The sequence below is a fragment of the Leiobunum rupestre genome, chromosome 9 (genome assembly GCF_980474605.1).
Source record: "Leiobunum rupestre chromosome 9, qqLeiRupe1.1.hap1, whole genome shotgun sequence".
In the NCBI taxonomy this organism is placed as follows: domain Eukaryota; kingdom Metazoa; phylum Arthropoda; class Arachnida; order Opiliones; family Sclerosomatidae; genus Leiobunum; species Leiobunum rupestre.
This window is the reverse complement of record NC_143392.1, coordinates 9,354,141-9,498,319: the sequence shown is the minus strand read 5'-3', so window position 1 is coordinate 9,498,319 and position 144,179 is coordinate 9,354,141. Positions and strand designations below refer to the sequence as shown.

Below are 144,179 nucleotides of genomic sequence, written 5' to 3'. Positions count from 1 at the left end.
TTTTAACCGGTTATTAGGTCCCGCAATTTTTAGGTCGTTTTTTCAGACCTCGTAATAATAAAACCGGTTATTAGGTCCCGCAATTTTTAGGTCGTTTTTTCAGAGCTCGTGATATTTTAACCGGTTATTAGGTCCCGCAATTTTTAGCTCATTATTTCAGACCTCATAATATTAAAACCGGTTTTTAGGTCCCGCAATTTTTAGCTCGTTATTTCAGACCTCGTAATATTAAAACCGGTTTTTAGGTCCCGCAATTTTTAGGTCGTTATTTCAGAGCTCGTAATATTTTAACCGGTTATTAGGTCCCACAATTTTTAGGTCGTTTTTTTTTCAGACCTCGTAATAATAAACCGGTTATTAGGTTCCGCAATTTTTAGGTCGTTATTTCAGAGCTCGTAATATTTTAACCGGTTTTTAGGTCCCGCAATTTTTGGAGCAACTTTCAGACCCCCAATTTCAGAACAGAGTTTTCAAAATCCACTATTTTAGATCAGGTTTTTCAGACCACATAATTGTAGAACCGGTTCTCAGGCCCCATAATTGTACAACCGGCTTTTCAGATTGCACTTTTAGACCGGTTTTTTGAATTCCCAAACTTTTATTCAGACACCATAATTTTAAAGCCAGGTTTTCAGACCCCAATTTTATAAATTTCTGGTTTTCAACACTCCACAGTTTTACAACCTGCTTTTCGGGTCGCACGTTTTGACCTTTTTCCACACCCGATAATTTTAAAACCGTTTTTTCAATACCCTATTTTAGAGCAGGTTTTAACACCCCACAATTTTACAACCGGTTTTTTCAGACCGCACTTTTCCCCACCGGTTATTTCAGACCCCGCTGTTTTACAACCGGTTTTTTAAGACCACACTTTTTTCAACCGGTTTTTCAGACCCCACGTTTTTCAACCGTTTTTTTCAGACCCCGCTTTTTTAAGACCCCATTTTTTCAACCTGTTTTTCAGACCACATTTTTTCAAACTGGTTACTTCAGACCCCGCTGTTTTACAACCGGTTTTTTAAGACAACACTTTTTTAAACCATTTTCTTCAGACCCCACTATTTTTTAAAACCGTTTGTTTCAGACCCCGCTTTCTTACAACCGGTAATTTAAGACCACACTTTTTTAAACCGTTTTTTTTTCAGACCCCGCTGTTTTTAAAATTGTTTTTTAAGACCCCACTTTTTTTAATCGGGTTTTTCAGACCCCGCTTTTTTACAACTGGTTTTTTAAGACCCCACTTTTCCAACCTGTTTTTTAGACCACATTTTTTCCAACTGGTTTTTTCAGACACCCCTTTTTTACTATCGGTTTTTCAGACCACACAATTTTAAAAAATATTTGAAATATTTTAAATGAACATGGCTTAATTAACTCTTCGAATAAGAACTCGGTACATTGGCTCTAAATAAAGCGTAAATAGTCCAGCCAAGATTCGTTCATAATGTGGCCAACAACTAAACGAGTTTTCTTATTAATGGCCATTATTAATAAACATTTTTCGCCGCCAGAGTCCCTTTTTATCCCCGAGAAAGAAATGTGACCATTCCCCGGAGTCGTACATCAGGGGATGAAGAACTTGAGTCGGGGGGTGGGGGGCGGCTAGCAATAGACTCTCCGCCATCACTCCTTCGCTGGCCCACTCTCCCTCTGTCGCTCTAACCCCTTTCCTCGAAAGACGCTTCGAGATGCATTATGGGAAAGATACGAGGGGTATCACGTGGTCCTCGCGAGTCCTTTGCGGTGACGGCATTCCATCAAGACTTATGACTGTCATAGTCGAGGTTTTCACGGGGCTTTTCCTCGCTAAATCCAGCGCCGTCAAGCGGACGCGAGTCCGCGATAGACGAGCGCCATCCGACGGGAATTGTTCGCACTAGGCCTTTCTTTAATCGTTGCCTACGTTATTATAAAGGTCCCTTCAGGCGTCCCAAGCAAGGACGGGGAGTATATTTTAACGACGCGACGACTTGTTTCTTTGCTTCTGATTCTCGAAAGATGGCTCTCTCGTCTGGACATAATTAGGGGTTTTCAAAAAGTAAGGCCATGGACTAATAATCTAAAGGGACTCACTGTTATGACTTAAAAAAACACGCGTTAATACTGGGAATAGGAAAATCACGGTTAATTTTAGTTCAATGTGGACAAAATTGGCGTCGTTGAAGTCGATTTCCGGCGTAGTTTCGTAGAGAAGCTGACAAAATGGCGCCATTGTTGTCGATTAAATGATTAGGCTTAGTAAGTCTCAGACCTTTTATATTTAAAATTGGTTCTTTAAAAGTTTAGGTAATGGTAATTAACCATTGTGTTAAGTAAAAATAACCAGTAAGCCACATATGGCTGAGGTTTTAAAACCAAATTCCCTGGAACCCATTTCATTTCCAAACTTAAATTATTGAACTAAGCCTAACCTAACTTTATCGCGCGTATTGTCTCCTAAGCCCCGACTAAGATTCTCCTAGTGATAGTTGAACCGATTTCTTAAAGGGCCTCAAACGGCTGATGTACCTCAGTAAGTCAGTAAGCCTTACGATTTACGCCATGTCAAAATAGATTCTTAGTCCATGGTTACGCTTAGCCTTTTCCATTGAGGCCAAACAATTAATATTAAAAACATTTAAATTAAGGCTTCATCACCTTTCTTTTTCTTAAATTCTAATAATTAAATTTCTTAGAGGTCGGGGATGCTTAACTTTTATTCAATAGATAAAGCTCTCAAAATTATTCGTAAAACGTTTTGATCAAGTAATTTATATTTCTGTATTATCCGATTAATGTTTTGATAAATTTGTAAAATTAATCGGAAAAACGACGTTTTTTTTAGACAAAAAGCTCAAATTTTACGAATAATACATGTTTTTTAATCATTTTCCGAAATATTAACCGGTAAATTTCTTTGTTTACATTTTTTTCCCGAAAAAAATCAATTTAAACATGGATAATGATTAACCGTTACCGACCTCTAAAACTTCTTAAAAGAATTTGAAAACTATAAATTGCATCCCAAATTTGATATAACACCACAGTTTGCACTTTCTTGACTTTTGAAAAATCGTTCAATAATGACCAAAATATCCCGTGCACGGGCCTCTATAAAAACGTAACAATGCTTGCTTTTCCTTTGTCATTTCACCCTTTAGTATCGAACCCTTTGAGGAGCTCTATTTACGCCTATTTATGGCAATAACAAGGTAACATTTTCATCACTAGGTTCTATAAGTTACCTAAACCGAAAACTATCTCGGGGTGATGCGTAAATCACTGTTACAAGTATTCGGGAGTATCGAAAAACCCAAATACTCGAGGGGTTGTAAAAACCTTTCAATCCTTTTCCTTACATTTTGGTTTTTCTTTCGGTCCGTCACGTTAATCTCGGAGGGCAAAGACGAATATACGGGGGCTGCGCACGTATGTGTGTGAAGGCCAAGACGAATATACGGGGGTTGCGCGCGTGTGTTTTTTTTTTATTATTTTATAGCCGTGGTTTGGGTGCGGGGTTTACGCGGTTGTCTCGTAGACGCGGTTTTTGAAAGACCCCTTTTTTTGCGAGAGACGCGTAGCGGTGGAAAGAGGAACAAAACCCGGTATAAATATAAAATGGATATGCGGCGGAATTCGTTTGGATGAGCCGCGTTTGTCCGTCCAGTAAAGCTGACATAAATCAAGTTTATGAGGCTGCATCCACGTTGCGCGGAGAGAGGCCCCGCCGATGTATGATGGGATGGATGGGAAAACCAAACCTTTACCCCCATCAGCCTCCGCGAATCCCTCGTCTCACGTAGCGAGAAAAGAGCTCTGCCGTATCCTTATTTATAAAGGGAGACCCCCAGTCAAAGGTGATTTGTCTCGTTACGGGGTCGTCCGCTCAGAATCGTACCTTCCCTCGGTACGGGACCGACCTTACCCGCGACTAGGACGGAAGCCGACGGGTGGGGGTGCAGTTTGCGTTCGAAAGGCGGTACGGGTTGGCCGCGTAGGGGAGTCGATTAAGCTTTATTAGGCCTATCATTACGGGAGTGTACGGCGCTGTAGCGGTGTATCGTCGGATATCGCTCTCGGGGGATGCTCCCTCCCTCCCGCGGATTCTCTCTCTCTCCGTTTTGTCGCGAGACGATTACGTAATGCCGCGTAATTTATAGCTATCGAAATAAAGGGAAGTGTAAGACGAGGCCAGGCATTTCTCCGATGCCACGTGACGCTGCCCCCTCCCAGGGGTGATATTCGCCAGCAAGAAAGAGGTGATCGGGGACATCGCGCCGCTAACCAAAGGGGTGTTTGTGTTTAGCCCATTACAGCGTTTTAGTCTTTTAGCTACATCGCGTTTCATCCTCTCTCTTTCTCTTCCTTGATTAGATCTCGAGTTCGAAAATATACTGGCTTAATGTTCGCAGTTGGTACCTATATCGCTCTTTCGAAAAGCTGAAATTCGGGTACGGATAAAATTGTCTACTGTTTTAATGAAAACCTTACTCTAGGAGACGACCCGAGGTGTAACGCACCGATTTAGTTCAAACTCAGTGGTTTGGTAGACCATCGTCTTACTTGAAATAGCCTAAAGGGAAATGTCTCCATAGGCAACCGTTTTGCCATGGCAACCAAAAATGTTTTTGACAACACGAAATGGAAATTCTGACCAATTTTTAATTTTTTACAGGGGGCACTGTAAAAAATTAAAAAAATTTAAAGTGCTAAAAATTGAAATTATAAATAAAAAAATAATGAAAAAGTTTGAAATTGCTTAAATTTTTTACAGGGGGTGGTACCCTTAAAATTGGTCAGATTCCCATGTTATATTCATTGGAAAATTTCCATTTTGTGTTGTCAAAAACATTTTTGGTTGCCATGGCAAAACGGTTGCCTATGGAGACCTTTCCCTTTATGGTTTTTCAAGTAACCAAACCCCCGAGTTTCATCAAAATCGGTGCGTTACACCTTGGGTCGTCTCCTTGTTAGTTTTGTAAGTCGGAAATTTTTTCGGAAAATGACGGAGGCCTTTTTCCGGAAAATGTTCCATATTTTTCCGCAAAAAATAAAAAAAAGTTTTAATTCCATGACAAGTCTAATATATTGTTTGCAAATTGAAATAAAACGGCATTTTCGCCTCATTTTTTCGAATCTAAAAGTAAAAATAAACCTCTAGACTAGTTTAAACTGAATAACAATGGAACACTATTAATGTTTTGTAGTATGTTTACTGATATTAGACATTTTATATCGATAAAAAGTTAAAAACATTAAAAACCCTTAAAAAGTAATTCATGTTTAAATTTTCTATTTTTCTGATTTGTGGAAAATTTTACGCAACTGGGAAAATTTTCTGGAAATTTTATTTTTCCGAAAAACTAACAACACTAGAAAAACTAAACCCCAAGGTCAGGTACTTTTAAAGAGACAGTTAGCCTAGTTTACAGGGCAGGGATTTAACGTATCTACATGTGTATAAGTTAAATTTGTAATATCCCTGCAGCTCTGTACCCAGAGAAGTTGAAGAAAAGTTAAACCCGTATTTCACTTTATATTACTTAGTATCCTTTCATCTATACACACTTTAATGTAGTTTTAAGGAAATTATGCTAAAGAAACATCTCTTTACGTTTAAAATTTGTTAATATTTCTATTTCACGGTTTTATTTTTAATATTAACAAATTTGTAATAGGATTCAACACCGCTAAAATAAAATAAAACATTTATTTTGGAGGATGCCTGAGGGTCGCGTTTAATCAAAGTATAACTGGCGTTTTTTCTTTAATCATATCGCGAACACCGCCTCTTGATTAGTTCGAGTTTGAGAAAATGAAACTCGCCTTCCTATTCCATTATAGCGAAATACGGGAATGAGAGAGCTCTCCTAGATTAAGTTTTCCTCGCGTGGTTACGACTTATAACTTCTAATTGGAAATTCCGTATATAAACACTCTGCTTACAACCTTAAATGACGGTACAGTTAAAGACCAAGAAAGGAGTAAAGTTTATAGTCCCTAGCCTTTAACTAAAAACGCGGGTTTGGTCTGGTAAATTCGAGTAATCGCGTCCATCTGCATCGAGGAAGTAAACGCGTTTACATTAAAACCGAAGAGGGGAAACTGAAACATTAAAAAAATGGAGTGCGGAAAGTAAAAACACGGGGAGTACTGCCAAATTGAAAAGACTGTTGAAAATGGGTCCGCTGAGGTTCCTATATTTAAGCAATGAATGAGCCACCAAAATGAAACCCTGGGTAGTACTTACGGCCCCGTTCTCGCGTAGCTTTAGAATCCCGAGTTCTAACTAACCTCGGAGCTAACTCTCCAGCCTTTAGAGATAATAATTTAAAACTGGGAAAGCTATTATTGGGAGAAATCCGGGTCCAAAAAAAAGGCAAGATTTCGGCTTGTAAGGTGAAATATAATCATCGGAATCCAAGTCATTAAGCCTTGGCGATCTCATTAGTGGTTTGTGGTTTGCCCAAATCGGTCGACTTCGGATTAGAAATCAAATAGTCCCAATACACCAACCAAAAGAGAGACGATTCTGTTTCGCTTTCAATGACTTACGTTTTGGGGAATCATTCTTTAAATTATCTTTAAAAACTTCAAATTGTTTTTATGTGATATCTAATTTTCATAATTATCTCCGATTACATTAGATTTGGTCTAAAATTGATCTACTGGCGCCTGTAAAAGTGTTCCAACCGCATTCTTGTCCGTACTGCGGGTAAGCCGACTAGGTTCTTTCCCGGGGCGGATCGAGTCTTTTGACAGGCAATTTATACCGTTGATTTTTGCGAGACTTAAGATTTTTTATTACCATTAAAATGGATTTTGCCTGGATCTTTTCAATTGAAGTTTTTGGGAGCGTGCATTGTTAAACTTTTGAACTTTTTTTTATTAAAGGGGAACGGTATATTTTCCACCCCCCTTTTTGAGCGGAAGGATAAAAAAAAATAGCACGGAGTCAATCTATAACAGAGACGATTTGTATTAGGCAAAAGAGTTGGTCGACGATGCCGTTTTTTACCCGTAATATTTTGCAAAATCTGAGCCACATTTCTTTCGTCGTGCATTTCCTTGGGATGTTTTCTAATGTATGTTCTGTATTTGTCAGTTCGGTGACATATGCGAAAAAGACGCGTCCTTCTTCTCACATATTCTATCTTTCCGCTTCGAACGGGGGTCAGCCCACAATTTCACGTAGTTCCCGAAGACAGACAATGTCTCAAATGTCATAAGCTTTCCATTTCAAAACATTTTAGGAGTTATGGTTACTTAGACGACGTTAAGAAAGTACAATTGAGTGGTAATATTTTTGTATTCAAAGAAGTACACTTTAATTATTTTCATTCAAATTATTAAATTTGAATTTAATTAGTTTCATTCAAATTATTAAATTTGAATTTAATTATTTTCATTCAAATTATTAAATTTTAATTTAATTATTTGATTTCACATTTTTTAATTATTTGTATTTAAAGTGTACTTTCAATACCAATATATTACCACTTAATTGTACTTTCTTAACGTTGTCTAAGTAACCCTAGCTTCTAAAATGTTTTGAAATGGAAAGCTTATGACATTTGAGACATTGTCTAATAATTAAATTCAAATTTAATAATTTGAATGAAAATAATTAAATTCCAATTCATTAATTTGAATGAAAATAATTAAATCCCAATTTAATAATATGAATGAAAATAATTCAATTAATTTTTCTAGTACTACGTAGCTAAAATCAATTAAACAAGCAAACTAAAATTATCAAGCAACAGCGTATGTTTCCAATCTTCATATAATTGGAATTTTAGTGACGGCCCCTTTGTCTAGGGAACGGGGGGGGCACAACCTCTTCCCGACCCCCCTGTTGGAATCATCGCCTGTTTTCTCTCGTCTCCACCATGATACTAAAGCTGGATGGATCATGGAATAAAAACTTTCATCCCGAAACTTTTCGGTCCGTTATATCGCAACGTAAATACCGCTAGATGACGCCACCACCAGCAGCCATACATTTTAACTCTCTCATTTCTTAGCGCCTCTGACTTTTGGCGCAGTCAAAAAATCTCCCCGCAGACTCGGCCGTCTTTTGTCATTTCTAATTCATCATCCGGTTACGCTCGCGATGTACGCTTGATTTCTTAACACATCCTCCCGAGATCCCGGAGGCTCCGCAAGAATGAAGATTCCCCAAAAAGAGAGACACCAGAGGAAAAAAGAGTTCTTTTTTCACCCTTATATATTATTTTTCGGCTTTGGCCCCCTAGATACGCCCTCCGCGCGGTGTACACCCGCGGTTCAAAGTTTCGCTCCCGGTAGATGTCGCTTTCGTCTGCTTCTACTTATCCCCCTCCCCGTTTTTAAGAGTTCCGCTCGAGGTAGCGCGTCTCTCTCTCTCTTCTTTTGGCGTCATCGCGTTAAAGGCAGGGCCCCTACCGCCCTCTCTCGGCGAAAAGAAGAAATAATATATATCACACACTACTTCGTCTCCAACTTTTATTATAAAGCCAACATAGGTTTCTCTTCTCCATTTTTGCATAGAAGGGTTTTTTTTATATTCGTTCTATTATATTCGTTGGATGTGGCGTTCGGATGATGATACAGCCTTAAAACTCTCTTTTCTTCATTTCGTCATCTTCGCGCGCGCGGTTTTTGACACGTCTCCTCGCCGCCACCGCAGCCAAAAGCCAAAGAAAAGGGATAATGTTTGCTATAGGCCGAATATAGTTCATTGTGTTGCCTAGAGAGAGATATACGCGTTTTTTGAAGAGGAGAAATCATACTTTAAGCCTTTGTAACTTAATTCGGAATCTGACGGTCGTGTCGCCCTCTTTCGTCTTAGATAAGAACTATAAAGTTAGTTTATATTTTCTTATAGGTGTTGGCGTCTATTTAATAAATCTATATATGAAATGAAGTTTCTATTTTAGAATGAATTGTTAGTCAATGGAATTACCTTTTCCAATCGAAAACGCGTTTGTATACGGGAATAATAATAAATACTATAGAAAATCCCACACGTACAGGTACGCGTAGTCGAAATTTTACTAATCATATCCCTTTCTAAAGTTATGATTACCATCTTCAAATTTATCTAGTTTGCCGTGCTAGGGCTGGAAAAATTCCAGAATATGATTAGAGCAACAAACACACAAGGAGAAAGTAGCTAGCCTTCACACGCCCTTTCTTGCGTACAATTATCATTGGACGCGTCTTTTGGCAAAGCATTTTACGGGCGGAGGGATACATATTCTGCACTTTCCCCTTCCGACGGTGGCAGCTAGGAGCAACAAACACAAGGAGAACGCAGCTATAGCCTTTAAAAGCGCTAACGCAGTGTTGTGTACAAATTTCATTGGACAAACCTTCACGTTGAACGTTTTACGGGCGGGGGGGAAGACAATTTCTGAATTTTCCCCTTCCGACGGCAGCAGGAGCTAAAGCGTCTAACCAATGAAAAATGTACGCAAGAAAATGCGCGACTTTTGACGGGTTGCGTTCTCCTTGCGTTGGGTGCTGTGCTTGTTGCTCCTAGGTGACAGGCGCTAAAACGTTCACACGAAAATTCGTGTTTAAAAACGCATTGCGTTCTTCTTGTGTGGGGTATGTTGGTTTCTTCTAGATTTCAGTTAAGAATTTCGTACAAAACCTCATAATAAACGCTTCAACAAACCCATAAAACGATTTTCAAGGAACTATTAATACATAGAGTCTGGATATGCAAGCTTTATATGGTCTTTGTAAAGCCTTGTTCCTCAGCAAAATCCTATGCGAATTCTGCGAGCTAAAATGTAAAGAATCGTCTGCATTTTTCAAATGTTTTCTCCGCTACTGCTCGCGTATGAATCGAGGGGCTATCCACGGCCAACTTTGATCACGCGCTGTTCGCGCTACTACGGCCAACACATTCGTCGAAATTCCGCGAGCAAGGATTTTCCCCCTATAAACTGTACTATAATGTGTAGGAGTTCAGCGCCACGCTCGGTGGTTATATTGTCTTCAATGTAAAAACTATACTAAAAATAATAATCCGCTAGGGGCGCTGACGTCATACACATCTTTTGCTCATAGGTTAACACAGAAACGTCAACGAATGAGATGGCCGCTGTAGCGCGAGAGATGCGCGAGAAATCAAAGTTGGCCGTGGGCTATCCAATCATTCCAATGTTAGAAATTTTGTACATCTGATTTCAGATTTCAAGTGATTTCAATATTTAATTGATTAACGCTACTAAATTTACATGACTTCAAGTGATTTCATTTTTTTCAATTTTTCGTAAGCAATAACCGGCAATAACGCATATTTAAAGTACTGGCTAGACTCGGGATGAGTGACAATGTCACTTCCGCACGTGTATCAAACGAAGTTTTTTAATACATTTGCGAGAAAATGATAATATTAATGATCCTATTAATATATTTAATATATTAATATATTTTACTGTGCTGCGTTGCGGATATTTCAATTGATTTTTACGTCTTACTGTTTATTTCTTAATGTTGCGCTCCTTTCGCAAAAAAAGAATCGGGTCCTAAGGGAGGGAGGGGTTTGAAAAAATTTACGCTTAAGTCGAGTGATGCGTCATCTGTTGTCATTCAATAAAAGCTTTGAAGGTGCTCCATAAATTGGTATTTACTTAAAATAATAAATATTTTACGAATTAGTACTAATAAGAGCTTCAAAAAGTATTAATTAAATTAATATTTACTTATAATATTAAATATTTTACGAATAATCGTGAATATTGTTCAACATGTATCGCGTCATCGTGTACTCAGCTTCACTCAAAATTTAACTTTAAAAGTTCGGCCTAGAGCAGAAAGCAGAAACAGATAGAAAAAATATCCTTTAAGCTAAACAATCTATTCAAAATAAAATATATTACGAGTTTGTTTGGCTCTTGGGTCCTTAAATTCGAAAGTGGGACCCTAGTTATGGTACCACCGGCGTAGGAACCGGGGTGCAGGGGTCAATGCCCCTCCTAAACAAATTGCTGGGGGCCGGCAACTAATTTAATTGCCCTCCAATTTATGCTCATTTAAAATAAAGGTAGGACCAGCTTAATAGAGCCTATATTAAACTACGGTACTTAATTTTCTTAAGAAATATTGGTTTTGTATCAAAATAGATTTGAAACGAAATAAAATTCAATAACGGCTGATACTTCATGATATATTTCTTTTACGATTTAAAAATATAGCGAGCTATCAGGCCTGGTTTGTTGTAGCTCGTATACAGTTCTCTTATCGTTGAATATTATTTTTTACACGGACCTTTGAAATTTAAATTACACATATTTCACCACATTAAGTTCAGCTATGTTTTTTATAGCCACGGCTTCTTTAAAATATCGTTTAAAATAATGCAATTATCTAGTTACAATGTCCCCGACATCGAAATCTATACAATGGCCCTTTCTACTCCATACATAGTTGGCAAATACCGTTATGTTTTTCACCAATTTTTATACATTTTCTATTGGTATAGATTTATTGATAATATCCTCATTCTAAAAAAAATAAAAAATCTAAAGATAAAAATATTAACTCAAATTTCTAACTTAAACCGATAAAAATATACAACTTACTAATGAAACAGAAGAAATTCAGCAGTATACCAAAAACCGACTCCTTCGGATACTTATTAAAATTTCAAATCTAGTCATCCCAATAAAATTAGGGATACTTAAAATCTTAAAATAAAATAGAAAAAATATCAGATTCCCCAGATAAAGATAAATAGGCCTAAGTCATCAAGCGACTTTTGAAGCCATTAATTCAGGTGCCCGGGTTACAATGCCGGGTTAATTTTAAATTATTACCGTTAACCTCAACAAGTTTTTATGGAAGGGGAAACCGAAGAGCTCGGTGGAAAACCCCTTAAACCAGTGGGGAGAGAAATTGCAAACTCAACGCGGAACGAGTTGTTCCGAGTTTTCACAAGTTGGGATCGAACCCGGCTCCTCTTGCTGCGAGGCGAAAGTGCTAACCACTCCGCCACCCCAATAAAACAATTGGAAAATGTGATTGCCCGAAATAATTAATGACCGCGGGAGATAAAAGATATATTTAACTCACATACAGTTAACTACCCCAAAAGAAAAAATTGAATATTTAAAAGGTATACAGGGTGTTTCAAAAGGTTATGCAAAAATGTTGAGGAGTTGTAGGGGGTGAGTTGAGAAGTATGCCTGTTTTTGTCCCATTTTCCTACGATGAGTTAAAAGTGCGCCAGAGAGCTTCAAAGTGTGGCCTACTAGCCCCTGGAAGTAGGCTGCAACCAGCTCGAAACCAAGTAGCAGGGAAACGTGAACATTAAGGTTTGGGTTCGTGTGATAGGTAAAAAAAGACTTTATAAACAAATCGAGGTAACCAGCGTAAAAAAGTTAACTTAAGCAGTATTTAAAGTCCCTGCTGCTTGGTTTTGGCGCTTGTTTCATCCTACTTCCAGGGGCTCTCTGGCGCTCTCTTAACTCATCGTAGGAAAATGAAAAAAAAAAAAAACAGGCATACTTCTCAACTCCTAAATTTTTTTGCATAACCTTTTTAAACACCCTGTATATAACCGAAAAAACCAACAAATTGAATTTTATTTCGTTTCAAAGTAACATTAGGCGAAAACTATTCGCTAGTTTTGGAGTAATTTTTTAGGAAACAGCGAGCAACTTCAAAATACAGTTTGGGTGTTATAGTATGGAAGAAGTTGGTAGTTTGGGGTAAAAGGTGTACTCTTTTCGTCCCAAAGCGAGCGAATAGTTTTGGCCTTTTAACTACGGTAGAAAAAAGCTAAATTTATACGATTAAACTGACTGAAATATTTTCTAGTATCTTGTTTATAATAAATTTAAATCCTTCTGTAAAATTTCCAAATGCAAAAAAATACTAAATATCGTCCGTTTTTGGGCTTTAATTTTATTTTCTTATTTCTAGGGGACTGCCCCCCCCCCCCCCCCAACTTCTGTAACATTCCTACGCCACTGGATGATACCGATAATGCGAGAGTGTGACGAAATGTACCGCAGCGCGGTACTGCTTTCGTGGTTGAGCCTTACCTCGCAAATTGAATTTTAATGAAAGAAACAACGAGTTGTTTTCCAATTTTTTTTATCGGAGGAGGGTCAAAATTGACGTTAATTCGAAGGAACAAGGCCCCACTTCTGGTTCCATTCACATTGCACAGCCCCCTCTGCCCTCCCCACTTCGGATGAGGGAGATAAAAGTCGGAAAAAATAATTTCCTAGAGTGTCTATACAATTGCAACGTACGGAAGAACAACCCCCGTTTGAAAACTAGCGCTATATAGGAAGCATCAAAATATAACGATATCCATAAGGGTTAAATCTAACCTCGTAATCTAGAAACAAAGCTAATGTTATGGCAAAACATTGCGGCAATCCTATCGCGCCATAATCTTCGAACGTTTTCCCTTTTTAGGTTTAACTCTAATGAAATATCCCTCTAATTCGGACAGAGATTTTAGAGTATACCCTAGTCCGATTTCATTCGTTTCTCGGGATGGAGATCAGTGGCGTAGCGTTGAGGCACTTAAATTCCCTCCCCTCTATGAATATTTTAATTAGCCTTTTTAGTTTATCTAGAGCAGTGGCGTAGCTAGGAAAATTTGACCCACGGCAAACCATAGAAATTGCGCCCCTTCCCAGGTGGTCCGAATTATAGGAAATGGAATATAAGTGAAACTTAAGTTATTTTTTAATAACTATAATCTTTAATTGTACAAGAAATGTTGTGTAATTCGAAACCAACTTATAGTGTTACCTTCCTTGCTTTGATTGACGAAAATTTGTCAATAATATCGTCGAAGTCTGTGTTTTCCATTTGTTCTCTCTCGATACTAGCAAAGCAAGTTCACACAACCTTCTTTGGCCCCAGGCATTTTTCCAGAAAATTACCTGAATCTAATCTTATCTTAGAGATATATATAACGGAAATATAAACATTAAAAAAACCTAAAACACAACACCAAAGCAGACCGCCAAAATTAAAACATAATTTGGCGCCCCCCGTCGAGTTGCGCCCATGGCACGCGCCATGGCTGCCATACCCTAGATACGCCTCTGATCTAGAGCCACGTTGTGGCCAACGCGAGAAAATCTTGCAATAAACCAATTCGCATATTATATACAGAGAAACAAACATTTAGAAACCACCATCGAGTATAAAAATTTAATTTCGTATTTGTACAGTAGATGACGCCAGCGTTGATATTTTGGGGCTAAATTTGAAAAAAAATATTACATTTATTATATAATTATAATAATTTAAGTGCTATTTCAAGCTGAAAGTTTATATAAAATATTTTAGAAAATATAGTTATACAAATTTTTAGCTTTTAAATAACCACAATTTAAATTGGACTTTCGCGGGTTTTATCATTTCTGATATTTCTGATTGTGAACCGATGGCGCCATCTAGTAACAAGTAGATTATTTAAAATTTACACACAATGGCGGTACCCCTGTAAAAGGGTCTTCTCCCTTCTCATATGCGTATTGGAGCACCGCGTGGCCATATTTAAACGGAAAAGGCAAATTGTGTCCCTTCCGAACCAAAATCCAGGAGATATTCATTCGTACATTATTTTATTTACCTGGTCAATAGGCAATCCCACCTTCGTTTTAGAAAATATATCTAAGATATTCAACCTATTAGAAAATCACATAATATAAAATTTTGTAGTTACACTACCGCCATCTCTTGATTTCCAAAGTCGTTAAATAATAAAGTAACTAATGTATTGATGGCGCTTTGAAAAGCTAGTCGCCATGACAGGGTGAAATCGCTTTATACTGGGCCCTAAGCTTGGGCGTTATTAGGGCCAGTGGCAGTGGCCTACAATAAAGGGCTCCCAAAATAATCAGCTAGGCTAATACCCAAGGCACCACCTTAGGCCTAAGTCATCGAGCGACTTTTAAACCCATTAACTCAGGTGTCCGGGTTACAATGCGTAGGAGGGTGGTGGCCAGCCCTTCATGCCACGCGAGCCAACAGCTTCCTACACTCACTATTACCGTTAACCTCTACAAGGTTTTATGGAAAGGGAAATCCTGGCAAGGGGCCCAAAACTTTTAAATTGTGTAATTATAAATAAATAATAATTCATTACAAGGTGGATAGAATTGAAATTTTGGGGAGTGTATCACCATACTTTTCGAGCATTTGAAAATGAAAAAAAGTTACTTCAGAATATAATATAGGGTCCTTGTCCTACGTGACAGTAAAATCCTGACTTCAGACCTAATTAACCAAGCCCTTGCCCTCGTTTAGAGCTTATTGGAACAGATAAATTAAACGCCAAAATTTCGATTATTCATAAAAATTTTGGTTAACTGTTTATTTATGGATATTATTCGCGGTTATAAAACGATTTAATATGCAAAAAAATAAGTTTTTATTCGGATAATTTTTGGTTATGGATAAAAATAAATTAAACGAATATTTCCAAGTACCCCTAGACATAAGCCTACTCAAGCTCAGGGCCGGACTTAAAGATCCTGGGCCCATAGGCAGATAAGGAGTCTGGGCCCCCTTTTCACGCGCTGCATTTACCGTTATCCCTGGAACTAGGCTGTGCCTGAATTTCTCTGATTCAGCGTAGAAGTCTGAGCTCTACGGTTATATTACTAAATAAAAGCTCTTAACAATCGTCGACTAAATATGCGATAATTATGCAACATTGCGTTTTAAGGCTGCGTCCGTAAACTGCCAGGCAGAAATTTTGGTAACTTTAGAACCAAATAATAATAAATAATAATAATAATCAGCTAGGCTAATACCCAAGGCACCACCCTAGGCCTAAGTCATCGAGCGACTTTTAAAGCCTTTTAATTCAGGTGGCCGGGCTACAAATGCGTAGGAATTTCTCCAACATAAATTACGATTGATATTATAGATTTATGCCTTCGAATACAGTAATTACGGTCACTGGAGGGCCCCTTCCAAGGATGGGACCCTAGGCCACGGCCAAGGTTGGCCTAGGCGGAAATACGGCACTGCTCAAGCTAATGACTAATCCACCAAAGTTGGCACGAATTTGTGATTGTACCTAGACTACAGTACGTAAAAGTGAAGTTGCAATGTTATTTCGGCAAGCATTTTGTCGGTGGGAGTGGTTTTAATATATTTTTAGCACGATTCTTATTGTTCTTATCCCGAATAGGAAGAGGTGGCGGCGGCGTTATGAATGGGCCTGTCAGAAGCACTTAGCCGCCGATCGAGAGCTGGGTAAGAGCTGCTCGTGGCTCACCTCAATCTTCCGCCAGATCGCGGCGTTATCGACTTCACCCTCAATTCCGCAACGCTTCTAAGCTGTCGAGCGATTCCGGAATCGACTATAGGTCCGGGGTGTATGTCTAAATATCGGACTCGAACCATACCAGCAACCAACCAACACCGAGTATCGCGTGTACCTATCAGTTGAGTCGGCAATATATCAGTAGACCTAAAAGAATGAACTATATGTAGCCGCCAGGGCTAAGAACGGTAGTTAGCATAGGCTAGGGCCGAAAAAGCTTCGGTCCCGGTAAGTAACGGATCCCCCCGCCCTTCTTTTTACTCCCCGCAAGTGCAGTCTAAAAGTGGCCGTTTGGCAGGGGCCATTTAACACTGCCCGCTGATATCAGAGTGATACGAAACAGAGCATCTGCACCCCCACTAAGTTCCCTTTCCTTCGACTATATCTTTTTTTTTTCTCAGTTTCAGGTTTCGTTTTTTATTACTTCCCCGAATTCTCTGAAAATAGAGGTACTTTTACGCGTTTAATTTAACCTAGGAAATTAATAGATAAATATATACACGCTTCAATAAAACCCATTCAGCGATTCACTTGGGAGTATCCTGGACGTGCAAGCTACTCATTATATCGTTCTTATAAAAAGTCAAGAACGACGCGATATCGACGGCGTTGACACGAAATACTTGTGTTAGGTCTAACAGAGATTTTTTTGCGTCGACGAGATAAAAAAATTGGCTTAGGTCTATCTGAGATTTTTTTGCGTCGACGAGAAAAAAAATATGTTAGACCTAACCAAGATTTTGTACTTCGAAACGAAAAAACTACATTAGGTCCAACCGATATTTTATGCGTCGAGTCGGAAATGTTATATTAGATCTAACGAAGATTTTCTATGTCGACGAGAAAAAATTATGCTAGGACTAACCGAAATTTTTGTGTCGACGAGAAAAAGTTATGTTAGGCCTAACATAGGTTTTTTGCGTCAGCGCTTGTCCTTGCATTTCTTAAAAATTAAAATAGCAATAAGAAATAAATTACGTTTATAAAGTGAAGTTTGAACCTATAGTTCACTTGATTTGACTTGATTATGGATTGTAGTTGGCTTCTATGGCTAGCAAGTCTTCTGGTTTAACCGACCAGCCGGAAGTATTCATTCAGCGATCCCCTTTTCGCCATTTCGGAGGGAAAGTAAAAAGAGAGGGTGTTTATTTGAAACGCCTTTTTAAGGCGATCATTTCTCATCATGGTAAAATGACTATTGGAGAATAGATTTGTTATTAGTCCGTACATTTTTTGGTTTATAATTGACTTACTTTCCAATGGGCGCTTCCAGAACCACCTAAAAAACGATAAATATGTGTACCAAGAAAGCCGTTATTACCATTGAGTTGGGAATATTAATCTAGAGGTCCAATCAAAACGTCGGATTTCAGTATTTCGCGAAACAAGTTTTTTAAAAATAAGAATACTGCCGTCTGCTCCCAAATGACGAGAAAACTTTATCATTCTACCCGTGGCGCCGTCTATCTCTCAATGGTTCGTTCAAATAAGACGCGTTTTCCGGCAACAATAATTTTTTTTTCAAAAATAATGGATGGCGCCACGGGTCATATGGTAACGTTTTCTCGTCATTTTAGAGGAGACGGCACATTCGTAATTTTCAAAAACTTGTTTCGTGGGGAGCAGATTTGATTGAATCTCTAGATTAATATTACCAACTCAATGGTTATTACTAAAGAGGACAAAGTTGGGGAAGGTTCGAAACCAGGGCCTCCGGGTTTCACGGGCCCGGAAACTTTTATCAGCTTCCCCCTTCTCTCGTCGGGCTGGCCGCTTCAATAAAATCCACTTCAAAGTTAAATAAAGAGTTTGTGTTCTAACCGTTTTGTCTATGGTTTCTCAAAAGTGCCAAAGCTGGAAATAATTTTCTTCAAAGTTCTATCAGTATGCTCATGTGGCAGGGCAAAGCAGTTGAAGGTGATTTTATTTAAGCGCCTAATACTATCTGGGATATACCAAAAACATCGCTTAATTTGAACGAATTTAATTCTATCAAATATAATGCGTCTATTAAACCACATTAAACTGTTTGAAAATAGTTAAAAAAATTGTTATGTAAATATTATCTTTCGAAATTCCACATTTATTTAAAAAAAACGCAATGCAACTCAATCTGAAATCAGTGGCATACCCCCGAAATGAAGCAACATTTTATTTTGTAAATTGTGTATCCCATTTAAGAAAACCGGTGTATAAGTAGCTACAAGAATGTATTTATTTATACTCAGGGAGAATGAATATGTCGAGGCTATCGACGGACACGTTGAGCCCCTAACCCCGTCACGCTAAGGGGGGGGGGGGGAAAGGAGGGGTCTTATTTTTTGCGTCCTCGCTGCAGCGTTAATCGCGTCGAAAAACGTAATTTTTAAGAACCAATGAGATTACAGTATTATTTGATTTTATTAAAGAGGAGGAGCATACCGAGGTCCCCAACGGGTGGAATTGGAGGTACGCTAAAAATAATCTCGACATATTTATTCTCCCTGAGTATAAATAAATACATTCTTGGTAGCTAAAAATCCAAATAATATTTCTGTAAATCTAGAAATCCACAAGAAATATCGGTAAAATAGGAAATCTATTTGAAATATCGGAAATATAGGAAACCCACAAGAAATATCGGAAATATAGGAAACCCACAAGAAATATCGGAAATATAGGAAACCCACAAGAAATATCGGAAATATAGGAAACCCACAAGAAATATCGGAAATATAGGAAACCCACAAGAAATATAGGAAATATAGGAAATCCACTTGAAACATACGAAATCCACTTGAAACCTAGGAAATCCTGAGAATTATTAGAAATCTAAGGAAATGCCTAGTAATACTGGAAATCTCAGAAAATGCCTAGTAATATTGGAAATCTCAAGAAACGCCTCGTAATATTGGAAATCTCAAGAAATGCCTAATAGTATTGGAAATCTCAGGAAATGCCTAGTAATATTGGAAATCTCAAGAAACGCCTCGTAATATTGGAAATCTCAAGAAATGCCTAATAGTATTGGAAATCTCAGGAAATGCCTAGTAATATTGGAAATCTCAAGAAACGCCTCGTAATATTGGAAATCTCAAGAAATGCCTAATAGTATTGGAAATCTCAGGAAATGCCTAGTAATATTGGAAATCTCAAGAAACGCCTCGTAATATTGGAAATCTCAAGAAATGCCTCGTAATATTGGAAATCTCAAGAAATGCCTCGTAATATTGGAAATCTCAAGAAATGCCAAATAGTATTGGAAACCTCAGGAAATGCCTAGAAATAATAGAAACCTTAGGAATTGTTTTGTAATATTGGAAATCTCAGGAAATGCCTAGAAATAATAGAAACCTTAGGAATTGTTTTGCAATATTGGAAATCTCAGGAAATACGAAGAAATATTTTCAATAAATCGAGAAATACAGTGGAAATATTGGTCAATCAGAATTTCAGACACATGATATACATTTTATTTTCGAAGTAGCTGAAGGCGTTCGCTCCCCCCATAAACAAAAATTCCGACTACACCACTGTCTGATGGCGTTTTTTTTAAATCAAAATCGTCAGCAATAAAAGCGAAATTCCGATAAGACAAAATATTGAAGAAATAATTATTAATATTTGGCTACAATTATTCATTTTTACCCTAACATAGCTAAAATATTTCTTTTTTCGGTTATTCGGGGCACTGCTAGCAGAGAATGGGAACAAGTTTTTAATTTGTAACTGAAAATCAAGCGCAAAGATAACGGATAGAGCCATATAGCAAAACGGCGGCCATAACTAAGATTAATAGTTCTCGTTTTCAAATCGCGTTTTCCATGATGTAGGGGGCGCTCTTTTACTCTCATAATTTCATCCCCCAAACCATCCCCCTTCTTTTACTTCGCTCTATACGGATAAGAGGGGAAAAAAATAACGAGCATAATGTGGCAAATCTCTGTGCTTTTGGGTTTCTGCCGGGATGGGGTGCTTTTAGTGAAAAATGAAGCTGATTGCCTCCAATCATTCAAAATTGAATCACGCGATGGGACTTTTTTTTAATTAACTCTCTCAGAAATGACGCGTAAAAACGTTCGGTAAAAAAATTCCACGCGGTCCTTTATCATAGGTTTTCCCTTCGCTTTTCCCAGAACGAGAATTAAAGTATAAAATAAAATATTCTCGAAGAATTAGGAACCACATTTATTACATTTTTTTCTCTAGTCCTTTTTCCCCGCTCGGATATGAGGCCACCCCTAAAAATTAAAACAGTTTTACGAACTACATTTAATGTCATTAATTTTATCCGCAGTTAAATGTCTTTGTGAGATTTTCCACTGAAGAGGTGCCTTTTTTTGGCTGATGACCCCCTCTCCTTTTTGGCGGGTTATTTATTGGACGAGCGAAGTTTCGCGTGAATGTTTTAATTTAATCATTTCTCTTAGATGATCAGTTTTAGGTCTAAGATTTCAATCGCGGGATTACCGAAATAATTTTACACGTGAAAATATCGATTCAGTTAAAGGGGAACGGCCAAGATTTTCCAAATATGGCCTTATTTCCGTATCAAAAGATTAACAAGACGTTCAATATACTAACGCGTACCTTTTTTTTGTCTTGAAAAAATAGCTTTTGGCCCAAAAAGTTGAAACGAAAAATAACGCCAGGTGTTTGGGTTTGAATTTTCGCCGCCATCTTAGGGGCTGCCGCCAGCGCCCCTAGCCCCGTACGAGCGATTTTCGAACTATCCTAACTTTTGAAATCGCGCAATTTAGGCTTAAGTCTCTTATAACTGGAACGCGCCGCGCGTGCGAAACAATTTTTTTTGCGTCTTCAGCAGCGCGCGCTTTTACGTTGTTTTTCGGTCTCACCGACTTCTCAGCAGGTGTCGCGGCGGACGCCCGATTTTCGATTTCCCGAAATTTCTTTATTTTATTAAAAATTAACCACTCAATATTTTTTGATGCGGTTTTCGCCATAAATTTTAGTTTTTAATGGGCTATAGGGCTATCTAACTGGTTAAAGCTTGACCGTTCCCCTTTAAGTGTTAAACGCTAATTAATAAGACCAAACTTGGCCTAACTAATATATTCATTTGTAAACTCAGAAAGCAAAAGTTCCAATATTGGAATCGCTAAGTTAAATCTCAAGTCAGCTTGGCCACGCAAATTCAATTAAATCCATTAGAATCAATTAAAATATAATTAAATAAATTGATTAAAAGTTAAAATATGTGGGGTGGCGGAGTGGTTAGCATTTTCGCCTCGCCTCCTTCTACGTTGAGTTTGCAAGTTCTCTCCCCACTGGTTTAAGGGGTTTCCCCCCGACTTCTTCAGTTTCCTCTTCCATAAAAACTTGTGGAGGTTAACGGTAATAATTAGTGTAGGGAGCTGTTGGATCAATTTGGGTACATTTGTTCGAATTTCATTCGTCCGAACGGTGGTACAAATGTCCGAATGGTCATTTGTCCGAATGCCGGAAAACAGGATCGTATGCCCGAAAAATTTACTACAACTTTTGTTGGTGATTTAGTCGTTCAATTTATGTTAACTTTACTGGCGAATTTCATTTGTTCGAGTAATCGTTTGTCCGTTTTTTCGAACATTAGGAGTTGGTTGTTTTTTTTTAAAATATTGTTAATGTAAGAAAATAGTAATATTAACGTGAACCTAACCTAACCTAACCTAAAATATCCACAACATTCAACGCAATTCCCACTTACTATATCGACCAAAAAAAACAGCAATAAGAAATATTAATTTAGCAACCGAATTCGGACAAGTGATGCTACCGATTCGGACGAATGAAACAAACAAGTTGTCCAATTCGAACAATTGAAACATTTGTTATTTCGGCAGTTCGGACGAATGAAATTCGAACATTTGTTCCACCGTTCGGACGATTGAAATTCGAACAAATGTACCTACCCCGTTGGATCGTGTGGCATGAAGGGCTTTCCACCACTCTCCTACGCATTGTAACCCGGTCACCTGAATAAATGGCTTTAAAAGTCGCTTGGTGACTTAGGCCTAAGGTGGTGCCTCGGATATTAGATGATTATTATATTGATAAACTTATGTTAATATGTTTAGGTCATAAATTCCAAAATATAATAGTCAATTTTATGTTTAGATTTCGCAGTTCATCATAATTTTACCAAAGTAAACTTTAATTTTACTTTTGAAAACGGTTCAATTTTCAATAATCTTTGGCTGCTTGCATGGTAAGAAAGACCATCCCAAACGACCAGGTACACATTTGCGAACCCCCCCACCCACGGCTGCCCCCATCGCGCAGTTAATATATACCTTGTTTTCAATCAAAACCTAATCAATGGCTGCGTTCAGTAACCCTCAACGAAATATTTGAAAAATTATTTTCGTTGAGACCAAAAGTTTCTAAACGTGACGTAGGACCTTTTTGAACGCTTTTACGCTTGTTGTACATTATGTAAAATATCGTCTGTCGTGGCGTCTGCATCTCGCGTTCCTCCGAGTTGCGACGTCACGTGACCATTGAGCAACGGAAAACCTGCTCTTACAAGGGGGTTTTTTTTTGCTTGTCCGGGGACAAAAGGTGTGAACGTTTTACCCTAAAACGTTTTATTCGCCTGTTCTCGGGGTAAGATTAACCCTGTCCCGAATTTTGTTCGCTTGTTCCAGAGCTCTGAGGTTACACTTTTTACTCCTCCTCGAAAGGAGGTGTAGAGGGAGTAATGTACCTTTGTCGTCTGCTTAAATTTCGTTTCACGAAAACATAACGGGTTATAGTACCTCTTCACACGAGGCAAGCTTTTTATAAATAACCTTTAACCTTTAACTACTCCCTTCTTACTCCCACTCGTTTTTTTCCTCAAGACAGAATTGAAGTAGAATGACGTCATATGGCTACACTTTTTAACCTGCTCAAAAAACCCAGGACAGGTGAAATAAAACCACCTACAGCCGTTGACTTCGTTTCTCAACGGACGGGCAACGTGACGTCTAAACCGGAAACGTGAATCCGGACTCAAAGTCTACTCTACGGTGAGTCCGTTGAGCGTTACTGAACGCAGCCATCATCAGTAATAATAGCTTTAGTACAGTCAAAACACCGATTTCGGGGAGTGATCAGCACCTTGGAGTGAATAGTTTTCATCACAAGTATATAAATATCTCTTATGAAAGAAGTATCCCCCAAGTATTCACAGACTTGATTCCGTTATTCCACCCCCCCCCCTTTCCATTCTGCTGGAGCCTATGAAGACGCGTGTTTCCATCGAATACCATTTTCAGCATTTAAAGACGAATACTCTGAGATATACCGGGTGTTTCAAAAGGTTATGCAAAGCTTTAAAGGAGTTGTAGGGGGTTAGTTGGGAAGTATTCCTGTTTTCCCCCCTTTTCCTACGATGAGTTAAAAGAGCGCCAGAGAGCTTCAAAGTGCGGCCCCTGGAAGTAGGCTGCAACAAGTGCAAAACCAAGCAGCAGGGACTTTAAATACTGTTTAAGTTTATTTTTTTACGCTGGTTACCTCGATTGGTTTACAAAGTCCTTTTTTACCTATCACAAGAACCCTAACCTTAATGTCCGCGTTTCCTTGCTGCTTGGTTTTCGCTTGTTACAGCTTACATCCAGGGGCTAGTAGGCCACACATTGAAGCTCTCTGGCGCTCTTTTAACTCATCGTAGGAAAATGGGGGAAAAACAGGCATACTTCTCAACTCACCCCCTACAACTCCTTCAAATTTTTGCATAAACTTTTGAAACACCTTGTATATTATTCGCACCAGATTTTACGTATTGTCTGGTACGAGTCAGCTAAATTCTTTTCGAAACTTCAGCATTAGTTTAAAATTTATTTGAATGTCGATAATTTCGTATAGAAATGGAAAATTCCTCGATTGAAGTCGTTAACTCAAAGACAATTCGAGTCGCCTTTTCCTTATCTCTTTTCGGGTTTTGTTTTTTCCGCGCCAGAAACCGCGAGCCAAGGCCCGATTTGTAGCGCGTCCTACGAATACGAACGGAACTTATTCTTTTAAATAAAGCCATCCATTCCTTTTCCCGGCTAGTTGTCGCGCGCCAGAGGTAGGTATTCATCTTGGAGCTTCCTATTTAGGAGTTAATCCGGGTTTCGGGATTAACTTGTCACAGATTAGCGAGGGCTGACGGCTTTCCCCACCCCTCATCCTCCGCAAACCCCACCCCTCATCCTCCGCAAACCCCACCCTTTCACCTTTTCCGGTGGTAAAGTGGCGCTCTTAAAAAGAGTAAAAGATTTCCAGAAGCGGAGCCCCGAATCGCGTACTGTCAATCACCGGTGACGTCGAAGGGAGAGAACGACGCTCTCCTAGCGCCATCTCTCGGCGATAATGAGAAGGAGGGAGATTTCGGCGGGGATTTAAAAGAGACGGAATTTTAATGCGCGCTTCTTGATTCAAAAGTCGACTTTAAGAATGGAATTGTCAAGAGGTGTCTCCCGTTTTAGACAAAAGAGTTTATATCGGGGCTAGGCCTAGGCTTTTCCTTCTACCTTGAGGATTTAAGGAGAGATTTGCGTCAGAGTTGGCCCTCTTCCGTTGTTTTTACCATTTGTTTCGCCATCAACGCGTGAACGTCGAAGATCCAGGAGCTTTTGATTCAATTAATGCTGCTTTTAAATTAGCTCAACGCACGCTATTGTTTTCGAGGTCAATGTTAATTATATTGTAAGAAGGCCAAGGCTTTTTCAGAGGGCTGTACCAAAGGCCATTGTTTTTGGCTTAGGCCTAAATCTCCGTGCAGGGTTGCCAAAAACTAGGTTTTTTTAAACCAAAAGAATATATCTATTCCGCCTATGCTTTATCTTATGTACGGCAATGACTAAAGAAAACACTTGACGAAGACGGACTGTTTAGTATGGAGAATAGAATACACGCACTATTTTTTAGCGCTATACAGTCTGTTCAATTGAACACTCCCGCGAGTTGAAGTCACTCAAAACGATTTTAACAAAACTTGTAGATAGATGCTTCCAAACGGTTTTTACAAGCAAAATTTGTAGGTAGATGCTTCCAAACGGTTTTTACAAGCAAAACTTGTAGTTAGATGCTTCCAAACGGTTTTTACAAGCAAAATTTGTAGTTAGATGCTTCCAAACGGTTTTTACAAGCAAAATCTTTAGTTAGATGCTTCCAAACGGTTTTTACAAGCAAAATTTGTAGTTAGATGCTTCCAAACGGTTTTTACAAGCAATATTTGTAGTTAGATGCTTCCAAACGGTTTTTACAAGCAAAATTTGTAGTTAGATGATTCCAAACGGTTTTTGCAAGCAAAACTTCCGCCTCAAGTAAGATTTATTATTAAATTCTAATAATAGTAATTTTAAATTACTAACCAAATTCGAATCGACTCACTGTAATTCCTAATCTTACCCAAAATGTATTAACTAAATAAATATACAGATGGAGACAAAATAATTTCTAAATTTATCAAATATATGAGTGTAATATTTTTCAATTCGGGTCGGCCCCCATTGCAAATCAGGTCGGTAAAAAGTAACGGTAAACCCTCCTGTAATAACAGTGAACAGGATTTACTTTAACGAATAGTAACGGAGAAGGGGGTGTCTTGTCGGGCGGGGGGGGGGTGAAAGGGGTGACGTATGTCAGTCGGTGCATGGTTAATGGCGGGTGGATGACGTACGATTCGAGAGACTACGAAATAAGTCCCAGATCGACTCAAAAGCGCCGGGGATAGAAATAAAATGTTGCGGCTCGCTATCTCTTATATATTAGAAAGACGAGCGCAAAAAAAACAGGCGAGAAGATATGGTCGAAAGGGCCCCTGTCGGCGAGATTTCGAGGCGGGGGGGGGCGAGGTACGCAACGACTCGCGTTTGGAAATCTACGATAAGGAAAAGTATTAGATGGTCGTGTTGTACCCGATGAAAAACGGTGTTTCTTTTCTGGGAGAGATGCGCGACAACCCCTTGATGACCCGAGTACCCCCTCGCCTCTCTCGCTCTTGATTGATGTTTATTATTCGAATGCACACGGATATCCCACCCTCTATTTAATTTCATCCAGTCACTGACTCATCCTTTATATAACACGAAATAATTTGTTTGAGGATTATTACCTGATAGTGGTTTTGAGTTCTAGAAGACTGGTGAAGTTTGTAATGTAGTGTTAAGGGTGTGATTTACCCCTTAATAAAAAATGGGGTGGCTTTCTTGCGGTGCGTACGGGAATGCGGTTAGAACACTTCTACAGGCGTTTTGGTCTATATTTAGTCTATTTTATTTAACTGGGATGTTTTGTTAATATATAAAAAATAAGATAATTAAAAATTTAATTAAAACATAACGTCGAATTTATTGCAAATAATATGGAATACTAACAATTATATTAAATTTTTGATTAATTCTGACACGATTTGCGTTCATTACTAAGTATTTAAGGGGTTCTCCCTCGAGATCTTCGGTTTCCCCTTCCATTAAAATTCGCTTGATGACTTAGGCCTAAGGTGGTGCCTTGGGTCTTACCCTAGCTGATTATTATTATAATGAAGGATTGTTTATTTTAAAATTAATTAAAAAAATTATAGTACCCTTTCAAACAGTAAGATTTATTAATTTCATTATAATTTAAAATTTTGTTCATACAATTTCCAAACAGACTAAACGTTTAAAATATTATTCTACATGAAATTACCGACCAAATCCGTATTGAAATCTTGAATGCATTTCAGCCGCATAATACGCCTAGTCTGATTTGCCTCAACAGCCGGGCATTCAGTGTAAATGACAAGAAATTAAAAGTAAAAAAAAGCAGAGAGGGGGGCCATATTTATCGAATGAGGGGTCGGTAATAGCCCGGGGTCTGTTTCAACTAAGCGATTATCCGAACCCTCTCGTTTCCTCCACCGCTCTGTTTTTTGTTCTCATCCTTACCCTTTTGGTATATTCGAATTTTTGACACTAAATGAATGTACTCTATAACCTTAAAGTAACTACTAGGGACCTTGGTTTCCTTTTTTTTCCGCTGCGGGTCGCGATAAGACACGTCAAAGATGAAAAACTTCTCCCGAATGAAAGTACAAGAAAGGAGAGTCGAAAGTAAAAAACTGTCTCTTTCCGTTTCATTTGCGAAAACGTTTTTGTTCTGTCGTTTTTTCCTCCTCTCTCCTTTCATTTTGGTTGGTGTAAAAGGGCTAAAAGGCATCTCTGAAGTTTTTTTTATCAATCGGGAATTGTACGGAGGTTGGTGTTAATGTGTAGGGAGATGGTCGCTGGCTGACAGCTCTCCGCCGTTTAAAATCGCCTTTCCCGAGCCGAGCGCTGACGACAAAAAATGTTATCTTTCAGGGGCTCCTTTGAGACGCCGCTTTCCGACGAAGAAACAATGCTTCTTCGCAATCAGTTTAAAGACATTTGTGTATGGGGACCCACTCGCCACCTCTTGAATTAACGGGGGAGAAAAATAACGCGCAGATTTTATAAAAAATAAATTCAAACCTTAGTTTGTTTATAGTTTTGTTTTGAAGGATGAAAGGATTTTCTCAGTTGGTCTATTTCTAGACATTTTGTAGTAACGGAATTATAATAGATCTTTTTATAAAGTAACGTGACCTTCTTGTTTAAATGTGGCTCTTACGTCACAGTCTCTTACTTTTAGAGGTCGGTAACGGTTAATCATTATCCATGTTTAAATTGATTTTTTTTCGGGGGAAAAATGTAAACAAAGAAATTTACCGGTTAATATTTCGGAAAATGATTAAAAAACATTTATCAAAAAATTAATCGGATAATACAAAAATTAATATAAATTACTTGATCAAAACGTTTTACGAATAATTTTTAGAGCTTTAACTATTGAATAAACGTGAAGCATCCCCGACCTCTACTTACTTTTACAAGTCTACGAGCGCGCACTACAGTCGCCAGATGAATATTGCCGTGCAAAGCACAAAAGCATTAACGACCAAATTTTCGATTTACAGATTTTGGTTTTATTTCACCTTATTTTATACGTGAAATTCAATTTTGAACTAATTTTCGAATTTAAAATTTTTGTTCTTAGAGATATGACTTGTTGCAAAACGCATTAATGTGTTTATTTTCTTTAAAAGTCAAATCAAGACGCATTTTTTTCGCGTTTTAAGACATAAATAGTCCAACATTTGTGTTAAAAATCATTTTTAATGATATTTCTGAAATATCGTTTGGCCTGTAAATTGTTTAGTACCAGAATATAATTTGAGTTGAGAAATCCAAGTCTACTATATAAACTTGAAAGAAGTAAGTTGGGGTATCTTAAGGCAAAGAAAGTTGGAATTTCGCGGGTTTTCTCCATATTTTGGTTTTGGTCGTTAATGCTTTTGTGCTTTGCTAGCGCGCGTGCAAATCGCTCGTGCTAAGCTGGGTCTTGTGACGTAAGAGTAACATTTTAACAAGTTGGCAAGACCACTTTTTATTTTTTTAAATCAACTATTCCAATGATGATATAAACGCTGCTGTGTTATTTTAATTCAAAGTTTTTCGTAGTCAAATCTAAATATTTTTATATGAAAAATAGGATTATATTTCTAAAAATATATATTATTATTCTTTCAAAAAATATAGGATTTTATAGGACTATATATGCCATTGCATTTACTAACTTTATGCGTTTAAAAACCAAATCTATATTTAGTTAAATAAATCTTTGATTTTCACTTAAAAGTAGAAACTATTTAACCATTTTACCCCAAAAATATACTAGTAGCTAGCCACGTTAACATTAACAAAAGTATAGACTAGAATGACTTTGTATAGGAATTTATCCTATAGATAAATCTACCAATTTCACTGACAATTGTGAGTGGTGGGATTTGAAATGGGCATAATATCTAAATTATAGGATTTTACAGGACCTTTTGGGGATTTGGCTAAAAATAAAGGATGTTATAGGGCATTTTTTTAAGTATAGGATTTTATAGGAATTATAGGACCTCTGGGGGCCTTGCGAAAGGGGTGGAGGTAAACGTCACCGGCGTCTACTTCAATCGTGGTGAACGTAAGTTTTAGGGGACCAATTAACTATGAAGACTTAAATAATACTTTAACTTCTATTATTCTATTCCATAAGTGTGTCATATCCAAAACGACTAGCGCTTCTTACGATAAACATTTTTAAGTTAAAAATAAAGGAATAATAATTCCAATATCGATACAATTGGAGCAGTGTTATTTTATTCCAAAGTTTTCGAAGTCTAAAGCAATATGTCACATGTGTAGAGTGAGGTAAAATTTACCATTTTCGAAGTCTAAAGGGTTCGGTGGCCCTTTAAGGGGAATAGAACTGCAGGTATTTAGTGTGGAACACCAACTCTTCTTGACCTCTACATTATAAGGCTTTAGATATTTCTGGCAATAGCTAGTGAATTGTCACATTGTTAGGGGTCTTCCACAAAGAATGCGTTGAATGTAACATAATAAACATAAGTATGGCACAGAACGAAATCGGTTAATGATAGTCTGTCGTAATGGTTTACGTTACCATTGGCGAAACAGACTATCATTAAAATATTTGCATTGTATGAATAGGAAGTGTCATATTATGTTACTTATGGTTGAAGTTACATTACCTTTAAAGACAAATTACCACGCGACTGTCCTACGCCAAGATAATATAGAACTCCATACCCTAGATTCGAATTCTGAGAGTTTTCTGATTGATAGTTTTGTAACGAAGCGTTTACCCACTTTCGGCACATGACCTCCGAAAAATCGACGTCCATCGGTCGCTGTATTGTTCACCTTTGATCAACGCATCTTCAAAGTTGGCTGTGGTCTTATCTATAGTTGGTGACCATGGTAACTATGGAGCTAAGTGAGTAAGTGCTATTGACTACGCGCGAGCATGGACAAAGAATCTTACGCGACTCACTGTTCAGGTTTTAAAAAGCACACCTTTATACTGCTAATAGGAAAATCACGGATAATTTTAGTTCAATGCTGAAGGCCCTTAACGGGTAAGATTTTGCAATAACTGGTGGCTTTACCGGTGAGTCGGGGTCGGGCGCTTGTAACCCATAAGGGCGGTGGCGCACTGGGAGATGTTAGCTCTGGTCAAATGGTCCTATCTCCACCTCCGACTTCTGTCAGGTAGGGGCTGGAAACTGAGTTTCGGCTCAGGGTAATGGAGAGGGTCCGTGCAAACTGGCCACCTCGGGGGATTGGGTAGCCTGCTGTGGGGCGGCGGGCCTCCGTAAGAGGGCACGGCGGTCCTTTTTACCGGCCTTTTGGAGCCACACCGCGATCTCCGGTGCCAGCTGTGCTGGGTCACTTGGACGGCTGTGTGCTCGTCGTTCCTCTTTAGGAGCTCTGTCCAAAGGGTTTGACCCTTTACCTACGTAGGTAGGTGTCGTCTGGAGTTGCTACAGCATCCACTCTTATTCCCACTGCTGTGTGCGAAGTGAGGGGTTGGTCGTCCCATTGCTGCACCTTCTGCTGGGTTGAGTGGCTTGCGTCAAAGGTGCGACCATCAGTAGTAGGGTACTACTACCCATGCTGGATTTGTCACCTGTCCGGGCTAAAGGACACTGGCGCAGGGTGCTATGATGATAGACCTCCGGTGGTATTATCTCTGTTACTAGGTACACCAGGCTATAAATTTTGACACACTGGCGTCGCTGAAGTCGATTTCAGAGCGTTCACGTTCAATTTTGACAAAATGGCGCAGTTTTTGTCGCTTAAATGATTAGGCGTAGTAAGTTTTAGATCTTCTATTTTTGAAATTGGTTCTTTTAAAGTTTAAGTAATGGTAATTAACCATTGTGTTAATTCACTGGAATCCATTTCATTTCTAAACTTAAAAAATTGATTGAACTAAGCCTAACCTAACTTTATCGCACCCGACTAAGATTCTCGTAGTGATAGTTGAACGGAATTCTTGAGGCGCTTAAAGTAAGCCTTCCGATTTAGGCCAGGCCTAACTTGTCAAAATATCGGGAACAGTGAGTCCCCTTAGATTCTTGGTCCATGACGCGAGGCAGTTATTTTGAATCTAGGGAATGAGGTTTATATTATATTTGGTCAAAAGATCACCAAAATGTGTGGTCTTTATAGAAATAGACTCTCATTAAAAATTTAAAGAAATAAAACACTTCTAATGAAAAATAAAATATTTTAAATTTATATTAACACAGTTTACCGCGTAGTTGCGTTATATTATATAATGTGGCTCAGAAATCGCCAAACAGTCTTTCTTTGGGGAGGATAGGCCATGAAATTGACAGAAGGAATTAATGGTTCGCTGGAGAGTAAAGCGAGATAACTCTTCACTCTACAGTCTTTCCAACCATCATTTCTATTTTCTTTTGTGCTAAAGGCGGAGGACGGGGAAGGGGAGGACATTTCCAGCACTTTTTGTCCTGGATTTGATAGAAAAGATGAGCCTTGAAAAACTAACGACACTTCAGGTCGTCAAAACTTTTCGTCAGCAGCTTCTCTTTGTGTTTGATGCTTCTCTTCGCGGCTTTTCTACAGATGTTCGCCCACCCAAACATTTTTCTTTGAGTCATGGCCGACGATACTTAAGTGTTTAATTTTTAATTATTTATAAGAGTGTTAGAAGTCTTCAAATAAATTATTCCTTATCCATTAAAAGTGATGCGTAAAGAATGCTACAACGTTGAAGTGCGGGCTAGAGATTTTATTTTTTACCCGCTTGCCGGTTAAAATTGTAGAAGACGATTTTTTCTCGCTGCCCGATAAATATGACGTCAAAAACAGACGGGAGCACTTAACAGGGAGCCGACAATTCTCTTCTAAACACTCTTCAAACTTCGTCAACAATTTTTTCTCAGAGCTCTTTATTTCTCGATCTCGTCGTCCCTTTAACCGAGAAAATTGACCAGTTTTCTTTTTTTGATTGCGGTCATCCAAAGTTCAACTAAAGATGGCGCCATCATCGTCCATCTAAATAAAGAAGTTATTAATAGACAGCGTCAGCAAATCGTAAAAATGCATTAAACGCGAAAGTTTTTTTCTTCAAATGTTGAATTTTTACTTTTTAACGTCTGGCGAAGTGAATTACAGCGCCCTCTGTGTTTCAAATAGCATTAATTAAAATTCCAAATACCTTTAAATTTTCCATTTCGTCCAATTTTCTATTATGTATTATCATCACCATATACCTTTTTCATTTGACGTCTACTTTTCGAAATGATGGAATCACGAGCAGTGTTATAGTGTTTTCAATTTGACTGCTCTAGATCGCTCTGATCAACATTTTATGTTCCATTTGTGTGCTAGGATCTGCTCCGATCAAGTTTCACGTGTTCCATTTCCAGTTCTCGGGTGCTCCGAGATTGCCCAAAACCGATCTGCCTATTTCGACAGATCAACGAATCGAGATCGAGATCGGAGCAAATTTTCGCGTGTTCCTTTTAGATTTTTTGTCAAAATGGCAGACCAAGACGCGAAAATTCAAATTACTAGCTGACGAAAACCACAAATCGCGGGAATATGCAAATTACATGTTCCATATGCGGTTTTACTCTAGTCGATTGGGGCGAGATCTATGACGTCAGAGACAGATTCTGAGTGAATCTTGAGCAATCAAATGGAAAACGCTATTAGAAATAAGCTTTTTTAAAGCCTTATTTCTAACACTGATTAGAGACGTTTTTCAAATATAACCATAGAAATAGAAATGAGACTAGAACCACTGCGCTATTCGGTAATCTCAAGGAAAACGGGCAAGCTAGAAGGCTGCCATCAGGGCCATCTTTACCTAATTGGAGGCCCCTGGGCAAAGCTATGGGCGATCCCCTGTAACTCCACCCAAGTTTCTAACCTCCAGTGCGAAGTCCATCGACGCTCTAATCTACAACTATCGGTTCAAATAGTTTCACTTGTCCTACTAAAGGTTACTAAAGAACCAAAAGTCTTTATTCGTTTTAGATTTACCCTGTCTATAGACGCGACTAAATACGAAGTTTAGGACTTTCGAGCAATGTTAAAAACATTTTTTATTATTAAAATTTCTTTTACGTTTCACTATTTGAAAAATGGGGCCCTCCAGAATCTTGGGGATCTAGGGCAGTGCCCTTTTTGCCCAATGGGAAAGACGGCACTGGCTGCCATGAGAGTGGAATCGCTACTAATCGGCACAGGAGTGCGCCATCTATTAAAATAAATTTCAACTTTAATTTTTGAAAATAGATGGCGTGTTTCCACAAATAATACTGGCGATTCCACTCTCATGGCAGCAGTGTGAGAAACAAGGCACTATCACAGGCCAATCGCCAGTTTAAAAATTAGCTGGGCCAGTTTAAATATTAAATGCTTGGGGTGTTAGTGGGCCAGTGGCCCTGGAGAACACTTAATTAATTAAGTTTTTTCCCTTCAAGATTTATAGTTCTTTATTTAACACTCCAAAATTTTAAAATACCCATAATAACTAACCTACTAGAAGCCTATGCCCTATAGCACATATTGTCAAGAATAGATAATTTGACCATAAATTATGAAAGCCTGATTTTTAAGGTTAAAAATGGTAAGTGGCCAGTGGCCAGTTTTTTAATTAAACTACCTAAGCTCTACTGGCCACAGGTCCAGTTTAAAAAAAAATCCTTATTTCTCAGCCTGCATGTCAGCCTGCACTAACTCGTACATCTCACCACAATCTAATCGTGCTTCTAGTCTCATTTCTATTTCTATGGATATAACCTTGACGTTCGGGTTTACTCTTTGAGTTGCTGAAACGGTCTACTAATTTCAACCATCAGGAGGACCAGACCCTAAGAATTCGTACGAAAAAGAGGTATTTATTTTCCAAAATAACTCTTTCAAATACGTTTTAAATTTGTAATTTATTATACTTTATTATTCGAAGCACCCCCAAAAACCCCTTTTCGTCTGAAATAAATAAATTACGAGAAAATAGTTTCGCGTCGTAAATTTCCGTCTGCTAGTCGGCGCGACGAGCGTCCGACCACCTGTGCGCCATTTCTGGGGGGACGCGTTTTTCCGCGCATGCAACCAGACCCGATTACGAGCCTTAAACTACAGTCCCGCGTTCGCTGTAAATCTCTGGAAAAAGTTTGAGCTTTTTAACGAGTCATTGACTTCGCCAGTCGTTTGTTTAAAGCGCAAAAGACAGGCCAAACAATAGTCGTAAGTCAAAGAGGTCTACATAATGAAACGCGTCCGCCGTAAGCCGCCTAGCGGCAGTGTTTCAAATACGTCGATAAACCCGTATGTCTTGTCATTAGAGAGGAAAGCTATTAGTTTGGTTTTCGCGTCCTTTCTTCACCCCCCCCCCCTTTCTCTCTCGCCGTATCGCGCCGTACGACGTTGAAATGTAACATCGTGAAAGAATGGCCCTTTTTGGCGGGTGTATTCGGGGGAGGGGCGAACGGCGGCAGTTGGAATGATACGCGTCGAGAGTAACCGAGAGTAAAGAAGAACCGTAAATCCATCGGTCGCTTCTTGTCAGAGTCGCTTCGTTTCAAACCTTTCGTCCATTGCCAAGACCCGACTTCCGGAAAGAGCGCGAAAAAATCGACATTGAGCAGCCTTCAATCCCATCCCTGAGGGAAGGACATTCTTTGAATCGGTACGTCCTTGTAGTACGCGCCGTTATGGAAATTTACCGAGATATATTTAGGGCTGTGCGAGTAGTGGTTTTAGGCAATTGAGTCGGTTATCGAGTATCAAATATTTTTTCATCGAGTATTCGAGTCGAGTAATATTGAAGTCGAGTTGAGTAATCGAGTAATTGATTAAGGGGAAACTTTCTCTTATTCGAATCGAGTTTACTAAAAAAAACCTCGAGTAATATTTTTAACGAGTCGGGTTATCGAGTACTTGATTAGGCGCTGGTTTTATTCCAGTAATTATGAAATTAAATTTAAAAGGAGTATAAAGTAACTTTCAATGCTAAAAAGTATTCCTTTAATTTAAATGAACCACAGTTTGCACAACTTTGTAGGTACCCTTTATTGCCCCCCCCCCCCCCCAAACGTTGTAAAAACCCCTCTTTGAGCTTTGAAGTAACGAGGATAAAAAAAACCAAATACTCGACGAGTTTAGAGAACAGCTTATTCGAGTAATCGGGTACCCGAATTTGCAATTTTTTGGTACTCGGTAATTGACGAGTATTCTCCAATTACTTATTCGAGGTCCAGTTTGAGTAATCGACCTCAAAAATGGCAAGTAATCGATGATGTTCGAGTACTCGCATAGCCCTAGATATATTTTTAGCGTTGTAAGTCGTAAAATGACCGAGGCCTTTTTTCCGGACATTTTCCGGAAAATTTTCCTTATTTTTCCGAAAGAAATAAAAACGTTTTCATTCTATGATTAGTCTAATCAGGAAACTATAGAGGTATACACTTGGAATGTCTAATAGCGTTTTCCATTTGACTGCTCTCGAACACTCTAGATCGCTCTGATCAACATTTTATGTTCCATTAGCGTGCTCGGATCTGCTCCGATCAAGTTTCGCGTGTTCCATTTCCCACTCTCGGGTGCTCCGAGATCGCCCAAAACCGATCTGCCAATTTCGACAGATCAACGGATCGAGATCGAGATCGGAGCAAATTTTCGCGTGTTCCTTTTAGATTTTTTGGTAAAATGGCAGACCAAGACGCGAAAATTCAAATTACTAGCAGACGAAAAACTTCAAAGCGCGGGAATATGTTCATGGAATGTTCCATTTGCGGTTTTACTCTAGTTGATTGGGGCGAGATCTATGACGTCAGAGACAGATTCAGAGCGAATCTTGAACAATCAAATGGAAAACGCTATAAGGCTCCATTGGGACGGTGATACGAAAGCGCGTCGAGAAAAAGGCGGGGCTTAACTACGTCAAGTGTAAGACGTAACACGACATTTCAAATTCATTGGCTCGAGGTTTGACGCGAAAAGAATGCGTCGTCATGGTAACGAATAGGCGATCTTCCCGCGCAAAATAGGCTTATAAAACAATGGATTTAAAAACCTCAATTTGTTAACGTACTTAATATTTTAAAGTAATTATAATGTTCTTCGCGAAAGAAGTGTGGTAATACCTAATTTCAGGTATTTGTATGGTTATAAAAGAGATAATCAGGTAAGCTAATAATATAATAACCATGACTAGGCTTAATGATGAGTTTCGTCGAATGAGGGTAGCGAGGCGCTAGAGTTTTTCTCGTGAGTTTTCCCGCTTTAAGACACGCCCGTTTCTACGAGCTTCATCAATATAATTCGATTGTGTAATTGTTAAAACTAAAACGTTCAGCTTGAACGAAAAAGAGGTTTTTACTATAGTCTTCCCCCTTAAGTCTTGGCAAAAACACGACGTTTGCAGGTGATAAGTTTCCATTATTTCCACAAGCACTATATAAACAATAACTTGCGGGTCCTGGCTCTTGGAAATATTACTTCTTGGAGATTTCCTGGGATAATGATTTATTTAAGCGCCTATAGAGGGCCATACAAGAGGAATTCGTAGAAATCAAGTTGCTTTGGTGGTGAAATTAGACCACTGAACTCCAAAAAGTTCAAACGTTCTAAATATATCAAAACGTATTTTCATATCCTAAATTGTCCAAACGTACTAAATACGATTAAATAAAGCCAAAACGTATTTTCGTACTAAAAATTTGAAAACGAATTAAAAAAGTACAAATTTACCGGTCGGAACAAGACTGCTCGTAACATTGTAACACGTCCCTATTGAAATTCGTATGTGAAATTAGATTTAGTATGTGGCTAACTTGTTGGTATTCTTTTTCTCGGCAGTTTTCGTCTGGGTCGAAGGGCTCTCCTGTCCTTCTCCGTAATCTATATACAGTTAAAGAAATACACAGAAGAGAGAAAGGCAGAGAAGAGAGCTATCGGACGATTTATTGCGGATTCGACCAATCTGTTTCTCATGGTACGTCGACGATCCGGCCCGCCAGAGAGAACCCCACACACACTCCTCCAGAGTCGTCCTCAAAGGTGGCCGGGGACAAAGATTTATAGATCTCCCTCTTCCAAAAACAGAGAGAGGGACCAAAGTTCTCCGGAATAAGGGGACTAACAACCCTTTCCACTGCACTCGCCCGTTTCTAGCCGAAAGCAACCGACAGAATTTGATTTCTGGTTTTTGGACACGGAATGTTAAAAATCCCCCTCTCCAAGAGGCACACGCATCAGCCTAGCGCGATAATCCGAATTCACTGCTGCAGAAAGAGAAACATTTACCCCCGCTTCGTCTGAAGAACTATTTTAACATACACTCTCCGTACTCAAAAAGGAATAGCAAAAAATAAAGTTTAACCTTCGGCTATTTTCGACCTTAATTTCGAGTTCAGTTTCACGCGGCGTTTTTCTTTCATATTGGCCGTTATGGAGGTATTTGGAGGTATTTGTATTAATTACGGAAAACTCATGAGGCGATTTGGATTTAATTAAAATTTATTTAACAAAATGAAAATTAAAAACAAACATTTTAAAAACGTGATGTTTGAATCAACGTCCGACACTACGTTTCGGGTCCTACAAGATCCTTTGTCAAGTGTGTCATGGAGTTTCAAAGTATTTTTATCGAAGAAGTTGTAAAGGCGATAGCTTCTCAGAGTTAGCTACCGAAAAATTAAAAAAGTCATAAGAACGTTTTTTCTTCAATAAACTTATCAAAATATAAGCAAACGATTCAAAAATTATATTAAAATGCAAGTATCATTATTTTTAAAGTAAAATTTACGAATAACGATGACGAATACCTACCTCTTAATAACGGGTATGTGATAGTCATTATATAAATAAAAAATATAATAATATCATAAGTCTATAACGTTGTTCCATAAGTTTGTCTCTTTGGGTAATATTTTACTGAGAGCTAGTAACGGAGTGACGTCATCACAAGAGGGAAATCTCCCCCTAGCGAGGCGCTGTCAAAGGCTACGTGTGACGCGGGAGCAAGCGGACGCAAAACGGCGACGAAGCTCGTAATGCAGTTTATCTTGTGAGTAGCTCTCACAATTGTCAGTAAGACTTTTGCATGTGAAGAATAGGAAGTGTCACATTCATGTAGCAATATTAAACACTTATGGAAAAACTAATAGCGTCTGCTTTAGTCGCTACCTATCTCGTTTTCATTGGCGAAACAAAGGGGGCGTAGCGATAGTTTTCGGTCGCGAATACATATTTATATTAAAGATAATGCAGGTTGAAACTTTTTAATTTTTTTAATAAAAATCCAAAACAATCGATTTTTAATTTAAATTGATTTTATTTTATTTTATTTTACTTAACTTTATTTATTGATTTTTAAACATTCAATGGCTTTTTTTCAGTCTAATAGCTGAATACTATGCATTTATCAGTTATGCAATCGAAAAATGAAACCTAAATTAAATTTAATTACTATTTAATCTTTATTTTGCTCAAATGTTTTGGTATTGTTTTTCTTTTCGAACCTATTTTTTAAAAATCAAATCAATCGGTTTTTTATTTAAATCTAATTTTAAATTTTATGGTAATTATTTGCAGTTATTGCAGTCTATTGATATTTAAACATTAAACGGCTCTTTTGGAGTTTAATAGCTGGATACCTTTTTTATCGGCTATACAATCTAAAATTAAATGAAATCTAAATTAAATTCCATTATTATTTAATACGTTAGTTTGCTAAAATGTTCTTTGAATTAAAATTTGTCTTAGAACCAAATTTTTATCATATTTAATTCCTCCATTTGAAATACATAATGTCGTTGACTTGGTTTAATAAAGTCGTAACTTGAAAAATTTACTTTTGAGAAATTCAACCTTATACTAAACCAGGTATTTTAGAGAAGTATAAAATATAAACTATTTTAGAGTATAATATATATGAAAAACAAGTTTCAACGAGTTAGAAAACTAAAATCTAATGTTAAAATAGAAAATATCAAGTTACTACTTTTTTCAGTTGTTTAGTTCAATAATATCGTAACTTGAAGTTACTACTTTTTTAAACCCAGTTGCTTAGATCAATAATATCGTAACTTGAAGTTAGTAAATTAATTTTAAACATTTTTCTGGATTAATAATATCGTAACCAAGATACGACATTTTTTAAATTGTAATATCTCCGTAACTATAAATTATATTTAATTTTTAACTGAATTAGGGGAAAGATCGTCCGTTTTTACATAAGAAAATGTCCTCAGTAGAGTTACGACTAAGTTAGAGTTACGACTTTATTAAATCAAGCCAACGATGTGATTTAAATCAACAAATTTATTTTAAAAATTCACTTAATTTTAACAAAATTTATTTAAATTAGCCAACCCTAAAATCAATGAGATTGTAGAATAATTTCAAAAATGCAGTAACCTTTGAAAATTTATTGAAACTTTATAGCTTTATAAATTAACCGAAATTGAAAACTTTAATAACCCCCTATCGGCTAATATTGATACGAAACGTCATCACAGTCCGTAAATTCGGCACGAAACTAAGTTGGGAATTGGCGCGAGTTAGTAAGGACCTTGGTTGGTTACTCTAGCGAGCTTATAATCTGAACTTTAAAATCCCTTTTCGCGGTCCCACATCCATCAGCGTTCGTTATCAATTCATTTTCGTTCGGGACACCCGCGCGACGAGCTCCAAACTAAAAGACCGACGCCAAACGCCACTCCCCAACTCGTCTTCTTCCTGGCGAACGGCGTCGCGTACTTCAACGAACAAATTTACATAAACGTCGCCGTTACGAAGTTTCAACTAGTCGCCGCTATTGCTTTTATACAAGATTCTGAAAATTAATTTGTCGCGAATATCCGCAATTATTCCCAATCGGCCTCGCCGAGTCGTTTCCCCAATAAAAGAGGTCTAAACTCATCAACAACTCAAGCGTCATAATGACGTAGGGGCGCTCTGAAGCCCTCTCCCGCCACCCTGAAAAATACCCTAGCAATATTGCGGGCTAATATATATGCCGCGTCAACTCATTTGCCATCCTCCGATGTTAGTAATTTAGGCTTATAAAAGTACACCCTCGGTTGGTTTCGTCGGAGTACTCGGCGGCAATAGCCGGAATATTATTATTCGTTAGAGAGTCGACATTACGAAACTAGTTAATTTATAGGCGCTCATCAATCGACGTTGGAAGGCCCGCGCGGTATACCAGGCAGCCCTCGGACCAATGGGACCCGTCTCTCCTCGCGCGGCCCGCGCGGTATCACCGAGGCTTAATTGGAATACTTTCAACGCGGGAAACGTACCCGTTCCCGTAGCGTCGCGGTACTACCCGCTAAGCCTCGGTTAGCGCGAATTTCGTCTGCTTTAATAGAAGTGTAGGGGGGACGGGGGGGTATAATACCACGCGCTTCTATTTAACCACAATTTCCATGCGTTAACGGCACCTTTGGGAGTCGGGTACGCTATAAGGGGACATTGGGAGAGGTCCGAAAGGGAGAGGAGTACACGCTTTCCTTTCCCTAAAAGTTTGCATTAAGGAATGGCGTCGGTACGAGGAGAGCCGGGCTGGGCTGGGACGGTCGGGGGTGGCACGAAGTCGCAAATGGATCGTCGTAACTTAGGCCGAATCGCGTAAAACCCTTTTTATTTGACACAGCATTAAAGAAGACCCCCCGAAAAACCCAATTGTAATGGGTTTTAGATTTACAAGTTTCGCTCTCCACCATAAAATCGTTTTGACTGGAAGAGGATACCTCTCTCCTGTCCTCTTCAATCCGAGCCTTCGAGGAGGGACTCTCGCTACCTCCCGGCGGAAAAAAACCTCCCCTTCTTTATACGTTGCATCTCTTTATTTTATACTTAAGGCGCGCGCGGGGGAGCGGCTCCTTGCATAGTCATTGCGTCCTATCCAAGTCCTATCTCCTTTTATAATCGCCTATTGGGTCGTCCTTTGGAGAATTATGGTTGTGTAATGTAATGGCGAGGATACCTTTAGATAATGGTTTTACTTGAAGGGAGATTTCCATTTTATTTTTTATTTTATATATATTTTTTGCTCTAACTCCGTTTTTTTAAAAAGTATCGCGAGAATAACCGTAACAAATCGGAATTATGGCTGAGGTGGGATCTTTGGTCGAGTTCGGATCTCTATTGCTTCGGATGAATTTTTTCTCAATTTTATTCGTTCATTGATATTAGCATAAGTGTATAATATTGTTACATAAGTGTGGCACTTGCTATTCTTCACATGCAAAAGTTTTACTGAGAGCTATTCACAAGACAGACTGCATTACGGACTTCGTCGCCGTTGGCGTCCGCCTGCTAACGCATCACGCGTTGCCTTTGACAGCGCCTCGCTAGGGGGATATTTTCTTCTTGAGATGACGTCACTCCGTTACTAGCTCTCAGTTAAATAGTCCTCAAAGTGACAAACTTATGGAACAATATTATAGACTTATGATATTATTATATTTTTTATTTATATAAATGACTTTATTTGAACCATATACTATCACATACCCGTTATTAAGAGGTAGGTATTCAAAATCTGCACCTTCTAGTGGCCACGTCCTCAACTATGAAATTCTGAAATAAATTTCGCGAAATTCATTATGAATGCGCGAACGTTTTTATAATTAGAACCACGCGAGATAAATCTCCGCCGCGAACCCTTAGCACCGTAGCCAAGGCTTATTTGCAATTTTATCGCTTTAAAACTTAAATTTAACACTTATCTTAGCAAAATGATTCGTCAGAACCTAAATAAGAAATAAGAGTTGTGTTCCTGAAGGTATTTATTTTTCAAATTCGAGATTTAGACGCGTTTTGTGTGGCATCTATCAACTCATACGTGGCTGTTCTACCAAGTAAGGTAATATTTTAGATGTAATTTTTTTTTAAAAAGATGTCGCTACTGCCCTATCACCGTACGTTAATTTTCTTATCTCCAGGACAATGCCGTTAACAGGTGCCCCGATGGTATACCTTTACTTATGGGGACCTTATAGTAGATCCAATTATTTGTTTCTCAATGCGCGGAAAGTTAATAGGTCAAAAATAGTCCAAGCGCCTGTAAAAGTGTTCTACTCGGCGCACACTGATGTTCAGGGTAAAGTTTCCTCTCAGGGGTAACGCGTTCTTCGTAAAATTCGTGCCGATTACACTTCGCATGCTCTACATTTAACAGTGATGTCGCCAGCGGGTACCTTGAGTAAAATGGCCGACAGATACGACGAGGGGGGGGGGGGGTCAATAAAACCTTGAACACCTGGCCATCACCGCCAGAAACTTTTCGGAACTTCAAAGAATGATTCCGTACATGACTTGGACAATATAAATTGCATGTCGCACTTCGTATTATAAATTTAATTTTTTAGAGAACTTTCAGGCGGACCCACTTGAGCCGTTATCTTGTTCAATTTCCATCTGCTTAAAGGGAATATAACCTGCAAAGCAATATTTATGGAAGACCCCTTCAATTTTTCGAATTACCCTGTACAGTGGCGCCAAACAGATATAGCTGCAGACGTTGGTGTTCCACACCAAATACCTGAGATTATATTACCTTTAAATGCTAATTATTCTCGTTACGTGGATCTGTTGATGCCCTTAAAGTATATTGATACTTGTTTTCATTAGTGTGCACACACCACCGAGTGCGGTTAAAATTAATTTCGTCTTTAGGCTTAAGTATAATTTTATGTCAGAATTATTTCTTATTTTATATTCCTATTAAATGTTTCATTTCTTGGCAACCCTCTGAAATTGGTTTTCTTAATTATTATCTCTATATTAAAATCCTCTGGACAAGTTTTTATTTTAACTACCGCTAAGTCCGAAAAGTTAAGCGAGTTAACCCGGGCTATTTCTTTTAAATGTGGAGGTAAAATTTCGAAAATAAGCTTATGAGGCCTAGTGTCCTCTTAATTGACATGATACCTCAGTCTGATCTCGGTGACCTAACGCTATTTGGTGTCCTGTATGAAGTAGAATATGGGGCCCCTTAAAAAAATTTAGACCTTACTTTTTGATTTAATATGAAAAAATAATTAAAAAAAAAGCATTTATCCTTTAAAGCCGATAGATGGCGGTACGGTTATTGAAACTCTCTTATTGAAATTTTGAAGATGAAACCATATTTTGCTAACTTAAGGTAATGAAATAGGGCCTAAAAATTCTTCTAAGGGGACCCAACAAATCGCGAGGCCAGGTAATTAACAAAACTTGGTGGTAGTTGAACGGTAATTAAATCTTTCATTAATTATAGCAACCTTTAATATCGGCCTGTAATCGTACTTTTGCAACAAAGTGTAATCGGACTCGACTAGGAATCAAAACCAATCGTTAATGCTTTGATATTGTATCCATAGTCACCCGTTCGTCTATGTCGCGCGAACGCATTAAACGCAGGACGCGAAAATCGTTTTTTATTCGCCACCCTCTCCCCCGCCGTCACCCCCTCTTAAGAGTCCGTAGGAGAAAAACGTTTGGCGCTTCAGCCTATCTCTTATTCCAATTCGAGCAAAAACAGTGCGTTGGGGACTTAGCAATTTCATTGCATCCCCTCCCCCTCAATTGGCAGTAAAAATATAAAGCAGGCGAAGGAAAAGAGAGTTATCGGAAACCAGGCTGGGACGGAAGATACACCCAATGGATTGTAATTCGGAAATAATTCACCATAGCCCGTTAGGACCTCCCTTTTTATTGCTTTTAACTCTCCTCAAATGAGTTTGATTACCCATGAAGAATTTTAATGGCATTTGCTCGCCTCCCTGTCCCATCTTATTTTTGACGATGGGGACGATGGATCCACCAAACCCCCCCTCCTGATTTATGTATAAGTTCGTATTTTTAATATTTGGTAAGATGAAACGACAGTTTGCGGTTTTAACCCAAAGAAATTAAAGCCTTAAATCTGTCAAAAAATCCCATTGAATTTTTACACGCTCTTTATCTTAGAGCCAATGGGGACGTAGTTAAAAGGCTGGAGGGGGGACGGGAAACGCAGGGGGAATGCTAATAAATCCAATGACGTTTTTATTATTATTGCCAAAAAAAAGGAGATTGCAACCCAGAAAAATTTGACTTTTTGGATGGTTCTAATTTAAGATATTTTTATCTTATTTATTTAGCACCCACTTAATGGTTATTAAACAAGATAATATTTATTTTAAAACAATACTTACTTTAAATAAGATGGTAGATAACGCACGCAGTTGATTATATATACAAAGTTGTATATTTATTAATTTACATCCGCAAAAGTGACAAATTTTCATGGCTAATATGGACCTAAATTGGCCAATTATCGTACAAATTTTAATTTTTTCTTCATTAAGGTGACATGACAAAATATGATAAATTATACCCTATAATTAGCTGTACAGACAATTTTGAATATTACATATGTCACATTCAGGCTATTTTTAGCTATAAAAAATTCATTTATTTCATACAGTAGTAGTAAAGTAATTTTAATTATACATGAAAAAAAATCCAACACTCGGGCATTAAATAAATTAATTGGAAATGAAATCAAAAAAATATAATTTAAAGAAATTGCATAGTTAAATGCTCAAAATAAAACAAAAATTATTTGAGAATATATAAAGCAGACAGTTGCGCTAATAAGCCTTTAAAAATATTTTTTATACTTTTGTTTAGAGTACAATTTATACATGCGTAAGCATTTACTGTTTTGCTTCAATAAAACCTGTTTGTTTTTTTTTTCATCAAGTCTCAAACTTTTTCGCGCGGTTTAAACATTTTATGTATTTGTATCACAGCTCTCGGTTTTTATTTAAAAAGTGCTTAGTATTTTTTTAAAACTGCTTTGGAAAAGAAAATTGGAAGGAAAATTATTCATTCGGGCGCACTTCAGCGGAGGGGTTGAATTTTGCCATTCGCTTGTATATTTTTAATCATTCACTAGAGTCAATTTGCAGGCATTCATTTATAGTAGTTGAAAATAGATTTTTAATTTTATACTTTAAATACGATTCCTCAATTAAAAATTATAATTTTCTTCCAGTAATGAATTTGAAAAACCCTGTAAAATCTAGAATCTTGGCAAAATCTATCGAGATGATTCTTACATATATCGTTGCATTATATACACGCAAAAGCTTTCCCAAAAAGGTCAAACTGATTTTTTAAAATTTATCTTATTATTACCAAAAAAAAAGGTTACAAATAATTTCAAATTAAAGGCTGACGACACTCTCATTAGCCAATGATTAAATTGCAAAAATAATTTTCAGTCTTAATATTACATAATTAACACACTTATAGTTTCAAAATTATTATAATTGCACTTTACAAGGCCATTTGTCAATTAAATTAATTACAATCTGTTTTATCGTTTTCAAATCAGAGCCAGCCTTTATGTATTATTATTTTAATATTTTTAGAAAAAGTTGAAAAACTATTGCTTTAAATATTTCAAATACTGGTTCATCATTTTCTAAATAAACGGTTAGCCAAAGCTCCTTATTTACAATGTTTTTGGAAACTAAACGAGTATCAAAACAAAAATTTTAACATGGAAAAAAATTATAAAACAACAGTCGACTAATCGCGTATTTTACACAACTACTCTGTACATTTTAATACAATTTACATTAATGTGGCACAAAGGAGGGTTTTAGGAGGGGTGAGTATGTGAGAAAGGTTATTCCTTGGTGCAATTATATAGATATTAGTGCAGAAAGTCATTATAAATTAATAAAATTACAATAGTGGGGTGTAACTTTGATCAGTCGTGCATTATATATATAAACTATTTAGATAAGCTATTTACGAAGAAAAATTAAGAAATATTTATTAGGCTTGATGATAAAACTGTTTATAAGGAGATAATGTTATATTAGGGTAAAAAATTAATAGTTTTAGAAATAAAAAAAAGCCCGATATTTTACAAAAACACTGAAAAAGTTATTTTAAAATCAAAAAGAAGAAACGCAATCACCCACAGCAAAATCTATAATACAATGTTCAACTCACTAATAAAAATAATCCGTTTTTTAGACAAATACGTCAACAATCTTCCATTATTGACTTCTTATAAATCAACCATATATTCCAAATGGAATGATATTAATGTCCTAATTTTTAGTAGTACAATCTTAATTGTACGAGTTTATGTTAGTTTTCATTTCCTCTTACTCCTTTGAAAGCTGTTTAAGGAGCTGGTCCGATATGAATTTCAATGACTGTATATCAATTTTACAATGACAGTATTACATACAGCGAAGCACTATGGATACCGTATATGTATGTCTTAGTTCATATTCCAAATTTCCTAGTGATTTCAGCATGGACCGTGTTTATTATTTTGATAAAGCGTAACTGAAGCTATATGGTCATTTGGCATTACCTGCAATTTTGTTAAAAATACATTTTTAATGTCTTTATTGAAAAGACGAAAGGGTATATGCAAAATTTACTTCAAAAATCATATCTTGATATCCATAACAAAAGGTTGAGCCAAAAGGATTTGTGGTATTGGTAGATGAAGTACGATTTAAAACTACTGGACGCTCGGATACTCCATCTAATTTGTCTTTAATTGTATCCCACTAAGAATAAAATTCAATTAATGCTGCGTAATTAATAATAAATTAAACCAAACCATGGTCCTAGCTATGCCACTGTTTTTATGGTAATAAACACGGAACTAAAATGCATTTAGATCTCAAAACCCTTTGCTAGTTTATACTATTTAATTTTACGTTCTGATTAAATAATTCATCATTATTTTTTCCTTTCAAAGGGTTTTTGAAATAGCTAAGGGGATTTCTTAGGACTAGTAAGAACTCGCGGCATACTGTTAGTTCTAAGTAACGTTATGATTTATATAGTTTTTAGTTAAAGAAAATTAAGAAAAATTATTGTTGGGTTAATGGGACCCGCCACATTTATTTAAAAGGCTGTGTTCAGTAAATCTAAAAAAGTTCAGCGCTGAGCTCAACAGTCAGCTGTTTTTTACTGAATGAATTTTTGGACTTCCGGTTTTGCCGTCACGTTGCCCATCCGTTGACCAACGAAGTCATCAACAAAAGAGCAGGTTTTTCCATTGCTCAACAGTCATGTGACTTCGCAGTACGGAGTAAAGCTAGCTGCAGATGCCACAACAGACTATATTTTACAACAAGCGTAAAAAGCGTTCAACAAGATCCTACGTCACATTAGCAAGAGTCATCGAAAATAATTTTCAGATACTTCGTTGAGAGTTACTGAACGCAGCCGTAATGTTACTTCAGTTAAAATAATTTAAATAATCGTCTTTTATAATAAATTTGTATTATGACTATCATAACTATAAATGACTTCATCATAATGAAGTAACCCCAATACCTTAGTAGTAGCCGTGATAACTTCCTGGGGAGGACCAACATCAACGAGTGTAGGCGCTTGGTGCTTATTTCTGCGTCCATTATTTCGGTAATTTCCACCCTGGTTAGGTGGCTTTTCCAATATGGTTACAGGGAAGGAAAAGTTGCAACGGAAATACATGTTGAAATTATAGTGTCCCGGATAGTTAGTATGTAATATGAATTTTTTAACGCTGTGTTCACGAGCATCTATTAAAATATCCTGGAATAATAATTTATTTTATTAATACTTCATTATATTTTCCAAAGAAATGCAAAATTTTACCAAGCCCAAAGAAAAATAATTGAAAAAATAATCAGATGAACGCAGTGAAACCAGCTTGTGAGAATTTGGACTGTGAATTTTCATTTTATCTTCAGCTTTGTAAAATATTTTGTTTGGGTTTCCCAGAGAAGATAGTACATCCTAAAATTTACAAAATAATTTTAATTTTAATTATATTCGTATAATTGTTTTATATAATATCTTAAGTAACATAAACATAAGTATGACACAGGATTTGAGTTAATGGTAGTCAAATTCTCAAAATAGGTTTTTGTTTATACTAGTCAATTTAATATTCCAATATAATAATTTATTGTTATTTTGACAAAGTAAAAGTTATTTTTACAATTGGAAGTGTTTCAAATTTCATTAGGCCTTTTAGGATCCGCGGAATAGGCTATCGGAGACAATTTTTCAAGCTCTATTAACTGACATTTCTATAGACTAGCTCACGAAAAATTCCCTGAACCACGTTATTGTTTATATGTTAATTAAAAAATTAGCAACGGGAGAATAGTGTCATACCATAAGTAACATAATAACAATAAGTATGACACTTCCTATTGCTTTAATGCTAATTTTCTAACCGAACCTTTTTTCGGCACTGATACTCTTTTCAAGTTGTGACTTGGACTCGCAACTTACCGTTTTGGATGACTACTTTTTGATAAAAATTTAAGCCTAATATCGGAAGTTGCGAGGGGCTTTGGCTTTGTTTTGTAGCCCGCGTGCGAATCATGCGTGATAAAAAAACATGAGCTTGTGTCGCCGAGGAAAACTTTTTTAATTTTTATCATTTTAGCCTAATATTCCGCCTATCTATCGGAAACCAGATATTTCGGCTTAGCGGTAGTCTCGCATATTTTAGACACTAGACGGCTCTGTGCTGAGAAAACATCTTGATTACGCAATAACTATGAAAATCAGTTTGGTTTGTAAATCTCGTTAATTGTCATACTTATTTCTATTATGTTACTTATGGTCATACTCATTTGTATTTTGTTACTCATGATAATATTAAAAAGTATTGGTTTATTACTTGGGCTGAATCCCCAAATTTAATTTCATGTGTCATAGCTTGTTTTTTCAATTCTAGGAGTTTTCTTGGACCTAAAGCTACGATATTAATTAAAAATATTAATTAAATTTAATTAATGTTGGCAGTTAATTACGTACCTTCAGCCACTATATATAACTTGATGCCTTTTGAGGTATCTTTTTCGCGGATTACTTCTAGCTTTTCTAAATAGCAAGAGTTATAAAAGCATGGCAGCGGTAGAGGGGGTGCCCTGGAATTTATAAAAAAAATTAGGTTTTACTTTTAACTTACTTAATAATTTTATTTTTTCTACAGTGGTGTAACCAGGGGAATCCTGGTTAATTATTCACCACTCTTTTTATTGAAAAATCAAAATATTATTAACTTTGTGTCTTGTAAACTATTTCCACTATAAATGCACATTCGTGAGACAACGGGCGAAGACCCATTCGGGAACTGTAAGCTGCCCAATCCATGAGCAAAACGAGGCTGAGCAAAAAAATGCTAAGAAATTGTTAGTTTTTCGATTAAATTCATTAAAACATTATCATAAAATTTATGGTTACCTGACACCTTATATTATACTAAGCCCCTCCCATAAAATCACTGTCAGGTAACCATTGGACGGACGGACCACATGCGCGTATATGTAAGCTACTCTCAAAGCCACAATTCCAAGTATGACATCATACGTAGCTATTTCCTTTCAAGAGGGCAAGCGCTCCATTTTTAAAAATAAACAAGTAGTTCCTAAACGATAGGTAATGGTGCCGTCCGCCCTTTCATTAACTTTTCAATAACTTACCTGAAATTTTGATTCTATGGGAAATGAAAAGGATAAGCCTCTAAAATTTAAAACGAAAACTTGCTGCGCCGCGTCATAAACTATAATTAAAATTAATTATGGTTAATGTTGGATTATATAATAAAAAAATATATATAATTTTTTATACCTCCAGGATGAGTTGCACCAAATGAATGATCAATTTGCTCTATTGTTGGTGGAACTTCAGGTGAACTAAATGGTATACCACTAAAACAATAATGAATATTTTAGTTATAATTTAAATAATAAAATGAAATGTTTAGTTTTCAATTGTTTATACCAGTATTTTAGTTTAACTTTACTCATATTATAAACTTCTATGATCTGTTAAAGAAGTATTTTAGTTATAAAATATTTACGACATGAAGTTATTTGAATTGTCATTACCTTGAGCCTCTGACAAATTGAGTCAAAAATAAGTCTAATGCCATCTTGGGACAAGTTAATGATAAGATCAGTTCCCAAAGGATTCTATAAAATATATAATTATAGAAGACAAATAAGCTTATTGTTGGCTTATAGTGATGTGGAATATTTTTACTTTTTCACTATAAATAACTTCTACATCTCTTATGGTTCTGTAATGTTGTTGTAAAATTAAAACTGCTTGACTGAAGGTCATGCCTGAAAAATAAATAGGGGTTAAGATTATAATATATATTTTTATTAGGTAAAAGGTACTAACATTCTAGAAAATTAGTAATGCTTATTTATTTATAGGAAAATACCAACACCCTTATTATAATGAACTAGAAAAAATTGTATACACCCATAACTAAATTCAAACAGAACTTAACTAGACTAATAGGTCAAATAATATTGCGTAACTTGTCATGTCAAAAAAGTGGGTGTTAAAGGTCTATTATTTATGATGCATCCTTTTTAGAAATAGGCCAAGCGAATATTATAACTGGGAGAAGGGCCCCCTGGGGATCATCCCCATGCCAACAAGCAGCGATCCCCGCCAGCATCTCTCGTTACTCTTTCGCCCGCAGCTGAGTCGTAGCTGGGCTGGCTGAAGGCCAGTCAGCTGTTTCTACGCGAAAAGCCCCCGCTGTAAGCTGCGTCGCGCCTTTGATCTGGGAATAAAAACTCACCTAAGACTAGGCCTATTTCCCATTGCTCGTTCGAAAGCGAGCGTTCGGGAACCACTTCGAGCTCTAGCATTTTCGGAGTCCTCGAGGAACCCCCGCGAATTCTCAGATCATGAGCGAATTTTCATCTGTAGCTGATGAACGGTTAATTCCGAAACAGTCGCAAAAGTCACTTCGCTACTCTTTGTTTGGCATAGTTATCGCCATTATTACGAAAAACTTTTTTGACGGACTAGTCTTCTGCTCTCGCTGCTGCAGGAAACATAACACACGCATGCGTCGTCGCTCGTAAACATTGGAATCCCAGCCAGCCTTTCACAACGCTCCGCTTCCGGCGGGGGGGGAGGGTCGCTTCTGTGGTCTACCTATACCCCCTCGAAAAGTTTTTTTATTATTATTTCTTTGTTGTCATACGTCGTTTAACAGTACGAACGTTTTCTGGGGAAAATGACTCTACTCCTGGAAACTTCAATTAGTTTATAGGCTCGAATAGATGCGTATCTCGCCTGCAGAGGGTTTGCGCCGTATAAAGTTTGCTATCTCTGCGTTTTGTCATTTACCAATTCGTCTGTATCTCCCCCACAACACTCCCCGCGCCCTCCGTATCTCTCCTTTTTGGGGGCAACGTTCATCAGAAACCACTCTCGTACCATATAGGAGGATCACAACGCGATATACACCTACATCGTTTCCCGCAACAGATTATCGCGTTTAATGCCATTTCAGCTGTTCGTGGAATCGCGATACCAATAAACTTCGCGAAGCGCGCGTGTAGTTGGTCAATAATTAATTGTACATTTTAAATAGGATAATTAGCTCAAAAATAGGCCTTCTCCTGTAAAAGTGTTCGCGCCGCGAAGCAAGGTCGTAAAATAACCACGAAATTATAAAAAATATTTTTATTTGACACTTTTTTTAAAATCAGGGTACATTTAAAATAAAAACAATGATGACCAGAAACAACATTGAAAACATATACAACATATTACCGGTAATAAATGTATTTTAAAAACATTTAAAAAATATTTGTTTAAAATTTGCTATAGAGAGCTCTCTTCCGTATCGTTTTTTTCCGCCCTTTTCGAGTTTTGGAACGTCTTCAAAGTAAATGAAGATTCCAATCAGATGGATTGTATTATGTTCATGGACGGGAGGTAGGAGTTAGTTTTTTGCCGAATCGGAGACCTCTAAATTTATATATTACACAAGTTTTTAAGCGCGATTTTTGAGCAATTGGTCGCTATCACCACATGGGCATTGGCATGGGCCATTCCTGGTGCATGGGGGGCATCGATGGCCAGCCCATTTCTTCTTCTTTCATGCTAGAAACAAGATAAAATGGCGTTGTTAGAATATTATCCATAATTAATTCAGCTAGCTAATACGAGATTGCGGAGATTCTAAACCCCACCCTGGACAATTTTGTAGCGAAAGTTCGTCTGCTTTAGATTTTTCATGACGCTCTTTTACGGTAGGTGGTTTCATTTCGCTTGTCCCGGGATAGGCCTCCGCTGGTGTGGTTTTTTGATTTTACCGGTACAGCGGGCTATAAATTCTGACAACATGTCCCGGGATATCGGAGTAGGGTAAAAAGAGTAACGCTATGACGTCATTTCGAGTCGGAGTAAAAACGTTTTTCCAAAATGGCTGCCTGTGGCATTTTTAGCAGATAAATTTTGGCTAGCAGACGACAAAATCCGATTTATTCTCTTTACACCTACTTTTCAGAAAGAGTAATTATCATCCCCGGAACAGGCGAATGAAACGTTTTAGGGTAAAAAGAGTACACTTTTAGTCCGAGAACAGGCGAAAAGAAACCACCTATGATTACGTTTTTAATATTAACAAGTAGACGAACTTTCACTGGCATGTATGCAGAGCCTAATGGTATTCTTAGAGACATTAATGCATTCTTGGTACACTTGGATAACAATAAATACCGTTGGTATTCATATAAACTGAAAACTCACCTCATGGGTAGTGGGATGGGAATAAGAATCTTGGTCGGGTGTAGAACCTTCTTGAGAAGAAGTAACTTCAGGAGTTTCTTCTTGCCAATTAGCGCTTCCGTTTCTTCGAAAGACGTCATGATGATGACCGCGCAGAGTGCCAAAGCCAAAAGTGTTACCGTTCTCCTGCCGAACATGATTTTGTCTTTGTCGGGTGCTTTTTTTTGAAAAAAGAGAAAATAGTAACGTTGCGAATCGATTTGTATTCAATTTCGTATTATTCTTCAGTTATATCTGATTCATTTTAGGGATGAAACCCATATTGATTATCTAACTACAGCGATGTTATTTATCGTAAAAAAATGTTATTGGGAAAGAAACGTTCTTTTACTCTGGACATTAATTTCGAATTGAGGATGTACATTTTTTTCATAGTTGCGGAAAGGTTATCAATAGAGTACTTTTACTCTCTAAATAAAAATGGGTAGACAGATTGAAAGACATTTTCTTGGGAGTACTTTTACTAAGAAACATCAAAGTTTTCTTTCGACTAACATTTAACTTATCAAACTTTACTTACTAGGAAATTATCCGAGCTACAGTATCCACAAAACCGAAGTTTCTAAATAGTTTCGGATAGAAATCCGAAGAAGTATTTACCGTTACTTTTACTCTAAACTCTTATTGTAAACTGTTCCTAGGAAGCTGTTCTTCAGTGTGATCCTTTCTACCATTTTGATCCTGTATTTAAGCATCTCGTCGAATGCAGGTTCCTTCCTAGATGAGGACCCCCTTTGCCCCCTCCTGGTACACCCCACCCCCGCTCAGGTGTATTTCTTACAATCGCGAATACCATCTTATTATAAATCCCTACCCCCCCTTAAACTGTCATAATCCCCGTTTTCACCCATCGCCGGCTAAGAGGACTGAAATTTCGTTTTCTATACGCCGGAGCGTATCAAACGAGTATCGTCAATATTATGGAGAAATGGGGTGTTTCCTAATTCGGGAAGAAGAAGATTTTTTTAAATTTGTCCTACATTTGTTCTTAGTTTCGCGCCTTGCCACTGCACCCCGGGTGGCGATAGCGGAGTTCCTTGAACTTCAACCGCGGCGAAAACGGAAAAGTGTGCTTTTTATAAATAACGTTTAATTTCACTTCCCAAAATTGTTAGGGGGTCACCAGGTTCGTCGGTAGGCGGTAAAAGTATTTTCCTCGGCGTTGGAAAGAGGTAATTAAGATGCTATATGATGACGCGGGGTCCATCACCCTTTTATTCGTTATAATCATCAAATCACTCGGTGGTAAAAATATCAACAGTTTGTAGGATCGTTCGTACGCTATTTATAATATATTCATTCAGTTCTCTCCACTTTCAACTTGGATTTAGCGTATAATCGTGAACAGCGGGGGGTGTTCGTATCCTGGCGTCAAATTTCCACTTTCGAATTTTTTGGCATCATGTTTATTCATATATTCCGCTGCTTTGAAGCGACACATATTTTAGCACATCCAAAAACTCCTTTTCAATCGTTGTAAGCCTTTAAATTAGGGTCTACATCGCCAGTTATATGTTTGTAGAAAATCGGAATGTGGTGTCAAATGAGTAGTGCTATTTGGTTACGTTCGGTTTTCGGTTATGGGTCAACGTACATACTTTAATGATGGTGTTATTCTTAATTCGCCAGTTTCAATTATGTAAAGATATTTTAAAATACCACAAGTACAGCCAACTACAATAGTTTTGACACGCGCTTTTATTTTATCGCAATTGGCCAAGATGGTAATTTTGGGCGAGACTAATTTGAACAATGCGCCGCCTCTTTTAGTGCTAAATTTTTCAAACCAATAGATGGCGGTAATGTTATTGAAACTGGCAAATTAGACTAAAAGTATATAAAACTCCTCTTAGAGAGAAGTATCCAAGTGTACGTATATTTTTCAGTACTAAATTTTGTAGTAATTAGGGATGCACCGAAATGGGTACAGCCGATATATCGGCCGGCAGATATATCGGCGGTAATTAACAAAGTTATCTATCATAACAGTAGTGTATATGATAAAATCATTGTAAAAGACTTTTCAGTACACTGTCATACCATTTTATTCTAATTTTTCATGAAAAAAAGCTTGCAAGAGCATATCCAAATATTTTTCTTTTCATTTTACTTGATACATATTTTTCATCACAAATCCAATATCGTTGTTTTTACCTCTCCGAGGGGACAAAGTCCCCTAGGAGGGGTTATACAACGACCGTGTCTGTCTGTGGGTGGGTCTGTGGGTGGGTCTGTCTGTGGGTCTGTGGGTCTGTCAGGCCTGCGAACGCGTTCGCATTTTCGGTGCAAAGTGTAATCACTGCGTACGCAGTTTCTCGAAGGGTTGGCAAAACCACCGTGTGACGGTGAGCGTTAGCGGATTCATTTGCGTTTTGGTTTGGATGGTGTTTTTTCGCTCACCGTCGTGACGGTTTGGTGTCTTACGTTTTTGTAGTGTTTATACGTACGTTGTGAGTGTTGAATTTATTGTATTTGTGTTCTGATGGTTGTGCATGTTGAGTCTGTTGTGTTTATATGGGCGTTTTCTCTCCAACTTCTTCTTAATGACTTTGGGACGGACCGAGTGCTGAGTGTAATGCTACCTCTCAACGTCCAATGGCAGGGTTTCCACCAGTTGTACACGGTATTCGTCTTAGTATCAATTTGCGATCGCATCGGGCGGGATTTGAACCCGAGACCCCCTGATTGACAGGCGGACGTTCTACCACAGAACCACCGACACTTGTTACGCCTTATTGAAAATTAGACCTTCAGCTTTATCGGAAGCGTATTTAATAGAGTACGAAATTTTGGTTTAATTGAAATAGAATTGAAATTGAAATTATTGCATCGAAGAAATTCTAATTTAGCGTTTCTCTATTGATTAAAAACAAATGCGCCACCCAGGTTTCGAACCCAGACCATTTGGCTTGGCAGTCGAGCGCTCTACCACAGAACCACCGATAGCTCCTCAGGTTCACTGAAATTAAGACACGCATCGTAAGCATAATAGGTAATAAAGTTTTTTTTATTAATGAATTTATGAAGGCCTAATCTGGTTTTTTTAAAGGTTAAATCTTGTTTTAGCGCAGTCAGCCGAGATAAGAGGGTTAAAGGGTAGACCCTGTGGGTGGTCCACTTTGTTAGTTTTTTTGTTATTTATTTACGGGTATTTTTACGACCTATATATAGTTGTGTTAATTCAAAGGAGATAATTTAACGTTAATTGCTTTAAGAGCTGGCGGTTAGTCAAGTGGCTCTCTATGCTTTGTTGATGGTAAGGTTTTTGCTTCTTGTAAATATATTTGGTGTGGATATTTGGATATCTACGATTTCTAACGCAGTCAATGATTTCCTGGTGTGCGAGTCATTATATGATATTGGAAATTGGACGGCATTGGTCTTTTTCATGCGGTATGTGTCACAACGTCAACTGGAAGTCTACGAGCGTTGAAATAAAATGAGCGTTAAAGATGCGGCAAGTATTTCGTAAGCGAGAAAAATACAAATACCATCTGTAGATATTTCTTTCATTAAAATTTGCTTAGTATTATATTCAACTGATAAACATGTACTGTAAAAAGGGTTAAATTCAATTGTGCATTGTTTTAGTAAGTCTAACTCGCTGTTGTAACTACTTAATTTATAATATTCTGAATAAATTAAACTCGATTGTTTCGTCCCAATTATTTAAATTAAAATTAAAATTTTATACCGGGCAGGGTTTGAACCGAGAATACGTTTTTCGTAAATAACTCTGAATTGCGGAGATATCTTTGGGGATCGGGTCGAGAAATTAATACCACTAGGGACCATTCTTCCGAGGAGAGGTATATTTTGGCTTGCCAACTTGTTTTAGTTGTTTCAAATCGTAACCCCCTGTCTAAACAAGATATGATCTAGCTTCTGAAGTCAAATATTATCATTAGTTAGTATATCGATAATTTTCTTATTTTTAAATGTTTCTCTGAAAATATTTTTATAATATCAGTATCGGCCAATATCGGCTTCGCTTATGCCGATACCGATATTAGAAAAATAGGCCGATATATCGGTGCATCCCTAGTAGTAGTCCATTGGTTACAGCAAAGTTCTATATTATATTATAATGTAAATTACGTCACTTCCATCTCCGTGACGAATATTAATTTTAGGCTTTGACAATCTATTTGCGAACGAAACGAGTCTAACAAGGAGCCTACCCGAGGTGGTTATCACCGATTTTGTTGATCAATCTTACCCAAAATAGGTCAAATTCATCTTTTTGGGTATGTTTTGAAAATTTAATTTTTTAAAATTTTTTAATCCCATGCTTTTTTAAATGGAGATTTTGTGTTTTGAGAGATCAAAAACGTTTTCGGTTGCCATGGGAAAACTAAACCCCATTGCAACTTTTCCCTTTGGCAATTTTCATACTACCACAGGGTTGCCACACGTCAGGGAAAACAGGGAAATCAGGGAAAAGTCAGGGATTTTAAAAATGGGCCTAAAAAGTCAGGGAAATGTCAGGGAATTTTAAGAATTGGTAAAAATTCAGGGAAAAGTCAGGGAATTCAACTTTATCTTGGCACTTTTTGAAGGTAATTTAACTCTAGATCTATGACAAATTCCACGATTATCATTTATTTCCTTGAATGTTTGGCTAATTTTTTCAACATTGCAATAACCTTTTTACTGAAATATAAGTTCATCTAAATTTATTAACTTCTGATAAAAGTAAAATATAAAAGAAAAATTTTGGCCTTAATAAGTCAGGGAAAATCTGTTAAAATGGTCAGGGAAAACAGGGAATAGTCAGGGAATTTGAATCTGAAAATTTTGTGGCAACCCTGTACCATAAGGTCTACCGAACCCTCGAGTTTCAACAAAATCCGTGATAATCACCTCGGGTAGTCTCCTTGTTAGTTCACACCATGACTTGTAAGGGTGCTAGCGAGGTTTCACCTATGATCTAGCATCTGCTACAGACTAATGAAAAAGTCATAAGAACGTTTTTCTTAAACAAACATCAAAATATTAGCAAACTATACAAAAATAATATTAAAATGCAAGTATCATTATTTATATAGTCAAATTTACGAATAACGATGCTTTTGCCACTACCCAAGTAGGTGTCAATGGTGAACTAAAGATGGCGTAGCGATAGTTTTCGGTCGCGAATAGATTAGCTCGTGCCTCGCGATTAGAAAATTTTGTTTCCATGGAAACCTATTATGTAGTTATTTCCCTAAAACCTTTACATTAGTTTTTACATTTTATACCCTTATTCGGAGTAAGGGTTAAGTCGTGATGCTGTGTAGTCACTGATAATATAAAATCTTTGTACACCTGATTACTGATTTTTTAAAAACTTTTAGTGATTTATCACAATTTATCGATGATTTACAATGATTTTCTTAAGCGATTTCCAATGATTTGTACACCTGATTACTTGGCCCCTGCAAAGGTATATATTACAAAATAATAAAGCCACTAGTTCCACATGTTTATGTTTGTTTTTATATTTTTGTTTGAATTATGTGGTTTGCAAAATCTTTAGCATAGATAATTGGGAAATTTATGTTCAAGTATGAGACGACGGTATTTTTCGAGCTTTTACGTAAATATGGGAAACGTGAACATGAGGAGGTAAAATTCGGTGGAAGCGGTGACTTTTCTGTTATTCCGCTTAATCAAAGTCCGTATTTTGGGAAGTTATTTTCGCGTTTTTCTCCGCGCATCTTTTGTTGTCTGTAGGTCAAGACTATTTACAGAGACTAAAAGAAGTTCCCGGCACTTCAGCGTCCTCATTTACTGAACAAACTTGCGCTTACAATAGGCCCTTTTCGCGCCAAGTTGCGGAGAGTCGTATTTTTAATTGTTGGTTATTCTTAAACCCGCATTTTATTTCGGTTGTCGCGGGTTATCAATTATTCTTTAGCTAGAAATACACTTTTTTTCTCGTCATAGTTAAATCGCGCCTTTATTTTTCATTCAATTTTTTTACCGTGAGAAATATTTTTAGACTTTAATCAAAAGTATAATGAAGAACGAGGAAGCGACATTTGTTTCCGAATGTATTCCCGGGTTTTTGGTATTCTTTAACACTCGAATGACCTTACGGAATGGAAAAATAACACCCTCCCGGCTTCTTTCGTTAAAAAAAGGAAATTGAGAAAGTATCGGAATCTATAATGTACGGATGAATAACGAAATGTATCTAGGCGTAAAAGTTATACGGACCGCTCTAGAAAGTGAACCGTTTGTTTGTACAAAAAACGCGCGACTATTGAAGCGCTAACTCCTCATTGTTTTTCCGAAGATGAAGATTATAATAGTTTTCGCCATCTTCGCGCTCTTGTCGTTATCATTGTTTTGAGCTAGATAAACACTCTGGAAAAGTGGAGGTTCCTGAAGGGTCTTTATATCATCGTGTTATTTTAGTTTTTCGCACTGTTTTATTTTGTATGGCGTGGACATAGTTCGAAAAGCTGCTTTACGTGTTTCGAGGTCTATTACGAATAGGGAATCTATGTAGGGATAAGAGTACATAAGGGAGTTTCCTTCAGAAGTAGCCGACGTGCGCCGCATTTTTGCGACCAAATTGCATGGCTCCCTGAATGTCGGCTTGTCTTTTGATGCCGTTGTAACTTTCGTTTGACGCCGGGAAACAGTGAAAAAAGGGGGTTGGTGGTATTTAGCTCAAGGATTTTTTCGGATGGTTTTGATTTGCGGTTGCGGATAAAGTGCAAAGAGAAGAGAAAATCAGGGGCGTGTGTTGAGTTTCGAATTAAAGTAAATTCGAATGTTTTTAATTTTAATGGAAAATATACCACTGTGATCAAGATTATCTACCACTTCTGCCAAGGCTTATGTGCCAGCAAATTCATTCGGAATCTTTTTAATACTAAATTTTCTTCCTTCATAGAAATAGGGTAATTTATTTTTATCTCATTAAGGAGGGTAGGCCTGATTTTTTTCCCTTTTCTTAGCCAATAACTCGGTTTTATGCTAATTGCATTGTTTATTTATAGAATATAGCATCTAGGAATGTGCAAATTATATTCACTTGTCAAACTGACACATGTCTACTCTTTAATTTAATTTAAAGGGTTATTGATAATAATATATACTATCATCAATCGAAATTGTTAGCCCTTCAACGACAAAATGTCAAAGGAAAGTGTGGTGACGATTCTTCATTTTAACGATTGTTATAATGTGGAACCTCAAGCCCAAGAACCGATTGGTGGGGCTGCTCGATTTTGCACGGCTTTAAAAAGCTTTAGTTCTGTCAATCCATTGATATTCTTTAGCGGGGATATTCTAGCACCATCCATAAGTACGTTTCATATACTATAAACCTATAAGGTTTTTTAAATATATTTCATAACCATGCTATTTGACATTTTTAGTGAGTACTTTCACTAAAGGTGAACAAATGATATCTGTGTTAAATTCATGTGGAGTACATTGTTCCGTATTTGGAAATCATGATTTTGGTAATGTCCCCCCCCCCTTTTATTATTATTATTATTGTATAGATACCATTGTATCTATGTGTTGATAAGATATATTTTTTTTTATTAGATTTTGGAGTAGATAACTTGCTGGATTTTTCCAGACGCACAACGACTCCTTGGTTAATGAGTAATGTTGTTGATAATGAAACCAATAAATCCTTAGCCGATGGATTAGTTACTTTTTGTTTAGAATCAAGAGGAAAGAAAGTAAATAATCAAAATATAATGCAATGTAATTTTTAGCTATATTTAATATAAAAATTATCCGTGATTATGGTAGATTGGAATAGTTGGATTGGTAGAAGAAGAATGGCTGGCCACTTTAGCCACTATAGACCAAGAGGACGTAACTTATTTAGATTTTGTATCCGAGGGAAGAAAATTAGCTAGGCAACTTAAAGAAAAAGTATGTACTTTGTAAATTGTTATTACACCTCAAATTACTTCATATTCTAATACCAATATGTTTATAATCAGGAAAAAGTTGATTATGTAATTGCACTAACGCACATGAGGACACCGAATGATTGTAGGTTAGCTGAAAATGTGGATGAAATAGACTTAATATTAGGTGGACACGACCATGATTATGAAGTTAAAAGGGTAAAGTTTCAATTAAATTTTTTTCGTGGGTTTAAATTGTTAACAAAATGTTTATATAATAAGGTGAATGGAAAATATATTGTTAAAAGTGGCACAGATTTCAGAGAGTTTTCCAAAATTACACTGACTTTCAATCACTCCAATATTGACGTAGCAATAGAAAGAGTCGCTGTAACTTCCAAATTTGCCGAAGACCCGGACTTGGCCCAAGAATTATCTAAATATTCTGGTACAATTTCGTTATCGTAGTGCTAGTAGTTGTATTAGAAGTAATTTAATAATTATAAATACTTACTAATCTGTCCCTTCTTTAGAGGTTGTTGAAGGTAGAATGGATGACGTTTTAGGTCACTTCTCTGTTGATTTAGACGGTAGATTTTCTAGTATAAGAACGCAAGAAACGAATTTAGGTACATTTAATGCATTTTAAATTATAAACAGCAGAATTTGTTTATAACAGTGATATTTTTGTAGGTAATTTCATTTGTGATATAATGCTGGCAGCTACGCACTCTGATCTGGCTATTCTTAACTCTGGGACGTTGAGATCGGACAGATTGCATCCGAAAGGGCCCTTCAAACTGCGCGATTTAGTAACTATTCTTCCAATGCTTGACAACTTAATAGTTATAAATGCAACGGGTAAAGTTCTATATCATCTTATTTAATAAAACTGATGATGGTTATACGCTAATGTGTACTTTAATAAATAGGGGAGCATATATGGAAGGCTTTGGAAAATGGTGTCTCGCAATATCCCAAATTAGAAGGCAGATTTCCCCAAGTTGCTGGGGTTTGCTTTGCGTTTGATCCTTCTAAACCCTCTGGAAGTAGAATAGACCCGAAGTACATTAAAATTGGGGACGAATTTTTAGATTTGGAACAAGTAATGCCATTTTATTCCTTTCGATATAGTTTTCAAAGCTGATTTTTGCGAGTTTTTAGATGTACAGGTTAGTTACGAAGGGTTACCTCCATCAAGGACGAGACGGATATGATGTTTTAAAAGAATGCGAAGCCCTTGTAAGGTTACAAATACTAATTTCTAGGAAATATTTTGATATATAAGGTCAATAGATGACTGAAGAAGATAGTCCACAACTTTGTACGGCAGTCCAAAACCACTTCCAAGCAATTAAAATATTAACTGGGGATACCAATACGAAATCACGGCATAGACAGAGTCTAGTCTGTATGTCTCGTAGGTTCGTAGCCTTGCTGTCTTGGACCAAAAAACAATGTTCAAAACTTAACATCTATTTTAGGCATTCGATAGTTAAAATATACGAAGATAGCTCCCTCCAAAAAGTCCCACTACGTAGAGGAATCAGTTTGGACGCTGGTGGCAGGCGTAATATATTTAGAGCTTTCCACCAGCCTTCCTTAGACGAAGTCGAACACGAGCAATGCAAATTAGAACCAAAAGTTGATGGTAGAATAAACGTTCTTAATGAAAGCGTAAGTATTTTTTGTAATTGGTGGGTGGGATCTTACAGCGGCACAATCTAAGAGCTTCACATTCTAAAATAACCCACTCCTTTCAACTTTCAATCCTTCATTTTTATTTTGGCAATCTAGCCACTCTTCACTCATTTTTTTCTCTTTTTGTTTCAGCATGAACAATCTATGACTGCATGATTGTTTAAACAATGCACAATATATTTACTAAGGGTTCCTTCCGAGTTAAAATTTAATCGGTGCTACTTTAGGGCCTAAGACTGTCTTTCAACTTTCTTCGTCAATTTTTAAATGTCCTTAAATCCATAGATGTATTTTAAACCGGAACTACTTACGAAAAATTTATCTATCGGTACATTTGAGTATTTTCCACTTTTTAAGGGTTCTTTCTTAAACCAAATTTAATCGGTGCTACTTTATTGCCTAAGACTTTGTCTTTCAACTTTCTTCTTAAATTTTTAAATGTCCTTATGTCTATAGACATATTTTGAACCTCCCTAAGAAAGATTTCGCTATTGGTATAAGAATATTTACTCCCCTTATTACCTTCGAGTGGGAAAAACTTGTATAAAGCTTTTTCCTGTGCGTGTAAGGTTATACGCTTTTTAGCTCTTAGGAAAAAACTCAAATTTAAACCGTAATATATTCCTATTTTTGTTTTTATATTTTATTTTGAATTTTAAAAACTACCTCCCAATTTTAATTTTTTTAAAAGTACCGCATAATATATATGGTTTGTTTTGTTGTAATACAGCAGTTTCATTTTAATTGCATCCCTTAGTATTATGAGCTTTTATTATAATAGTAGTTGTATTATACATTGCTGCTTTTTATTTCAAGTTTAAAAAAAAAAGCCCGCTAGTTATCGCATTTTATTATTTTTGGAAATTTTAACAATTTTGGTGTAAAAAGTTCCTCTCATTTTACCTAAAAAATAATAGGTTAAGGCCCGATTAGAGCAAGACCGAGAGCAGAACTTTCATCCTCTTGTTGAAGAAGTCATAGAGGAGGATGAAGAAATATCCGAATGTTTTGACCAAAGTTAATTTTTCACCGGAACTTTCGTTCCCCTTAGATTCAAGTTCACGTAGAGCATTTCCGTAATGCTGTATTTTCATAATGTACAAAATGCCACTTATAACATTATTAATTTCTAAAGTTTGGTAATGAAGAGGTTTTTTTAGGGTTTTCGTGATAGTTTATGGCCTTTGACGGAACTATACTGTAACCTTCGTACGATTGTAGAATTATGGTTCTTCAAAATTTAATATATTAAATAGTGTGATATGCTAGGTATATTTTTATTCCCAAATTATATGATTTATTTGTAGTTTTTTTGTATGCATTTTGTTATAAGCTTAGTTGGCATAAATTTTAGGGAACTGTATTTAGTTATTTTATGCGGTTTAACACATTTTATCATGTTTATTATTAATTTTATTAGTCCCTATTGAAATAGGAAAGTCAGAGTTAATTTAAATAGTTATTAAAGTCATCAAATTACAGACGGTTCCTCGTTTGCGTAGCAAATATTTGGAATATTGGTGTTTGCGGATAAACAACTGAAATGAGGTGGTTTGGGCTCGAGGGGGAATACATTTTTTATACTTTTGGCTCTTGTTTAAGAAAGATAGAATACTCATCCCTAAAGTACCTTGTTTAAGCCAGTAGCCCTAACTGTGCCATAAGATGCTTGTATGTAAATGAAGTACAACTTATATTCCGTCTAATAATTGAAAAAAGTCCATTTATGGGAAAAGAAAATCTGATAAGTAAACTCAAGGATTGTTAGTTATCTTTCAAAGTACATGTACTATTGTAACTATTAATACAAAATGTAGTATTTTCATAAATATACTCTAGGTATATAAAAAATTGCCTAAAATATGAAATAGCTATTACTTTTTGTTAGGGTATTCTGTGATCTATTGTTTTATAATCTGCGGTTAAGGTCACATTGACACTCTAAGAGTGAAATATTTTTGGAAAGGGTCGATGTTGCGCTTTATAATAGGTAAAGGGACATTTGAGATGTTTTTAGTGCCAACCCCGGTAGCTTCCTCTGTACAAACGTTCTTGGAAATTCTTGGCAATTGGAAACTATTTTTGAATTTTTTTTACATTAAGAATAAAAAAATATTTGTACACGTCACAAGCCAAAAAGTACAGGTTCTTGAATGTCCACGTGAGTCGTATCAATATACAACAAGACTTTCATTTTACCCCTAATATAGATGAAAATATTTAAGGCAACATTCCACAATCAACTCTTATTGGTTACAACAGTAATTTAACAGGTCTCAGAACAGGGAAAAGTAGGAGATTCGGTATGCGTGATCTTAGAATATTTTAGATTAATGCTCAACTTTAGAAGTGTGTTGTAAAATTTTTTTTTCTTCGGGTATTTAAGAAATAAAATTGTTTTATTGCTTGTAAACTAAGGAGTTATAAAAAAATCATTGAAATAATGAACTATATTAATAAGTTACTCTGAATATTCAATAATAATCACAGGTCAGATTTAGGTCCTAAACTAAGAGGTATTGCCTTCAGTTCAGTTCGCATACACAGAAATTCTCCACACACGCAAGTAATAGCGACGCATGCTATGTTTAAAAGCCACCACGACAATGTGTTAGGAAATGAGCTGTTATAAGCCCAACATATAATTAAATGAAGTATGTGACACGTAGTACTGAAGTCTAGGCAAAGTCTTGTTCTTTGAACAATGTACCACAACCCAAGTGCGCTGGAATGTAAAAGTATGTTAATCTAGATGTAGATAAATTTATATTATATTATACTTTATACCAAATGAGCGCGTTAACTAGATAAGACCCAATAATGCATCGTCCATGTGAATCCTTAACATGTAAAACTTCGTACAAAAATATGTGATCCAAAGACTTATTTACTCCAGTAGCTAGATCAGAGATAAATATCCAAATTCCCAAAGAAGTGTAAAATATGCACTGAACTGTCACTATTTGAGATATTATTAGCAATGGGTCCCATACAGAGAATCGAAAATGTCCTGAGAAACGAGTCATTCTAGCTTTTAAGTTTTTACTTTAAAAGTTTATTATTTCATTAATTACGTAAAAATCTTTCTAGTCACTTTAAGACAAATTTCGCCATCTAATTTACTGTCATTTTTGTACTAAAGACGAACCAGTGAACCACGGACTTTTAATTCTAAAGGCTGAACGTCATGGTAACTTGCCATGTTTCAACCACAAACGTGGCGCCATCAGTAGATTCACTGGTAAACTATCAATTTCCAAGGCAAGATCATTGAGTTGGGAATAAATAGAGGTACAACTAAATCTGGCTGGCGCGGGACCAATTTCGTTGAATAAGGAGACTTTATCAACTTTATCGTTCTACCGTGGCGGCATCTGTCTCTAGTGTGGCAACTATATTGCAATTGAATTTTTTTCTGATGCGAAATTGAAATGTATGATTACTCGTAACAAACAAACCTTTGAAGTTGTTTAAAAATAATTTTATTATGTCAATACGATCCTTTTTAACTCAAGTTACGGTGAGTTAGCTAATAATTATTTATTTTTAGCCGTATAACTTTACAAAATATAGATGGCGCTACCGCCTAATTATAAAGATGAATTTCGTACAGTCTTATCAGAACAGTTCCCACGTAACCATGGCAACTGAAATCGTAATTGTAATTCTAGCAGTATTATTCCCAATTCAATGGGTAACTAGACATGTTTCAACCACAAACGTGGCGCCATCAGTAGATTCACTGGTAAACTATCAATTTCCAAGGCTAGATTCTAGAAACTGTCGTCTACTAAATAGTAGTTTAACATACGCTCGAGCAAAAAGAGATTTATTACGTTTTCCATTTGACTGCTCTCAGCGCTTTAGATCGCTCTGATCAACATTTTTTGTTCCATTTGCGTGCTCGGATCTGCTCCGATCAAGTTTCGCGTGTTCCATTTCCAGCTCTTGGGTGCTCCGAGATCGCCCAAGTCCGATCTGTTGATTTCGACCATAGTGTTTCGACAGATCAACGGATCGAGATCGAGATCGGAGCAAATTTTTGCGTGATAATTTAATAGCGTTTTCCATTTGATTGCTCGAGATTCGCTCCGAGTCTGTCTCTGATGTCATAGATCTCGCCCCAATTGACTAGAGTAAAACCGCAAATGGACCATTCGTCTGCTAGTAATTTGAATTTTCGAGTCTTGGTCTGCCTATTTGGCAAAAAAAATCTAAACGGAACACGCAAAAATTTGCTCCGATCTCGATCTCGATCCGTTGAACTGTCGAAATCAGCAGATCGGTTTTGGGCGATCTCGGAGCACCCGAGAGCAGGAAATGGAACACGAGAAACTTGATCGGAGCAGATTCGAGCACGCAAATGGAACATAAAATGTTGATCAGAGCATAGAAATCTTATAGGTAACTAGAATGCTGCCGCCTACGGCCGAGCTTGTCGCCAGTTCGTTTTTAACCTACAGCCAATGAGAGCCCGTAGAGGGGTTCCGCAAAGGAGGATAATAATCCTCTTTGGTTCCACTACTATCGCGGGATTCGCGGGAGCTAGGTGACGTCATTATCTGGTGACATTAAATTCCTGGCAGAACCACTCTTTGAGCTCTGATTGGCTGAGATCTGGCTATCGTCTGCCACGGAGTTTGGTCCATTTGCCAGTTACACGCCAGCATTCTAGGAGGATTCAAGTGTACCTGGAGAAGAATTCGGGGGGGGGGGGGGGCACGGGAGAGGCTGCTCAAAGCCTCAAACCCTTGGACATAAAACTACAGCGGAGCCATCTAGTGGGGAAAATGTGAACTATGACCACGTGTTTGGGTTAGGAACTGGATAAAAAATTATATTTTTATGCCACCTAGAATCGCTACGACAGTTGTCAAAACAACAATATTTCCCCATAATTAAATTTAAAATTTAACATTCATTGCAACTTTCTTTGAAATTATATAGTTTTCGGTCAAATTTCTTCGACGTGGCCTAAGCTAAAAACCGTTAAAGTTCGAAATACTGTCTAGCAGATAAATGTTTTGGTAGCTCCTAGGTTACTTTGAAACATTGTAGGTGGTGCTAAAAACTTTATGTCCAAGTATTTGACACACCAGGCGACAGCTGTAGCCGAGCCGCGAGGCATTGGTCGGGGGAATACAAAATTCTTCTCCAGGTACACTTGAATCCTCCTAGATTCTAGTTACCTATGAGATTTCTATGGATCAGAGCGATATGGAGCGCTTGAGAGCAGTCAAATAGAAAACGCTATTAGATTTTTTGGCAAAATGGCAGACCAAGACGCGAAAATTAAAATTACTAGCAGACGAAAAACAACAAAGCGCGGGAATATGTTCATGCATATGTAACCATTCATTTCAACCATGGAGCACTAAAAACCTTGTTTACTATTATTAATAAGCAAAAAAGCCAGAGTTATCTAAAAATACGAGGAAAAACATAAATTACAAAGAAAACTAAAACAGATGGCACTACCGGTGTCGTATATTTTTCGACCACGTTTTTTAAATTTTCCTTTAATTTACTAAAATTTTACATAGGAATAAAATATAATTTTATTGGAATTAACGTCAATGATACTACAATATGTGTTTAATTAAATGAATAGGAAAAGTGATGGAAATTCATATAATTTTAATATTATAAGGGTAATGATCAATTAATTGGGGTGGAAGGACCTCCTATACGAGATGAAATATTAAAGATTAAACATAACTAGATTATTCCGCGACAATGGCGTCTTAGACGTTTCGTGTGTGATATTTAAACCCGATTTAATTAAATAATCAAGTTTAATCTATATTAATATTAAGATAATTGACGTTGTATCTCATCTAGTAAATGATATTATCGCCTTGGTTGATAGCAAGTCGGTTTTAGATAGTGTTACCCCAGCTCAAAATACATCTGTTGAGGTCAACGAAACTCTAGGTAATATAGCTGTTCAGAAACGAGTAGTTAAGAACGAATTTGGTACCAGGAAAACTAGGCGCGTGGCGAGACGCAATATAGGCCCTAAGTTTCAATATCCTCCCTTGGTCAAATCAAAGCAGTTATATTGCATTTGCAAGAAACCAAATGATGGAACGCACTATTTCCAGTGTAGTAATTGTAAAGGTTGGTTTCATTTTAGATGTTTAGGTCTTAATGAAAGTCCAAATACCATCTCTCGAGTAAAAGGCGATAAAATTCTAAAATGCCCCTATTGTCTTAAACACATCATCAAAATTGTTGGTTTTCTTCCCTTTTACAATGCTTGTTAGAAACGGAAGCATTCTACAACCGCAAAAGTATCGATAATAAATGAGACAGATGCGTAAACTTACATCATTAAAAGTAATTCCGTCTCTAGTTCTGATGTTCGGGAATTCCAAGATCATATTCAAGGTCTGTCAGAAAATATACTCGAGACTGGAAAAACTCAACATCCTGTAGAGTTTTTCGATTTATAGCGTTTTCCATTTGATTGCTCAAGATTCGCTCTGAATCTGTCTCTGACGTCGTAGATCTCGCCCCAATCGACTAGAGTAAAAAAGCAAATGGAACATTCCATGAACATATTCCTGTGTTTTGTTGTTTTTCGTCTGCTTGTAATTTGAATTTTCGCGTCTTGGTCTGCCATTTGGCCAAAAATCTAAAAGGAACACGCGAAAATTGGCTCCGATCTCGATCTCGATCCGTTGATCTGTCGAAATAGGCAGATCGGTTTTGGGCGATCTCGGAGCACCCGAGAGCGTGAAATGGAATACGCGAAACTTGATCGGAGCAGATCCGAGCACGCTAATGGAACATAAACTGTTGATCAGAGCGATCTAGAGTGCTCGAGAGCAGTCAAATGGAAAACGCTATTAATTATCGCTAATTATTGGACCATGTTTGGTCGTGAAGATCTTATGGCTATTCACGCCTGTTCCGTTTGTAACAATAAACCATTTTTACTTTTTTAGGCAAATGACAAAATTAACCCGAAATGAAACAATATTGTCGGTTACTCTGATCGGTTGGAAATTACATGCAAGTCAGATCGCGCGTGTCCTAAGTAACGAAGCATTACGTTTCTACTCCTCCTATTAATCCAGTTTTAACATTTAGTTTCCAGAGACTTAACGATAGGGGGCGGGAAATAAATAATATTTGCCAATTACGGGACATTTTGCATTTTACGGCCTAAAACATAATTTAAAAAGTTGTTTAGTCCACCTAGGAGATATGTCTTTGGGTAGCCATTACATGGCTTACGTTAGAGCAACGGGGTCTCGATCGAGAAACGGTTTGAAAGAATTTTTGGATTGCCTCCAAAATTCGTCTGTTGCTGACGTCACCCAGATGAGATTCCATTGATTTTCAATAGGATCCCATCTCAGTGACGTCACGATGTTCGTTAGCAACGAAGTTACCAACCTTAGCCCTTAGCAACCACAGCGTATCGAGGCAACCTTTTATAGCCTAAAATTGACTCACCTTGACGTTAGAGTAGATTCTTCTAGTTGGGGACGTAACAACGACGCCGTGGTCGATACTGTAATCAACCCTCCTATCTCGGAAAACTGGGTGATGGCGTTTTCAGGTGACAAATCCAGCATGGGTAGTAGTACCCTACTACTGATGTTCGCACCTTAGACGCGAGCCACTCATCCCAGCAGAAGGTGCAGCCAGGGCCGGATTAACCAATAGGCCGAATAGGCCTGGGCCTAAGGCACCAAGCCTACAAGGGGCACCAAGAGGGTTCGAAAAAAATAAAAGTACAAAACTTTAATAATTTGCTTTTCACAAAATATTTTCCGGAGTATTTTTAGTAAATGCGTCCACCCCTATGAACCAAAAACGTTTGATTGTCACATTCTCTGACGGACTGCCGTCTAGCCCCTGACGACATACTAAATCTGGCAGCAAAATGAATTTTCCTTCCATTTCTCAATTATAAATTGAGGGAGCGCCTAGCTCTCTTCGCTCGCTATTGAAAGGGGGCACCAAAATTAACTTGGGCCTAGGGCCCCATAAGGTCTTAATCCGGCCCTGGGCGCAGCAATGGGCAGACCATTTCCCACTTCGCACACAGCAGTGGGATTAAGAGTGGATGCTATAGCAACACCAGCCGCCACCCTACCTACGTAGAAGAGTTAGCTAATATTCTAGAAATTCATAGTCCTAAATGCCTATGGTACGTTCGGTACAAATACTACCCCCATGCAGAATTCCGTTCGCGATATAGTTTTCACTCGCGAAATGTTTATTTTGAAAGATTTAAGCGGTCTAATTCCTAATTATGGAAAGGCCGGTCCTCAATCTCGCGGGCTCAGAAGGCAAAACCTTAAGGGCAAATATGTAAAATACTTAGGATTATCACCCAAATAAGATTTATTTGATTTAAATAGTAAGAGTTTGGTTCAAGATTTTGAAATAGAAAATTTAAGGAAAACTGTAGTCAATCCCAAAGTACTAAAGCAAGTTAGGTCATATTTAATTAAATCGAGTTTAAATATCGCCATTGACGCGGAATAATCTGGTTAGGTTTAATCTTTAATATTTCATCTTGTATAGGAGGTCCAAATGTAATTTTTATATCAATGCAATGACGTATATAAGGGGGGGGGGGTTAGGGGGTTCAACCCCCCCTTAGGACTCGATTCCTTTCTTGCGAAATTAAATTTTTCAAAACAATATCAATTTTGTTCTTTGTTTGATTATCATTTTCTCGCAAATGTATTAAAAAACTTCGTTTGATACACGTGCGGAAAGGTCATTGTCACTCGTCCCGAGTCTAGCTAGTACTTTAAATATGCGTTATTGCTAACGGAAAATTTCGCGCTCGCGATTTCATCTGGTTGTGTTATAACCAGTCCCCCTCCCCTTAGACTTTCTATATCTACGTGCTTGTATCAATGGATAGCCGGCTTTCAGCATTATAAATGGTGGTAGTATGAATATAATTCACCGTGTCATATTTAATTAAATCGGGTTAAAATATCACACCCGAAACGTCTTAGACGCCATTGACGCCGAATAATCTGGTTATGTTTAATCTTTAATATTTCATCTAGTTCAAAAGGTCCGTCCACCCAAATTAATTGGTCATTATCCTTATAATATTAAAATTATATTAATTTCAATCACTTTTCCTATTCATTTAATTAAACACATATTGTAGTATCATTGACGTTAATTCCAATAAAATTATATTTATTTCCTATGTAAAATTTTAGTAAATTAAAGGAAAAGTTAAAAAACGCGGTCGAAAAATATAAGTCACAGGTAGTGCCATCTGTTTTAGTTTTATTTGTAACTTATCTTTTTCCTCGTAATTTTAGATAACTCTGGCTTTTTTGCTTATTAATAATAGTAAACAAGGTTTTTAGTGCGTTAGATACATAGATATAGGAAACGTATATAAAGGTCTATATAAAATATTTCTAAGGGAGTGAATACGGAGGTGACAGCTAGCAGAAACGCGTAAATTTCTGCAGGCTATCCTTATAAGGCGCCATCTATCGGTAAGAAAGCTCGTGCTATCGTCGCGAGAGCCATTGTCTCCTGCTTAAAAATTATACTAAAAGTCACCAACAGATGGTGTCTAAAGACTACGGCCTACGGAAAGGTCAAGCACTTTGTACTAAAATGCTAAGAGAGCTCGTGCTCTTGATCACGTGCCTTCCTCGGTGTCTGCTAGGTGTCAATTCCGTATTTTATGTTAGGCTTAGACGCCCCGAAATTTATCTAGACCTTTATATACATTTCTTATATCTATGGTTAGATAATGGAAACACCCTGACCTCTCTCCTCTCGTTCTCCGCTCTTCCGGAAGGTAGCTCCCGTCCGGGATACTTCCGCCTGCTGTCGGGATTCTTGCGATCCCTTCAGCGCTTCTAACGTTGGTGCCGCTATAATGGACGCTTCAATAAAAGATACTCGGTTTCTACTCCCCTCTCCAAATTCATCTGGGAAGGAATATTTCCGGTCGGTCGGTTAAACGGTTAGAATGGCCAACCAAAAAGTCATATTGAAGCCAATTGGAGACTCGGTTTTTCCCTGATGATAATTTTGCGTCAGATAAGAAATGCGTCGGCTCACGTGTATAAGGAACCTACTAATGTTAATTTTCAATATTATATTTTAAAGTAAAATATATAATGTTACTAAAACTAAGTATAAGAAGATAATATTACTATTATTATCATCCTCTTATGTTATAAATAATTAAAATTATACGGAATATTTTTATATTACCGGGCAATTTCTAGGCTTCTCATGGAGGCAGAGTTAATTCATTTCGTATAAAATTATCTTTAGGAAAAAGATGAAATCGAATTCCTTTAGAACAAAACGTATTACTTTTGCAGTACGGTAATGCAACAAGTGTTTCCTTTTAACCATGTAACGTTTTTTGGCATGTTAAGGCTTAGCAAAAAACCGATGTTATGTTCGAGAAACGTTTCCAGCTTTCTAATATCTCAACAAGCACTATATAAATAGTATCTTATGAGTCCTGGCTGTCAGAAATATTACTTCTTGGCAATTTCTGGGAAGATGTTTTATTTAAGCGCCTATTGTCTGTGAGACTGTGACGTTTCTTTGTTGTGTTGGTGTCTAAGGCTCTAGCCGACACCATACCGTGTGACTCTCAAAAAAAAAGTGCGTTAGATAATTTTTTCCGTAATGATATTAATGTTTAAAAGCAGTTTCTAATGTTTTACACCATAGTTACGACCATAACTTAATTCTGTTTCGTCGGGTACTCCACCGCACCGTAAATCCTCGGTAATAGCAGAGAGTGTAAAGTCGCTTCGCTACAGAGAGGCGCCTCTCTTTAAAAAATCCGTGGTACGATTTTATTCGCCGAGAATGTCCACAATTCCCGGGCGTTTGATGGCGCTAGTAGTATCTCCGGCGCGCGCTAGATTAGAGTTTGAGAAGACGCAAAAAAGGAAGTGTTTTAGGTATTTTTGCAAGTTTAATTTATTTTGAAATGTCTTGTTCGGCTAAAAATTGTAAATCGAATAAAAAGGTAACCACGCGTCTGCCTTTTTTTTTTTCAAGTTTCCAAGGGATAAAGACCGGTGAATACGCGTTTTAATTTAATAAGCATTAACATTTCTTAAAACTTAATAGTTCTGCAGTGGCTGCAAAATGTAAACAGTGAAAAGCTCCAAAATAAAACTACAAATTACTTGCACTTTAACCACGTATTTTGCGGTCTTCATTTCACTGACGATTGTTTTATGAATATCAAAACCAAAAACCGGCTTACACCATTAGCTACACCTACTATTTTTTTTGGAAAATTTCAATGAAACCACGGTTTTCCCTAGGTAAACTGAAGGCAAAAACATATCCCGCCATGGTCTCTTACTGCCTTATGTTCATTTATAATTAATTCAAATAGTAGCAAATATAAATGCACCTGAAGATCATATTACAACTACAATCTTGTGTAAGGTAAACGCAGCACTACAAATGCCAAATTATGCCCTCCAAAATAAATTCAACGAAGAAAATGATAATTTATATAAAATATTCACAATGATGAACACTAGCTTTAAATGAATTTTTTTTTACTGGATGAAGTCAATTCCTATGAATTTAAACCCAGAACTATATATTGAATTCTATTCCATTTAAATATATTTGTACTTAACATAATTATAGCCATTCAACTAAACATTTTGACAATAATGAAAACGATAACATTGAAGGTTTCGTCGAGGGGGTAGGCACTTGGAAAAAAATTGTACACCAGATTTCCAAATATTTCTTGTGGATTTCTAGGAATGTTTATTTTTATTTCTCGCTATTTGTACACCATATTTCTTAAGTGGCTACCCCCTCGGGTTTCGTAGACTTCGGTCCATATGGAAGGTCAAAATAGTACGCAAATCAGGCCCTAGTGTTCATGGTGAATGACATAAAACTGAAATTCAAACCACCAATTGGTTACTTCCTCACAAAAGATGCTTGTCACGAACAGACTTTGAAGATATTGCTTCATGATTGCGTAACTCACCTAAAACGTATTGGCCTTATTGTCAAAGCTGTAGTCTGTGACCAAGGAACAGGCAATCAAAATTTGTTCAAAAGTATGGGGATATCAGTGGAAAAGCCATTCATTGAAATTGATCCTCCACATCTCTTGAAAAGTGTGAGGAACAATTTCAAACGGTATCCCATAATAGTGGAAGGCAATCTAGTTTCTTGGGCAGTCCTAGAACATTTTTTCAAAATAGATCAAGAAATTGGTAAGTTTCAAAGCACACATATGCTGAAACGTAAACATATCAAGTTACCAGCATTTTCTAACATGAAAGTCAGTTTAGCTGCCCAAATTTGCAGTCAAAGTGTTTCTAATTCAAATGGCCTGTTCAATGGGATTAGGAGAGTTTTAACAATTGAAAGCACATACACAGCAGAGTTCCTCTTACACATAAACGGCCTTTTTGATTGCTGCAATAGCTGGACATTAAATAATGAAACACACTGTAAGAGAGCAATGACTGATCAATCCATCCACATACCAATGCTGAAAGAAAAATTTGAAAGGTTTAATACATGGTAGCTTCAGAACTGTAGGTATAAAACCTTACCTTGTATTGAAGGGTGGAAACTATCAATTCAGTCTTTGCTACTCCTATGGAATGATATAAAGGATAATTTTGGTTTTAAGTTCTTAGTAACTGGAAGAATTAGTCAAGATTTTTAGAAAACTACTTTGGTTCCATTTTCCAATAAGGAGACAATTGAGATCTTCCAAATCCTCAACAATACCAGGCAGCGTACAGAGCTGCATCAGTCAATAGCCTCTTAAAACCATCAGATTCATATTGAATTGACAATTTGGATGACTTTATTTTAAACAGACTCGTTTAAAGTACCAGCTCCTGGACCATGATGAAGAATTGTCCAAATATGATAACCATTGGGTTTTGCAAGGTAAAGGACAATTCACTGACAAAGATTATATTTAATTAAGATTTGGCCAGCCCATAAAATATTCCACTTTAGATTCCACGAATTTCTTTTGATATATTAAAAAAGTACAGTTGATAATAATGAAATGAAATAGGGAGGGATTTTTCTTGTACTTACTTTTATATTTCTTACGAAATCAACTGTTTTACTTAAATAGTTAAAATAATTCAACATCACAGCTGACTGAGCTGAATTCAACTTTAACCTACTGAGAGCAAATTTTATTTTTCTTTGATAAGCAATTTTACAGTGCCATCGTGTGTCCGGGAATTGCAAACACCGTCGTCTGCTTCTTCAACGCTCTCATGGGGAAAAAACGTACCACGAAATTTTAACATTACGGGGATAGGAAGAGGCGCCTCTCTGTAGCGAAGCGACTTAGCGACTTTACACTCTCTGGTAATAGAGATATTTTTTAGTGACCACGTGACTAACGTCACTAAATCTCGCTACCTGAGAGCAACAGTCAAGTAAGTCGAGATACGTGACTATTGAAAGAAATTCAAAATAAGAATCCTCTCGTGTGTTTAAATTAAGATGACTCAGTAAAAATTTTCAATATATATTTTCACTCTATTTTTATCAATTTTCATTATTAGATTATCATTCTTATTATGCTAGATTTCAAACTTGAAACTGGTTTTTCTCATATAGGGGTTTTCAGACTTGCTTGACTCTTGCTCTAAGGTAGCGTAATGCTTTTCAGCAAAGAGAAGATTTAAGATTTAAGATTTATTTACTGACAATCCTTTTGGAACAGGGCGGCTCACTCACAACATGGCGACCGTTTCCACTGGTAAAGCTACTAGGGAGAGCAGACGACGTGATACATCTCGGCTTATCATCTTATGCGGGTAAGGTAAAAGTAATGAGTAGTTAGAAAAAGAAAAGGTTATGGAAAAAAACCAATACGGTTCAGTAATCGGTTTCCGAAAATGGAACAAATCGTCGAAGTGGGATATTCCACCAGCGTTTTTAAAACCTATACCAAGCCTAGAAGAGTTAGGCCTACGCTCAAAAGAACCTGCAAAGACTCCAACGTTGATAGTAGTTGCCTCAACATGCCCATCAAACATTCAAACACAATCTCCCATTCAGGTATTAGAGATAAGGTTTTTTGGTGTTTTAATCTTTATTATAAATATTTTAATTACATTTTTGAAACTAGATAAATTTCACTGAGCAAAAAAGTATTTCAGAACAAAACGTAGTGGTGGATGATCATTTGTCAAACAATGCTAAAGATGTAATCAGATTTATTTTTTATTCGATAAAATTTCATGTTTTTCAAGTAAGTTTGGTTTCTCTAAAATAATTTCTTTGTAGACACTGATTAAAAAAGAAAGTGTTGAGGAAAATGATCAATACGGCTCTGTAATCAGTTTCCAAAAATGGAACAAGTCCTCAAAGTGGTATATTCCACCTGCATTTTCAGAACCCATACCAGGCCTAGAAGAGACATCTACTTTAGTTGCCTCAACATGCCCATCAAACATTCAAATGCAATATCCCATTCAGGTAAAAGAATGATTAATTTTTTTAGTTTTTAATCTCTTTTCTACCCTAAAAAGCGCAAAAGCAATAAGTGCCAACTGCCAATTTTTCAATTTGGTTATTCGAACTGTACCTGGATAATTTTAGGGCAAAGAATTCAATTGCGAAATGGGTTTACTCTTAGCCCTTGTCATTCATGAGATATATATATATATATATATTAATGTTTGCAAAAGACATTATTTATACCTTTAAAAAAATGCAAAAAAGCATTTAACGTCAATAATTTTAGGTTTTTCATTGCATAAAAGCATTTTCTTCAAAATGGCCAATAGACAAATTTTCCGGGACTCTGGGCTCGAATAAAGCGTTTTATTATTATTATTATTACTCGCACACCCTTATAAATTACACTGAACAAATGGCTTATGTTTGGTGGACCCGTAACTGTAGGAATTATCAGTGGGGGAGGTGTGCAAATCAGTAAGACTTGAAAACGTTCCAAAGTACTTATGAAAATCTTCCCAAGGCTCTAGGGGGGGGGAGGGGTTTGTAAGCTTTGCTTGACCCTGATTATATATATTGTTTTCCAAGACGTTTTTGGGTACCAGTAGTCTAAAGTGATTTCTTTGTAGGAATCAAAGGTAGTTGGACAAAGTGTGAAATTTGAAGAGAATGAAATTTGGGATGAGCTTAGCCATGTGAAGTCACTTGGAAACCAAAATAGAAAGATTATGGAGCAAGATCTTCAGGTATCTCAGTCTATTTAAGAAATAATTTTTTAAATAACTACAGATTTGGTCATTCATGACAAATTAGGACTCGGTTCTCGGAGATATGGCAACTGAAAAATTCCCCGAGTATCTTGGGCATTGTATAAAAAAAATATGTAATGATTTTAGATCATTGGAACTCACCCAAAAACAAACTCCAAAGAATGAGGTTTCTATATTAATTCAATTGAACAAATTTTATGATATCCTAATTACAGCTTGTTATAGTTCGTTTTGGAAGTAACTAGAAAAGGATCGTATGAAATTTCTTGCGGAAGTGAATCTTTTAAATATATTATAAAAAGTAAAGGCACAATGGCATTATTCGTCTTATTTAAAGGAATAGTTTCAGAAACACCTATATTTAAAAATAATGTGTTCTTGGAGAAGGATGTAAGGGAAAAACTTTCTAAATTAGCAAATCCAAACTTTGTGTTCTGTAATGGGCTTAATGAGGATTCCAGAAATATATCGTTAAGTCTCCCTACTTTCCCCAAAAGACTAAAGAAATTCGACTTTCCTTGCCAACATCTTGCATCTATTAAATGCGATGGGTGGTTTCTGAAATCTGTAAAAGAGATAATGGCTGTAGATAGCAATATCTGCAAAGAATGTCGATATGTCCAACGATACTTGAGAGTTTGTAAGAGAAGAACAAGTGAACGTATGTCATCATCAGCTCTTACAAAAAGGATCCAGCCTTCAGACAGCTGCCCAACAAAGTATTTATCCCCAGAAAGTGTGGAAAAGAAGAGAAAATTAACTATCTACAGATATCACAATTTAAAATTGAAAGCGGCTAAGCTTGAAGTTAAAGTGAAAGAATTGCAACTAACCCTTAATGGAAAACAACATAATGAGATGAAAAATGTTACAACTTTGATAAACACTAAGTTTGGCTCGGAAGTGGATCAACTCCTTAGCTATCCGGAGGATGAAGTATCTGAAAATGACAGAAATCCCAAAGAGACTGAGAGATGTTGGGAATTAATATTGTGATGCCTATCTCGAAAACGAAAAGCTAAATTTTATGAGAGATCAGAGCAACAATGGTAAAAAAAATTAAATTTGCAACCTTGTATAAATCCTTAATATTATTTTTATAGTTTTAGTCAATGGATCTCAATTGAAATAAATGGAGTGCTATTTACAAATGGAGATTTTTTTATTTCTTAGACTAGAAATTTCATACTAGACTTGGATTCTAAATTTTTTATACTTGCATACCTCTCTACGAAATTTACTACAATTTGTCAAACACTATTCTATCATATTTCCGTAAGCTTTAGCTGTAGCGTGTAGAAGCAGAGCGGTCTATGAAGCACTCCTAAGCTTTAAAATTCTTAATTTGCCATCTTGGAGATCCATTCAGCGGCAGACATCCAAAAACCTTGATGAACCTGGTATTAATCACAAGTATATAAGGGAACAAAAAGAAACATACGACATGTTTTTAGAACTTAGAAGAACAAGAGTCTCTGGGTCTTCCTAAACTGCAGGGTGATGGAGTGCACATTTTTGATGAGGTTATAGTTGCAGGAAAGCTTGTTTGGAATAGAAAAAATCATAAACTCATTGTATTGGCCATGGCTCCTGAAGACTATGCTTATATAGATGATTTGTATAAGGAAATTTACATGTTTTAGTTTCTTTTTATCGTGATCTCACATCAATTAAATTACGATATAATTGGACGATATTTCGCATTGCCTTCAACTGCTGATGCGCACACAACGTTTGGGTGTTTGTTTCAAGTTATAAAAACTTTTCAAATACATAGCTTTACATATCAAGTGTGGTGTGTGATGGAGCTGCAGCTAACCTTGTGGTTTTTTAAACAGTGTGTTGGCCTACAAGGAACATTTTGTTTCAAAGAAACTGATGAACAATTGGACATAAAAGTTGATCCCAGTTTTCCAAATCCATTTAAAATAGTCAATTCATTTTATCATTTGTCCATCACATCAGGTATAACATTGCCATTGAAGTATTTGACTTCCATATAGATAGACAGATATATTTATACAAGGTGTCCATTCAAAAATGAACCAGGGCGAATATCTCAATCTGTCTTGGGTATTAATTTCAAATTTTCAGGTCGCATAGTGCGTAGGGGGAACACCTCACCTGTAGCACAAAGAGTCGATTTTGGGTTCTGGTCCAAATACCGACTGTAAAAGTCCTAAACCTTTTTGAGATAATTCCTCGTAAGTACGGTTTCATTCGCTATTAAAGTCGGTATGGTGACCTTTCATTTTGGACCACTTGCCGACTCTAAAAGTCTTAAACATTTTTTAGATAATTACGCGTAAGTACGTTTTTGGTCGCTTTTAAAGTCTGTATGGCGACCTAACATTTTGGATTACTTATCGAGTCAATAAGTCTTATCATTGGAACTATTTAGCATCCGAACGCCGACCTAACATTGTAATAGTTGTCGTGACTTGTAAAAGACATGACACATTTATAGCCCGACCAAGGACCAACTTGCCCTGTAGCACAAAGAGTCGCTTTTGGGTCCTGGTCCAAATACCGACCAATTAGACGGTTTCCTACGAGACCATTCCAAACGTTTAAGCGCTCAAATTGAAATTGGTGACGGTGTTCAAAACCCCAGTGCGAGTTTATCTTGCCAAAAGTGATTGTTATGGTGATTGTAACGGCCGTCTCTTGAAAAGGAAGATTCATCCGAGAACAGCACGTTGCGGATAAATTGAGTGTCCTCAGCCACCGAATTCAGTAGCCAGTTGCAAGAGTCCAGCCGTCTCCATTTACTAAACCTTGGAAGTGTAGCTCTAGTACGGGTAAAAGAGGGTAGCTCAGCGGCAAAATTCGAACCCAACTTGCAATGTGGCCTAAAAATTCCATTGAGGATCCGATGCGATACGGGGTTTTCCCCAGTAGCGGCGCTAAGGTTTTTTCACAGGTGGGCTAATTATTTTGTGGCCCTTACAACCATGGAGTGTAGCTACACTCCATTTTACAAATTTAGTGACCCCTTATAAATTTTCCAGGAAGCGAAAAGAGCAAGGTCGTTTTCTTGGTGCGGCTCTCGTCGCGTTAACTGGACCCCCTAGGACCTTGTATCCGACCTGGAAGGGACAAGTGCACGCCCGGGGTATTTTCCTAAATTCCCTTTCTTTTCTTTCTATTATCCATTCAACTTTCTCTCAATTTCCGCTCCCTTCCTCCCGAATCTATCTGTTTATGGTCTACTATCTTATTGAGTAAACAAATGGATTTTGAAAGTTTTATAGAAAAAGTTTTCTTGGCATTAAAACCAATTTCTAGAGATAAAGAAAATTCATAAATTCAAATATGTGGCCTCTTAATTATAAATATGTGGCCCTTTTAATATAAATATGTGGCCCCTCTCAGAAATGCAGGGGGGCTAAAGCCCACTTCAGCCCACCCTTAGCGCCGCTACTGGTTTTCCCCCGAAATTTGCGTTGAACCACGGACTGTAAATTTTAGAGGACCGGTATTCCCGAGTTATTTTACGCCCCGTTCACCGATCAGGCTGACGGAAGTCGCTCAAGGTCATAAACTAAAGCGCTTGTATTTCGGTCGGCCAGATTTCCAGATAACATGCGTGAGGGGGGGGGGGGGGACTAGCTCTATGCCTGGTACAAATGACCTTGACGGACTCTCTCTCTCTATTTCGAAGTGATTGATGCACGGGGAAACCAAAATTCTACAGGGGAAGGCAACGCTTTACTCGTCCTCTAAAATTTACAGTCCGTGGTTGAACGAATTGGTGTTTGTTGTTGGTCCCGATGGTAGTTTTCACGCCGAGGCGAATGAGACCAATCACAGGTCCGTATGATGAACCGTTTCTGAGTTATGTCTGAATTTGTACTGATTTACGGTTTTTTTGGTTTTTTTTTACTAATAGGAACTTGGCCTACCAAGCCGAAACGGCTTTTGCGCAGGCACTTTCAGAGAAGAATCATTCGCATGAAACGAATATACAAAGTACAAAAATAAATAATATTAATAATAATACAAAAAAAACATTGACATACTGTACAAAAGGCAAGAATATTTAAGGAGAAAGAACAGCCCAGTTTAATATGCAAAAAAAAACCAAAAATGTTTAATTTAGAAATCAGGTCGCGTTGGATATCGTGTCTGTAGTATTGTTTAACGCAGAGTCGAATGTGACCCACCGTGGGTCGCTAGGACTAATAGTTTCGAAGGTATGGCCAAAAGTACACTCAAAAACGTGGTTTTTTCAAAATTTCGCTAAATATTGAAAGGTTATATCAGTGTGTCAGAATTTATAGCCCGGTGTACCTAGTAACAAAGACCATACCACCAGTAAACCCGTTCTTCGTCTATGGTATTGTTGAGTGCCGAATCGAAGTTCCAAAATTGGCTTTTACACCTCTTACGTTGACTAAACATTGCTCTCCGGACCATCACAATGTACCACTAACAAGTAAGTACTGAATCGAATGAGAGCAACCGCAAGTCCGTAGGATGAATTGTTTCCGAGCTATAATAGAATTTACATTTCGACAAGGAAGTAATCATTGACGACGGCGTGGTTTCCAAGACCGAAGATGATTTATAATAAAATTTAAGATATATTATTTAGTGAGATATTCATTCATTCTGTTTAGTTGTATTGTCAGTATTAATGTTTCACTCAATAAAAATGTATAAAACTTTTGCACGTGTCAAAGTTAGTGTTGCATTTTGGCGCGTGCTAGTGAAAACAGGATTTAAAGGGTTCCATCAGCCTCGTAAGGGGATGACAAGGGGGGGGGGTGAAATAGCACTATTTTGGTAATACGAAACTTTACAAAACACGTGGTCGTTTCGCGGAAATTCGGATTTCGATATCAGTCCCAAGTATTCGTAGCTAAAATGTTTCTAACAAAGGCTAAGTGAAGATACTACGTTATTAAACATTTAAAAATAACTATTTGCCTTTTGCTAAATTCAGGCCCGATGGGAATGGTCTTATTATGCTGTATGTGTTTTGGAACAATTTTTCATTTGGTACCATGGTTATCCAGTTTTACGGTCTTCAATGGTGGTCCCGTTCCGTCGCCCGAGGGTCCGTTTGACCACCAGTCGCCCCATTAAAATACCATAAAGGGGTACAACAAGAGCGCAATTTAAAAAAGGCTAGCTACTTGTTTGGATGAACAAATCGCTTTAACAAGTGCTTGCTCAGCTAATGGCAGCTAACACGTTAAAACACTAAAGCAAATAGTGTAAGACGAGACAACTAACCTTAAAAGTTGTACTCTGTACTAAGCTTATGAAAGTAGAACAAATATTTATTCCAGTGTGTCGTTCATAAAATGGTACAAATCCTAATAGCGTGTAGGAAAGGGTCCAGTTAACGTCTATCCAGTGAGCTGTGACGCCAAGAAATGGTAGTCGATTACGTGAAGTCCAAGCATCAAGGGTATACGAAACCTCACCAGGATCATCCTAAAGATTTCAGATTAAATATATTTAGTTATATCCTTGACGCGATATATTTAAGAACAGCAAATGATACATATATGTGATACCGACTCCCAACGGACGGAGTTTTTGTTACCTTTGCCTAGTTCCTTTTATTGGAATTTAATTATAATTAATATGGAAAGTTGTTCTTGTTCAACGAATTGTCTTAGTGGTAAAATACGTAACGTATGCCCTTGTCAAAAACGCAATGTTACTTCTTCCTCAACTTGCTCGTGTGGAAAAAGGGACTAGTGCACTCGCGGATTAATACTACTCAGTCATAGTACATTCGTTTAGAGCGACGCGTGCTTTCTAGTGGCGGTAATCGAAATTAAAATCTGGACTGGCTAGAGGGGGGCTCAACACATACTTTGCATCAGCTTTGCCACAATACGTCGTTTGGCTAAACCATAAGTCTATAATATTATTCTATAAGTGTGTCACTTTCAGTGACGGCGATCCCGTGGGGGCTCTGGGGCTCGAGCCCCCACAGGGAAAAACAAACGAGGGCAGAGCCCCCACAGAAATTAAATTGAGGAAAAATAGCAACCAGGGTAAAATTTATAATCTCACTGCCTTTATTTGGGTCCGAATTCAGTTTTTTTGATAGAAGTTATTTTGAGATTGCAGATGCGAGTAGCATTAAGATGATATAACCGTAAAATTGATTTCGATAGATTTGTCCAAACAGAAAATCGCCCTGTCGTGTACCCTATGTTACCTAAAATAGCTTCGTTAAGTATGTGGCCAAGAAGGGCTTAATTATCTAGCCATGTACACAGATATTTTTCTAAAGATATCGACTTAACTTTTATGCCGGATGAGATATTAGAAAGAACACTTTTAAAAATATATAGAAATTTAGAGCTGTACATTTTCTTGCTTCAGTTTTAAGTATATGCATTTTTGGATGAAAAAATAATGGCCGGGCCCCCACAGAAATATTTTATGATCGCCGCCGCTGGTCACTTTGCGGAATATTTTACTGAGAGCTAGTAACGGAGTGACGTCATCACAAGAAGAAAATCTCCCCCTAGTGAGGCGCTGTCAATGGCTACGTGTGACGCGTTAGCAAGCGGACGCAAAACGGCGACGAAGCCCGAAATGCAGTCTGTCTTGTGAATAGCTCTCAGTAAAACTTTTGCATTTGAAGAATAGGAAGTGTCACACTTATGTAACAATATTATACACTTATGGCTAAACTGACCGCTTCGCTGTTTTGAAGCCGTGAAATACCCCTAATTTAGATTTGAATACGTTGTCTCAGATAACGTGCATTTCACGAATTTGTATGGTAATCGATGGTCGGACAATTGAGACAGAGTTGCAAATTTGGATAAACGTTTAGGAAATGAAAAAAATATCTTTAAACAATTTAAACATTTATGCTTTTTAAAACAAAAAAATTGGCAATTGAGAAAACCTTTTTTTAGCTTGCTCAACTTGTCACTTTTTCAAGTCGTGTTTTTCGGTGAAAAATTCCTCTTTGTTTTCGCTCCAACGATATTTCTACGTTTTCGATGACGCTCTACAAGTTTCTATTAGACAATTTTCATGTAACACCTAGCGGTGAAAAATTAAATTTTCAAAAAACGTAAAAACGTTTTACGATTTCGATTAAATTTCGCTAACGAGTGTCCCCAGTATGGCTAACGTACACTACAATTTTCAACATTCTAGAGAACACCCTGTATAAATAATTAAAAAAATATTGTGAAGGTGAATTTTTGAATATCTTTCTATGGCTACATTTAAAATTTCATAATCAAGTTACGGTCATGGTTGCTTTGATCCTACGCTGCAATTTCCATTTGAACCAAGGTTCGTAAAAATGCTTGCATTTGAACCAAAGAGTATGGAGGAAATAGAGATAAAACAACCGGGAGAAGTCCGCAACGAAACGTTCACCACCGAGGGGGATGACAATGGGGAAAAAGCTCTAGAAACCGGCTTCAAAATAGCTACCGCAATACTAGCTGCCGTAGCCGGTTTCTAGAGCTTTTTCCCCATTGTCATACCCCTCGGTGGTGAACGTTTCGTTGCGGACTTCTCCCGATTGTTTTATCTCTATTTATTCCATACTCTTTGTTTGAACTATCTTAGCTGAAAATCGAATAAAATGATTGAGGGCCGCCATTTTTTTATCTGGTGCAATTTTAGTACAGTAATATTAATTTTAAGCCCCTGAATTTAATTTTTAATGCACGAAATTAACAAAATGATTAAATAAAACCCTAAAAAGATACCATCTTATTTCAAGTTTATCCAACCTAGGAGCAACAAACACAGCACCCTACACGAGGAGAACGCAACCCGTCAAAAGTCGTGCATTTTCTTGCGTACATTTTTCATTGGTTAGACGGCTTAGAGCCTGCTGCCGTCGGAAGGGGAAAATTGAGAAATTGTCTTCCCACCGCGCTTTAAACGTTCAGCGTAAAGGTTTGTCCAATGAAATTTGTACACAACACTGCGTTAGCGTGTTTAAAGGCTAGCTGCGCTCTCCTTGTGTTTGTTGCTCCTAGATAATTATAATAATTATTATTATTATTCGCCCTTCCAAAATAATTTACCTTTTTCCCATAGCCTGAAGCCCATGTTAATTCCCATATATATTAGAAAATAGATGAGTTTTCAAATAGCAAATATATCTATATTATAAGGAGCGCTTGGTACGTCGGTCGTCGTCGTACGTCCGAGTTTTCTGGAATGTTTGCTTAGTCTGTCATGAAGAGAAGCTGCAGCCTTTCGTTTCGTTAGTGGCTCAACTATAGCCTTTTTTGGGTTTTTGCTTAGTCAGTAAGGGTACCAAAGGCGGGGGGGCGAACCGGGCGAAGACACAGGCAGCACGGGACAGAGAGAAACCGGGACTGCCTTTCGCTTTGTTACTGGTGGTGGTTCGACTAGCCTGTAGGCAGAGATAGCGGTGCGCCGGATACAGGGGTCTACAGGGGTACAGGGGTTTTGGAAGAGAGAGAAAGGCGGGTTTTTGAGTAATTTCCATGCGGAAAAGTTTTTAAGTTATTTTTGCAAGGAAAAAAGGGGGTGGTTCGACTATGGGGAAAAGGGTACCACGGAAATTATCGCATGGGTAAAAGGGGCGGGGCACCTCAATGGGGTGGGGGGGGGGGGGGGGTTGGGACGAGAGAGAAAGACCAGTTTTTATGTTATTTTTGCGGGGGTAAAGGGTACCCTGGTCATTCTGGCATGGGGAAAAGGGGCAGGGGGGCCTTACAGGGGTAGAGTGCCTCGAAACACACAACTAGCTGAGGCTCCGCCCGTAGGGTGGTCTTCTCGGCTAGTAATAAATAAAGGGCAGATACTATAGCGAAATGCTCAGCTACTTTAAGGAAAAGGTGTCATTCACTGCTGCAAAGAAGGGGCAGGTATTTGAGATGGTAGTAAAAATCGTTTTAATAAGAAACAAATGTTAATTTGCGTTTTTTCTTAACACCAATATATTTACTTAAATTAAATAAGTTTAATCAAAATTACAACAACATAAACCAAAATTCGTTTTATTTGTATTACAGTATGTTATTGACAACGAGTTAGATTATATACGGAATTAAGTTTTTTTTAATTAAATTTCCGTCAAAAGTAGTTAGTTAGTTGACCTGAATTCAAATGATAAACTCATATTACATTGTTTTTCTCCCGTTTTTGTTTCTTGGATTTTCTGAGAACATCCCGGGCCCATATATCCATCTTTACAACTAAGCATTTTCGATAAACGGGTTGATTAAAACGATGCTAAGAGCACGAACTTTATATTATTTACCGGCAGTAATGGCCATTTCCAACGGGTTTGCATTCTTGATTTAATCCTTTACAATAATCGGGTTGGCAGCTTTCTGTTTTGAGAAGAGTAACAATCAGAAGTTGAGGTACTTAGATGAGTAGATGGAGGTTCATTGTTGAAACTGGGAATACTCACCGACGCATTGCTTATCATCTGTTTGACCATCCTTCTGCGGATTCATGAAGAGGTCATTGCATTTGCAGGTGTACATGCCTTTGTCCGGTTGCAAATTCAAGCATTCACCGTTCGGACACCTCGTGTTATCCTCCGCGCACTCGTCTTTATCTGGTGGTAACAGTGTGGTTAAGGCAACTTGAATTCCGAAGAAATATTCAAAATTTGACGACGATTGGCGCTTACCCTGGCAGACTTCGGATGGAAACGCGAAGTTTTTATAAGAAGCTCCCGGAACCGCTTCGTATCCCTCAGCTGTGCACAAACATTGGTAAGGCATGGCTTGGGTTTTCTTTTCGTTACTACACTGTTGTCCTTTTCTGACGCAGGGGCTGTCTCCGAAAGCACACATATCTTCCGTCTTTTTGGCGCTCTTTATTGTAGATTTGAAAGCGTCTTTTTGGTCTACGAGCAACTCTAAATCCCCGATTTTACACTTCTTAGGGTTGTCTGGTATTGGTTCGCATTGCAACCCGTCAAAGATTTCTGGTTTGATGGGCGCGTTGAAAACCGCTTCTACCCCCACTAGTGGAGCTTTCCTGTAAGTCACCGAAACGCCGTTACGAAACGAACAGCGATATAATAAAATGGGCAACGACACTTACTCGTTTCCTAGTATCTTGACGTCCGCCAACTTCTCTTTAGCTACAGTTTTTAGCTATTTCCGAAATGGGGGATGCTGGTATAGTATCTATTTTCCGAGAGTAGAGTTGAAGTCGACTTACCGAGCTGAATATTTTTTCGGCTAATTCTGTACGGACTGGTGTCTTAGCAAATGATTTAGCAGCTTCTCGATTTAGTTTATCTTTATCTGACGTTCCGTGAGTGTTCGATATAACTTCATTAATTCCTGGCAACTCATAGATGTAAATTTGCGCACCTATAAATCGATACAAATAAACTACAAAGTTAGAAATCCAGGTTTATTTGGCAAATATGGACCTTCCGTCTATGATCGAAACTATTTTGTAAGTCACAGCGATACGGTAAAGTTATTTATTTATCAGGGTTACCACGGTACCTGGAAAACCTGTAATTCCTGGAAAATCAGGGAATTTGAATATGGTTATAAAAATTAGGTAAAAGTCACGGAATTTGACTGGGGCAACCCTGTTTATGGTGTTCTATTGTATTGCACTTTTTATAAATTTGGCATTGTTATACTTTTCTGCACTATTTGGTGAGCATTAATTGTTTAAGTTTGAAATCCCTTTTTGGATAATTATAAATAAAATAAATAGTAAATGACCCCAAAATATAAACTTCCCTATCGGAATTAAATACACGCGATCACTTACCGACGGTACACTTCTCCGGTCCCATGTAGTATCCATTGGGACAAATGCAGACCGGTGTTTCACCATTCAAAGCGCACTTGTTCGCTAACCGCTTGGGACAGTCATCCTTCAAGGCCAGTTGGCAACGTCCTGATTTCAAAAATAGATTGTAACAAAGTTTATTTGATCTTCCATTTGGTTCTTTGTAGCGCGTAAATTGATCATTTACCAACGCATTTCCCGTCCTTGTCTTCGACTAAGTCCTCTTTGCATCCTACGCATTTGTATGCGCAACTGTCCGTGGGTAAACAATGTTTCTTTTCCTTATCGCATACGGCGTCCCCAACTTCGGTTTCGCGTCCGATTTTGTCCTTGCAAGGATTCTTCGCCGCTAAATTAAAATGTTTGTTTTCAAAAAAGTTGAGTATAACTTATATTTGGAAGGGCTTTGTAAATTATTCGTCAATATTCGATTCCACCAAATTATTTGGTAAAAGTCACTAACGCACTGATGAATCGAATTTTAGTTCTAAGAAAGCTAATAAAATATTTTGAAGAAACGGAAATACGTTTAAAAAATTCCATTCTGAGAGAATACGCTCTGATTTTTAGACCCCATCACAGTCGCTTTGCAAGAGTGCGTATCGATGCTAGGGCCCCAACTGAATAAAGACGGCTGTACTTAAACAAGTCGGCCCAGGCCGTAATATTAGTTCCACATCGGCGCATTCTTGTGTGCAAGCCCATACACCCTTAGTAGACACATGTTGTCAAACTAATACAAAAGCTGTAGAGGCCATGTGATTTCCTATCGTTTGATATATAAATTGCCATCCTAAGATAAAGAGTGGATGCCGCTCACCCAATACAAAAGCTGTTGAGGCCATGTGATTACGTATCGTTAGATATATAAAATACCATCCTAAGTTGAAGGATTAAAACTTGGGCGCCACCCACTATCAGGGTACGCGGGCGGGCAAAGCAATACAAAAGCTGTTGAGGCCATGTGATTTCCTATCGTTTGATATTTAATTTACCATCCTATGTTAAAGAGTGGCCCACCGCCCACCTTAGGATACCCAGGTGGGCAAACCAATACAAAAGCTGTTGGGGCCATGTGATTTCCTATCGTTAGATAGACGGAAAGTATCGAAGGTTAAATAGGTAAGCAAAACACGACGAACATAATTCTTTTAAATTATTGAAATTAGTGGAAATATGATTTTAAAAAAATTCTTAAACTGGGATTCAAATGTGTTTATTTTAGGAAATTTATATCAAACATTTGGGTAGTTAAGTCACAAAAAGTCATGTAAATTCGCAAATTCATAAAAAAAATACCCATGAATTTATTTTGCGGAAAATGGGAAATCAGTTGAAGACGCGTCAGTGCGATGATTTCATCGCAATTTTTAGGGCTTATTACAATTTTCGTGGCGCATGAAATTCGAAGAGGACGGCGTGGCTCACTTTACAAAGGCGTCGGTTTTGGAGATTACGCGGCCAGAAATCTGTGTTCGAATAATGTAAATTATATAAATTATTTTTCGCAGCTCCATCTACCGTGTCGTCGCTTTCCACGACAAACAAACAAACAAAAACACTTAACGACATTCCGTCCATAGCAATAGTCTCACTTCGATATATATATATCGATGTGGAACTAAAAACGGGAGTGTTCCCCCTTATTTCAATAACAGAGCGTCAGTGAGACAAACAGCGACGTTAATGCAGTGGAAGCGTTTTCTCGTCCCCTTAGGGATATATACTGTCTATGGATATACCAAATTATTTGGTTTTCCCACAAACTTTCCTCCCCGAAAATGTTAATAGGCGCCACAGTTAAATCCCCATCAAACCAAAAAAGTAGAGGTGTGCAAATACCATTTTTTGGGGATCGAATCGAATATCAAATATTTTTTCAAAGCACGGCAAATACCAAATCGAATATTTATAACGTCAAATAATTTGGTCGAATATTTTTAGGGCAAAAATTTAGACCAGTTAACTGATCAAATACCAAATAGTATTTCGAATATCAAATTATTCGACGTATTTGGTTTTCAAATAGCCAAATAGTTTGCATATTTGTCAAAAAAAAGTAATTGAAATCACTGTTCGTTTTACTTGAAAATAGTAAAATATTACCCAAATACAGTATAGCCTAGAACAAAGTTCCCTGGGTAAACTTGGTAAATTAGTGGTATAATGACGGGCCCGTCCTAAAAGATGGTATTTTAAATTTTTAATTTTACTATTTGCTAGAGGTGTGCAAATACCATTTTTTGGGGATCGAATCGAATATCAAATATTTTTTCAAAGCACGGCAAATACCAAATCAAATATTTATAACGTCAAATAATTTGGTCGAATATTTTTAGGGCAAAAATTTAGACCAGTTAACTGATCAAATACCAAATAGTATTTCGAATATCAAATTATTCGACGTATTTGGTTTTCAAATAGCCAAATAGTTTGCATATTTGTCAAAAAAAAGTAATTGAAATCACTGTTCGTTTTACTTGAAAATAGTAAAATATTAAACCAAATACAGTATAGCCTAGAACAAAGTTCCCTGGGTAAACTTGGTAAATTAGTGGTATAATGACGGGCCCGTCCTAAAAGATGGTCTTTTAAATTTTTAATTTTACTATCGGAATGTCTCTTTAAAGTAGGTAGAAAAAAAAAGTGTTTGGGGTAAGATTGCTACTTAATTCTAACAGGCCAGGGCGTAGGACCGTTGTATTACTGGTTTTTCGTAAAAGCTTCTTGAAAATATGTTAGATTTCATAACATTCGAGTATAATCGAAGAAAAACAAACAATTTACTAAACTAATCGTCATTGTTAGTGCAAAATAGTTTTCGCAATCTGTTTCAGTAAACACCAATTTTAGTTATATAAAAGTAGAATAATTCTATTGAATTGTTATTTGACACAAATTTTCTAACCTTCCAGTAGTTCTTCAAATTATTCGGTAATATTTTTAAATTCTGTTTTACAGATAAACAAGGTATTTAGTATTCTTAAATTAATCTAACAATACTATATCCACAGCTCAAAATTTTTGATATTTTGAACCAGAAAATTGAAATAATGATCGAGATAACAATCAGTTAATTGGTTTGCGTTTAGGAAGGTAGTTGCAAAGTTAGATTTATAGGCCAGAGGGTATATTTGAAATTTGGTTAGTTTAAGTCTGATAACTGATCATTTACCAACGCAGGTTCCGTCTTCGCCTGGAATAAAGTTGTCTTTGCATCCCTCGCATTTGTGTTTGCCACTGTCCGCAGGATCAACTACGCATTTTTTGTTATCCTTGTCGCACTTGACGTCCCCAATTTCAGACGCGTCTCCTATTAGCTCCTTGCATGGGTCTTTCACTGCAAAAAAAGCTATTCTAGAGATTGATCAGATAAATAATTTTCGCGTTTAAGAAAGTTATTGGAAAGAAAGATTTAGAGGTGAAAGAGTACATCTGAAATTAGGTTATTCATAGTTCTGAAATTTATCATTTACCAACGCAGGTTTCCCCTACGCCTGGTTTGAAATTGTCTTTGCATTCGTCACATTTGTGTTTGGATTTGTCCGCAGGATCAACTATGCATTTTTTGTTTTTATTGTCGCATGCGGTGTCCCCAATTTCAGTAGCGGCTCCTACTAGCTCCTTGCATGGGTCTTTCTCTGCAAAATAAAAAGCAATTCTAGAGATTGATCAGCTAAAAGATTTTCGCGTTTAGGAAAGAGCACATCTGAAATTAGGTTATTCATAGTTCTGAAATTTATCATTTACCAACGCAGGTTTCCCCTACGCCTGGTTTGAAATTGTATTTGCATCCATCGCATTTGTGTTTGGATTTGTCCGCAGGATCAACTAAGCATTTTTTGTTTTCATTGTCGCATGCGGTGTCCCCAATTTCAGTAGCGGCTCCTACTAGCTCCTTGCATGGGTCTTTCTCTGCAAAATAAAAAGCAATTCTAGAGATTGATCAGCTAAAAGATTTTCGCGTTTAGGAAAGAGCACATCTGAAATTAGGTTATTCATAGTTCTGAAATTTATCATTTACCAACGCAGGTTTCCCCTACGCCTGGTTTGAAATTGTATTTGCATCCATCGCATTTGTGTTTGGATTTGTCCGCAGGATCAACTAAGCATTTTTTGTTTTCATTGTCGCATGCGGTGTCCCCAATTTCAGTAGCGGCTCCTACTAGCTCCTTGCATGGGTCTTTCTCTGCAAAATAAAAAGCAATTCTAGAGATTGATCAGCTAAAAGATTTTCGCGTTTAGGAAAGAGCACATCTGAAATTAGGTTATTCATAGTTCTGAAATTTATCATTTACCAACGCAGGTTTCCCCTACGCCTGGTTTGAAATTGTATTTGCATCCATCGCATTTGTGTTTGGATTTGTCCGCAGGATCAACTAAGCATTTTTTGTTTTCATTGTCGCATGCGGTGTCCCCAATTTCAGTAGCGGCTCCTACTAGCTCCTTGCATGGGTCTTTCTCTGCAAAATAAAAAGCAATTCTAGAGATTGATCAGCTAAAAGATTTTCGCGTTTAGGAAAGAGCACATCTGAAATTAGGTTATTCATAGTTCTGAAATTTATCATTTACCAACGCAGGTTTCCCCTACGCCTGGTTTGAAATTGTATTTGCATCCATCGCATTTGTGTTTGGATTTGTACGCAGGATCAACTAAGCATTTTTTGTTTTCATTGTCGCATGCGGTGTCCCCAATTTCAGTAGCGGCTCCTACTAGCTCCTTGCATGGGTCTTTCTCTGCAAAATAAAAAGCAATTCTAGAGATTGATCAGCTAAAAGATTTTCGCGTTTAGGAAAGAGCACATCTGAAATTAGGTTATTCATAGTTCTGAAATTTATCATTTACCAACGCAGGTTTCCCCTACGCCTGGTTTGAAATTGTATTTGCATCCATCGCATTTGTGTTTGGATTTGTCCGCAGGATCAACTAAGCATTTTTTGTTTTCATTGTCGCATGCGGTGTCCCCAATTTCAGTAGCGGCTCCTACTAGCTCCTTGCATGGGTCTTTCTCTGCAAAATAAAAAGCAATTCTAGAGATTGATCAGCTAAAAGATTTTCGCGTTTAGGAAAGAGCACATCTGAAATTAGGTTATTCATAGTTCTGAAATTTATCATTTACCAACGCAGGTTTCCCCTACGCCTGGTTTGAAATTGTCTTTGCATTCGTCACATTTGTGTTTGGATTTGTCCGCAGGATCAACTATGCATTTTTTGTTTTTATTGTCGCATGCGGTGTCCCCAATTTCAGTAGCGGCTCCTACTAGCTCCTTGCATGGGTCTTTCTCTGCAAAATAAAAAGCAATTCTAGAGATTGATCAGCTAAAAGATTTTCGCGTTTAGGAAAGAGCACATCTGAAATTAGGTTATTCATAGTTCTGAAATTTATCATTTACCAACGCAGGTTTCCCCTACGCCTGGTTTGAAATTGTATTTGCATCCATCGCATTTGTGTTTGGATTTGTCCGCAGGATCAACTAAGCATTTTTTGTTTTCATTGTCGCATGCGGTGTCCCCAATTTCAGTAGCGGCTCCTACTAGCTCCTTGCATGGGTCTTTCTCTGCAAAATAAAAAGCAATTCTAGAGATTGATCAGCTAAAAGATTTTCGCGTTTAGGAAAGAGCACATCTGAAATTAGGTTATTCATAGTTCTGAAATTTATCATTTACCAACGCAGGTTTCCCCTACGCCTGGTTTGAAATTGTATTTGCATCCATCGCATTTGTGTTTGGATTTGTCCGCAGGATCAACTAAGCATTTTTTGTTTTCATTGTCGCATGCGGTGTCCCCAATTTCAGTAGCGGCTCCTACTAGCTCCTTGCATGGGTCTTTCTCTGCAAAATAAAAAGCAATTCTAGAGATTGATCAGCTAAAAGATTTTCGCGTTTAGGAAAGAGCACATCTGAAATTAGGTTATTCATAGTTCTGAAATTTATCATTTACCAACGCAGGTTTCCCCTACGCCTGGTTTGAAATTGTATTTGCATCCATCGCATTTGTGTTTGGATTTGTCCGCAGGATCAACTAAGCATTTTTTGTTTTCATTGTCGCATGCGGTGTCCCCAATTTCAGTAGCGGCTCCTACTAGCTCCTTGCATGGGTCTTTCTCTGCAAAATAAAAAGCAATTCTAGAGATTGATCAGCTAAAAGATTTTCGCGTTTAGGAAAGAGCACATCTGAAATTAGGTTATTCATAGTTCTGAAATTTATCATTTACCAACGCAGGTTTCCCCTACGCCTGGTTTGAAATTGTATTTGCATCCATCGCATTTGTGTTTGGATTTGTCCGCAGGATCAACTAAGCATTTTTTGTTTTCATTGTCGCATGCGGTGTCCCCAATTTCAGTAGCGGCTCCTACTAGCTCCTTGCATGGGTCTTTCTCTGCAAAATAAAAAGCAATTCTAGAGATTGATCAGCTAAAAGATTTTCGCGTTTAGGAAAGAGCACATCTGAAATTAGGTTATTCATAGTTCTGAAATTTATCATTTACCAACGCAGGTTTCCCCTACGCCTGGTTTGAAATTGTATTTGCATCCATCGCATTTGTGTTTGGATTTGTCCGCAGGATCAACTAAGCATTTTTTGTTTTCATTGTCGCATGCGGTGTCCCCAATTTCAGTAGCGGCTCCTACTAGCTCCTTGCATGGGTCTTTCTCTGCAAAATAAAAAGCAATTCTAGAGATTGATCAGCTAAAAGATTTTCGCGTTTAGGAAAGAGCACATCTGAAATTAGGTTATTCATAGTTCTGAAATTTATCATTTACCAACGCAGGTTTCCCCTACGCCTGGTTTGAAATTGTCTTTGCATTCGTCACATTTGTGTTTGGATTTGTCCGCAGGATCACCTATGCATTTTTTGTTTTCCTTGTCGCACGCGGTGTCCCCAATATCAGACACGCCTCCTACTAGCTCCTTGCATGGGTTCTTCACAAAAAATAAACCAATTGAGAGACTTTCAGATAATTGTGTGTTTTTCTTTTTTTTTTGCGTGTAAGAATGTTGTTGGAAGGTTATATTTATCGGTAAGAGTGTAAATCTTAAATGTTGTCATTTTTAAAGTTTATTTTTATCCATTTACTAACGTTGGTTCCGTGGTGGTCGTTAAAGTCATCTTTGCATCTGTGGCATTTTTATTTGACATAATCCACAGGATCAACTGCGCATTTTCTATTTTCCTTGTCGCATGCCTTGTCCGCTGTTTCGGTTGCGCATTGTACATAACTTAAATACCGATAGACCAAAAACTAACTATGTGGACCCCCCAGGGGTTTTACCCTTTAATCCTCTTGTCTCTGCTGACTGCGCCAAAACAAGATTTGACCTTAATAATTTCATACGTTAAAAAATGTAAGAGTTTATAAAAACATGTGGTAGAACGCTCACGTGTCATGCAGAAGGGTTCGGGCTCGAGTCCCACCCGGTACTATTGCAAATTGAAAATAAGACGTATACTGTGAATGGACTTTGGTGGAAACCCTACCATATGGATGTTGAGACGTTTACCGTAACACTCAGCACTCAGTGGCGTAGCCAGGGGGGGGCACAGGGGGCACGTGCCACCCCGAAACGTATGGTCGTACATACAAATATTTTTATTTTTTTACTTTTTTTTCAATGGTGTGCCCCCCCCCCCCCCGAAACAAAATCCTGGCTACGCTACTGTCAGTACTCGGTCCCTCATAAAAGCTGGAGTGTAGTTACCCAGTACATACAAAACACACATATCGTTCAAGAATACGACGCCACACAACGACGCACGAGCAAAACACGGGACACAATGTCATTCTCAATGATAAAAACACTTCCGTATTTCCAAAACCACGTTACCGCATAACTATATGTACGCAAACCACAATAAAGGCGTTTTAGCAAACGTTTTACCAAATTTAAAAAATTGCGAACGCGGTGATTGCACTTTGCCCCGGAAGTGCGAACATGTTTCCGCAGCGAACAACAGACAAACTCCCCCCCCCCCCACACCCTCCCCCATACACACACAGAGACACGGTGATTGTAAAACCCTTTTACTATGTTCCCTCGGAGATGTAAAAATCGTGAATTCCAATGTATCGTGAAAACCTACTACAACCTTTTAAAACATCCCCACGGTTTATATATTTACACAGGTTAGACTACTTCGTCTCAGAGATGGACGCTTATGAGCTACTCCCGCGTTTAGAGAATTTGAAAAATTCTACTTCCCGCCTACAGCGCCGGCTTGGGTAAAGTTTCTGAACTATAATCAACTATAAAATAATATTTATATTTAAAAATGGAGCGCCACCTATATTTTAAATTTAAATGTATCGTAGATAATTAATAAATTTTAAAATACATGTTATCGAATTATAAATACGGTAGCTCATTAGTGTATTTATAATTAAAATTCATAAAAATTTAATTTATAATAAATTAATTAGTACTGTTTATATACATTAGAGGGCGTACCAGTAGCATAGTATAAAACAGGGTTGCCCGTCAGAAGAACTTAAGAGGCTCAAAACGCTAGCACGTATGAAGGTACAAGCAAGGAAGATTAATTAATTAATCTTCCTTGCCTTGAAGAAGCTGGCTGCAAAATTCCGCCAGACTGGCGTTCCATTCTTTAATCTTCCTTGGTACAAGTAGTCTAACCTGTGTAAATATATAAACCGTGCCCAAGGACGTATATAAGGGGGGTTTAGGGGGTTCAACCCCCCCTTAGGACTCGATTCCTTACGAAAGGAGCGCAACATTAAGAAATAAACAGTAAGACGTAAAAATGAATTGAAATATCCGCAACGCAGCACAGTGTGTCAGAATTTATAGCCCGGTGTACCTAGTAACAGAGACCATACCACCGGAGGCCTATCATCATAGTGCCCTACGCCAGCGTCCCCCTAGCCCGGACAGGTGACAAATCCAGCATGGGTAGTAGAACCCTACTACTGATGGTCACACCTTTGACGCAAGCCACTCAACCCAGCAGAAGGTGCAGCAATGGGTGGACCAATCCCCACTTCGCACACAGCAGTGGGATTAAGAATGGATTAGTCATATTAAAAGCGGATGGCGCCACGGGTCGAATTATAAAGTTTTCTGACTTTTATAGTTATTTTGTTTATAATATTCATTTGTAAATATTTATTGGTATTTGACGGCTAACTGCCAAGTCGTCTACTTACATTCTTAGACTGCCTTGAATAAAGCAGGATACACGACGATACCGAATACGTGTTTGGTCAATACTACATAATCTACATTATTGCATATTGTAGAGTGTAGGTAGTTACGGCGTATAACCCTGAACTTGTAAAATGTCATCGAAACGAAAACAAGGTGATTTTCGTTAATTTTTCGTGTGTAAAAAGAAGAATGAAGGTATTGGTGAAGTGTAACAGTTTTCTGAAAATTCAAATCCATCGGAAACTTCATCAGGTAAGTGCGGAAATGTCATTGTCACTCGTCCCGAGTCTAGCCAATACTTTAAATATGCGTTATTGCTAACGAAAAATTTCGAGCTCGCGATTCCATCTGGTTGTGTTATAACCCATCCCCCCCCCTTAGACTTTCTATATCTACGTGCTTGACCGTGCCTACGCAAATAATATTGAATACGTTCCAGTTCTTAATTTCTCAGAAAGGCAGTAGCGGATGAATCAAGGGGCTGACTCGGCGGAGTATGCTTAAGCACAGGGGCCCGGAAACTGGCCAAAATGTCGGGCAGACCGAGACGAGGCTCGAGAGTGCAAGGTGAGATGGGAGCCAATACGGGCCTGGGCCGTAGTTAATCCACCACTGTAAAATGACACCAACGCTATTTTCTTTAATGATAGTCGTTTTCACAAAGGACTGCCAACTCTCCGTTACCATTCTTAGGAACTGTCAGGTAACGCCGCCGCCAGCCTTTTTTAGTGAAAATTGAAACGCTTTTAAAAATTAAAATAGCGCTTACTTTTAAAATAAAGTTACATTCTTATTTTGGAGAAAATTATGAAGTTTTAAAAACTGAACATTGAATTGGCTATTATTAACACTCGCTTAGTTGAGAATTTGATACCGTAACGCGTTTTCGCTCCTATTCATAGCCATCAAACTAGCCTAGCTGTAAATTTGGCAACGGAGGGAGCAGAAATCAATAAATCAATACCGATCAGATAATTTAAGTCTGCATAATGATTGGCACTCTCCTCTCATTGGAAGATCAGCGAGAACAATTGAGAGGACTTGAGATTGAGGAGGAAATTACTTTTTTATTATAAAATCCTAAAAAAAACGGTTATCCTCCAAAAAAATAGTAATCCAAGGTATATTCGATAATCTTTCAATATTGGCGTAAATATTTCGTGAATCTCTTAAACACCTAGATAATCCGTAAATGTTGTTGAAGTCTTAAGCAAATACTGTAATCCCTTTAGTAATCGTGAATAATATCAATTAAATAGTGTAATCGCGAATTTTTTGAAAAATCTTACTCTGGGAGTCAAATGTAAAATAATTTAGGGCAAAAGTTAGAAAGCGCTATAGATTCTTCCATGCACCAAGCGAATAAGTCGGTACATTTCATACCTCGATAATTTGTTCCTGGGCTGTGCGGCTTCTTTTGTTGAGAATCGAGCAATTTCGTGAAATCCACTTGGTTCAAGTCTTTATCTTTCTTCGCGATAGCCTCATTTTCCTCGAATGCAGTACGGGGCCAAATTGTTTTGGCGCTCAGTTCCGGGGTCAGTAAGCCAATCACCAGCAGCAGGGCCGAAACCAGGCCCGCAAGTTTATTCGCACCCATACTCGATATAACTTTATCTTCTCTTAAATCCTTTATGGTAGGAAACAATAAGCACCTCCGTTGAAAAGTGATTGAAAACTGCAAACCACGAATCTTATATATATGCTTGATAAATGACATGTCAGTGACGTCACTCCTAGTTTTCTCGGGGTTGGTAATTTGTACTGGCTTCCCCCTCTTTCCCCTGATTGGTTTCTTCGTACCTATGAAACTTCGATAAGCAATATCAGGTGCTTCAAACAACCCACGAATTCAGTCTTAGGTCCGGGATTCAATTACGATCTCAGTGTTGAAACTTACCCCAAAACTATGACATCACAAACTAGAATTTATTTAGTTGAGTTTGCAGTTCAAATAAAAGACAAAAATATTGAAGAGAGCGTTTTATTTAGTAAAATCGATGTTTTTCATTCAAATCTTCCACTATAAAGATACTATTTTAAAAACTCAACTAGCCTTTGAATTTGAAATATATAATATTAATACATCTGCCCAAAGATTATATGAAATTGTATCCCAAAAATACAGCAATATTTGCACCGATTAACAAATTGACAACAAAATTTAATCAACGTCAGCTACTTTGACTATGTTTAAAGTTTGAAACCATTTAGGCAAAACCTTTAGACTCTGTTAGTAATGAAGTTCATTTGCAAATATCATAAATGACCATTTTTAGTCAAGTGTCTTTATACATTTGAAATGTTCTTGGCACGTTATACAGTGGAGTGATGGCTTGAATTGCTTAGTTGTTATGAAACGGTTTGTGTACCGTTGTCTAATTTATTTTTATCCTAAGATTTTTGGTTAGCAGGCTTTTAATTCATCTGTCAAATATTTCATTTGGTGTAATACTTTGTAGTGTTTTATGTTGATTATTTATTGAAGCTTAAATTAATCTTCTTAATTTGAATTATTTTTAATTTGCGCCACAGGGCGAAGCTAAATCAGGTTCATATAGATATGAAGACAAAAACTTTATAATTTAATTTTTTTTGGGATTTTTAAAACAGTGGTTTTTTTGCGATAAATACAAATTTATAGTGAAAGGATTATTATTTCTTGGCAAATACTTAACGCAAACATTTTGAAATTGGTTTTGTGAAAATTTTATCCCAAACCACGCTAGGGACGAAGTGAGCCTAACTTCAGTTGCTTTTACATTTATTTGAATCACGAGGAAGTAGTGGGTAAAATATTACTAAGGGAAAATAGCAAATGTTAGATAAAATATTTCATCCAAATGAAAGCTTTCTAATGAATAGGGCCGTGTATTATTGCAACGTGTTTTTTAATCCCTTTTCAAGACGCATTTAACTTCACAAGATAATATTCTACGATAATAATTGATTGTACTGAATAGCAATACTAGGGCTATCTTTAATGTATCTTTTAAACAAACGACACGAGGTTGGAGTAATTAAAGTAATTTGAGGAACGTGATCTTTTTCTTGATTGCCAGTGAATTCCGGTTATTTCTTCGTGATAATTTACAAGTATTGGAGGTTATTATTGAATATTTATAATTTTTAACAGATTATTTTCTAGGATTTCAGTTTTTCTTTAAATTAGGATTTATCCATTGTATAAATGGATGATTTCTGATGATTACGCAAGAATTCCAATAAATAACGTGTACAGAAATCAAGTAATCAATTTCCGTGGACATGTACACATATTTACTCTAGTGAACATCAGTGACTGAAATCACTGAATGGGCTTTAACGTTAATCCAGTTTGGATAGTTCTCGTTCATTTAATTTTTCTTGAAAAACATTGGTTTTTATTACGTCATATATTAAGTAACAGTTTTAATTCGGCATTCGGAATACTAAATTATTTAAAGTGATATTATAATTCATAAAAAGATTTCGTACATAGTACATGATACGTAATGGCGTTTGGCGTTAGACGTGGACTTGCTGCGTTGTCGTATCTTCTGAGAAAATTATTATTTTTTTATCAAAAAATGCATATACTTAAAACTTAGGCAAGAAAATGTACAGCTCTAAATTTTTATTACAATATATATTTTTTCGAGTTACTTTAATTTTAATAATTTCACAAAGCAGAATTAAGGTAAAAAACACTTCGTCCCAACTAGAGGTGGGCATTATCTGACCGTTATTCACTTTTTTTTCTAATTTTTCGAATTCGTTTAAGCTAGGAGCCACAAACACAAGGAGAACGCAGCTAGCCTTTAATCACGCTAACGCAGCGTTGTGTACAAATTTCATTGGACGGACTTTTACGCTGAACGTTTACGGAAAGGGGTAAGACAATTTTCAAATTTCCCCCTTCCGGCGGCAGCAGGCGCTAAAGCGTCTAACCAATGAAAATGTATGCAAGAAAATACATGACTTTTGACGGGTTGCGTTCTCCTTGTGTGGGGTGCTGCGTTTGTTGCTCCTAGGTTTAAGTAATAATTATTTAAACAATTCAAAACCCCAACCAAATCAATAAAAATTAATAAAAGGCGACGTTTTTGATAAATTTTTCCTATGGACCAAATAATTCAACCAGAATTAATCGGATTAAATCCAATTAAATGTATTAAATCGAGTTAATCGCGAAAGAGACTCGAAGCACGCGTGAGAAATTGGAAGCGCGCAAACGAAATTCGATTTTGTCCGATTTGGCGTTCCATATAACCTTCCGAAATAAATGAGACACAATGAATTGGACAACGCCACTACTTTGAGCTAGATATTTGTAGGGTACCTACTTACAGGGCCGTGCACAGTCATTTCGGCCCCGGGGCAAATTATGTCAACTTGGGCCCTTCTAACTGAATTTTACAGAGGGAGATGCTAGTTAAAAAGAAGCCGATGGGGCCCTAAACAAGCATGCTTCCGGACCCAAATCTCGTCGAATCCTGCCTAATTGAACGCGAAACAATGTTTCAAAAATAATTTAATCAAATTAACTGCTTTTGAAGCCAATTTCGCGGAGTCGAAACTGCATCGAAATTTCGGATAGGGGTCCAGTTCATGTCGCGCTAAATCGCAGCTAATTAGTTTTAACTAAAGAAACTGGGTTAGGTAGGTAGAGAAAAGCATTTAAACAGTTTGGAAAAAGAGCGGTATTTATGGGTCGTCCGGACAAGATATTCTCAGAGGTGTTGCAAATGATGACGACGACTACAAACCATTACCATACATACAAGTATCGTGTTTTGTATATATCTATAGGTTAATTGCCCTCAGAGAGTGCCCTTGGATCTACCGGCTCACATTCTCTTACAAATTTGGACGGATCTGTCACTACTTATTCTTGGAATCGTCCCTTTCATGCCTTGACGTTTCCCACGATGTCGCACAGTGACGGCGTTGGATCCATAAAAACAACAGGAGTTCATTTCCCAATTTCAACATCAGCAATTACGTACTTGGAACACGCGCGCTATACCATACTTGGCATTCACTTTACTCGCACACAATCTCACGTTTTGTGGTATAATTTTCGCGTGAGTTGAGACGCACACTATCATTCTCAAAAGATATAACTTTACCTGGTCAAGTTAAAGGGAATATACATGTAACCTGCAAAGCAATATTTATGAAAGACCCCTTCAATTTTTCAAATTTCCCTGCACAGTGGCGGAAAACATTTCTAAAGCCAAAGGCAAGAGCGGCCAGAGCTGCAAACATTGGTGTTCCACACCAAATACCTGTGGTTATATTCCCTTTAATTGATTATTCTTCTCAATTTTACATTTATGGATACTATGTTACTTCTGATTGAATAACATGCAATGCTAAATTAGCCTAGCTAATTATTATTATTATAATTGTGATTTCGACGTTTTTCTACTGAACTCTTCAGCCATTTGTGTTAGAAAAGTAAATGATGAATCAATTTATTTTCAACCTTGGTAACAAATGGTCATGCGATTTTTTCGGTCTCCACCTCTAACGCGATAAGAAACTAAAACATTTTTATTTTATTAAACTGTCATTAATTATGGCATAGTGCTTTACATATGACTTTATTACTCCACGACTAGTGTAAAAGTTAGTTCTAGTAATTATTTAGAAATAATAACGATTTTTCGTACACTATAAAACTCTTTTTATTTTCCCTTAAAGAGGTGAGTAACATGTTTCGGCAATGGCGATTACACCGCCGTTGTCAAACGCGTATAACAAATTATTTGTTATTTCTAAATAATTACTAGAACGTGCTTTACATGTTTGAAGCTTTTTATAAACCCTAAAGATGCTCTAGTTGTACCGAATGTGACCACCCTCTCCGTGGTGCCATCAAAACGGATGAAGCGTTCACAAAGCAACATGGAAGTGCGATCCACGCAAAGCAAAAAGCTACACGTGATACCTCTAAAATGCTGCCCGATGACGAATCCGTATCTTCAGAAAGTTAAAAGAGTTAAATTTTTCAGTTACTTCAACGTGTCAAAGACATTAGCTTCAAGGTAAACAAGCTAGTGGACATTGAAGTTAAAGTTAGTAAGATTGCTTACATTGAAACAAAAGTACATAGAATAGATGATATTGAAAAATCAGTTATATTTTTTTTTCAATAAAATAGACGATTTTTCTAGAGATTTAAATAACATTTCGAAAATGATAGACCAAGTTAAATTAGATAACAAAGAGCTAAAAATGTCAATAAATCTTTAATGACCAAGGTCAAAAAACAAGACATTGCTATTACGAGGTTAGGCAACAAAATTTATCCAATAACCTTGAAATCATAGGAATAGGAATAATGAAGATTTACAAATATTAGCTAAAGACTTAGCAACAGCAGTCGGCTTAAAATTTGACTTGAAAGAGATTATCGCTGTATACAGATAACCTAGGGGCGTCAACCAAATTCCAATTATGCGGTAAACCAGAATACACGGTATTGTATTCGACTAATGTTTATTACCAGAAGCATGCTAAAAGCATGGGTGTTTGATTGTAGCCTATTTTTTAAACATCTCTTCATCAATTCTTGTAGCAAACATTTAACAATACTGTTAAAAACAAATAAAAAAAATAAGAAAACACATTTTCAGACACTGTTGGAGGATTAAATGTCAATTTCCTAATGTGAATTCCGTTATAGCTCGGAAACGAATCATCCTACGGACTTGCGGCTGGTCTCATTAGATTCAGCACTTACTCGTTAGTGGTACGTAAGACGGGCACATTGTGGTGGCTTAGACAACGTTTGAGGTGTAAATGCCTATTTTAGAACTCTTTGAAATCTTGTTTTAGCGCGTTCGGCAGAGATAAGAGGGTGGTCTACATAGTTAGTTTTTTGTATATCGGTATTTACTTTTGAATTGTAATGGGTCATTTATTAATAGAATTTGAAGTTGTGTACAACAGTAAAACGTGCCTTTTCGTTTTGCTTACCTCGTAACTTCGTATTTTATTTTACGTGTTTTCTAATCTGCTTTAAATGTGTGATACATTTTCATTAATCTGGTTACGTTGGTTTTATTTATATTGAGATACGCACTGTTGTTTAACCTTAACTATTCTATAAGGGTTTTTGTGTGCGTTATAAGCCGGGAATTGTTAACGATAAGGTGTTTTTGGTTTTTCTATTACAATTTTTATTGACTTTTTCGGGATTTCTAAGTATTTGAATTACCTTGTTGTACGATTGGGTTATTATTATATATTTTTTTATTGCTTACTTATGCTATTACTATTTTTGTTGCTGTGGGTATTTGGATTGGCTTTTCCTTGATTCCTAATTAACTTGTTGCTTGGTTGGGTTATTATTATATATTTTTCTATTGGTTATTTTTCTGGTTTTATTTCTTTTATCGAAAGTGTTGACAATTTGCATTGATTTTTACCGTTCTCGTTGGGTTGTCATGGTGAGCCCAGGCAGTTTCTATTAGTGCTTTCATTTATATTATTGGTTTTCACTTTAACTTTTGTTTTCCGTATACAGGGTGTTTTTAATTGCTCTGACTGGGCATTTTTGGCAGAAACTGTAAGAGATAGAGTTGCGAAATTTTAAGGGTATTATTTCTAGTGTGGGATCGCTTTAAATCCTAAATTTCAGGAAAATCGGAAATAATTTCGGGTTTTGTAAAAAATATTTTTCAACGTTTCAATGAGAAAGTTGTAGAGTGCATGCTGTCGACAATGTTCAAAGAAATAGGTTTCATTGGAAAAGAATACTTTTTCACGAAGATATGAGCTGATGAAAAAAACAAGCTGTCCATAGGGGCCAATAGCCTTCGCATTTTTGTACGTAAATAAAATAAATCACGTTAAAAGATTAAATTCCTTAAAAACGTACATGTAATTTACCAAAACGCCAATTTAGGCCTACAGTAGGCCTAAAAAGGTTACATTTTTAATTAGTATTTAATGTGAAATCTTTTTGTTTTCAACCACTCTCTAACGTTTGTTGAGTCTAATCAATATGCCACTAATTAGTTATTCTCGTGATCAGCGTGATTTATGGTCGAGTTATTTTATGGTGCAGCCAATCGCAACGCGCATAGGGTTAGTGAATTGTTCACCGTTCGATATCCAGATAAAAGACCAAGCCACAACACCGTTCTTGGTGGCGGAAATTTGTTGACCAGTACAAAGTTGTCTTCGATGCTTTGGTGAGCGCCTTTGGAAACTTAGCAGTTCCTAGTTTATTAAACTAAGAAAGGTTTCAAAATGATAAGAACGTTTTAAGAAAACTTCACGAATTATTTAACTTGGAAAGTAGGAAAATTGGTTAGAATACGTTAAAGACAATCTTACAAACAATTTTTTTACGCAAAATATTTTTATACCTATACATGTATTTTCAATCGCTTAAAGAAATACTCACTTTTGTCATACATCTGTAAAATAACAATGAATTATTTCTGACGGCTACAAAATAATTAAATTGATTTAATCTTAAATAAAATTAAATGTTGCTATTGTGTTTTGATGGTGGTCAGAAGAATTTGTTTCGTTTGTGACATTTTGTTACTTTCAAAACCTTTTTTAGGGATTATGCGATTTGTGAATGACAATTTTCTCTTTTAACAGAATAAAGCAGCGCGAAGCAATGTCAAATATAATTAATATGGGTGCTCTTGAAGTAGGTTTTATAAATTTTATAAATTTCAGAGCCTTTAGACCTCATACATTGATTCTTTTGCCACCTTTTCAAGTGAGGTACAGTTTGTTTGGAAGAAGATCCGATACTTTTCGTAATCGAAACATATTAATAGAGCAAAAAACTGGAGACACCGTTGCTCTAGGAAATAAAAGCAAGGATCCTATATGTTAGATAGGATCCTTGATAAAATTTAGGGGGGGGGGAAGTAATTTTCTTCAAATTGTCAAATTGTTGGTATTTTTCTTAGCGTTCGTATTTTTCTCATCAAGTTTTTGAAGACACTCGCACTTGGCACTACCTCATTTGAAAAGTGGTTTTAGAAATAATGTATTTGTGTATTAATTTAATTTGTGTTGTTTTTTGTAACTTTTGTAGGAAGGTTTGGAATTTCCAAGTACCGCTCTCGCGTACGAATACGCGAAGGAACTCTATCTTCGAAGAGCGAATATCAGGTATAGCGTAAAAATATGTTTTATCAATAACAGAGCAATGGAACAATGAACTTATAAAAGCTACCATGTGTTATAAATCTGTATTCTGTATTCTTGAAAGATTTCTCAATTCGTGAGTATTTGCCATTTCCGTGTTAAAATTTTAAGGCTTCGAAATATCTTTATTAATGTAGGTTTTATAGAATTGTCTATAAATTACAAGTAAATCATCATAGCTTGCACAAAGATTATAGAGGTATTTTTGTAAGACTGGCAACATTATGCATCTTTTTTTTTATATATCTGCGAAACGTCGGATCAATCGTCCGTTACCATGCTTCTTAACAAAAATGTGAAATGTGGTAAGAGCACGCGAAAGACCTTGACGACTCTTGAGGGACTTAAATATGGCCTTATTAACAAAACGTTCAATATACTAACACGTACTTTTTTTTGTCTTCAAAAAAATAGCTTTTGGCCCAAAAAGTTGAAACGAAAAATAACGCCAGCTGTTTGGGTTTGAATTTTCGCCGCCATCTTAGGGGCTGCCGCCAGCGCCCCTAACCCCGTATGAGCGATTTGCGAACTATCCTAACTTTTAAAATCGCGCAATTTAGGCTTAAGTCTCTTATAACTGGAACGCGCCGCGCGTGTGAAACAAATTTTTCGCGTCTTCAGCAGAGCGCGCTTTTACGTTGTTTTTCTGTCTCACCGACTTTTCACCAGGTGTCACGGCAGACGCGGGCTTTTCGATTTCCCGAAATTTCTTTATTTTATTAAAAATTAACCACTCAATATTTTTTGATGCGGTTTTCGACATAAATTTTAGTTTTTAATGGGCTATAGGGCTATCTAACTGGTTAACGCTTGACCGTTCCCCTTTAAGAGAGTATAAAGTGTTTAAATAAATTAAGGGGTAGAAATAATTGGTTAAAAAATTGATTAGGCTGAAATTGTGGGTCACTGATTGTGAGAAATAATTGTGGTGCGGTAATTGCGGGGCAGTAATTGTGGAAAAAAAATAGTGGGTTATTAGTTGTGGGACAATATTTATGGTGCAGTAATTGTGGAACAAAAATTGTGGGGCAGAAATTGTTGCGCAATAATTGTGGGTCAGTAGGTAACTCTTAATATGTTTCATCTGTATTAAATTCATTACATTTACCTCTTGTGAAATAATGTTTTTTTTTTATTATTTTTAAATAGGAAAAAAGCCTATTTTATTAATTATTTACGAATATTTCAAAAGCATAATTTAGGTAGTACCAACTTGTTATTTTTCGGGACCCATTATCTAGGTTCAACCAGCCCAAAATTCACAGAACAAAATCTATTCTTAGGGTTCAGAGTATTCTCTTCAACTTTGTCATTGAACATTTTCGTCTACCACCTTCCGGTGAAAAAATACTTTTTCCAAATCCGAGAAACATTATCCGATTCTTCTGAAATTTACGGATTAAAGAGGTCCATTACTAGAGAACATATCCTGAAAATTTCAGATTTTTAGTATGAGTGGTCTTCGAGAAAAATGTCCATGCCGAATATTTTCAGACACCCTGTATAGCTGTTTTATTATAGGCATTTTTAAATTAAAAGCGGCTCAGTTATTATATTTAGATTCAACTATAGGGTTGATCTGATCCGGTAAGAGTAAGGGTTACCATAGAGCTGTTTTGTTAATGGATTTTTAAATTAAAAGACAAATAAGTTAAGCTTAATATAATCAGATAGTCTGAAGATTTGATCTGATCGGGTAAGAGTAAGAGATAAAAGATAGCTGTTTGATAAACCGATTGATAAATTAAAAAGCAGATTAGTTAATGTATTCAGGTTAATAAATTATATCTGATCAGGCTTCTATCAAATCAGATGATGAAAAAAATATTGAGAAAGTAACCACTAAAATGTATAACTGAAAGTCATTCAACACAGCTCCTAGCAGCCTAAACATGAAACTCATATCGTCGCCAGCCTTGGAAATAAGGTTTTTTTTAACTGGTCGTTATGACCAGTGACGGTCATAACGACCAGTTAAAAAAAACCTTATTTCTTAGATTATGAATTATTAAACTGGTCATTATGAACAGTGACCCCTAGCTTATGAATTATTAAACTAGTTTCATATAAAAGGTTCTAATGTCATTTTATAAGCCTATAAAAACCTATACTACATGGTAACATTAATTTTACACGTATTCAAAATCGTTAACTTTATTTTATGAGTATCACAAGAATCTATATTATAAGGAACGCTTGGTACGTTGGTCGTCGTCGGTCGTACGTCCCAGCTTTCAGGAATGTGTGCTTAGTCTGTCATGAAGCCAAAGGTGGGGCGGCGAGGAAAAAGCGACTCGCGGAACAGAGGGAAACCGAGACTGCCTTTTGCTTCGTTAGTGAGGTGGTTCGACTATCTATTTTCTAAAAATCTGTCGCCCCTGAGAATTGGGCCGTGTTTGTCCCAACACGCAATACACCCGAAATTTTATCTCTGTTTCCGCCGCGAATTTCGGAGGGGGGGGGGGGATCGTATGAGGTAGTTTCAGAAGGCCTGGAAACGGGGAGGGGCGGGGGGTTTCGGGGTCATTTCGATTTGAAATTCCCGGGCCCTAATGCATCAGTCATTGGATACAGGGGGTTTGGTACGACTGCGAGTTTGTGTTATTCTTGCGGGGAAAAGGGTACCACGGAAATTCTCGCATTGGAAAGGGGGAGGGGAGTACTACGGAAATTCTCGCATGGAAAAAAGGGGGAGAGTGTACCACCGTAATTATCACATGGGGAAAGCGAAGAGGGGGTACCACGGTAATTATCACATGGGCAAAAGGGGGAGGGGTACCCCGGTAATTATCATACGGGAAAAAAGGCGAGGAAGGGTCTAACTGGGGTGGTTCTACTATGGGGAAAAGGGTACCACGGTAATTATCACATGGGAAAGAGGGGAAGGAAGGGCCTTACGGGGGGTGCCCCGATAATTATCACATGGCTAAAATGGGGAGGAGGTACCCCGGTAATTATCACATGGGGGAAAGGGGGAGGAAGGGCCTTACTGGGGGTACTCCGGTAATTATCACATGGAAAAAAGCGAGGGGGCCTTACTGCGGTGGTTCGACTATGAGAAAAAGGGTGGCACGGAAATTATCCCCTGGGAAAAGGGGGTTTGGGGGGGGGGCGTACTCGGGTGGAGTGTCTCGCAACACACCACTAGCTGAGGGCCCGCCTGTAAGGCGGGCTTCTCGGCTAGTAGTACAATATAGTACTATCTCATCTAAGACTACTGCCATAGCCTAGAAGACCCTCGTAATTTACCGTATTCTCTCTCTCTACTCTAGGCCCCGTAGCTCCCGAGTCCCCGGTCGGTTACCGCGTATGAATGAATGAATGTTTTAATTACCTTCCAAAAAATACAAAGGTCCCTTTTAAAACAGGGAGGAGTTCATATGACTCGCAGGTACAAAGTATATTAAATTTAACCGTCATCCGGGGAAAGCGAGACAGAGGATTGAGGGTTTGAGGTTTTGAGGCCAGAGGGGGTTCGACAGTTCGACTCGTTCGTGGGATGCGGAGTCGCGGTACATAGAAATCCGGTAATAGGGAAATCAAAATTGATCGAAACCTTGTAATAAACTGGTCATCTCCTATTACTTGATATTATTTCGAATTATTAAACTGGTCACCTTCTATTTTTTTGTAATTATTTCGAATTAATAAACTGGACACGGTGACCAGTGACCCCCCAAATTTTGAATAAATAAACTGGTCTGAGCAATTCATAAACTGACCACCGTTATTTCCAAGGCTGATCGTCGCGTGTGTTAGCAAACGATATTTCTATTTAAAGGGGAACGGTCAAGCTTTAACCAGTTAGATACTACCCTATAGCTAATTAAAAACTAAAATTTATGGCGAAAACCGCATCAAAAAATATTGAGTGGTTAATTTTTAATAAAATAAAGAAATTTCGGGAAATCGAAAAGCGCGCGTCCGCCGCGACACCTGGTGAGAAATCGGTGAGACAGAAAAACAACGTAAAAGCACGCGCTGCTGAAGACGCAAAAAAATTGTTTTGCACGCGCGGCGCGTTCCAGTTATAAGCCTAAATTGCGCGATTTTAAAAGTTAGGATAGTTCGCAAATCGCTCATACGGGGTTAGGGGCGCTGGCGGCAGCCCCTAAGATGGCGGCGTAAATTCAAACCCAAACACCTGGCGTTATTTTTCGTTTCAACTTTTTGGGCCAAAAGCTATTTTTCAAGACAAAAAAGGTACGTGTTAGTATATTGAACGTCTTGTTAATATTTTGATATGCAAATAAGGCGATATTTGGAAAAGCTTGGCCGTTCCCCTTTAAATTATATCCCCTTTAAAGAAAAGAGTGAGAACTGGAAATATAATAGCTTGGAGGAATAAAACAAGTATACAGGAGTTGCGGAGAGCTGCGAAATCGGTTTCGTCAGTGACCGTGAACTCGTGCGAGACGGAGGGGTTCAAACGCGACTAGCGCCAACTGCATACGGAATTTTGCAACTATTATCGTTTTATATCATTGTTTTCGCGTCGATCCACAGGTATATGAAACAATCTGAAAATGTTACGCAGAATACGTCTACACAAATCCAATAAACAAGTCAGATAAATTAGGGTTTAATACACTAGGGTTTAAGGCACTAGGAAACAAACTGCCTATCATTATTATTAGTAGCTGTTGGGTCAAGCCCAACCTATCACGTCGACCAGAGGTCCATTGTGCAGCCCCAGCCAATTTAACATGGAAAAGCCCAGTCTCCGAAACGAAGCGCAAGATTTGCTTCGCCGAGATATTAGATAGATCGCTCGTTTCCAGCGTGTGCATACCAAGATGCTCACACCTTTGAGCCCCAAAAATCACAGACACAAAGGACATGAGAGGAAGTTTCCCCCTGCACATAGGACTCTCACTGTTATCAATCAGATGCAGATGTCTATTAAGCTGGCAGTGACCTAGAAGTAGGCCCGTAACCACCCTGATACTATTCTTAGAGAGCGAGAGCTCTTTTCTTAAAAGGCCCAGGGATAAACTCCTTGGCCTGCCTCTGACCATCCGTTTCAAGACAAAGCTATAGTGCCATGCACATGGCTGCGAGCCAGGCCGTTGGGTATTGGAATAGCACGTTCAGCACCCAAGAACCTAGCCTCCCCACCCTGCATGGCCAGAGTGTCGGTCCTTTCAATACGATGTTGCCCCCTATGACCAGGCACCCAGTAGAGTGGAAACCTAATATGGGTGCTTAGTTCTAAAAGGAGATCCAAACAGCTAAGAACGAGCTAAGAAGTGATATTAAACTGATTAAGAGCCTTTAGCACAACCTGTCTGTCCGAGAAAATCTCAACAGTTTTGCCCCTATACTTCTTCTTAAGACAGAAATCTCCACAGAAGCAGATGCCTGAAATCTAAGCCTGAATAACCGTAGCAAAAACGCCAAGGCTCTCAGAGAAGCCAAACTTCTCAGTCTGACAATAAACTCCAGCACCCACCTCTGAGTGAGTCTTGGAGCCATCCGTGAACCAAACAATTTCACCCTTGGTTCCAAAAACTGTGTTACCAGTGCAGTCTAACAATTGTAAGTGACTTGGAAAGTAAAAACTAAACAGAAGTGTAACTTCGCAACTATGTTGTCAGAACCCATCAATAAGATCATTAAATGACCAGAATATTGTCTCTACCAACCATTATGCTTCGAGATAATACTAGCTCGGTCTCGAAAAGCTAGTCACTTTCCCGGACCTTGCTGTGCGCACTACCGTCCCCTCTGCCTTAAATCAATAACAAATTGACAAATTGGGAATTTTATTTCTTTAAACCATTTGGTATGATTGGTAAATGATACATGAATTGATGGGAAATATAGCAAACCCAAAGACGCATAATCCATTTCAGCAATCAGGTGTCCATGAAATTGAGCATTCGATTTGTCTGATGTATGAATCGAAGTCGAATTTAATGACGATGAGTAACCCAAATGAGCGATCTTTAGTGAATTGTCTATCTCGACCTTCAAAATGATGTTTACGATCTTTAAACAACTAATATCGAAAAGCTACTTAAATAGTATAATAAAGAATAACTTCAATAAACAATCTCTTTCTTCACTATGATGATCTTTTAAATTGTAAATTTGGCTATAGGTGTCCTAAGTTGTGCCATTGACCGGGAAACCAGGTCCTATCGAAACTATATTGGTTGATTCCATGTTAGGTTGGTTCATACAGTGGAAGAGGGTTGCTTGTTGGTTCGAAGATGTATCACAATATATACTTAACGTTTTTAAGAAATACGGATACGGATATAAGCTGTACCATAAGTGGATCATTCTCTCTAAGTATACAAATTCCGGGTCTCGGTTGGGTATCTTAGTCTGGGTTTCGTGACGACAGAGCTTGTATAGAGAGAAAACGCCAGAGAGAAAATTTTTGAAAATATTTCGGCGGAGGCACCACCGAGTGGTCAAGACGGCTAAAGGGGCGTTTATTGAACAAAACTCAACCCTTGGTCTAGGTATTTGGGGGGGGGGAATTCGAGCAGCCAACTCCCAAAATTTCTCTCTCTCTCGGGCTCTTGGGCTCTCGGAACACGTTTCAGACGTGAAACGTACCATAAGAGATGTAAGAAACGTTAGATTCGGCAGTATAAATTCAGAGTGAAGTTGAGTTGATACACAGTATAGGGCGGCTGTAAAGGGCTGCCAGACCGACCCCGACAAAGACTCTAGTCATAGATAGTGTAGCGTTTTTTCTACTTAGAGAGAATGATCCACTTATGGCTGTACCGAAGTGTAAAATCTCCACACAGTCAAGTCAAATCAATTTTACCCGTTTTTCTTCGACAGCTGTGCAATCTATTCCTTCGTCTCTTCCCTTTCGAATTCTGGCTTCAACATGGCTGATTACCGTGTTGGTCATCAACTTCGAAATGATGAGTAAAATTAGGGGAGAGTTTACTGAAACATCGTTCGATGACATTCAGAACATCGGAGATTTAGCGAGAAAACCCAACAAAAAAATTCTTATTATCGGAGATTCCTTGGAGGATAGATTCGTTATGAAAATGGTAAATATAGTTCGTTAATAAAACATTTGCTAGATCGTATTTTTTCTACGTTTATTTCAAAACCTCCTTTTTTATATCGGGAGAGTCTGCAATTATCCAAATTAATAATCGAAAACCGTTTTTGGAAAGTCTACTTAAAATTTGTCCAGTAAAACCTGCGATTTTTTAATACTGAATTTTCTTTACCGCTCACAGAAAGCTCCGAGGTTGATCTGGGAAAAGTCGCGGATCGATCTCGTTATAAAACATTAATTTTAAATGAAAAAGGCTAATTCCACGTGAAATAGACCAGTGCCACCAGTCATGTCATCTTTAAAATTGGATTTTGACGAAAAGGCGTGTTAATGTGGCTTCAAATCGGTGTTAGGCTAACATTAAGTTCTCAAAATGTTTTCTTTGGCAAAAGTTGAGTTCCAGCCAGGCCTCATTGGAGCATTTAAATTAACTCTTGTCTTTACACTAAAATTAAAAAACAACTGACAATATCAAAATTATTTTTCATAAATTAACATTATAAAAGCAAAAGAAATGTGCAAATTGAAATTTCAGTTTTGTTATCTATTTTAGGCCAAAATAAACAAAGACTATGAAACTGTCAACAACATTTTGCGCTCGAACAAAGAGTCACAGCTCGAATTGAGCAAATTCTTTTTGGGTGATCAACTGACCGAAATGGCGCTACAAGAAAAATCCGAATACGCGTTAATTGTTTCAATGCTAAACTACCAAATATTTCTGCTAGAACGATTAAGGGACTCGGAAGACAAGTGGTCGTACTTTCACAAGTATCATCATTCATCTCCGATAGACAACAGCTATACTGTCTTTCCTGTCTCGTCTAATTTCTCAGAAACCAGTCTCAATGAAATCGTCAATCAGCTGTAAGTATATTTATGGCAAACAAATGGCTGGCCCGTTTATTGACGATATAAAGATAAAGAACTTCGTGAAGCGAAACGTGGTGCTTTTGCAGCGTTGCCAGTTCCTGAAACTCAAATTATCGTAACACAGCCAAACAATTATCGATCTCAGAAAAAATTATCGTATGCCTGAAAACTGGCGGTAGATTTAAATTGTGTGAAATAGTGACGTTAAACTTGTGAAATCAAAATTTTTAATTACACTTGAAGTTCGACCAATTGGCAATTGGCACACGCGCTACAAAAATATTCCTCTGGTGACTGTAGCGCGCGCTCGTAGACTTTTAGAAGTAAGAGACTGTGATGTAAGAGCAAAGACTATGAAAGGTTTCATAGCCTTTGGTAAGAGCAACAATTAAACCAGAAGGGCACGTTACTTCATAAAAAGAACTATTTTTCTTTAATTTCAGAACATTGTGGGAAGCAGAGACGTATTTCGCGTACAAACTTCTAAAGGAATAGAGCTCTGACACTGGGCGCGGTCTAGCCAAATTACGTAGGTGTGACGTCATATTCTCAATTTGAAAACGAGCCTTGGAGGGCAAACAGGGTTTTGGCGGCATATAGAGCTTACAATAAAATTACTTATTTTCTTATTAATTTCGTGAAATTATCTATTTAACATGTTAAAAATAAATAATTTTTGCGCTTTTTACGATACGCGGAAATCGAGACGGCAATAAGGTATATTTTTATCGCTTTCCATCATTAAACGAAAATAATAAGAACCAAGGCATAGTAAAACTCAAAAATAAGGAGGCAAAGGTGGATTCAAGCTTTATAAAGGAAAGAACCAAGTAAAGACAAAATTAAAAGTGCAATAATATGTTCTCTTCATTTCATCACAGGTGAGTTTATATGTTTCTTTTAAAATTTAAGTCAATAATGGTAAATTAACAAATATTTGTTTCAGGAGCCCCTGCCAAATTGTTAAACCAAGATAAGAGATTGGATCCAAAGTTTGAATTTGGGTTACAAATCTCAAAATTCCATTTAACATTTAAAGATTATGGATAGAAGAGAAAGATTACTGCGAAGATTAGAAATTACTAAATCAAAGACAAACACCCATGATACGCCTAAAGAGCCAAAAGACACCCGTATGGTTTCGGAAGAAGAGGTGGTTCTTGAAGATATCGTTTCTTTACCTGAACACGAAGAGTCTTCGTCTATTGGTGCATTCAAGTTTGTTCTAACATTCAAGATGCTTCAACTCAATCGGATTTGTGTGAAAAAGATATAGTCAAAATTGAATAAGAAATCTTAGAAACCAAAACTTAATTCCAAAAGCTACAGCAATTACGGAAGAAAACTTTCTAGATTAATTGAAATTGAAATATTATTACTGGCTTATCAAGTTGTGAAACTCTGATGATTGTATTCAACATTGTTAAACCAAATAAATCTGCTCTAGCAAAATTTGAACAAGTTATTATTTTTATAATGAAGTTGAGATTAAATCTGGACTTTTTAGATATAGCGTACAGGTTTAATGTTTCCAATCACACAACATCAAGAATATTTCATTCAATTTTGGATGTATTTTCCCTTTCAACTTGGGCATCTTGTTATTTGCCCATCTAGAGATCAACTCTACAAAACTATGCCACGTTCATTTTTTAATGTGTTCGGGAATAAAGGAGCTGTTAAAATTGACTGTTTCCGGATTTTCATGGAAAAACCGTCTAATTTGTTAGCTAAAGGGCAGTTCTTAATTGGAGTAACCAATTTATGCCCTGTTTCATTTTTGTCCAAAGCATTTGGTGGAAGAGTGTCTCATAAACACTTGACTGAAAATTGTGGTATATTAAAAAAATTGGGGCCTGGACATTTAATACTTGCTGGTAAAACATAAATATTATCCTTCAAAATATCTGTTAAAACATTATATTTAATTATTCATAAATACGAGGATTCAGTAGGTTTCCATTGTGCTGAGGTGAAATTGCTTGCATTTAAAAATGGGGAAAAAACAGTTGTCAAAATAAAAATTGTACGCTTCTAAACTTTTATAAGCTTTCAATTCATCAAGCGTGTATGCACTTTTACGTAAAATTAAGTATGTAAATAAATCTAAATATGTAATTGGAAGCCACAGTCTGATATCAGTTATGTTGTCATTGGGCCTAACCCCAACTAAATATGTATCTTCACCATCTATTAAAGTAATTTTATTAGCATACCGCTTCCCCGCTGCTACGTCCGTAATACACGGACTTTTAAAATATTCACTTATTAGTAACTTTTGACTTATAACCAATTTTAAAACTGAAATAAATTAAAAATGACTAGCTATCTTCCATAGTTTTTCCCGCTGTAAAACCGTGCTTGTCCTCCAAGAGTTTGAAAAGTCGTCTGCTACAGTGGTTGTCATGGAAACGGAGGCGGAGCTTATGGCCAGTGTCAGAGCTCTATTGGCGCACATGACTCGCGTCACCAAGTGCACGGCCCCCTGCACGCGCTCACGCTGCTCGCGACGATAGCGGCCCCAGCGATCGACTGAAAATTGCGAAAGTGAAATTAGTTAACTTTTTTCCTACATCGACCTTTGGCGCTGACGTAACAACTAAGAAATGGCTGGAGTATATGGCGAACACGTTCCAATTTTTAGAGTTTCATTAATTATTACTAATTGTGTAATTTTAGGGTTATAATTTCTTTCCGTAATCTTTAAATTACTTATTAATAAATAAGTAAAATACATTTGGATATTTTTTAAATCAAAATACGCGCCGAGAAAACCAGACAAAGAAGACGCTGTCGACGTTAATAATGTCAAAAATATATATAAAAACCATAAAGTGGACCTCTAAGGCCCTTACCGACAACATGAAAAATGAGGAACCCCCTCAATCACCCCAGAGCTGCGTCCCCCATTCGGGGAGAAGAGGAGGGGATGGTAGTTCGCCGCGGCGGAGGGTTAAATTTGCGCATTTTTACACAAGGTACATGCGTTAGTTGGCAGAATTTAAATAGTTCCAAAACATTTCAAACGTTTTCGGTGTGGAATTTCCAAAATGAAAGATTACCATTCAGATTGATTTTGAAACATGAGTGAAAATATGAACGGAAAACCATTAGATCTAGTTGCGACTGTTGCGTTATTAGGAGATTACAAAGATGACGACTTTTTTATCATTGATAAATCCGGAAACCTAAAAAAGACTCTGGAATGTTTGAAAAACAAACTTTTGTTATCAAAATACCAAGATGAAACCGGTGGATACTCTTCTTTCCTATTTTCATGGCAGTTCCATAGTTGTTTGTAAGCCCAGAGAATGGTTTTCTTTAATGTAGAAGTTAATTTGGGTGCTCTTATTTTTAAGTTTTAGAGTCAAAAGAGCCAACTGATCTTCTGTTTTTTTCCGTGGCATTTCAAATGCAAAAAAAATATCCCTAAATTGAAATAAAGTGGATGATTACATTGATGAAATTTGATTTATAACCTAATTCAAAATTAAATAAATAAAATTCAAAACCAACCTAGAAAACGAAGTAGCTTATCGGTCCTTTGCATCAGAGGAAAATAAAATAGTTCCAAAGCAGACGCTGCAGACCATTTTTTGAGATTTGTTCCCAGCAGAGCTGCTAGTATCGCGATTCTCGTGAAACTATTTTCCGACGTCGTGTGACGTGGAACGATGACGTGTAGTAGCTTTAAGGCGATTGGTTTTGGAATAAAGGGGGAGAACGACACCCCCACTGGTTTCTCATTTTACAAGGCTATTGTAGTGGAAGGTAGCGAAGGGCCTTAGAGGTCCACTTTATGGTTTTTATATATATTTTTGATAATGTAAACAAAAGAACTAGTCATGTGTCCTCTTATAAGCTGTTGTTTTTCGATTTTATTCTTAGAGTTCTTTGATAGTAAGTTGTTTTAATATTTACAAAGTTAACTTCAATTTAAGTAAATAAGTAGTAAATGTAATGCAGATTATAAAACTAGAATATTATTTTTACAGTTAACAAAGTGAGACAATGTTGAAGATTGCTGAAAATCTATGTATGAGACATGTAAGCATTCTAAATCACAGACTCACTAGTCTCACTCACAGTTCACAAATCACAATATGGGTTAGGCCTAAATGTAGAGATTCCCATTTTTTTTTACCATAATTTAAGTTAAAATTGGTTTTGGTTAATTGCTTTTAATCCATTCCTGACTAAGAATCTCGATAACTTAGTAGTCCAACGCTCACATTAAAGTAATCAGCTTTTTTTAAGTAAAATTCATCAAGATTCAATTAAAGTTACTGGATGATGTAGGAACATGCTGAAGGATGTACGAACATGCTGAAGGATGTAGGAACATGCTGGATGATGTAGGAACATGCTGGATGATGTAGGAACATGCTGGATAATGTTGAAATATGCTGGATGATGTGGATAAACATTCTTTTCGTTTCTGATGGTAGTTATATTCGAATTTGAGACCTTATCGTATATTGGCTCATATGTAATGCCACCAATTAAGTAATAGGTAGTGACGTACATCTGGTTCCAAATCCTACGATTACGCATAAGCCTCACAACAGACTATCATTAACTGAAGTTCCTTAAAATGCAAACCACAAACCAATCTTCCATGTGAAGTGTATGCTTCGTTGACTACAAAATCATTCCTAGAGATGCTCTTAATCCACAGTTTGTATAAATTTTCATCAGCGGGTAACTGATGAAATGACACTTTGGCCTTCTTAAAAGTAGATGAACACAATGGAACAGAACAATGCTGGTATTTTTTAATTGGGTAATTTGAAGGGGCAGGTCACTTCCTTGATTAACGACGCATCTCTTAAAAGATTAAATCGTGATTATTTTGATTAAATTCAATTTAATCACGATTATGTTGATTAAATCATGTTTAATTAATTAATATAATCTTTAAATCTGATTTAATCATGACTAAATGATTAAATCTGATTGAAATGATTAAATCGTGATTAGTATGATTAAATCGCGATTAGAAATTAGAACGAGAATCAGAATGATTATATTGCCGATTGGAATGATTATAATTGTGCGTGATTTTATCGAGCTTATTAGAATAATTTACTAAATGATTAGAATTATTATTTCGTATTTACCGCGATCGATAAAATCTCGATTCGCCCGATTATATTGATTAAAATGTTTAAATCATGATTAAGTTTAAATCGTGATTAAAATGATTAAATCTAATTAAAATGTTTAAATCTGATTAAAATGATTAAATCCTGATTAAAAAAATTAGATCCTGATTAGAATGATTAAATCTCGTTTAAAGCGTGGTTAGATTTTCTAATCTTGATTTATTTTTGTTAAAGTCATTCAACAGTACTAGTCTTTTCTTACTAGTCAGTTTTCTGTTGTACTACCATCGTTTCATTAATTGTAATGTATCTTAACCAAGTCGAAAATAAACCGTTCATTACTTGTAGCTGATGTCACTTTATTTCGGTATCTGCGCTCTGCTCCGTGTTGCTGTTGAAAACTTCCAACAATTTGTTTAATTTTAATTACCCTGATTTAATCACGATTACCTTGATTTAATAATTTTACTATGATTAAGACGCACCCAAAATGGAAGTGGCCTGCCCCTCCCGGTAATTTTCACTTATTAAAAAAACAGGATGTAACGCAGCCAGGGTAATAGCATTTGAGCAAAGTATTAATGTTTTATCTTATGCAAATTATAAAGAACAAAGTTTGGTGAATATGACAAAAATTATGAGCAGTTATCATAATTATAGTCTTAAATAACTACAAAATACAGTTTTTAATAACTTGAAAACTCATTGCCAATACAAAACTTAAACCATTTATGGTTAGGCTTAGCAATAAAATGTTACCACTCAAAATATTGAGATATTTATTAAAAAAAAATTTTTGAAATGAAAACTTACATACTTAAAAAGTGTAATTACTAATTGTTTGTTACAAACTTCTCCAAATTCAATAAAACAGTTGGAAAAAAACTTCACTAATGCAAATTCATCGCCTTTGAAACGTATGTTAAACTTCCCGCCTCTTTGATAGATTCCGGTTGTTACACCAGCGTTCCAAGCGACGGAAAATCGCTGTCGCGAAAATACATGGGGAGGAAATTCTTTGCCGGGGCCGCTATCGTCGCGAGCGCGTGCAGGGGGCCGTGCCAAGTGGAAAAAGCCGAAACACATATTGTCGAATATCTCGTTTACCGACATCAAAGCGCCGATCTTGTTGTTTCTTTTTGGAATGGCGGTCTCCGGAATAATATTGTGCTTGGAAATGACCCAAATATTGTCGTTTCTCTTATTTCAACGATCGAAAGAAACTTCTGTAACTCATTTTAAAATATCAAGAAAGGAAAAACTCTGCTCGCGTGAACAATATCAATCTCAACTCTTCGTCAAAATGTTTCTATTGCTAAAGCCAAAGCATTCTTCTTAAATAGATTAATGAACTTAACGTGATGTAGCTGCCTTCAACGGGGAAGAGTTTCTACGGAAATTTGAGAAGAGTTAACTCATGTTTTCATTAATACATTTGTCGTCTATCACTTAAAACACTTTTGACATTTGTAAGTTCCGTAGTTTATAAATTTTATCTTAAAACAAACCCATTTGAGCTAATTTGACTCTTGGAACATCGAATTCAGTGGTCCTCAAATGGGTGATCTTTAGTAAATGGTGGTCTCTACCTTGACCTTCACAATGGTGATCTTGACCTTAAAAAAAAGGATATCCAAAAAATACTAAAATCTTATAATTAAAAAACTTACTATAATCAAGAAAGTATATATGTATAAGAACGTTGAACGATCAAATTGGCACCTGGTGCCATGATTTAATCGGTTACAGAATAACTCCACCCAATTATGAATTCTGATACCATAATTCCTTAGCTAGGATATTAATAATTTATGACCAAAAAGTAAATCTTAAAAATTGCGAAATAATGTTTTCATTTCAATGAGCAGTGTTTTTCATGGGCGTCATGAAACAATTATGGGAAAGAAACTAAAAATTGTAAATACACTAATACATTATGTGCAATAAAAATTTTAATTAATACTTTGAACGAATAATTAATTGTTTGTGAAATAACTAATATAGAAGTAGGCATATTTGAAAATTATACTTTTATTCAATTTTCATAAGACCGATTAGATAAAACTTAAATAAATCAAATATATTTGTTAATTTTTTACTTCAAATATTATATTAAATATTCAAATGGAATTCCATTATTCTGTAGCAATGATAAACCCTATTTGAAATATCTAGTCTTTCCGCTGTTATTTGTTCTGGTGTGATTTTTCAGCAGCAATCTACAATAGGTGTTTCTATAAAATACGTTAGGTCACGTGTAAATGTTTTTTCTACGTCACTAACTAAAGTTATTGAAGATAGAGAGCGCGCGCTCGTGTCGATAAAGATTTTGGTATTTGAAGTCGACGTGCGAAACGCGCATGCCAATAAGGGAGCGTCCATTAATTACGTGAGGCAATTTTGGCCTTTTTTTACCCCCCCCCTCCCCCTTGGTGAGATGTCCTGAGATCTGACTCGACTCCCTCCCTCCCCCCTAATATCACGTGAGATTTTTCAAAATGCGTATTTTTAGTGTAAATACGTTAATCTGTGTTTGATTGCGTTGGATTTATTTAAAAAAAAACATAATTTGCTTAATTATTTATATTTAAGACTAGTTAAGATGCGCAAAGGTGTTATTGTGAAGGATTTAGCAGTATTTTATTGGATAAACATGTTTTACTTAATTTAACCCAGTTTTATCGCAATTTTACACTGTTTCTTGCGGGGGAAAAAATTACGTGATATTTGCTGAAACCCCCCTCTCCTCCACGTGAGATTGGATGAGATTCAGCTTGACCCCCTCCCTCCCCTAAACGCCTCACGTCATTTATGGACGCTCCCTAAAGCACTAAAAAGCTTAAGCTCGTGACGCGGGAAAAAAACATTTTATACATTTAATTTTTTTATTGATTTATTTTATAGAAACACCTATTCTCCTTCCCAGATCTTCAATTTTGGAGACGGATGAAGAGAAATAACTGTTTTAATGTGACCCCGAGAAAAAGTAACATTACTTAAAATGTGTATGTTTGACAAGTCCTTGCCGCACAATCTATCTTCCGGGATATTATCGATTAAAGCATAGATCCAACTAACGCTAGGAACGGGTCACAGAAATACCTTTTACCTCGGCTCTCGTGAAGAGCGTTCTTTAACAAAACCCGCCCACATTTTAACCCCCGAACAAAATTTGTTGATTCAATTCGGAAACCATTAGGATCTTGACGCCACCCATCGGTAGTTTTAGAAACTAAACAAACGATTTTCGTGAACTTGCGCGCCAAAGGTTCGTCTGCTAACGCACTTTTTTCTTAGAAGTTACGTGTACCTAATTATCGTTAACTAAATGAGCAAATATGGTAAGACCCAAGATATGCGTACAAAATCTCCATCACTGTCATCTGTTAAAAATATTCATTTAGTTGTTTAATTTAACTACACAAAATTTCCAAGTCATAAACATGTCTAGTATTTACAAAACAAACGCACCTGATACTCTATTATTTTCTTAAAAGGGCGGCCTTTTTTTCGTTTTCTCGTTTCCAGAAATTCCTATCATTTCATATGGATTTGAAATAAACATTATCACAGCTTAAACGATTAATTAAATTGTTGGTTCCACGAAAAATCAATGAATGCGGGCTTGTTTTGAAGCCCAGGACGTTCTCATTGTCGAAACAAATTTCCAAGCCTCAGTGTATTAACTTTGAGTCCGAAACTGACCTTTTTCGTTCCCCAAAATCATGAAATTTTCGGCGAATTTCTCTTCTTCGTAGCACGAGCAATTTGGGGCAAATCAAAGCTGTAGTTTTATTCCTAAAATAGAAGGAACTGAAGTGGAGGGATTCTGTTTACTTGTATAAGTTTTCAAACCAGAGGTTTTTAATCATAATATTAGGCTTATTATCGAAATAAAAAATATTTTTTTTACGCGCGCGCTACGCGGCGTTTAAAAAAGAATTTACAAGAAACCTTCGGTTTCATATCGTTTTTCTACTACGTAGGCTTGTGTATGCCTATTTCAATTACTACTGCGTAGGACTCTTTCCTGGGTGTTAAATCAACCTGCTTTTAATCCCAGATGTAAAGAGATGTATTACAAACAATTAGCCAATGATACACTTCACATTTTCTGACGTCATGGGTGCCGAGAAGAATTTTAGAAGTCTGGAAATTCGCCGAAAAACTCGATTTCCACCATTTCGACTTCTTTTTATAATAATTCAAAGACCACTTAACCGATTTTGATGACATTTTCTGTACTTGCTATAAAATGTTTGCTCTTTCTAATGAATCATTAATTAGCCATAGCTAAAATTTCGGGCAACCAACACTTTAACAAATTTTAAGCCTGGTTCATAACCCGCGTGGCAGACCGCCATCTTCCTCAAAAGTGTTTCGCTCCGATTGTCGTCCCTCCCTTCCATCGAAAAATGGATCACCTATCCGGAAATGCGCGAAAGCGGCGAAATTATCGCTAGGTTTTCTTATTTGTGACTCGTCCCTAGCGTTAGTTGGTTCCATCTGTCAAAATACGGAGCTCCATCTTGTTAGAAAATAACGATAAATAAAATCGTCGTGAAATTCGTCTTCCTTATTTTCAACAATTTTGATAATTAACGGTTTATTTACATTTTTCATCATGTCGAAATAAACCATACCAATGAAGTTGGTGGGAATAAAAAGAGGTCAAACGATGTGGTTTCCAATAGTGCGGCAAGCATTTTTACGAACCTTGGTTTCCAACAATATCAGCCCTATATTTAGTCTTGGGAGATGAGTTTCTCGTACAATGTGTTGATTTTAATTATTCCAGTAACTACAATTGTATCGATTGACAGATCCGTTTTAGAAGAAAGTGCATTTATCAATAAAACACAAGTTTTTGAAAAAAGAAAGGATCCTTTTGAATATGATGATCCAAATACTCAGAATATTCGGTTCTGTGGTCTGGATCGTCTTCATTTAACTCTTGTAACAATTTAATTTTGTACTGATGGAATTAATTTTATTTCAATGTTCTGTGAACGGAAGTTTTGTGATTATTCACTTTTGCGCAACTCTGCAGGGATGTTGCGGAGTTTCTACAGCTTCAAATAAAACTTGGAGTTCGCTGTCATCTACAAATTTTGGTCGACCAGAACTTTTTGTCTCGGACACTTTTCCAGTAGAAGATTAATATTGCTAAGACTTTCCTTTAAGTACTTACTCAAATAAATTGCCCCTCTGCTTCGTGAAAATTAGAACTAACTTCTGGTATTAGTAAGAGATACTCAATTTTATCTTGTATAATGAGCGTGCCTTTAACAATTCGGTATACGGCCCTCGCTACGCAATGTTTTGCCAATAGTTTTTGAAAAAATGAGGATGGGGAATTTATTTGAGACATCTTCTAGATCCAATAATGGGTATTGACAGGTTCCTACAGCAAATGTAGATAGATATAAGACAGAAAGTCTAGTCCTGTTCCATCAAAAATGTGGTTCCTCCTTGGTGTTCCTAGTCCCCTTAGTTTGTGCTTACCCCCCCTTTGGAGGAGCCTTACAATGGGCGCTTTACTCGCACGTACCTGCGTAATCCGGCCGATATAATAGAGGACTTTTTTGTTACCTAACCACCCGAGTAGAAAGTGATTGGGTTTAGTCTGTGTTTGACGAGGTCTTGAAACATCTGGGAAGTTTCTTAAACAGATGGAAAACATAAATGATTTTTTTTCAATTATACGAAAAAGACGACTTTTTTCTTTTGGATAGATCTGAAAACAGGCTAAATTGTTGTGATGAAATAAAAAAATGGATCCCTAAATGAACTGTTAGAAGACATTCATTCCCAACACAATTTGTTGAATTCGCAGTTTTCTGAAGAAATAGGAGTCTACTGTGCTCCTATTTACATGGAATAACTGGATCTATAATTTCGTTTTCAATGAAGATGGGATTGATCCAGTGATTGTTTGCATGTAGCATGTGATACACAACTAGCCAATGCCATCCAATGGATTGCGTGAAATATTTTGGATAGCAAGGCAAAGGACGGAGACGGAACCTGCGTTAGTAAATGGCTAAAAATAAATGCTAAAAATGACAACCTTCTACTAAATGAGAAATTATTACCTTAGGGGATTCTTTTTGCTTATTAAACTATGAAACCTTGTTTAAAAGTCACAATGCAGGTTTTAAATCATTAAAAAGTCAGATAATAGTTTTTTATTTCATTAATCACTTTTTACCTAATCATCAGGAATAAATTAAAATTATGAAAATTTAATAGCCAAACCTTTTCCAAGTAGTGCAAGGTCTACATAGATATCGAGCTGTAACGGCTACAGATATAATCACAGAAATTCAGGGGCGTAACTATGACTTTCCACGAAATTTTTACGTGGGGATTTTTCTTTCCATAAGTTTTGTGAATTGTTTTGTTTAGCTACTAAAAAATATGATATTTTTTTACGATTTCCCCCATTTATAAGTAACGCAGGTACTCATACCACTCGTGACGTCACGAAATTTAAATTTCCAAAAATTCCCAATGTTTAAAACGGGAAAGAAATGTTGTAATGTTAAGACCTTAAAATATCAGTTGAGAAAAATTTATAATCTTTAACTCAGCCCCCTTTCGATAGGAAATTAAAATTGCAATTGTGGAAAAAAATCGAAAATGGAACCGAAATTTCCCTCGATTTAGTTTGGATTTGTTTCCAAGAAATCAATTTCCCAAGTTTAAGGACCCCCGAGGGCCCCATTGGTATCGCGAGCGATATAAAATGTAATCACCCATAAATGGTCGTTTATATTTGTGAGCTCAGTGGTCGCCGAGAAATCAAGGGCCCAAAGTTACGGGCCCCCGAGGGCTAAAACGGGTATCACGCCTCTGAGAATTTTCCCTTGATTTTCAGTCCCGTTGCCACTAATGGTAAGCTTAAAGCCTATGGAGAAACTCCGGTCACAAATTAGAATTACGAATTAAAAAGAAAAAAATAACGTCCTGTATTGGCCTGGTTTTTATAAATGACACACTCGAGACCTGGTTGTGATCATTTAACGGTTACTGGCACTCTCAACTTTTGTTCAAGGAATTCATCGTACCATACTGAACTATAAAGATTTGTCGGATGGGTGATCTTGTTGAAACTGTGCACCACGCTCCATAAAAAGATTAAAATTACCTTGATCGTGGAATCTAGGAGCAACAAACACAAGGAGAACGCAGCTAGCCTTTAAACACGCTAACGAAGGGTTGTGTACGAATTTCATTGGACGAGCGTTACGAGCCTTTACGCTGAACGTTTTACGGGCGGGGGGGAAGACAATTTCCGAATTTTCCCCTTCCGACGGCAGCAGGCGCTAAAGCGTCTAGCCAATGAAAAACGTACGCAAGAAAATCCTCGACTTTTGACGGGTTGCGTTTTTCTGTCTCATTTTGTCTAGGGTGTTGTGTTTGTTGCTCCTAGGTGGAATTCCCTTTGAAAGTCTGATCATGAAGAAATCCGGTCAGAATTTTTGAGACGCAAAACTGAAATTCCAAGTTTCTCGCGAGTTAGAGCGCCGGACGCGACGCGTTTTTTTTGGGGTTAGGAAAGGATATATCTACTTTCATGTTGGACGCGAAAAATAGTTCGAAAACTAAACGCCAGGGACGCGTCAAAATTCTAAGACGGAATTCTTCGTGATAATTTTTATCGCAGTGAGAACTCGCTAAAAAGCGTCAAAGGTAAAAAGATTCTTCTAAAGATGGCCCACGAACGTCGAAAACTAAGCCTTTGACAATAAATATTATTTTTACACGATTTCACGACAATATATGAAGTAAGAAAACATTTTATTTATAATTTAAAAGGAAATATTTCATCAGAAATTAACTTAACATTCCGTTTTCTCTTAAATTAATTTTCGTCCCCAAAAATATCATACTGTTTATTTTCTTCAGAATGAAGTAAACTGACTAGAATATTAGCTGCAATTTTTTTTTATAATTTCCCCCTTTTTGACCAAGTCAGAATGCTCGGAGGCATTCTCACTCTTCTCAAGAGAACTCGTGAGAAGAGAATACGTCACTTCCTGCGACAAGGACCGTCAAAATTTTGAGAAGAGATAATTCTCACTTACAAGGGACGAATTCTTTGAATTTTGACGCGCCCCAGGTATCCCTACTTTCTAAATCTTTTCTGTGCCCCGTTTTTCGCACTTGCGCAGACATAGCTTTGCATTTTCTCGCCACTAGGTTTCCAGGTTTTCGCAACCGGAATATCCCTATGCGTTAATTAATCCAAGGGAGAGCAGTGCCGTATTTCCGCCTAGGCCAAGCTAGGCCGTGGCCTAGGGGCCCATCCTTGAAACCCTCCGGTGACCGTAATTACTGTATTCGAAGGCATAAATCTATAATATCAATCGTAATTTATATTGGAGAAATTCCTAGGTAGAAGATTTTGTTTTAAAATTACCAAACGTTCTGCCTGGCAGTTTACGGACGCAGCCTTAAATCGCAATGTTGCATAATTATCGCGTATTTAGTCGACGATTGTTAAGAGCTTTTATTAAGTAATATAACCGTAGAGCTCAGACTTCTACGCCGAATCAGGGAAATTCAGGCACAGCCTAGTTCCAGGGATAACGGTAAATGCAGCGCGTGAAAAGGGGGCCCAGACTCCTTATCTGCCTATAGACCCAGGATCTCTAAGTCCGGCCCTGAGGGAGAGGCTTTTCTGTGAGTGAAGGCGAAGGTGAAAAGGTTCCGCTTACGCGTCGCCCGTTCGGAGAATTGATCGATTTCAAAATTGCGTATTTGCGCGTGACAGTACCTTTACATCATGAAGGATAGCAGGCTTATTTACTTGCTTTTATGCCCTAACATGGCGGCGTATTTTCACTGGCAAAATGAATTTTAAGATCCACCAATTAATATACTAAATGCTTTTCTTAAGAAACGTTATATCATGAATCTATTTAACCCATGAATATTCAACTGGAATACCCTAGGTCACCTCTGGCGACGCGTGGGGCGGAGCCAATTTATAGTGACGGAGTCGAAGTAGAACTCAGCTGTGTCAGCTGTTATTTATAAGCAGTCGAAGCGTTAGTTCCTAAAATGACGCGTTATGGTTGTTTCCTTTTTGCAGTACTTATCATTAATCTATTTAAATAAATAGATCTATTTCATATTATTATTAGAATAGATTTTATTAGAATAAAATGATAACAGAGCATTTATTATTTAATAATAATATGGCAAACGTTGACTCAGGTTTTCTTCCAAAGTTTCACCGAGGCTTAACTTTTCAGAGATAGTTTGTATGTTTAAATTGTTATAAATCTCACAGACACTCGATAGCATAAGATTGCTTTCAAAATATCGGAGTAACATTCCTTTTTAATTTATATTTTTATACTAGAAAGAATTATAACTGTAAAGCTTAAACGTGAACCGTACCTGAGAAGTCATTTCGCGGCTATTCTGCTCTCGTAAACTATCTGGCGCTAAAATGACATCATTTCCGATTTCGTTCTTATTGGCTTAAAGAGTAAATCACTCGTATGGCGCGAAAATAGGCTCCGCCCCACGTTCCCTCAGAGTATACCGTGGCTAATGATAGAGTTGGATATTCATGGGTTAAATAGATTCATGGTTATATTCACAAAATTAAGATGAACGTGGAAGGTGTCAGCGTGTCCGGATTTAACTGACCTATAAAGGTTTTCATAAATATTCGTAATTAAATATATTTTCGGTCAAAATGACCCTAGAAACGATTGTTTTGTAAGAAAAAGTCTTTAATTCTTGTATAATAAAGCTCTTTATTATCCGTTTTCCCAGAAAGATATGAGAGCTTAGTTTGGGAGGGGTATGGGCCAGCATTCCCTCAAATTGGAATTAACTTAGTTACTGGTGTCGTATAATTTGAGTCATATCTTTCTTAATATTATTCCCACGATTGTTAAATTCTGTACCACGTGTAGCCCTGTAAACAGTGCATAAAATAGACCCTTCTTTGAATTACTATAGATATTTATATTAAAGAAAAACAAAAATAAACAAAAATATCCGGAATTGAAATGAGCAACCGTATAGTCTCGCGACATCACCAGCACGTTAAAGTCGATTGAAATCGCGAGCTTTATAATTAAAAAATTTCAAAAACGGTGAATATAGTCCTAACGTTTGACGCTGAAACTTTGTAAAGCCACTTCGCAAAATGAAGCCCGAACACGAAATTGAGAGAATTCGAGACGAACAATTCGATGAAACATTGGATGAAATCTTCCACGAAGACAACCGTTACACGAAATTTCTGCTCGAAAAATTAATGACCAAGTTCAAGAAGGTTATTGTCCCACATACGAAGAGCTTCCACGATCAAGTGAACAGTTTCTTCGAAGTCATTGACGAGCTGCGAAAGAAACACGACGACATGGTGCACACCCTGAAACGCAGATCCAAACGCGCCCCCAAAAGCAACATCGGAAATATCTTCAAAGAAACCTTTCTTCGTAAGGACACGGGCTTACTTGCGACTTACAAAAAGTACTTTGAAACGCTGAACAAATTGATGCCCAATTTAAAAAGAAGAATCCATAGCTCCAAAGAGTTGTTTCAATCGGTCATACTTCTCAACCACGATCAAATGAGCAACGAGACATTGCTAACTTTGATGTACAGACCGATGACGCATCTTTTATTCCTCATTCATCGAATCGAAGAGCTCATCTTTTTGCTTACTGGGATGTCTCGAGTAGAAATTGACAAACTGGTTCAGACCAAAAACACAATGCTAAGATGTTTCTTGAAAGGCCCACGCATGCCAGCACCAATATCACCTGAGCCCTCGCCTTCTAGATCACCAGTTGCTAGAATACCACCGCCATCAACTAGGACCGCTTTGGGTAAGCGCGTATCACCATCGAGCGAAACGAAGACGCCCCCGAATGCTGCTGTGAAAAGAATCCGCGTTATCAGACACCCCATTATAAATCAAATAAAACGTATGTGATGACCATCAAAGAGGTCCCATATAAATTTCAAAGTGATAAATTGTCGAAGAGGAAATGATAAAATGTAGTATTTGAAAAAATGGTTCGTATTAAAAATTTTATTTGCAAACGATGTTTGTCTAGTATTTTACTTGAAACAATTTTGAAATGACGTTTTAGTGCGCGACACTTCAGGTACATGTCTTGGGCACACAGCCTTCTTTGCGTGCTTTTTTGACCATAACATGTAGAGGTATTTTCACGCGCAAAATGAATTTTAAAAGCCGTCAATTCATACATAACAACCCAAAATAAAGCACTACATAGTCCTTGTTTTCGAGATCAGCAGCTATTAGAGTAACGTAGAAAATATACAAGATATCTAAATAGTGATAATTACTAAAATATAATTGAGTAAATGTAAAAAGTAATAAATGACAACAATATACAGGGTGTTTCAAAAGGTGATGGAAAAATTTTAAGGAGTTGTAGGGGGTGAGTTGAGAAGTATGCCTGTTTTTTCCCCATTTTCCTACGATGAGTTAAAAGAGTGCCAGAGAGCTTCAAAACCAAGCAGCAGGGAAACGCGAACATTAAGGTTTGGGTTCGTGTGATAGGTAAACAAGTGGGCCCGGCAGTCCCAAATAATAGTTTCACACGAGCCAAGCTTTACGAACACAACGAATAGTAGTATAACCGTTAACAGAAACATGAACAAACAAAATAAACGGTCGGGAAAAACCACTCGAAATATTTTTGTGGAAAATATGGGAACCGCTCGAAATATGTTTGTGGGAAATATAGGGGTGATAATTTCAAAAATTACCCAGAGTGTTTGGGCTAAAGGGTTAAAAGGCAAACAGAAGCGATTTCACCACGTTTAGAGATGCACTTACGAAAACCCATGCCACCCCCTCCCCTCCCTTCACACCTTGGGGCTCTGGGAAGGTGATAGTTCTTAAATTCCACAGAATGGCTGGGCTCCGAAGAGTCGCCAACTTTTACCAGCCTTGGCCAACAATAGAAAGGAGCGCCATATCTTACCCTCCCACACCCGAATGGAAGTGAGAGGCAAGCGCTGTTGCGGAAACCGTGTGCGAACGAAAACGCCAAAACGCCAGAGACGGAAACGCCAGAAGATCGCCGAATCCCGATTGCCCGGCTTGCTAGGTTGTTAGTTGTCGAACTCACGTGAATTTTAGGGACGGAAATCTGGTATAACTATAGGAGAATATGGCTAGCTTTCTACGGCCTTTCCCTCTCAGGTTTAAAACGCGTGGCGTAAGAGAACGACGTTATTGCGGACGGTGAGAATCCTACCGTGGCGTTAGAAAACGGCGTGTCTGCGAACGGCGGCGGCGGCGGGGACTGTAGCGGCTACGGGAGTTTTACTCTAGCCTATACTAGGCTCGTGTAAAACTAAAAAGGACTTTGTAAACAAATCGAGGTAGCTAGAGTAAAAAGGTGAGAACTCTTAAAAAGTGTCCAATGCAAAAATATTCTTTTAAAGATGGCGGCTTACGAGAAACCCACGAACGTCGTAAACTAAGCCTTTGTCAATAAATATTATTTTTAAACGATTTCTCGACAATATATGAAGGAACATTTTATTTATATTTTAAAAGGAAATATTTCATCAGAAATTAACTTAACATTCGGTTTTCTCTGAAATTCATTTTCGTCCACGAAAATATCATGCTGTTTATTTTCTTCAGCATCAAGTCAGAATGCTCGGTTATAACTACAACTTCGGTTATATCAGTAAATATTAAATTTAAGTATAGTTTTCGGGTTAATTTACGGGACCCCAATTTTCGCGGTTTTATATTTTCGCCTAAAAGTCTACATAACGTTCCTTAATTTAAGTTCGATTTCCATGAGAGTTACATTTTTGAATAGCTAAGGTTTCCATATAACCTAGATTTGCAATTACGTTCCTTAATTTTAATTCTAAGGTTTTTTAGACAGCGTATACGGACCCCGCAACTTCCGACATTGTAAATCCGCGTGTCTATTGAGTTCTAAACGCCAGTTTCCCTCTCGCATTTTTCAAGGCCGTTCGCGCCGAGCTTTCAGCGTATGCCCAGAAGTAACAATAAGTGTAACACTCAACGTTTTACGCACGTTTAACGCCCTTTTTACGCACGTCGTACGACAGGAAGAAGGTAAATAAGATTTGATCAAAAACCACAAGTTTTGTTACTTCTAGGCCCATTCCAGCTTAGGTTGCAGTCGCGTTGAAAAAGGTTAATTTTAAGTGAGTTAATTAGCCATTTCGCGTCATACCTGAATTCTTTACGCGCTGAAACTATATTCGCATTCCATTGAAAGCCTGCCTGAAATAACGTATGAACAGGCGCGTAAAAAATAAGTGTGACCCTAAATATTTGTTATGCCCAGAAGTTAAGAATAAGTGTGCCACTAAATATTTTTTGGCCAGCTGCCGTACACACGATTGCTTGTGGTACGTTAGTGGTACAAAGGCGATTGATATCGGAGCTCGAGAAGTGGGGCATTTGCCCACTTTAGTGTTTTGGTCGATTTTCAATTTAAATGTACCCCACCACCCGCGTAGGCACTATTGACATATTTGAATTTCGTGCCATTTGATACAGGTGCCATATAACTCGTTCGCGTTTCGCTACCTTATTTCCAAAACCAGGTAACTCGAAAAACTTGGTTTTTATACAAATTAATTTAAATGAACGTGTTCGCGTTTCGCCGCCTTATTTCCAAAACCAGGTAACTCGAAAAACTTGGTTTTTATACAAATTAATTTAAATGGACGTGTTCGCGTTTCGCTGCCTTATTTCCAAAACCAGGTAACTCGGAAAACTTGGTTTTTATAAAAATTGATTTAAATGAACGTGTTCGCGTTACGCCACCTTATTTCCAAAACCAGGTAACTCCAATAATTCTTTTCCGATAACATTCCTCTTGGGTTTATTAAGTTCATGATTGGAAATTTGTTCAAATTTAAATTTAATATTTAAAATAAAGTTAATACATCAGTGGGATTGTGTGTACTTAAATGTCCGTGACATCTTGTTCTTTTTTTTTAACCAAATAATGTTTTTTCGTTTAGACAGACTTGGTTGAAAATTATATTTTTACTTGGTGCTGATCATTTTTGAACTACGTTTTCGGTTGCATTATTAAATTTTAATTTTAAGTGAGATTTCTGGCGGGACCCCACAGCCCGCCTACGGACTATTGTCATATTTGAATTTCGTGCCAACCAAAGCTGAACGGGCTAATCTCACACTCGATTTGAAACTGAGCCCAGGCTTTATTATGAGAATGATACGAGCCCGAGAAGCGAACAAAACTTTGTGGTCATTGAATTTGAGCCCGAGTTGAGACCATTATAATATAGCGTAATTTTGTGAGCCTGAGCTGATACCAATATAATATAGGGTATTACTACGAGACGAGTTCGAGCTGAGACCATATTATGGTTTGCGAGTCCGAGCTTAGACCATATAATTCTCATGAGCCCGATATGAGACCATATTATCATAGGAGACCTTTTAATTTTTGAGAGACCGTATGAGTCCATTTTTGCGCGTTTGTTTCCTTTGGCCACTGGGGAGCGCTGTAATGTTTTCCTCTTCGCCTTCACGGCCAACTGTTCGCGCTATAGCTATAGCTATAGAGTCTTTTAAGATAAGTAAAAAAAGTGAGTTGGGGTTCTGCTAGAATTAGGTGAATAATTTAGGGTTCCATAGAAAAAAAAGAAAAAATTGGGAATCACTGGTCTAAAAATTAATTTAAATTAAATTGTTCCAGGTATTACGGAAAATTATTTTCAGATAAAATTCCTCTTGGTTAATGTACAAGATGATTGGAAATTTGTTCAAATTTAAATGTAATATTTAAAATATAGTTAATACATCGGGGGGATTTGTGTACTTAAATGTCCGGGACATCTTGTTTATACCGATGGAATAATTGGCTGTTTGGTCTAGATCATGGAGAAAATGGAATTGATTCAGTGATTTTACGCGACCCTAATCTATATGATGACGAAATTTCTAATAATATTTGTAATTTGTTTGGCCCCATGCACCTAGTATTTTTGAAAAAATGGCCACGTTACTAAAACGAAAAATGATCGAAATAAAGATGGAACAAAATGTTATAGTTGATCAATATTATTTATTCAACGTATGGGCTACACTCCATTAAAATACAATAATACAAAAGAGAAAATGAGTCGTAATCTGAACAGAAAGTATAGATATGATGAGTCTCCACGTAAAGCTCATTATTTTGCTAATTTTGGAGTGAATCTAATATTAAATCTACCAGGAGGATAATATATCAAAGCAAAATAATACTCGGGGAATTTCAAATAAATAAGGCAGTGGTTACGTATTTTGTGGTGAGATAAACAAATTATTCTAAATTACTTCGTCCAACAAGCGGTATTATCACAATACCGCTCAATGGAACTTTGTATCATCGCGAAATTAACGTTAAATATTTTTTCATAAATATCATAATATAACGGCAAAAAAGGGGCAAATAAATGTAGATATACATTCAACATGTACAATATTACGGTTTTTTGTTTATTTACAGCGTCGTATTAATATCGTTGATCACAGTTCCATTTTGAAGACAAAAACGCAATTGTCTCACACATATACACGCTTTAAAAAATCACGGGAACACGGTTGCGAGTCTGAATTTCGCTCAAGTTTCCATCTCTGTAAATTTTAACGATGTAATGGGTCAGATGGGTTTTCGGAACTTCCTCTCGGAGCACCAATGTAGTTGGCGCCGTCCTCCTCCTCGACTCGGTTTTCCCGTTCCTTCCTCAGCCCGACTTAGCCGTTGGCGAGGCGCCTTCAGAATGAGGTACTGGGAGGTTTGACTGGCCTGAACGAGCCGCTTCTTTGCGCCGGGCTGGATTTGGCGTTCGTCCACGACCTCGGGAGGGTGTTAAAGTCGTGGAAAGAGACTGGACGTAGCGCTTGGCTGCCGCTGTGCGACGGAATTCTGGCTTCGCTTTGGTAAGCTGGAGGCGCGAATGGCGCCAATTCGGATTCGACCCTGTTTGTAGGGACGCTTTCTGCGGGACCAAAGAACGGACAATTACTGTTTGCATCCTCTCAAGTCTATACTATATGTATGGCACCTAGAGCGACAACGTCATACGAGAACTGCTACTCTGGGATATTAAGATTACCTCTGTGATATAATATATATTTGTAATACTGCATTTAACCCTGTTATATTAAGATTTGCTTTGTAATATAGCAGGTATCTGTAATATTGCGTTTAATCCTGTGATATAGCGTTTAATTCGGATGCACTTCAGTATTTCACTAGTTTTTGTACTCGATATCCCCCTGCCTATAACTATTGCATTGTATTTCACTTCATTACTATTGTATTCCATTATTATATTTCATTATTATACTTCATTCTTATACTTGATTATTATTTGCATTATATTTAACTACTATATAACTTTGCTAATATAAGGTCTGTCTGTTTCTCCATCCTTTGCAATTAACCTAGTTTACCTTTGTATTTTTTACCAAATCTGTTTTAAATGATACTCTTCCATGTATTTTTAAATTTGTTTTTGCTGTGCTCTTTGTGAGCCGCCCTGTTACAAAAGGGTGTCGAAGACGGCAACAATAAAACCTTAACACCTTATAACCTTAGTGTTGTAAAGCTTGGGTCACACGGGCAGTGTTTTCCTGGTTTTCTATATTTTCTAGTTTTACCGCCTTTTCCCGTGGTTCTGGCGCGCAGGAACACGACTGTACACACGGACAAAATTTGCCGGATTTTATCACAGCGAGCGCTGCCGGGGAACAAGAAAACGGATAACTTTTTTTGAGGGGCGTTGGGCTCTACCAGTCAGTGAGCGTTATGCCGTCACGTGGTAGACGCAAAAATTCTTAAGCCTACTTTTAAAGACTTTCAAAATCACTCCTTATATCACGTGACAGCGAAACGCTCGCTGATTAGTCGAACTCAAAGAGCTTCAAAAACCGGGAAAATAAAGTAGAGATATTTCAACATTTTTTTCTCCGTGTGTACAGTCGTTTTCCCGTGCGCCAGAACAACGGGAAAAGGGGGTAAAACGAGAAAATATAGAAAATCCGGAAAACACTGCCCGTGTGAACCAGCGTTAAAGACGGAAAAGTTTCCGCTCGGAAAATATTCCGGAAAATGATCGAGGCCTTTTTTCCGGAAAATTTTCCGTATTTTCGAATATAAAAATAAAACTAAACCTCTAGACTAGCTTTAAACTGATTAACAATGTAACACTATTAATGTTTTGTAGTATGTTTACTGATATTAGACATTTTATGTCGATAAAAAGTTTAAAACGTATTAAAAACCCTTAAAAAGTAATTTATGTTTAAATTTTTTATTTTTCGGCAGTTCGGAAAATTTTCAGGGAATTTCTCCACATTTTATTTTTCCGGAAAATTAACAACACTAAATAATATATACTTATAGCGTAACTGAATGGATTGGCGTACCTTGAGTTGTTCCCTTCCAACCTTTCGGTGCCTTTGGTCGATAGATGTCCACGCTGACCGGAGCGACGGGCTTGTAGATGGGCTCCGGCTGCTTGCGTTGCCCCGGCGGGTGATACTCCGTGGAAGGGTCGTACTCTTCCGGGGACAGGTGGTTGGCCAGCTTGTGCTCGGCCGCTTGGATGATGGACTGGGCCATGAAGCTGCCGACCACGGGCGCCAACTCGACGAAGGCGGCGTCGCAGCTGCCGATGGGCGACTCCATGGCGGCCTCCCAGGGGCTCTTGACCAGTTTGACCCGCGGGTTGAGGGCCACTGGCGGCGGGAAGATGTCCGCCAAGAGGTCGGCGTTCTGCATGGAGGCCTTGCGCGCTTCGGTCTTGGCCTTGACCCTCTCATCGTCGACGACCCACTCCTCGGCCTTCTGCTTGCGCTTGGCGAAGATGGCCGCCCCGCGACCGCAGGGCGAGTTGAGGTCGCGCACGATATTCATGCAAATGTCGGGGCTGACCACGTTGTGTTCGTTGAATTGTTGGCCCGCTGACTTGAGTTTTTGCATGTCGACTATTGGTCTGGGAGCCATGATGAGTTTCAGCTTGGGCGGACCCTTGCTGACCTTGATGTACGGGGCCGTCAGGTCAGGGGTCGGGGGCTCCTGTTCCGTATCCGTTATTCCACCGTCGCTCGAGTAAGCGTCGAGGCCGGCTACAATATGGTTAGAAAATTAATTAATTTAATTTAGTATAGCTTTAAAGCTAGGAGCAACAAACACGAGGAGAACGCAGCTAGCCTTTAAACACGCTAACGTAGTGTTGCGTACAAATTTCATTGGACGAGCCTTTAGGCTGAACGTTTTAAGGGCGGGGGGAAGACAATTTCCGAATTTTCCCCTAAAGCTAAAATGTACGCAAGAAAATGCACGACTTTTAACGGGTTGCGTTCTTCTTGGGTGGGGTGCTGTGTTTGTTGCTCCTAGTATAAAGCGTAAAAAACGTGAAAAAATACGCTCCTAGCATGTGCTTCCATCTATTGGTATATGCAGAAAGTAATTAAAAACGGCTATAGCGCGATACTAAATGAGGGATCCGATTTCGAGAGCCATTGTGGTTTGACTAACTTGTTTCGATTTTAATTTTTGCTGACATCTATTGAGCGACAGTCGAAACGAGTTGGAGTATCTCAGTTATAATAAATTGTAATTTGAGTTTTTAGACTGGGTGTTTAACACCTATTGAATAATTATAAGTCGAACACGGAACGTACAATAAGGGGACCCAAAAATGCTCAAATAGGTGATTTCCAGTTATTCATCACAATTATTCTGTGATTTTCATTGAGTTCTTTAAATGTTCGGGTGATTTGCAGTAATTTCTAACAATTTTTTGAGTGATTTGCAGTAATTTCTAACAATTTTTGGGTGATTTTCAGTAATTACAAAAAATATTTTGGGGATTTTCAGTAATTACTAACAATATTTCGATGATTTTCAGTAATTTCTGATAATTTGTCGGTGATTTACAGTAATTACTAACAATTTATCGGTGATTTCCAGTAATTGCTAACAATTTGTTGATGATTTCCAGTAATTGCTAACAATTTGTCGGTGATTTCCAGTAATTGCTAACAATTTGTCGGTGATTTCCAGTAATTTCTAACAATTTGTCGGTGATTACTTGTAATTTCTAACATTATTTAAATTTGGGTGGTTTCCCCTGCGTTTCCTCAATTTTGATGGTGAATTTTCGCCATTTCCTCCGATTTTTACACCTAATTACTTGAGTGAACCCCCTTGCTATAAGGTACGATTTAAGAATAATTTAATTTCCGCCAATTTACCGTAAAACTCTTTATTTTGGATGAACCAAAATATAATTTTTCGTCAACCCCAGATGTGATATTTGTTATTCATTTTAAAAGGTTGATTTAAAGGTTCGAGGCGGGTCTATAAAAGGAAAGCGGTAACGTGAACCTGTCGAATGGGTGCTGTAGACACGAGCAAACAACTCTCCGAGCGCATACGCGTCCTGCCTCTACATTTCAGAGAGAATCCAGGCTCGTCTGCCAAACTCCCACTCTTCACGTCTCCCAACACTCACTCTAGAGATCGCTACTTTTTTCAATTTGGAAAACACCACCTTCTCTTCTATTATTTGAATCCCCAACAAGTTCTCAATTGGCTAGTCCGAGTATTATTCGCTAATTCCTAATTTCAATTCTGTCATGTTGCGCTGCTTAGTATAGCTCAGCTATTTTAGTTTTTTTTTGGCATATTAATAGATTGCGAGTGGGCCCAACTCCCGATTCGATACGCCACTGTTATAGACGAGTCTACTGCGTGAATATGCGTTTTGCTATCTCGAAAATGCACGGTCTTTTGGCCTCGAAAATACACGGTCTTTTGGCTTACACTGAAAATGGGACTATAACAAGATAAACTTAAAGGAGTAGAAACTATATCGAAATCTAAATCTGCTAACACGACTTGTTTTTAACGAAACTAGCGCCAATCACTTCTAGATTTCGTTATACCTGGTGGCGTAAAGGTGAAATTCGTCGATCTTCAATTAAATTTAAGATAATTTAGTTTAAATTTTTGTTAGAGGTATCACCGCCTACCGAGCTAGTTTTAAACTGTCTGTGTGAAAGCTGTCTGCTTATTTAAATCTACAAGTCGACCACTATATTCTAGCGCATTTAGTTGATAGGAATGAGAGCAGATGGCGCTATATTTTGTTAAAGTATGAATTTGGATGGCGTATCAACGAATTTGATGTTTTTGACCATGGAATTTTCTCGTGAAAGATATTGTACGAATCTATATTTCTATTGCCTTAGTTAAATAAATAACTCAACGTGCTTTCATAACTTACTACCCCTAAATTTCGAAACACTTGAATATGCACATTATTTGAGCGATAGAGCTAGTGCCGTTGACTTACATTCGTGAACCCACTTGTGTGACCTTTTAACTCTCTTGTAGAACATATTGGCTCCTTTTGATTTTTTATTGGTATCTGCCGAGAGCGAATCTGCTATTTTCCGACACAATTCCACTTGCTCCTCCACCGTTGGGTAGATGGCGCCAGGTTCCTCGTAGAAACTCGAAGACGTGTACATTTTCCCTTTAAGAAAATAAAAGTTTATTATTTTTTCTAAGCGATTGGTTTTTTTAACTGTCCTATGTAACCCCCAGTTTTGTTACAAAATTTAATTAACTTATTTTTTAACTCGAACACAATCCTATTATTTACATAAGCCCCTTGGCGTTCGACTGCTTGAGCAATGCTTCGGCGCGTACCGCGTAGAACACTTCTACAGGCGTAAGTAGACCAATTGTAGACCAGATTTCTTCCTAGATTTTATTAAAGATAATATAAAGCTAGTACCCTAGATTCGAAATAACTGTCACTAGAGGTCGGGGACGGTTAATCATTATCAATGTTTAAATTGATTTTTTTCGGGAAAAAAATGTAAACAAAGAAATTTACCGGTTAATATTTCGGAAAATGATTAAAAAACATGTATTATTCGTAAAATTTTAGCTTTTTATCGAAAAAACGTCGTTTTTCCGATTAATATTACAAATTTATCAAAAAATTACTCGGATAATAGAGAAATATAAATTACTTGATCAAAACGTTTTACGAATAATTTTGAGAACTTTATCTATTGAATAAAAGTTAACCATCCCCGACCTCTAGTAGTCACTAGCGTTTACCCACTTCCTGCCGGAACTCCGAACAAATTAGCTCCATAGTTACCATGGTAACCAACTATAGGTCGCGTGCTTGAAATGGGTAAACGCTTCGTTACAAAACCGTTAATCAGAAAGCTCTCAGAATTCGAATCTAGGGTACGGAGTTCTACATTATCTTTAGTTTTATTAAGACATTTTACGATTTCTCCGATTTTCTCGTTTCATAATGTTGGAATAATTTCTAACTTAAAATAATTAATACAGGGACTTAAAAAACGCTTGTTCTCATCCCTCTATCGGCAAAAAAATTGTAACTCATTCTGCGCATGTGCGAAGGTAATTTGTTTGGTAGCGTCTTCTGTTGGTGTGAGTATGCAACGCTCTACTTTTTTGCGTTTTTTTAAATGGAAAAATAATATCGTTAAGAGCTGTAAGGTGGCGTAATTTACGGCATTTTTATATCACCTTCGCACCTGTGCACTAACTTAATGACTATTTTTCCCGATAGAGGGATGGAAATATGGCCGCTTACAAGAGATATTTATATAAATATTAAAATTTCTTTTAAATTTATCCATGGAAAGATTTAAATAATTATTTTATGCGTGTCTCTTCATTTTATAAAATAATTATTTCGATTTTTCGTGACACTCTCCTCGCGAACTATCGACATCTATGTTTAGGTATTGTGATTAAAAATCAGCCGAACTTAGGCTACGAAGTTTGAGAGGGTGGTATCAGCGGTTAATGCTGTACTCGCACATTCTTGGGTACATTCTTGGTGGCACCGAAAAGTTCCTGTACTCATTAGTCCGAATTTTTATGAATCATTTTCAATAATTTAAATTAACTTCAGCTGGTATTATCAACAATTTGAACTAACGTCGTCTGATATTAAAAATTATCTGAACTAACGTCACCTGATATTACGTTATTAACAGTAATTTTAATAATAATTTGAACTAACTTCGCCTGGTACAAACAATAATTTTAACTAATTTTGCCTGGTACAAACAATAATTTTAACTAATTTCGCCTAGTATGAACAATAATTTGAACTAATGTCACCTGGTATTAACAATTATCTGAACTAACGTCGCTTAGTATTAACAATTATCTGAAAAAAGGTACTGGTAATATCAATATTTTAAACTAACTTTGCTTGGTATTATAAATAATTTTAACTGACTTCGCTTGGTATGAACAATTATTTGAACTAACATCGCTGATATTAACAGTAATTTGAAGTAACGTCGCCTGATATTAAGAGTAATTTGAACTAACGTCGCCTGGTATTAACAATAATTTGGACTAACTTCGCCTGGTAATATCAATGATTTGAACTAACTTCCCCTGGTATTAAAAATTAATATGAACTAACTTCGCTTGGAATTAGCATTAATTTCAACTGACTTCGCTTGGGATGAACAATAATATGAACTAACTTCCCATGGCATTAACAATTATCTGAACGAACGTTGCCTGATGTTAACAGTAATTTGAACTAACGTCGCCTGATGTTAACAGCAATTTGAACTAACGTTGCCTGATGTTAACAGCAATTTGAACTAACGTTGCCTGATGTTAACAGCCATTTGAACTAACGTTGCCTGATGTTAACAGCCATTTGAACTAACGTTGCCTGATGTTAACAGCAATTTGAACTAACGTTGCCTGATGTTAACAGTAATTTGAACTGATTTCCCTTGAGATTAACAATAATTAGAACTAACGTCGCCTGATATTAACAATAATTTGAACTAACTTCACCTGGTATTAACAATTATCTGAACAAAAGTCACATGGTATGAACAATAATTTGAGCTAACTTCGCCTGGTATTAACAATTATCTGAACTAACGTCACCTGGCAATATCAATCATTTGAACTAACTTCCCCTGGCATTAACAATTAGTTTGAACTAACTTCCCTTGGTATTGGCCATAATTTCAACTAACTTCGCCTGGTATGAACAATAATTAGAACTGACTTCGCTTGGGATGAACAATAATTTGAACTAACTTCCCCTGGTATGAACAATTAGTTTGAACTAACTTCCCCTGGTATGAACAATAATTAGAACTAACTTCGCCTGGTAAGCAGGGATGTAGAGTCATTTTCGTCGGCTTCGGGCGAAGGTTGGTAGGCTCCGGTGGACACGCTGCTCGAGTAGAACTCCGAGGTGGAGCTGGTAGTGGCACTTGTCGTTTTCATCTCGCTCTGTTGAATGCCTCCCTATTTCATTAAAACGAATTTTATTTATTTATTTAAAAGAAAATTATAATTTGACCTTCTCCAAAATGCAATCGGTATTTCATTAGTTGGGTAAATGTTTGAACCAAAAAATTCTACGAATTCTAGAAGACGTACGCTTATAATATTTACGAACTTTAAATTTCATTCCGTACACTCGGAAACTTGGTTAAATATTAATATATTTCAATGGAATTATTCTTATAAAATATCGTTATAAGGTACTTTTCAATAACATAAAATCGACCGCAAGGTTAAATAGATTAAGTTACGTAATTGAAATATAACTTTGTTAAATAAAAATGCAAACATATTCCAAAATCCCATTTTTACGTTAAATCAAACTTACTCAGACCATGATATAATCCTTCGAGTTTAAGTAAGTTATTTAACCAAATCAGCTGGAGTGAATCGTATTATTTGTAACTACAGACGAAGTTAGTTGGGAACCGAGTACTCCGGGCTGATGACTCGCCAAGAATTGGTTTTATTAAAATCTATCCCCGAAGCAACACCGCCGAGTCGCTGAGCAGGGGGCAATGGCTGACGATTTGCCCGAGCGCCGCTTTCTCAAATTCTCGACTCTGGGAGTCACTCCGAGGTCCATGCCAAACCCGCAACCACACCGAGCATCGAAGGGATTTTAAAAATAGCCCGATTGTACGTTATAGAGAAGTCCCCTTTTTTCCGCTGTCTTGATGAAGTGCTGGCGAATACAACCACTGGCAGGTATATGGGATTCACTGTACGCTGGCAGAGTGGAACGAAACGCGGCTAGTTTACCACGTACCCCTACATTTCCCCCTACGTCAGAAATACGGTTAAAATAATACTCAATCGAACCACATAGACTACTTCCTAGTTTAGTTACCGCTCGTAAATATGATTTTCCGCTAATCTTATATTACGACTGTAGTGTTGTGAACTACGATGTTGTTGTTGGGAATTGTCGCGGTTGGAAAAGGATTGTCAGGGTTGTTCTTATCACCGCGATGCCGGTGCCAATAAATTGTCGCCGAATTTTTGCGTATTTTCAAGAAAGTTAGGTTGATGTTGTATATGACGTTAATTATTAAAAGGGTTAACTTATTTGGTGTATATTTTTTATTTAAATT

The 144,179-nt window shown here is 37.3% G+C and overlaps 6 protein-coding genes and 2 long non-coding RNA genes across 18 annotated transcripts in view; 2 read left to right on the top strand and 6 right to left on the bottom strand.

Moving 5' to 3' along the window:
* Positions 1-44,454: 44,454 nt before the first annotated feature.
* Positions 44,455-51,259, bottom strand: LOC149926464 (phagosome assembly factor 1). 2 transcript variants are annotated; one of them, XM_090158453.1, is made up of 13 exons: positions 50,750-51,259; positions 50,194-50,276; positions 50,040-50,123; positions 49,933-49,976; positions 49,780-49,859; positions 49,632-49,711; positions 49,212-49,330; positions 48,964-49,076; positions 48,827-48,903; positions 47,788-47,928; positions 47,485-47,724; positions 46,575-46,706; positions 44,455-46,504 (listed from the first exon to the last, which is right to left on the bottom strand). In XM_090158453.1, the coding sequence occupies exons 1-13, from the start codon at positions 50,817-50,819 to the stop codon at positions 46,439-46,441; spliced, it is 1,329 nt and encodes a 442-aa protein (XP_090014579.1). In that variant the 5' UTR covers positions 50,820-51,259; the 3' UTR covers positions 44,455-46,438. The 2 variants fall into 2 exon arrangements, with proteins under 2 accessions (XP_090014579.1, XP_090014580.1); XM_090158454.1 differs by having other exon boundaries at positions 49,212-49,315.
* Positions 51,260-51,673: 414 nt separating this feature from the next.
* LOC149926463 (uncharacterized) lies at positions 51,674-52,947 on the bottom strand. 2 transcript variants are annotated; one of them, XR_016474032.1, is made up of 2 exons: positions 52,717-52,947; positions 51,674-52,068 (listed from the first exon to the last, which is right to left on the bottom strand). It is a non-coding gene; the product is annotated as an uncharacterized LOC149926463 (long non-coding RNA). The 2 variants fall into 2 exon arrangements; XR_016474033.1 differs by lacking the exon at positions 52,717-52,947 and adding an exon at positions 52,158-52,352.
* Positions 52,948-58,811: 5,864 nt separating this feature from the next.
* On the top strand, positions 58,812-64,734 carry LOC149926462 (uncharacterized). Of its 5 annotated transcripts, XR_016473699.1 has the most exons (15): positions 58,979-59,648; positions 59,748-60,055; positions 60,129-60,215; positions 60,304-60,443; positions 60,517-60,642; positions 60,714-60,839; positions 60,903-61,068; positions 61,154-61,249; positions 61,314-61,481; positions 61,553-61,725; positions 61,785-61,862; positions 61,917-62,044; positions 62,105-62,297; positions 62,454-62,649; positions 63,239-63,352. XR_016473699.1 is itself a non-coding variant. In XM_090158024.1 (14 exons), the coding sequence occupies exons 2-14, from the start codon at positions 59,884-59,886 to the stop codon at positions 63,341-63,343; spliced, it is 1,758 nt and encodes a 585-aa protein (XP_090014150.1). In that variant the 5' UTR covers positions 58,822-59,508; positions 59,748-59,883; the 3' UTR covers positions 63,344-64,734. The 5 variants fall into 5 exon arrangements, 4 of the variants coding, with proteins under 4 accessions (XP_090014151.1, XP_090014150.1, XP_090014148.1 ...); XM_090158024.1 differs by lacking the exon at positions 62,454-62,649 and having other exon boundaries at positions 58,822-59,508; positions 63,239-64,734; XM_090158022.1 differs by lacking the exon at positions 62,454-62,649 and having other exon boundaries at positions 58,822-59,648; positions 63,239-64,734.
* Positions 64,702-65,502, bottom strand: Sys1 (Sys1 golgi trafficking protein). The gene is made up of 2 exons (XM_090158026.1): positions 65,109-65,502; positions 64,702-65,046 (listed from the first exon to the last, which is right to left on the bottom strand). The coding sequence occupies exons 1-2, from the start codon at positions 65,345-65,347 to the stop codon at positions 64,806-64,808; spliced, it is 480 nt and encodes a 159-aa protein (XP_090014152.1). The 5' UTR covers positions 65,348-65,502; the 3' UTR covers positions 64,702-64,805.
* A 10,547-nt stretch (positions 65,503-76,049) lies between these two features.
* LOC149926460 (uncharacterized) lies at positions 76,050-78,705 on the top strand. Of its 2 annotated transcripts, XR_016473783.1 has the most exons (7): positions 76,050-76,382; positions 76,453-76,530; positions 76,611-76,802; positions 77,414-77,530; positions 77,598-77,720; positions 77,780-78,603; positions 78,658-78,705. XR_016473783.1 is itself a non-coding variant. In XM_090158447.1 (6 exons), the coding sequence occupies exons 1-6, from the start codon at positions 76,179-76,181 to the stop codon at positions 78,548-78,550; spliced, it is 1,485 nt and encodes a 494-aa protein (XP_090014573.1). In that variant the 5' UTR covers positions 76,050-76,178; the 3' UTR covers positions 78,551-78,705. The 2 variants fall into 2 exon arrangements, 1 of the variants encoding a protein (XP_090014573.1); XM_090158447.1 differs by having other exon boundaries at positions 77,780-78,705.
* A 95-nt stretch (positions 78,706-78,800) lies between these two features.
* On the bottom strand, positions 78,801-80,140 carry LOC149926459 (uncharacterized). The gene is made up of 3 exons (XR_016473946.1): positions 79,189-80,140; positions 78,996-79,095; positions 78,801-78,941 (listed from the first exon to the last, which is right to left on the bottom strand). It is a non-coding gene; the product is annotated as an uncharacterized LOC149926459 (long non-coding RNA).
* A 6,418-nt stretch (positions 80,141-86,558) lies between these two features.
* Positions 86,559-99,123, bottom strand: LOC149926458 (uncharacterized). 2 transcript variants are annotated; one of them, XM_090158591.1, is made up of 22 exons: positions 98,858-99,123; positions 94,800-94,964; positions 94,526-94,690; positions 94,252-94,416; positions 93,978-94,142; positions 93,704-93,868; positions 93,430-93,594; positions 93,156-93,320; positions 92,882-93,046; positions 92,608-92,772; positions 92,334-92,498; positions 92,060-92,224; positions 91,786-91,950; positions 91,485-91,649; positions 88,497-88,658; positions 88,289-88,417; positions 87,716-87,870; positions 87,596-87,648; positions 87,177-87,529; positions 86,952-87,101; positions 86,796-86,868; positions 86,559-86,730 (listed from the first exon to the last, which is right to left on the bottom strand). In XM_090158591.1, exons 1-22 carry the CDS (start codon positions 99,072-99,074, stop codon positions 86,619-86,621), a joined length of 3,549 nt encoding a protein of 1,182 aa, XP_090014717.1. In that variant the 5' UTR covers positions 99,075-99,123; the 3' UTR covers positions 86,559-86,618. The 2 variants fall into 2 exon arrangements, with proteins under 2 accessions (XP_090014717.1, XP_090014718.1); XM_090158592.1 differs by lacking the exon at positions 88,497-88,658.
* A 35,649-nt stretch (positions 99,124-134,772) lies between these two features.
* Positions 134,773-144,179, bottom strand: part of LOC149926457 (uncharacterized) — a 22,093-nt gene continuing 12,686 nt past the window's right edge. For 2 of the 3 annotated variants that reach the window (XM_090159452.1, XM_090159451.1), the window contains 4 exons: positions 142,899-143,046; positions 140,054-140,236; positions 137,118-137,819; positions 134,774-135,685 (listed from right to left, as the gene is read on the bottom strand). In XM_090159452.1, the coding sequence (XP_090015578.1) occupies positions 135,462-135,685; positions 137,118-137,819; positions 140,054-140,236; positions 142,899-143,046 (1,257 nt within the window). In that variant the 3' untranslated portion in view covers positions 134,774-135,461. Of the gene's footprint in view, positions 135,686-137,117; positions 137,820-140,053; positions 140,237-142,898; positions 143,047-144,179 lie in introns of all 3 variants that reach the window. The other variant, XM_090159453.1, reaches the window with a different exon arrangement.

Excerpts from the sequence above, each read along its gene's own strand:
- LOC149926464 (XM_090158453.1), bottom strand. The coding sequence starts at position 50,819 with ATGCTAGAGCTCGAAGTGGTTCCCGAACGCTCGCTTTCGAACGAGCAA. Across the intron at positions 50,124-50,193 it reads AAGTTATTTATAGTGAAAAA|AATCCTTTGGGAACTGATCT; the intron begins GTAAAAATATTC and ends TATATTTTATAG. Across the intron at positions 47,929-48,826 it reads AATTTGGGGATTCAGCCCAA|GATGTACTATCTTCTCTGGG; the intron begins GTAATAAACCAA and ends TGTAAATTTTAG.
- LOC149926462 (XM_090158024.1), top strand. The coding sequence starts at position 59,884 with ATGTCAAAGGAAAGTGTGGTGACGATTCTTCATTTTAACGATTGTTAT. Across the intron at positions 61,069-61,153 it reads AGAATTATCTAAATATTCTG|AGGTTGTTGAAGGTAGAATG; the intron begins GTACAATTTCGT and ends TCCCTTCTTTAG. Across the intron at positions 61,863-61,916 it reads TAAAAGAATGCGAAGCCCTT|ATGACTGAAGAAGATAGTCC; the intron begins GTAAGGTTACAA and ends TAAGGTCAATAG.
- Sys1 (XM_090158026.1), bottom strand. The coding sequence starts at position 65,347 with ATGACTCGTTTCTCAGGACATTTTCGATTCTCTGTATGGGACCCATTG. Across the intron at positions 65,047-65,108 it reads CTAGTTAACGCGCTCATTTG|CGCACTTGGGTTGTGGTACA; the intron begins GTATAAAGTATA and ends TTTACATTCCAG.
- LOC149926460 (XM_090158447.1), top strand. The coding sequence starts at position 76,179 with ATGGAAAAAAACCAATACGGTTCAGTAATCGGTTTCCGAAAATGGAAC. Across the intron at positions 76,531-76,610 it reads TGTCAAACAATGCTAAAGAT|ACACTGATTAAAAAAGAAAG; the intron begins GTAATCAGATTT and ends ATTTCTTTGTAG. Across the intron at positions 77,531-77,597 it reads TTATGGAGCAAGATCTTCAG|GACTCGGTTCTCGGAGATAT; the intron begins GTATCTCAGTCT and ends ATGACAAATTAG.
- LOC149926458 (XM_090158591.1), bottom strand. The coding sequence starts at position 99,074 with ATGGGTGCGAATAAACTTGCGGGCCTGGTTTCGGCCCTGCTGCTGGTG. Across the intron at positions 88,418-88,496 it reads CAAGGACGGGAAATGCGTTG|GACGTTGCCAACTGGCCTTG; the intron begins GTAAATGATCAA and ends TTTTGAAATCAG. Across the intron at positions 86,869-86,951 it reads AGATGATAAGCAATGCGTCG|AAAGCTGCCAACCCGATTAT; the intron begins GTGAGTATTCCC and ends TTCTCAAAACAG.